The following is a 144,179-nucleotide window of genomic DNA, read 5'->3' on the forward strand; positions in this document are numbered from 1 at the left end:
GTTAGAGCAGTTTACTGACTGCCACTGAGGGTGGCGCTAAACAATAACTGCAATTCAACCATGCACACAGACTCGTTGCTGCAGGAAACCCTTCACTTTCACAGGTGGAACTTTCCGCAACAGGGAATTGATGAGCACATTTGGTGGGTGGAGCCAAGTCACACAGTGCTTAATTTGAGTCACTGGTTGAAGGTGGGGCACACCAACACTTATTTTTTTGGGACTTGCATGCACTTACTTTTCCTTTTAGAGTTGACTCTGAGCAAGTGAGTGAAGAACACAAAATGAGAAAAGGGAGAGGAAGAGAAAGACTGAAATACAGAGAGGAAGGGAGAGAGCAAGGATGAAAAAGAATGTGAAACTGTGAGGTATGTGGCAGAGAGTGTCTGGGAGTGGAAAAAAGAGGCATGAGGGTAAATCAGTTCTGGTCTTTGGCACATCTGACAATCCCCAGCACCAGCACTGGCTTCTGAGCAAGACTTTTGGCACTGGCCCTTATTCTTTTACAAATTAAGCAGTAAAATCACCAGCTGGTATTTGTGGTGTTGAGCTGCTAGTGAAATAGCTTACCTATCACAAAGGTCTACCAAAGCTACCCTGTTTTTTTCAAATGTATTATTATTCACATTTTGTGAAGCAAACTGGTGTGACTTAACAAACTTCATAGTTTCTTGCAAACCAACACCCCTTTGTAAAACACACATGCTATCAACTACGTCCAGAAGAAACTCTTTAAAACTACTCATCTGAAATGTCTCATCTGAGTTTTTAGGAATCCTTCAGTTCAGAAGACGGGTGCTTACCCTAATGTTAACCTGCACCACCTATTTTGTGTATTTGACAGTTCTGTTATTTACTGCCACTCTAACTGCACTACGACCGTGCACTGATGACAGCTAATAAAATGCAGGCCACTCATCTGTTAATTAACTGTTCTCTAACAGTCAACACTCTGGTAACAGGATGTCTGACAACTCTAAAGCAAATTTGTCAAATAGCACACATGTATCTGATCCAGAGGAAGCAAACTTACAAATGTTTTTATATATATTTCTCCTTTCTTAATCTACTCTCATATTACTCCTCCATATTGGGCCCTTTATGATTAGACAACCAAATCAAATTAATTTACCACTGAGGCATTGATCCTCTGATGAATCTTTCTATGCCGATAGGAGGGGTGGAAATTGGAGTCCATTAAGGGCGAGTCCATTAGCATAACCAAAAAAAAAACAAGGGGTGGGAGTTGCCCCTACTTTGGGTTTTCTTCTTGTATAAGTTCCTTGGTAAAGTCCCAGATGCGTAATATCACACCACCATCAAAAGACCATCACACGGCTATGGTCACATCCTGCCACCTACAATAATTGAAACATCAAGCTGGTGTCCCATGCTTGTCATGAAAAACAAAACTTTGCAAGTCCACACAGGCGTAAAGTTGCTAAAAAGGAAATATAAAGTTGAAGTTTACGGCCATAGCTAAAATTCTATTCCCACAGGAACATTTCACTGTGAAAATTAAAAAATGAAATAAAAATATATCAGGGGATAGAAGTGTATAGGACCAAACACATTTTATTATACTTGCAAAGAATAATCCATTGTATTAAGTCTGGGAAAAGGTCAACACCAGAGAAAAAGGAATCTCAAAAAGAAGGCCTTTAAGTTAGAATTGCACAGTTAAATGAAATAAGCATTTCAACTCTAACTCAAATATCATTATTTTGAGTCAATTCACATAGAAATGTATAAACGTCACAAATACTATCATACGGAAAAGTCTAACATAGCGGAGCCAGTTTATTGCAGGAATATGCACAGGCCGCCAGGGAGAGGGAGAGGGAGAGTGCTTCTTCTGCCTCAACTCTCCCCTGAATTGTAGCACAAACCAGTGGTTTCTGCAGCATACAGGGCTCCAACTTTGGATTTCAGCCAAAATAAGTGCTCAACATGCGGTGGCACTTTGAAAAAGGTAAAGAACCGTTCAGTCTTTTACCTGAAGCAGCAGCAACTGCAGGCCAACTCACCCCTCACACAGCAGGGCCAGTGCTCCCCACACAGCTCTTCAGCTCTCCTATTTTAGATGTAGCAAGGGCTTTTCCTGAAGTCTTTTATCTCCCTGAGACTTCCAAAAGGAGGCAATCACGCACAAGCCCTTGGAGATTCTTCACAAGCAAGATACCACAGCAGAGCAAAAAATAGCCAAATAGTCAGCCCTTTTCCTCCACCACAGACAGAAGCAGCAACTGCAGGCTAACCCAGCCCTCCCTCAGAAAAGGCAGAGCTCCTCACACAGTCGTTCTGCTTTTCTTTTTGGCAGTGTCCTCTTATTCCTTGAAGTAATCTAAAGTCCTGGGTTTTTAGGTGTAATACTTATACCCCAAACTTCCATTGTTTTCTTTGTGTAAGGGTGTTTGAACCCTGTACAAAACAGTCCTGTCCTCCCTGGTGCAGCATGACCACCGGGGGCAGAGACAGCATTGTGAAAAAGGAGATACTGCCTATTCAGGTGTAAGCAAAACTCATCCCACCATTCTAAATGCAGTCCAGCTCTATTAAACCCTGCATTGAGTCACCCAGGGAAGGCAGGGCACACTTCAACCCCCCCTCCCAGTGACTGTCTAGAGTGAATGCATATCCCAGCTCCTGTCACTCAAAGCCCAGATGCTGAATACACAAACAGCCAGAGGCACACGGAATGGTAAAGTAAGAAAATGCCCACTTTCTAAAGGTTTTTTTTTTACAAAAAGGAGGGGGAGGGGGTTGTGCCCTAAACTACACCCACACTGGGCCTCTTGAATAGCTACAAACACCAAAGTGTATGGGTGTGCTTTCAGAATACAGACATTTGTGCAAAAACCACCTCAACCTTCTTCTGGGGTTCATCCGATGCACTTATGATTCAGTGGCCAAAACTGGTGTTTTATTTCAGCGCCAAGAGCGGTATTTGGAGGTCTTTGTCAACATCTCTTATCAGGTGCCAATTCTGGTGGACAATTTTTTAAAGGAGTTTGTATGGGGCCCAAATGTAGAAACACACACTAGGCGTGTCATTGGTTTTTTGGTTTTCTTTTCAAGTAGGACTTCTCGTGGCGTGGACCATGCACGCTTGCGTGAATGTTTGAGTAATTTTGATGGGTACACTTTGGTCCTCAACTTCTCCATCAGGGCTTGCAAGTGAATCTCATAGTCTTTCTTGCATGTGCAGTTGCGCCGCATCCGCAAGAATTGGCCATAGGGCATATTATCTTTCAAGCTCTTTGGATGAAAGCTGTTGAAGTGCAGTACTGTGTTCTTGTCACTAGGCTTAGTGTATAGTGTGGTTATAAGTCCTGCTTTGGTGGGTTGTACCTCCACTTCCAAGAATGTAAGGCTGTGCGCCATACTGAATTGGATATCAGGATTCCTGTTATTAGGTCAAGAGTGAAAACATAGCAGATCATCCTCAGTGACGGTCCATATGCGATCTCTTCAGTTTTCACTCTTGCAATTGTCACATATGATTAGCTGGTGTGGATAGGTTACAGCCTTCAAAATTGAAAATTGTCTGTACCACCACATTTCTCTGTATAACTGAAGGACTGGCCATCTCATTTTGATTGTGTTTGTGTATTTTTTTGTACTTTTTTGTGATTAATTGTACTGTGTATTTGCACTCGTCTCAGTGTCAATTGTGCTATAGTTATTTATGTTATGTGTATTGTTTCGAATATGTTGTTTCTCTCGGTCCTGACATGATCCAAAAATGAATGTTTATGTCAAACTTTGACCAACTCATGAAGGTGTAATAAATACACGAAACCACTCCAGTAGATGAGATGGTTTTTGCACAAATGTCTTCAATCTGAAAGCACACCCATACACTTTGCTGTTTGTCACTTTCTAAAAGTGGCATTTTCAAACACAGAATTTAAAAACCACCTTCACCAAAAGGTGTGTTAATAAATTCTAAGTTCAGAGAGCCTTAACTCCATTTACCTATCTTTTCCCTATTGCAAGTTACACATGTACAATTGTTACTGTGCAACCCCAATGATACACCTATGGGACAGAAAGCCTTTCAACAGTAAAAAATGAAATACACATTAGTATTTCACTAAAAGGACATGTCACACACTAGTACATGTCCTACCTTTTACATACACTGCACCCTGCTCAGGGGGGTACCTGGGGGTTTAACTTAGGGGTGCCTTACATGTAAGGAAAGGGAAGGTTTGAAACTGTCAAGTGGGTGCACTTGCCAGAACAACATAACAGTTAATAAATGCGTGTGCAAACACTACAGTGGTAGGTCTGAGACACATTTACAGGGATACTTATGTGGGTGACACAACCAGTGTGGCAAACCAACTAGTAGCATTTGATTTACAGGCCCTGCCACATATTGTGCACTTTACTAGGAACTTACCAGTCAATCAAATATGTCAATCATGGATAACCAATCATTGCCATAATTTATACAGAAAGAATATGCACTTTAGCACTGATCAGCAGTGTTAAAGTTCCCAGCATCCTATAGACAATCAAAACAGGGTCAGAAAAATAGGGGGCAAAAGGCAAACTGTTCTGAGATAAACCTGTCAAAAGGGCCAGGTCTAACAAAAGCCAAACACCTTGTTGGACTTCCCTGATTGACATAGAGCCTGGCACACAACAGCAGAGGGATGCCCCAGTTCCACGCCTCCCTGAACCCAGGTAGATCCCTTAATCCATACTCTCAGGGTTCTCTAAACCTAACAATGGATAACCCTTTTCCTCACCTGAGAACCCCATCTGTGCAGCACCTAAGCTTACTTTGTTCACAAATGTGTCCCTACAGGCAGACAGTATCCACATGGCCAACACAGTGGTGTGGGCCAGGCCACCCTTAGGGTGTGACTCCTGTCCTCCACCAAAGGCCAACTCTGTTCACCAGGATAGCAAGCCAAAGTGGGCACAGACAGCTGTCGGGAGCCAAGCCTCATGCCTCTCAAAACTCCCTAACCTCTGTGGCATCAGAGAGTGGGTGGCGGTAGCTCCAGGTGACTGACACCTTCTATCCGCTCTACCTCCTCTCAGGTCAGGGATGGCATCCTGACACTGACCCACTACCCTGGGGTCTGTACCCTGCAGCTGGATAAGAGACTGGGGTGGGCTCTCCCCCTATCCTCCCTTGGGCTCTGCACCTCCCACCTGGAGAGGAACCCCAGAAATCAAACCAGTAGGTGGACACCCTGAATCTGGTCCTCGAGGCCAGGGTTTGTACCCTTAGGCTTGAACTGTACCTGTGTAATCCCCGGACTTCTGGGGGCAGTGCACCAACCCCCTCAAGACAACCACACTCCTTATTAGTTGTGCAAGAATCTGCCTGGTGCTGGTCTCTCCACTCCCTCTCCTCAGAGACATGACATGGGACTCCTAACCCATCCCACTACACTGGACCTATCTGGGTTACTCCAAACCTCCCCTACCTCACCTGGCTGAGAAAATCCTGAGCCACCTCCTTCAAGATCACTCCCAAAAGCCTCATCTGACCCTCTAGAATACACCAAATGTCTGTATCCAACGCAAGGTCCCTGGGATCACAGAACTCACACTTCACTTCGTGTTGGCGTAGCTCTGGAAAACAAGGACTTAAAATATGTTCTCCAACAATTGAGTCATACAGCTCTGCACAAGTGTTAACCACGATACCCTTCACCTCAACATTCAGTGTCTCGCAAACGTACCTCACATCACCCTCCTGAGACTGACAAGACAGTGTCTGACTGATTCTGTCATCCAACCCACTCTCTTCTGGGCGGTGTCCATACACAGGTACCAGAACTTGTACTATGGGGGAACTCCTCTCCATGCACCTCTCATCTAGAGTCAGTAGAGTGCCCCTCCCATTATTAGAACTATGAACCTCTGTGCCAGTTCCCCATTCCACAACAGGGACACTGTGCACCACTGAAACTACCTCATATCCTTGAACTCCCTGGTGTATGTCAATCCCCTTCTTCAAGTCAGGCGCCGTATCTCTGGATGAATATACTTCTCTCCCAGGACCAAAAATCAAATGTTTGCTGCCACCATCTGAGCTGGGCACCACACTCATGGCTTCTACCTCCAGTCCAGCCAAGCTCAGTTCTTGAGCAGCACACCTCCCCTTTTGCTAGGCTAAGACACTCATGGCCTCTAGCCTCTCGAGCTTTTCATCAAAATTTCTCATTTTCAGCTCATGCTCTACATCAAGCTAGCTCATGCTTGCCTCATGAGCCACAATCATTTCCTTTTCTTTTCTCTCCCCTTGACAATTTGCTAGCTCTAACTCTTGATTGTTGGCCCTCTGCATGTATGCCAGCTCCTCTGGGCACATCTTTCTAGAGGATACCCTGCTGCCAGACCTGGAGGTCCTTACCCTCACAGGCAGATCCTGAGCTACAAAACACCCTAGCTGATTTTCCTCTCCTTGCTCCTCATCATCATCCTCACCGAAATGTAGGGGGGAGATTTGTGTTTAACAATGACTGTATTTCACTGGAAGTTGTCGTCACCTGCAATTGAAAGGTGAAATGAGCTGAAGTGAGAGCCATTTCTTGCTGATACAATAACGCTTTGAGTCTGCTTGACTTATTGAAATCTGTTTTCAAAGTTGGAATGGAATTCCATACCAAATTATCTACAAGGACACCACATACGAGATTCCTGCCAACAGACGGCAAGAGTCCTGATTATTAAGGACAAGATAGCTTCCATTTGAAAGTTGCGGGACCAGGAGTTACTTTCTTCAAAATAACAAGCCAAGTTAGGGGCAGACACATTACAGTCACCATGAATTTTTATATGTTATCATACAAGGGAATGACCAACAGTGGAGTCGCATTCCTCCCCTGTAAAAAAACTTCTCTCTCAACCTGTTGACAGCAGTACATAAATGGCAGGGACCTTAACTCATGTATGTAGTTGGTCCCAAGGGGTTCATTTCTACCTACAATGAAGTGTTTCATGCATGCAGTGAACTGAAATGCCAAAATGGGCAACAAAATAACCCTGTGTATTAACTAGGCTGCTGAAGTTGTTTTCGCCATAGTAAAAGGAAGTTGTTCAAGTTTCTCTATGTGTAACTTTGTGCAACTAGCATCCTTCATTGCCAATGATTGTTGTTTATTTTTTTAAATTAAAGGTTAAGAACAAAGCTGTAGCATTGAGGTAATGCCAGGGAACGTGCCCATTCCTAAGTTGTTTGAAGTGTTCAACTACATTGCATAATCGATTTAAGTTGAGTCTGACCATGATACAATGTAGATACATCAATTTGCACAATATCAAGGAAAGGCAAAACAATATTATCTGAATTATAAATATGAAATGAAAAAGTATTAATAATATTGTCTACTACAGCAAGCACTCTATCCAAATTATCTTGATTGATTTGGCGTAAAGGTACTGCAGCTTCCATTTGGAACAATTTCTAAATTTCATTATATTCAGCTTAAAGGAATCATTTAGAACCGGAGGATTTTGGACCCAAAAAGAAGTCGGAAAGATTCATGTCTTCAGATAGGAGAGAAAGATGTTGTTTCACTGCAGACAATGTGGAATGTTCTAACCATTGTTGGCATAATTTACCGACGGAGTAAGTAGTAACAGTGTATTAGAGTGTTGATTGTGAATATCAGGGATGAGGTCTATTTGATTTGAACCCAGATGTGGAGTTTAAAAAAAGAGTGTGACAACCATTAGTGTCTACATGCCATACCAACCACCGACGAGCCATAACTAGGAAATAAATCCATCATTTTGTATCATACTATTTAGCTTGTCTTCAGTCTAATTTGTATTAAATCGCCAATCATCAAATGAGGCAAGGGATGGAATAGTGGCAGTATTGAAATCTTTAGTTTTTGCCAATCCCAGAGAAGTGGTCTGTTGGATCATGCCATTTAGAAAACTTATTTGTGTCTGTATGATATATGTATGGAATAGAGATTGTATACCTCGGTCTTGCCAGGATTTAGTGCCTAATTTTGATTTCAAGTCAATATTGTCTTTCCAATAATCATAGCCTTTCAGGGCTTGGTTAGAGTAAGCATATATTTTTTTAAGCTAGTGGGAACCAATTTAAAATAGTAGTATTTCGGGTCTGAAGTGTTATAACCTTTGAAATATGTATACTTCATCTTTTGAACTACCCTGAGATGGAGTTCAGCAATGCTTCCATTGAGTATATATATATAGGGATGCTGTCCATTAGTTCTATGCAAAAAATGAAGTAAATAATGTCAGTTACAGAACAACTTGGCATGGTTAGAAGAATTTCAATATACATCCTCAGCTTTAAAGATAGTGTAAAATTGAGTTCACAATACATCGAATTCACAGTATCAACATCCCAATCAATCCAATTGCAACCCAGGCTCAATTACATAACCCCAGGAAATCCAGGACACACATAGTATCTGCAGGATCTCTGTAGGACCAAATATATCAAATGGTAATTTATCCCATACAATTCCATCAGTGACTGGGACCGCTTAAATGTTAACAAGGGGCTGATCTCTTTTCATTTTATGTGATAAAGAATGTGGGGCCAAGACTCTATCGACCAGTTTAGCAGCAGAACGTTCTGGGAGATAATGGTCATTGATAAAAAAAAACTGCCACAAATCCAAAACACATGAACAAAAATAGCATTAAAAACACGATCCAGATATATATCCATGGTGGAACCAGATAAGTGCGTTTAAACCAGGAGATGCAAACACATAGCTGCACTGGTGGTGGATGCAAAACAGAAGACAAGAACTGTCTGAAGAAAAGTTATGTTGATCAATATAATGTTTAGAAGATCTCAGCTGGAATAAAGGTGGCTGTGATTCTAGATCTGCGTTACCCATAGTACGGCCTGCGGGCCGCCAGTGGTCTGGCAGGCCTTCCTTGGTGGCCTGCGGACCTTGCAGGTAATGTACCCATGGCCCCCCAGCTTTTCACAATTTCACCACAAAATTAGCAAGGGGCACTCATTGCTATTTGCTTTGCTGGTGCAATTTTGAAAACGTCCAGCCTTGTGAAACCCAATATTATGAGTGACAGAAGAGATTGGAGAGAGAGAGTGGAGAGAGAGAGGGAGAGAGAGAGTGGAGAGAGAGGATAGAGAGAGAGTGGAGAGAGAGAGAGTAGCGAGGGAGGCAGTGGAGAGAGAGCAGAGAGAGTGTAGAGAGAGTAGAGAGGGAGAGACTGACTGACTGACTGTGAGACTAAGATACTGACTGACTGAGAGACCGACTGACTAAGAGAGAGACTGACTGAGAGAGGGAGAGACTGACTGACTGAGAGAGAGACTGACTGACTGAGCGAGAGACTGCCTGACTGTCTGAGAGAGAGAGACTGATTGACAGAGAGAATGACTGACACTGAGAGAGAGACTGACTGACAGAGAGAGACTGACTGGCTTACTGAGAGAGAAACTGACTGACTTAGAGAGAGACTGACTGACTGACTGAGAGAGACTGACTGACTGAGACACTGACTGACTGGCAGAGATACTGACTGACTGACTGAGAGAGAGGGAGAGAGAGAGAGAGGGAGAGCGAGAGAGAGAGAGACTGACTGACTGAGGGTGAGAGAGAGAGAGACTGACTAACAGAGAGACTGACCGACAGAGAGAAAAAGAGAGAGAGAGACTGACTGACAGAGAGAGAGACTGACTGACTGAGAAAGAGACTGACTGAGAGTGAGACACTTATCAAATTGGGGTCAAGTTGTGTATGAAGCTAATCAATGCGGTGTCTTGTTTCGGGCACTAGTGGGGTATGCTGCTCCTCCTGGAAAGCTCCTCGCTCTTCCCTGAAACCAGGAGTCCTGTGCCACCTGTGGTGGCTGTCTGCAGCTGTTCCACGGCGGTGGTAACCTGCACTTGGCCTTTGACCACATCCTGGCTGCAGTGGGCCATCTCCACTTGCAAGCTCACTGAGCTACATGACAGCAGGCTTGTGGCAGTGCACAGGTGGTTCACCGCCTTGGTGTAGCTGTCCAAAAGGCTGTTGTGACATTGTATCCCCCTGCGCCTGGCTGCCTGCTCCTGTTTCCTTGCGAAGAGTAAAATGGGCAACCCAAACTACCCATGAGGGCTCGGGCAAAGTAAAATGGTAGGGTAGGTGTGCCTTCAAGGGATTTATTTAAAGGTTTTACTGATTTATATGGAGATTTCGAGGCCAGACAAATGGTTACCTTGTTGATTAATTTCTTTCATTTTAGTGCTCAATTATGTTATCTCTTGAATCAAAATCACAGAAATCATACAGAATATAAATCATAAGTACAAAAGCGTGCAAAGAACTAGAACAAAAGTGGGTGTATGTAGAAAAATATTCACTTTTTATCTTTAGATCAGGTACTTAAAAATACAGACAATGTAACAAGAAGGAAACAATATGAAATTTAGAGCCTTCATTCTGACAATTGCCAACACTTTTCTTCCTAACCAAAATTAAACAGATTACGGAAGAAAAAGCATAGGTCGAAGTTTCCGTCTCTATTTTTTCATTAACGAGACCAATTTCGGGACTGATATGTATTATAGTTGATGACGCCTATTGTAATGTAGAACAGAAGCATTTACCACTTATTCTTACCTAAAATCATACATATAAAAAATTGTTACATTATAGCACCTACATTCTTTTGAAGAAGAACGAACTTCTTTGACTTTAAAGAAACTTTTGTTAATTATTCAAAAATGTATATACTTTGTACTTTCATCTTTTGATGCATTATCTTTTTATAAAGTCAATACATGAGCTGTATCTATTCAAATGTTAAACTATCTCAGCAGACAATTCTAAAAATTCAATGTGCGTATACCTATGTCACCTCCTTGTCGTTGTTATTACTAAATTTGCAACTTTTTTTTTAAATAAAGAGGCAAGTTGTGACTCATTTCTTACTTTTGGCATATAGTAAATCTCATGATTGAACTAGGGAGAAATTGATTTAGGCCGGGTGTACCTGACCTACTTGATCAAAGATGCCATTAATTGTATTATGGTTAACCCCTTCTGTGCTCATGACGAGCTGAGCTCGATATGGCCACACCCATTTCCATTATGGCCGAGCACAGCAGATCATCTCAAGCAGCCAAGGTGTTAAAAGATGGAGATCAAAGTTAAGTTATCTATAATTAAAACCATGAGAATCGGCTAAACATCCTTTCAAATGGTGAACTCAAGTCTATTAATCTGGATTCAATTATATAGGGAGGAGAGAGGCAAAAACAGGTCTATTTATTACCTTCTCAGAGTTGCAGTCATTTTATGCTTTAATACTGTGTAAAGCATTGTTACCTTAGTTTAAGCAAAAGACACAAATGGTATGTGTCTATTATTTTCTTGTGTGGTTGACCCCGGTTGAAGAACCTCAAGAAGGTTGAGCTAATTTCCCTAAAACTATTTTAACAGCACCATTAGTCTGTAATAATTGGAGATCACAAGTTACTTTAGCATGTGTAAGTATTTCGGTGCAGATATCATCCTAAATCTTTATTTCGGCACATTATGGCCATAAAAGATGCATAAAACAACACTGCATAGCACATACATAAGAGAAGAATAGATGTGCAGATATCATGTTGGCATCACTCTTGTTTTATTTAAACAAAGAAAAATAGCGCAATGAATATCAGTGAAGTTATATTCACCTTTATGTGACAGGTCTTTATGTATATACATCCAAACACGTATAGGCCATGTTTACTTATTTTTCCAGACAGCATTGATTATATTGTCAAAAGTTGTAGAATGACCAAATGAATATATTTAAAATTAAATTAATACATGTTTAACAAAGGAGGATTCGGTTAGCCTTACTGATTGTGAGCTAAAGTAAATCATTAAAGTAGATTAATTTACCTTAACTCGTGCTGAGCGTTAAAATCACTTAGTAGGCTGGCCTGATTCAATTTCGATGTATTTAAAATGCTTGTATTAACCAGTGCGACAATCTGTTAAAACAAAAATCAGGCGCGGTATGTTTGTAATGGGCAGTTATTACAAGTTACAATGTAGTGCTTCTAAGATATCTGAGCTCTTACTGCGCTATGTCGTGTTCTTATTTCCAAATTTAGTGGCACTGTTTAGGCAATCACATTCCTGTTTCGCCTAGTACTTGTTATGTGCCCGCAGTGCCACACTTTTATCTTCTCTCTTGTCAGGGAAACTCCTGTGTTCGCTTCTCTCTCTACGCTCTGCCGTGTCCAATCATTTCCGGACGTCTCGCCTAAAGAGTGCCACTAAATTTGGAAATAAGAACACGACATAGCGCAGTAAGAGCTCAGATATCCATGAAGAATGTGTACTCTTGCCTTGCATGAATTAAAGGATAAGGATAGAAGATTTTACCATATTGGCAGATGAGCCCAATGTGTGGAAATTAAGATGCCCTGATGAGAACCCGCAGAGAAACCTGGAGAACCGCCGCCTTAAGGCCCGGTGGCGCAGGGTACGCCTAAATCCCCGGGATTCACCTGCCTTGTCAAAACAGAGACACAGACTCTTCGTCTGACGTAGAAGATGGTATTTATTAGCTGCAGCTAGTACAGTGGTCTTAGAAGTCGTCAGCACAACGAGGTTCAAAAGAGACTGTCACTTAACTACGTGGCGCACAGGTTTATATATAATACAACACAATGAAAAATGCAATCAAACACGAGCATGAGCTATAGGCAAATGTTACAGACAATGTTTTAAAGCCAAAGCAACTCAAGTTCCCGATTCTGTTTGTCATTCGACCCCTTAAGTAAATCAGAAGTGAATCCACACAATTCGGTTTACTAGCAGGACAGTCGAGAAACAGGAGAATGCATGAGATGTGTAGCGAAGGACAGCAGATAAGATAACCTGAAGGCAACAATGGTGAAATGACATGTAGTCCGGACGGGGATTAATCAACTGAGACAGGAATTAGTGTCCTCGGCCAGACCCTGACACTCGTTAGTAAACATAGGCGAGGAAGCCACCTGACACGCAAAGCAGAAACAACAAGAAAAAACATTGTGTTCGCCAAGCTGCCTGAGTGAGGGCAACACAAAATGGCGGCGATCTCAAAATGGAGGCTGAGCACGAACGAATTTGTAATTTTCAGAACCTCAGCCCCTCCTTTTGCCATTACTCAGGCAAAAACAAACCAACTCATGCTGATCTGAGTCGGAGTCAATACTGATGTTCATAAGATCTTCAAGTTGTTGCTGCACCATCATTCTAATATTCTCTGTCTTCTGAGCAGCAGATCGTGGAACGCATAAAGTAGACAACAGGCCACAAACTGCAGGACCACACTGAACACATAAGCAACAAGAAAATATGACAGCTAATATTGCTCCAAGGAATGTTAAGATCTTCCATCCCTAAGTCAACAATATTCCCCAAAACCATCCCATAAAAGACCAATCTGCTTCGTCCTGATGTATCGACTCGGAGACTGTGTGCAATTTAGAAATAGCTTGGTATACTGCTGGAGCATCATCTGGAATATAAATGCAGCAACTAGATCTGATCAATCTACAGACACCTCCTCGATCTGCTAGAATCACGCCTAGCGCAATTCGGTTCTGAAGCGTCATAGGACGGTCCGCTTGAAGCTCTGCTGTAATGTTACCTATCGCACCTGCAGTAACATTAATAGTGGTCTCAACCACTCGAACCAATTGCTTAATGTGTCTGCTGTTAACCATCGGTCCCCAAAAGGGAAGGAATCCTTTAAGGAAATCTCCTCCCTCTTGCTCTGTCATGTCTTTGGCATCGAATACGCCTCTGCTATTTCTAACTCTATGATGGTCTGACGAAGCCGTCTATGTAGGGGAAGGAGAAAAGCTATATAGCAGGTTCCAGAAAAGTTAGAAGGCAACCAAGTGTATGCTCGGTCGTTACAGACAAAATATGTTCCTTGAGACGGAACTAGCGGAGGAAAATCAAGGGATGAAACAACATATGTATTTGTACATTTCTGGATATCGTCAACTTTCTTGCTATTAATCTGGAGACAAAGATTACCTTTATGGGGCACAGTCTACACTGGGGAAGACTCGCCTTTTCTAGTTTTGACACTGAGAATGGAGACATAGTGAGTAACATTCCATCCATCATAAGCTTTCTTTTCATGTAATGGAGTCTTACTCTTCTCTACAATCTTGGCCATTACCACTATGCTTTTGATCAAGGAGCTATGGCTAAAATCTAATCCATTCACAGGGCTTCTAAGTCTGTTGTGGTATGCGGCCGAAAACATTATCAAAAATGCCCAAGCTGAACCTTCGTATGAGAAAGGAAGAACCAGATATGGCATTCCCTTTTGTGTATTGTGTGGCATGAGTCCGCACACCCAACAATCAGTCATATTAATGCCCAACTGATGTTGGTGCAACAACTGGATAAACGTATTGTTCATATACTCAACTCTCCTTATCTGTTCATTAGGGGGTAAAGTATGCATTTTGTGTGAAAAGACAGAAAGTCGAGAAGGCAAAGAAGTAGTCGCATTAGCAACATTTCTTGTTTGTAAAATATGAACAATCCATCCTGTGCAGGCTAATAAAATACACAAAAACATAAGAACACACAAAGCTATGCCAAATCGACTACGTAATAATTTACAGTATTTTGATCTCATTTCTTGCTTCCTATTTTCCCTACCTACAATTATTGTACCATCCATCTTTATCTAAAAAAAATGTCGCTCACAGCACTCTTCTTCGATCACTCAGCTAATCACTTCTGTATATCCTGAGGAACTAGCCGCTTACTAAAAGAACAGAGTCAGGTTACAGTCTGAGTCTCCTACCGTGACCCTGCGACGGAGACAGATGGCACATCTAATACTAATATTCCACAAAAAGCCAAAGGACAAAAAAAATGTCTTTCGTTAATAAAAATTGTTCAAGAGTTCAGGTCATTTGGTCTTGGTCTTGGTCTTAAATTGTAGCGTGTTTTGCTCGGCAAAACACGCAATCTGATCTTTGAACAGTATTTCTGGGTTGGTGGTATCTATTCGACGATGCACAGGTACAGCAGCTTGAAGAATATCGTCATCCGCTTTTTCAGACTGAGTCCCATAAATCTTAGCATCACTGAAAGGGACAAAACAAGGAACTGCTGCAGTGTTTGATTCTCTTACACCACTGCGAGTCCACTGATCAAAGGGTAATGAAAGTGGCACTTTTTTACAGAGCACTCCATGTATCCAGTTGTGTTTTTCCACCACCTTGACGGCCGTGCGTGTGACGAGCAAAACTTGCATAGGCGTGGACCACCGAGGCTCCAAATTCTTAGTCCGTTGAGAATTCTTCACACAGACCCAGTGCTGGGCACGATAGTGTGACCTGGGTCTGTGGAGGCCTCCGGCAGAACACTCTGTACCTGTTGACGAATAACACTTAATTTAGTAGTCAAATCGTGCAAATAGTCCATTAACAGATGATATGGTATATCTGAGTATCTTTTGGGACGGGGGACACCCCAAACATTAGCTGGGCGTCCGAATACCACCTCATATGGGCTAAGTCCCATACGAGAGTGCACAGTAGTTCTGGTTGACAAAAGAGCTAGGTGCAAAGCATCAGGCAAGACCTGTACTGGCTTGGATCTTCGCCAGCTTAAGCTTGAGCGTACCATTGTAACACTCAACCAAACCCGCTGACTGTGGGTGGTTTGCCGCATGGAATTTTTGTTTGATTCCAAGACCAGAACATACTTTCTGCATTATCCCGCCTACGAATTCACTTCCATTGTCACCCCACACAATGTGGGGAAAACCAAACCTAGGGAAGAATTCCTTAATTAACACCTTAGCAGTTGACAAATCAGTGTTATCTTTCATGGGGTAGACCTCTATCCAACGGGAAAAGGCACATACCACCACCAGAACATACTTGAGGTTGTTGCAGCAATCCATATGAATGTAATCGATCTGCAACGCCTCAAAGGGATATGACGGGGGAGCAAAATGACCTGCTGAAGTTGGGGTTCTTTTCCTGGGTTATGCATTAAACAAACAATGCAATGTTTAACCACATTTTCTGCACATTTTGGACTAATGTGAGCTGGGCCATGAGCCATAGTCACGAACGGCAACACATAAGCATCCGGTAACAACCATCGCTGATGTTCCGACAACTCCGTCCAACAACCCGTCAAATCTAACATTCCTGTCCTTTCTTTCCACATGCTCAATTCTTTCTCAGAGGCTTCTCCCTGAATCGTTTTCATACTCTCAATCGTATCTTCACACATTCCAATTTCCCTCACCCAATTTGCAGGGCCTGCCACATACATTCGACTAGCGGTGTTTCTAGCTGTAGTTTTCGCTACCTAATCTGCAAACGCATTTCCACGACCCACATCATCTGTGATTTTCTTATGTGCGCTGCACTTTATGATTGCTATCTGTGCTGGTAAAGTAAGTGACTCAAGAAGATCAGTCACCAACTGACCATGCTGAATCCGTGAGAGGTAAAAAATCCTCTCTCCCTCCATAACTTTCCACAACTTTGCGCAACACCGAACGCATACTGACTATTTGTGTACACATTCACTCTCTTTCCCTTCGATAGCACACACGCTCTAGTCAAGGCTATTAATTCAGCTGCTTGGGCTGAATTATGTCCAATACGTGCTGTCTCAACAATAGTGCATAAGGTGGTGACAGCATAAGCAGAAGTGGTTTCTCCATTTGGGAGCTTAAAACAAGAACCGTCCACCCATAGGATCCCATCCGGGTCCTTGAGCGGAGTGTCTTTTAAATCAATCCTCCCCTTCGTCCAATTTCTTCTGTGCCCAGAAAACATTCATGCTTTTCCTGATCGTCTTTCTCATCTGGGAATGGCAACAATGTAGCTGGATTTAGTGTGTTACATCTTTTGATATGTATATGACTCGCTAGAAGTGTCAGCTCGAAACCAGACAAACGAGCATTCGTGAGATGCAGCGTCTTAGTTCTATTTAACAAAGTATCCACTGCATGTGGAACCATAACAATGAGTGTGTTATCCAATACTAATCTGGCAGACTGTCTAATAGAAATTGCGGCAGCTGCTGTAGCTCTAAGACAACTGGGCAAAGCTTTAGCTACTGGGTCTAATGTAGCGGAGAAATAGGCACATATCCTTTGTTTTTCTCCGAATCGCTGTGTCAAGACTGACAACGCGCAACCTTCTCTCTCATGAACGTACAATGTAAAGGCCTTACTATAATCTGGGGTACCCAACACTGGAGCGGAACACAGGGCAGTACCTAAATCAATAAAACTTTTCTGACATTCATCCGTCCAAGGGAGCGGATGGGGCGTATCTTTCAATGTTAATGCCACCAATGGTTTGGCCACTAGCGAACAATTGGGAATCCACTGTCTACAGTATGAAGTAATACCCAAAAAGGCAAGTACTTCTCTCTGTGTGGTGGGTACAGATATCTGTGAAATAGCATGAATACATTCTGGGGTTAATCGCCTTCCCTCCTTCGACAAGAGATGATCTAAATAGGTCACTTTTTGTCAGACATACTGCAACTTGGAGGGCGATACTTTGTGATTCAGAACAGCTAGATGGTGTAACAACGCAACAGTCACATTCCTACATACATCTTCCGTATCAGCAGCCACCAGCAAACATCCACATACTGAACAAGCGTAGCACCTGGAGGCAAAGGGAAAGTATCAAGTTGACATTTAAGAGCTTTGCTGTAAATAGAGGGACTTTCACAATAACTTTGACAAGCTCTCTTAAATCTGAAGCTTCGGCCACCCAAAGAGAAACCAAAGATATCCCTACTTTCCTCAGCAATGGGAATGCTAAAGAAAGCATTCTTAAGATCGATCACCGAGAACCAAACCGCCGAAGCAGGAATCATTGTCAATAAAGCTGTAATGTCCGGAACAACAGGAAACTGTGGTACCACTATTTTATTGACTTCCCTTAATTTATTCACTTTCAATAACAAATCTATAAACAGGAGACTGTGAAGGATCCGTCCTCTTAAGGATCGGAAGAACAGGGCTGTTACAGACATTTCCTCTGGTCTATTCGACCACACCTTTCTGAATGAAGTCATCAACAATAGCCAATAATGCTCTCTCTCAATCACTAGAAATACGATATTGAGGAATGCGTGGCATTCGAACATTATCTTTAACTGTGACAACGTATGGTGGGATCGCAAGACGACAAACGTCATTCGGGCCTGTCGTCCAAAGACTATCTGGGAGAGAACGTAACTCAGGTGGAAACTCGTCCCGAGATAAATACATGGGGGACATCAATCTTTTTCCTAACGTAAGATGCACACCAGAAGGGGAACAATACAATGTCGCATGCAGTCGTTTTAACAAATCTAAACCCAGCAAATTCTCACCACAACCAGTTGTTAAGATAAGTGGAGCTTCCAAATCATAAGGACCAATCGAAACAGGCAGGGGACAAGAAACCGGATTACGGACTGGGGCGCCAGAATATCCCACAGAAGTATTTATTAAGCCAGACAAAGGTGCCCCAGGGAGTTTAGAATAAATGATTGAACTTCTCATCTCACCAGTATCCAAAAGAAATGGTTCTGAAACACCCATTGCATTGACAGTGACATACGGCCCATTTTGATCTACTGGAATCAACACTACTCCCTCACTTCGTCCATGGCTGTCCTATTCAGTCTGAAAATTGTCAGCCCTGTCTGCAACGTAGTAATCATCATTGTAATACTGCGTAGACGGAACCGTCTGTTGGTCAAAGTAATTCGAGGTAGATGGGACATGAGAACGCTGCTCCTGAGAGGGTGCACCTCGTCATCTACCTCTAGATCCTGTCTGAAAATTCCCACGGACTCGAGAAGCAGACATCCCATTATTACGCTGTAATAGGACCGAACAACTATTTTTAAAATGTCCTTCCTCCCTACAATATGCACATTGATTAGGACCTAATGAAGGTCTCTGCGTAAAATACTCAGGCTTTTGCAACAGTCTCTGAAACTGTGGAGGCTGCTGAAACTGAGTGTTTTGGTGATGCTGATTCGAGCGAGGCGGATACGCCTGCTGTAAAAGAACTTTAGTTTTCAAATCTTAATTTTTCTTCTCTTGCTTCTCCTTCTCCTCCTTCTCCCTATTCTCATGGTACTGTGAAGTAGCCAATATTTTAGCAGGAGAAGAGACAGCCCATGCACTTTCAGAACTCTTCAATTTATTCGATAATTCGGGAAGCAAATTATATACAAAACTTGTCCACAAACAATCGCTGACCACCCTCTACACTCAAGTCCTGACCACTGTGGTCTATAAAGGTCTCTTTGAAACGAGTGAAAAAGTCCGAGACACTTTCATCTTTCTTTTGTTTACACGCGGCCAACTTATCCCAATTTACTCGTACCACAGGCATCATTGTCTTCATTAATTCAATTATTCTACCTGGAAGAGCCGTAATCAAATCCTCGGGCTTTGCACCACCCACCTGATTCGCATCCGCAGCTCTAATAGCAGCCCAATCACCACCTAATTCAGCCAAATGATTCTCCCTACGAATCCGTGCCCATATACCTTGCGGAACAACATTTCCAAATAACATATCAATGTCGGCCAAATTCATAATACAAGCATCGACTGTTTGGGACAATACTTTGTAATATCCAGCAGGATTTTTACGGGGGTCGGGAAGAGTTTGTTTAAGCGCCAATACTTCAGACCTCTTCCAGGTTTCGTGAACCCATATATGCTGGAAATGAGCAGGTATTAGAGGAGGACCAATCACCTCTTCTCTCCATACGGGAGGGACTTCACGTATCGGATAATTCTTGCTGCCCTTCTTACTGACGGGATAAACCTCAGAAAAAGACAGGGATAGGAACATTGTTCGAAATGCAATGAGTCTAGTTACTGCCTCCTCAACTCGATGTCCTACAATAAAACCTTTGTTAAAATCACCTTGTAATTTCAGAAGGTCCGAAGGGACTGTATCTAACTCCATATCTTCCCAACTTCTAATAAGAGTTTGACACATGACGTTGAAAACATATCTCTGTGTGGGCTCCCCCATTGATGAAAGCAACTCATGATATCATCTGTACTATATTCTGGTCCATGCTCAATCCATTTGCGTGCGAGAGAACCCAAAGCTACTTTCTCGTCCGCAAAAGGAAGGTGACAACGAGATTGTCGTCTAGAGAAAGCAGGAGACATTTGTATAGATCTAACAAAAGGAGAAAAGAAACTTGTAACAGCATCTGCTATCCTCCTCTGTAAAATGGGAGAATCCCTCGAAGGAATAGGAGATATTACAGATGTAGAAGGCAACGGAGACTGAAACGTAGCAGGCTGAATAGGAGCGGGAGAAAGCGGGGGCTGAGGTACAAGCTGTGCGGGCGGAGCAGAAGCGGACAAGAAACCATTAATGGGCTGAGCTGGTGGATGGACAATAGGTAATTGAGCAACCACTTGTTGAGCAACAGGAGGGGGTAACAGAGGTGCATTCGCATTCTGAAAATAGGGCGGGGTGAATTTAATAAACAAGACTTTAGGGAATCTTATTCTAATTCCTTACTTTTATCTAAAGAGGAAATAGGCAACATCGGATAGCATTTATCTATCTTCATACGGTGTTGTCTCTCTGATATCTCCTTCGTATCATCTACTTCATTATCCTTAAACAGCTGGGCAGCCTGAAGGACTGACATGTCTTGTGCTTTCTAAACCTTTTTTCGCTTGCTTGATTTCTTTCTGTTTGGCTTCTTTGCGCCAGAGGCGGAAGGAGTCAAACATAGCCGGCCTGGCTTTTCTTTTAAACAAAATTGTTTTCAAATTATCTAATATAGCGGGATCGAAACTGCCATTCTGGGGCCATGTCAAAACTCCACAGTTTTTCGTATATCGGACGCATGTCTCGTTAAAGGTAATGGGACCAATACCATGTTTCGAATAGAGCTCATAAGTCGGAGTTCCAACCGGAGGGATCGGACATGATTCCTCCAACTGGGAATCCCTTGTACAACCCAAACAACAAAATCTCTTGAACTTACTCAGTCCAGGCATCGTCACTTCTCTAGACTGATCACAAACAACAAGGGGTATAGATCAGCGAAACAGTACAATCGTACTTACCCCTTGGCTTCAGCTATTGCATATCTGAACAGAGACTAAGAATAAAAACAAAACAAAGGTCTGTGGGAAATACTTAACTAAGAATCGTTCTGTGCCAGCGAACGTCCGTCTATCGTCTTGCTCTACCAAAACCTCAGAAGGGTCCAAGGCAGGGCGACAGTCAGAGCAGCAGTCGTCAGCAGCCGTCGGAGAGGAGTAGCCGCGCCGTCAAAGACCTTTGTTCCAATTCCGACATATAGGGGTCGATCCCGTGGTGCGCTTCCTCCGGAGTTTTCTTGCAGGGCTTCTCATGACCCTCGGGCTCAACTGCTACCGCTGAAGTCGCCCCATGTTGGGTGCCAGTTGAAGAACCGCCGCCTTAAGGCCCGGTGGCGCAGGGTGCGCCTAAATCCCTGGGATTCACCTGCCTTGTCAAAACAGAGACACAGACTCTTCGTCTGGCGTAGAAGATGGTATTTATTAGCTGCAGCTAGTACAGTGGTCTTAGAAGTCGTCAGTATAACGAGGTTCAAAAGAGACTGCCACTTAACTCCATGGCACACAGGTTTATATATAATACAACACAATGAAAAATGCAATCAAACACGAGCATGAGCTATAGGCAAATGTTACAGACAATGTTTTAAAGCCAAAGCAACTCAAGTTCCCGATTCTGTTTGTCATTCGACCCCTTAAGTAAATCACAAGTGAATCCACATAATTCGGTTTACTAGCAGAGAAAACACAGCTGTGTGTCATAGAAGGACAGTCGAGAAACAGGAGAATGCATGAGATGTGTAGCGAAGGACAGCAGATAAGATAACCTGAAGGAAACTTTAGAGATGTCATTCTTGGAATGTTAATGAGTTGCCTAGCAGCTCAGAATGTTATGTTTAGAAAGGACTGAACTGAGCTGTGAAGCAGGTTGTGGGTGAAGCTGGAGGTTCCTGTACAACTCTACAATAAACCTTTTATCTCTTCTTGCTTGCCTGGACTCATCTTTACATTGGCGACTTAGTTGAGAGGATCAATCGTTTGATCATGGACAATATACAACTTTCTTTATGCAATGGTTTATCTTGTTCTGAGGAGTTGAAAAAGTTGATGTGGTCTTATAGGGTAACACCGCACTCTATGACTGGTGTTTCACCTTTCATTTCTCTTAAAGGGAGGGAACCAGGGTTGAAGGAGATACCAGGGTGGTTGAAGGACAGGCAGTGTGTGTGGGTGGATCGTGATGTGGTTGGAAAGCAAGTTGCTAATAAACAAATTGTTGTTGCCAAACATTATGATCATTCCAAAGGTGTCAAGATTCCTGATATCAAATCGGGTGATTGGGTGGTGGTAAAACGTGGTGGTACAGTTGTCAAAGGAGATAGCAAATTTTCTAAACCTATTCAAGTGAAGGAAGTAAAAAGGAATGTTGTGATTTTGTGTGATGGGTCAACTTGGAGTTTTGGTAATGTTGCTAAATGTTTCTCTTCTCAAATGGGTGGTGACTAAAATTTTGATTTATTGTCATTTCATCATTTTTGTTGTATAAATAATTCTTTCCAATGTTGTTTCTTTTATTGTTGCTTATGTGGGGGGAGATGTGTAGAGATGTCATTCTTGAAATATTAATGAGTTGCCTAGCAGCTCAGAATGTTATGTTTAGAAAGGACTGAACTGAGCTGTGAAGCAGATTGTGGGTGAAGCTGGAGGTTCCTGTACAACTCTACAATAAACCTTTTATCTCTTCTTGGTTGCCTGGACTCATCTTTACAGAAACAATGGTGAAATGACATGCAGTCGGACGGGGATTAATCAGCTCAGACAGGAATTAGTGTACTCGGCCAGACCCTGACACTTGTTAGTAAACATAGGTGAGGAAGCCACCTGACACGCAAAGCAGAAACGACAAGAAAAAACATCGCGTTCGCCGAGCTGACTGAGTGAGGGCAACGATCTCAAAATGGAGGCTGAGCACGAATGAATTCGTAATTTTCAGAACCTCAAACCCCTGAGGCTTGAAACGCGTCGGCAATTAGCTACTAATTGAGCTGAATGTGATAAAGAATCATAATTGATGCTTTATAATACATGGAAGGAATTTGAATTGAAGGCTAAAAAACGCTTAATTAGATTTGAGCAAATACCTGATTATTTGTTCCACATCGGTGTGTTTTGATGTGGTCTTGTTTGTAAAAAGTACTGTAAAAGTATAGTGTATGGTTCGATCAAATGTTGGTCTTGTATATTGTTGTAAGTACAAGTGTAAATTGTGATATATGTAAATATGTGTATTATATGTAAAAAACTGGTGTTTCTGTGTGAAGGCCAAAGTCCTTCTAAAAAATAAGAATTTAAAAAATAGGGTGACTAAATAACCCAATCACGGAAACAATATAGCGTCGTTTGTCTAAAAATAATAATATATTTGACAAGGATACCAAGTAATTCGTTATTTAAATTACAGAGTATTAAAACATTAAATGACTGCAACTCTGAGAAGGTAATAAGTAGACCTGTTTTGCCTCTCTCCTCTCTATATAACTGAATCCAGATTAATAGACGTGAGTTCACCAACTTGAGAGGACGTTTAGCCAATTCTCACGATTTTTTGAGATCTGGTATGTTGATATGACTCAATTTGAAAGAACCTTAGAATGCCAATTATAGATGGCTTAACTTTGATCTCCATCGTTTAACCATAATACAGATAATGGTATCTTTTATCAAGTAGGTCAGGTACACCTGGCCTAAATCAATTTCTCCCTAGTTCAATCATGAGTTTTACTGTATGCCAAAAGTAGGAAATGAGTCACAACTTCTCTCTTTATTTAAAAAAAGTTACAAATTTAGTAATAACAATGACAAGGAGGTGACATAGGTATGAGCAAATTAATTTTTTAGAATTGTCTGCCTAGATAGTTTAACATTTGATGAGATACAGATCATGTATTGACTTTATAAAGAGATAATACATCAAAAGATGAAAGTACAAAGTATAACAATTTGTGAATATTTAACAAAAGTTTCTTTAAAGTCAAAGAAGTTTGTTCATGTGCAAAAGAATGTGGGTGATATAATGTAACAATTTCTTATATGTTTGATTTTGTGTAAGAATAAATGGTAATTGCTTCTGTTCTACATTACAATAGGGGTCATCAACTATAATACATGTCAGTCCTAAAGATGGTCTCGTTTATGAAAAAATAGAGACCGAAACGTCGACCTACGCTTTTTCTTCTGTAATCTGTTTAATTTCGGTTAGGAAGAAAAGTGTTGGCAATTGTCACAGTGAAGGCTCTGAATTTTATATTGTTTCCTTCTTGTTACATTGTCTGTATTTTTAAGTACCCTAATCTAAAGATAAAAAGTTAGTATTATTCTACAAACACCGGCTTTTGTTCTAGTTCTTTGCCTGCTTTTGAACTTATGATTTATATTCTGTATGATGTCTGTGATTTTGATTCAAGAGATAACATAATTGAGCACTAAAATCAGTTGCTGAAAGAAATTAATCTACAAGGTTACCATTTGTCTGGCCTTGAAATCTCCATATAAACCTGCTTCATTGTGGCACTAAGGGGGTCATTAGGATCGCGGTTTTTCCGCATCCTCGGGGCCGGCGGAGGGCACCACCGGCCCAGAGGATGCGGAAAAACCGCAGCGGACTGACCAAAGACCCACCGCCACATTAGGATGGCTGGTGGGTCCTGGTTTCCGTCCGCAGCTTTTCCGCCGCGGTCGGCTTACAACCGCGGCGGAAAAGCTCTAATATGGTGACGGTGTCTTCCAGACACCGTCCACCATATTAGGATGGCCTGTAAAGGATGCTTTTCCGCGGCGGGTTTTCCACCGTGGAAAAGCATACGGAACTTCACTGCGGGGGCCCGTTGCGGGCCCCCTAGGTGAAGGGGGGGTGGGGGGTGCACATGGGGGGTACCTATGGTACCCCCCTGCATTTGCATGCAGAAAGCGGCAGGCACCGCGCGGTGCCTGCCTCTTACTGCATGCAAATGCAATGTGTGCATTTTTAACATTGCGGCGGGTGCAGCTTGAAGCTCCACCCGCCGCAATGTTAAAAATAGAGGATGTGACCGCAACCCTTGCGGTCACATCCTAATTGCACAGGAGGGAACTCCGCATGCCATGCGGAGGTTCCCTCCTGCTCTGGGGTCGCGGACGGACGCAAGTCCGTCCGCGATCCTAATGACCCCATTAGTTCACGGATTGCACCTGCCATGTCCCTGATGCCCTTCCTCATGTCGCGTAGGCTGTGGTTTACTGAGACCAGCTGCTGGGTAATTGACCGCATTGATCTTTGTTGCAGGTGCTGTATCTTCAGCTTGCTGCCCTCCAGTCATGCAAACACTGTATGTTCACCGTCTGCATCAGCGCAGGTGCCCGCCCTTGGCCTGTGTCTCACAGATCCTGCCTCACTATGTTGTAGTGTGTGCTGTTTCTGGACTTGCTTTGCATGCTGCTGTGACTCAGCCTGAGCATTGTCCTCTCCTATGGACTGGCTTTCTGCCTCAAGAAGTGGCAGTGGGGGCACAATAGTGCGCTTTCTCAGTGGGTCAGGTGTGGTCTGCGTGGTATCATCTGGGGTCCTCTTGTCCTGCCAGCTCCTCCATATGTGCCGCTTCCTCAGATCATGCACTGTCATCCTGTGTTTCAGGTTGTGCTGTGAATGAAAAGGCACATTTTGATTTTGTGAAATAATTTGCATTTCTCACTCAATAAAGTTTTCTCACTTTGTATTAGCTAGCTGCTGTCTACAGCTTTTTGCTGGATTTCTCATACTGTTTCTACATTGCTGTGTTTCATTGCCCCACTGTCTGATGCATCTATGATGGAGCTTTTTCCTGGATTTCTCATACTATTTCTACATTGCTGTCTTTCATTGCCCCACTGTCTGATGTATCTGACTACATCTCCCATGATGCATTGCTGTGTGTGCTGGAAAATGTGTCCTGGAGTAGAATATGTACTTTCTAATTGGTGCATTCCTGAGTGTGTGCATGGGATAGTGATGTGTAAGGATGGATTTGGCATGCATCTTACCTTGGCTGGTGTTTGCACGGTCGAAGCTGTCTATGTCACTCACTCCACTGACACTCTTGGGCTGAAGGGTGGACTCAAGCAACTCCTCGTGGGGTGTTGACTCCTTTGCAGTTGGTGGTCCCCCACCGGTCTTCTTAGCCTCCACCAACCTGGTTGCCACCTTCTCTTTTGACCTGGAGTGCATGTCATACCATCTCTTTCAGAGGTCCACAGATTTATTTATTTATTTATTTATTTTAGGTTTTTCTAAAGCGCGTAGTCACCCAGGAGGTATCCCAGCGCTGAACCTCTTACTCACAGGGGGGCGAAAGTCAGGAGAGATAATGGCTCAGGGAAAGAGTAAGGTTTTGAGAGATTTCCTGAGCCTCAGGAGGTTTGGTTCTGCTTTGAGGCTCAGGGGGAGTGCGTTCCATTTTTTTCCCGTGTTAACCGAAAAACGGCGGCCACCTATACGGGCTTTCTTCACCTTGGGGATCGTGATGAAGTTTCCATGTTCGGAACGGAGCGCTCTCGTGGGTCTGTAGGGTTTGATCCAGTTATTTAGGATTGGGGGCCAGTGTTGTGAAGTACCTTGTGGGCCAGACAAAGGGCCTTGAAAGTTACCCTTTCCCTGATAGGGAGCCAATGTAGCGTCCTCAGTGCGGGCTTGGCAGATGTTCTGGCCGGGGTGTTCGTCAGAAGTCGGGCTGCGGCATTTTGAGCTTTTTGCAGAGTTTGGAGAGTGGATTCTGGGGATCCCAGGTAAATGGCGTTGCTGAAGTCCAGCCTGGATAAAATTAGGCCTTGGATCAGCAGGAGACGCGACTGGAAAGGCAGTAGCGGGATCACCTTCCTGCAAGATCTAAGTAGTCCGTAGCATATGCCGGCCGTCTTTCTTGCCTGTGTCCTGAAGGTGAGATCAGTCTCCAGCCACACTCCGAGACTCTTGACCTCCGTCTTGGGGGTGGGGGGTTCACCCATGCAGGCGGGCCAGATGTTAGGGGGGAGGTTCGTGGTGTTATGCCCTAGGAGCAGGATTTCTGTTTTGGAGCCGTTTAATTTCAGGGCAGAGTCACTCATCCACTGATGTACGTTGGAGAGGCAGTCGTGGAGATTGGAGGGCTCTAGCTTGGGGTGGGAAAGCGTCACCACCAGCTGTGTATCATCGGCGTAGCTGACGATAGTGACTCCAAAGGGTGAGACCAGTTCCTCCAGTGGGGCCATGTACACATTGAACAACGTGGGGCTCAAGGATGAGCCCTGTGGCACACACCGCACTGGAGGGGGATGGAGGGGGAGCGGCTTTCACCTTCCCAAACTTGAAAGGAGCGTCGGGAGAGGAAAGATGAGAGCCATTTCAACGCCCTGTCTTTTACCCCGATGTTATCGAGACTTTGGATTAAGACCTGATGACTGACCGTGTCAAAGGCCGCGCTCAGGTCTAGGAGGACCGCTGCCACTGATCCTCCTGTATCGATAATTTCCCTGGTCTTTTCTACTGCTGCGAGAAGAGCAGTGTCCGTACCCTGACCTGGTCTAAAGCCTGTCTGTGAGTCATTAAGAAGTTGATTTGACTCCAGGAAGTGTGACAGTTTTTTATTTGCAAGTTTTTCGGCGACCTTACCTATCCAGGGGAGGAGTGAGATAGGTCTATAGTTGGATAGGTCTGTCGGGTCTAGAGAGGGTTTTTTGAGGAGCCCTTTTACGACAGCCTCCTTCCAGTTTGAAGGGACCTCTCCCTGTGTCAACGAGATGTTAATGAGGGCTATCAATTGGGAGACTACGGTCTGAGAGATGTTTTTGACGAACCGTATGGGGACTGGGTCGCTAGGGGCTCCGCTCTTGGTTGATGTGAGGGTATCCATCACTTCCTCTTCTGTAACTGGGCCAAACGACGCTAGGTAAGGCTTGTCGGTTGGGGGCGGCAGTTCCTTAGCTCTCTCTATGGAGACAGGGTTAGCGGCAGGAAGGGAGGTGAGGATTTTTTTGACTTTTTCGTCGAAGAAGGTGGCCAACTTGACGCATTTTTCCTCCCCTGCTTTGGGGTCCATGGGTTTCTGCGGGGGGTCAGGGACATGGAGGAGCTCTTTGAGGATGGAGAAGGTCTCCTTGGCTGAACAGGCGGAGCATTTTATTTTTTCCTCGTAGAAGGTACTTTTAGCGTCGTGTAGGGCTCGTTTGTACGCTTTCATGGAGGATTGGTAAGCACTTTTCTCTGCCGTTGATTTGTTTTTCCTCCAAGTGCGTTCTGACTTTTTGCATTCCTTCTTAAGGGCGTTTAGGGCAGGTGTGTACTAGGGAACGGGGTTGATTCTTTTAACATGTTTTAAAGTATTGGTAAGTGGGATGAGACTGTCTAGGGGGTGGGCTAGCCAATCGTTGTATTCTCTGTCCGCGGTGTTCGGGTCCGTGGATAGAGGGCTGATAGTTTCACGTAATTTGGCTTCCCATTCCTCTGGTACTAACTTGTACCACCGTCTAGTTCGTATCCTTGTTTTCTGTTTGAGTGCTGGTGTCGTTTTGAGTGACCAGTGCATAGGGATTAGCATATGGTCTGTCCAAGGTAGAGAGGTGGGATCCTGGGCATTTAGGTTTTTGATGTTGGTGAAGATTGGATCCAGGAGTTGTCCTTTCTCATGGGTGGCTTTAGAATTTCGAAGATGGAGATCGGCTGTAGTGAGATCAGCCAGTAAATTGGCTTCTGCATTGTCCGCGGGGTCAAGAAAGTGCATGTTAAGGTCCCCTAGGAGGAGAAAGTTAGAGACTGAAATAGTCTTGAGTGAGATGTGATCCATCAAAGTACTGGTGAATTCTCCTAGAAAGCCTGGCGGACGGTACACTAACAGTCCCGAGAGGGAGATTGATGGTGAGATCTGGATGGTGAAATTACAGTTTTCACAATCTTTGACGGTTCCACAGTCAATTCTGCATTTAAGATGGTCTTTGTAGAGTATGGCTAGACCGCCACCTCTACCGACTGGTCTATTCAGGCAGCAAATTTGGTAGCCGGGGGGTGTTGCATTGACCATGTCTAAGTCGCTGTGCGGGGTCAGCCATGTTTCAGTCAGAAACAATATGTCTAGCATCAGATCCTGGACGAGGATGTTGGTTTCGTGGTCGTGTTTTACTAAGGATCTGCAATTCAGGAGGCCAAGCCGAAGTCCTTGGTGGCATTTCGTTTCCTCGGGTTTGTTACAGAGGATACATCCTGCAAAGGGGGCGTCTTCCTTGAGGATGTATTTGCACTGGGGATGTTTTTTTGGCTTCCAGGCAAGCAGTGTATCTTGGGTGTAAGAGATACGTTTCTGCGGGTTGGGCATAGTGTCTAGGCCTGAGGCCGTCTGGGCCCGCACGGGCCCAGACGGGCTTGCCTTTGGAGCCCCTTCGGCGCGCTGCCGGCGCGCCCGCTGCGCCCGTCCGCTGCGCGTACGGAAGTGACACATGTTTATATGTAGATGAAAGGCGTGGCCTCCAAAGGGGCGTGGTTTTGTTGCACGGCGGCAATGGCGCCGTGTTTGTTTGGGGGAGCCGCTGTCAGCGCTGGTCAGCTGAGCGGTAGGTTTCCAAGGTCGAGTCCTGTGTAGCCAGGTAGGGGATTGGTTTTAAAACACAAGTATTTAGCAGTGACACACAATAATACACACGTGCATCAATCAAATTTTAAAAGCAGGTCTTGTCTCCCGGCTTTCCGCCTCAGGAGTTTCTGGTTCTAATGAGCAGCGCTCGTGGCCCGGCTTAAATACCCGGAAGAAGGGGGCGTGGCCTCCAAAGGGGCGTGATTTTGTTGCACGGCGGCAATGGCGCCGTGTTTGTTTGGGGGGAGCCGCTGTCAGCGCTGGTCAGCTGAGCGGTAGGTGTCACCTAGAGCGCTGGGTCACACCAACAGCATTGACCTTATCCTCGATGTCCAGCCATATTTTCCTCTTTCTAGACTCTGGGACACAGAGTGACTTTTTCCCAATTAAGAACTCATGGCTGAGTACCATCTCCTCAATCAGGACCTCCTGCTCCCTCTTGCTGAACTTCTGCTTTCTCTTTCTCCCTGCCTCCTCCTTGTCCTTCTCTTTCTCCTGGGGATCCATTGTGGATGTTTGTAAATACAGTGTTCAGTTCTCTGCCTCTCCTCACAGCCTCTGATTCAGCCTCAGGCAATCAGGTGCAACATGGGCACTTCCACTTCCTGGGTGTAATGTCATCAAGCTGCACCTGAATTGCAGATTCCCTATTTTTGCGATTCTTTTTTTGCGATTTCGCAAGTAAGGAATCGCAAATAGTGGGTTTGCAGTGTCATTTTGTAACTTTTTGAGAATCGCAATTTATTTGAGATTCTGTAAATACATCGCGGTTTGCGATGCTCAAAATGCGATTCGCTAAAAATCCCATTTTGAGAACTGTGAATGTCTTTTTTTTATACATATGCCCCAGAGTTGTTAAAAATTATGATTTTTCATTAATGTTATGTATTTTAGTATATGTTTTAAATGTATGTGATTTATGTTATTCTATATAAGAATTGTTTGTATTTTTAACATATGTGTTACATTTTTAGTAGTACTTAATATATTTTTTTTTAATTTTGCATTTTTAGTTCCAGAGCGGGTTGTGGGTTATAGAGGAATAGGGTGGGAAGTAATTTAATGATATTAAATTAATTGATTATTATTAAATTTAGTATTATTTGTTTAATTGAGATGTTATAATGTTAAATGTGTAAGGTAATTTACTATTAAATATTTAATAATTTGTTGTTGATTAATAATAATGATTTAATTTGTGAATAATTACGGTAACTATGTAATTAATTTTAGGTGTTTGTTTTGGTGTTATGGGTAAAAAGGGTGGGAAGTAATTTATTATTAATTGATGACTTGATAATTGGTTGTTAATTAATTGTAATTTTGTAATTGGTAATTAATGATGGTGATTGTGTAATTAATTTTAGGTGTGTGTTTTGGTGTTTATAGGTGTAAAGGGTGGGAAGTAATGTATTTTAATAATAAATGAATTAATAGTTATTTGTTAATTATAATTAATTAATTGGTAATTAATTATGGTAATTGTGCAAATACTTTTAGGTGTGTGTTTTGGGGTTTATAGTGGTAAAGGGTGTTAAGTCGTTTATTTATTTTTCATTAATTATTATTTGTTAATTGATATTAGTTAAATAATTAAAAATGAATTATGGCAATTGTGTAATTCATTTTAGGTGTGTGTTGTGGTGTTTATAGGGGTAATGGATGGGCAGTAATTAATGTTTAATTATTTAATATATAGTTGTTAATAAATGTTAATTATTTGATTTTTATTTTGAGTAATTGTTTTGTTTTTATTTTTAAAGGTGTAATGGGTGGGTATTAAATACATTTTAATTACTTTATAATTAGTTGTTAATAGTAATAGTTTTAAATTTAAAAGTTACATTTAGGCATGTGTTGCGGACATTATAGTGTTAAAGTGTGTGTAGTTAATGAATGTTTATCAGATTGTATTATATTAATATTATTTTGTTTATTGATTATTAATTATGTTAATTATGGAAGTAAATTTAATTTAAAATGTTTAAGTGTGTTATTATTGGTGTGGTGTTATGGGGTAGGAAATAAAATAAATATATTCATGTATTAATTATTGTTTATGTTTGTAAATATTTTCTATTTTAAAAGAATAATATTTTTCAAATGTATTTATTATTTTGTTTTATATAATATTTGTTGGTATTTGTTATCTGTAATCAATATTATAATTTGTTTTCTTTTTATATATTTAATATATTTGATTAATAATTTGTTAATGTTATTATTTTTATATTGTTTTTTTAATTTTAAATATACATATATTTTTTTTAACTGTTGGAGTGGGAATTGTAATTATTGCCTCTCCGCTAACCAACACTTTCTCTACTGTTGCACTCACTGGAGTGGAAATAGTAATTTTTACCCTTCGGCTATCCAACACTTTCCCTAGGGCTGCACTCACTGGAGTGGGAATTGTAAATTTTACCCCTCAGATATCCAACACTTTCCCTACTGTTGCACTCACCAGAGAGGGAATAGTAAATTTTACCCTATGCTATCCAACACTTTCTCTACTGTGGCTCTCACTGGAGTGGGAACAGTAATTTTGACCCCTGCCCTATCCACCACTTTCCCTATTTTTGCACTCACTGGAGTTGGAATAGTAAATGTATTACTCCACTGTCCAACACTTACACTACTGTTGCACTCACTGGAGTGGGAATAGTTATTTTTACCCCTCCTCTATCCAACACTTTCCCTACTGTTGCACTGACTGCATAGTGAAATTTAAGTTTAAATATTTTTTAATAGTTTAATGTTTTAATTTACTATAGATTTTAGTTTTGTTCTGTTTTAAATCATTGATGTATATTTTTATTTTATAGATAATTTTAAACTTAAAAATAATAGTTTATTAAAAGTTTTAAAGTAAATAAATATATGTATTAATAATTATGTTTGTGTGTTTATCTTTTTTATTAAGTTTATTTGTTATATTTTATTAAAATATATATTACATTTATTTTATTTTGTTAAAATTAAACTCAATATTGAATATAAGTAATATATATTGTTTTATTTTATATTTATATCAGTCGATATTTTATACATCTATATTTTTTACATCAATATTTTTTAAGTCAATATTTTTGTACTTACCTGTTTAAGTATAGGATTCTATAATTTTGTTGTCTATATTTTTTACTCAATATTTAATACATCAATATTTTTTACATCAGTGTTGTGTCAGTGAACCAGCATTAATTGTGCGTTTAGATCAATGTATGAAAAAGCCAATCAGGGGATGCAAACAGAATGTCCGCTTTCTTAACAGTTACAGAATTGTCGGTTGCTCTCACCTCTAGAAACAGGCAGAATGTCTGTTGAACTACAGTGACTTCCGTCTCATTGACGAGGAGAGTCACTGTCCAAGTCCTGTCCAGGAGAAGGGTTCTCACCAACTGGGGCACATTTTGCAATTAATCCAGCAACCTTCTTCTTTTGAAAGTGGGCTCTATACGGAGGCGGTTCCTCTCTCTTAACTTTCACGTCAAAAGAGAGTTGCATCTCCCTTTTGGGCTGCAGTGACTCGCCTTATCCTCGATCTTGTGGTACATCTCTGTCGTACTGCTGATCAGATGATTCCTGAAATGAGGAGAATGAGGATCAGTAACCAGAAAACGCCCTGGAGTCTTAATTTTAGTCCGATCACAAAAATCGTATAGCCGTTCAGAAGAGTCAGGCTTTTACATTGCCCACGCTGTATCACCACTTGGCGGAGACCATATTTGTTTGGGACTCACAATTCAAACTGACCAGAGGCCTCTCAGATGGCTCATGCAGATGAGAAGGGAGACTCCCAGGCTGTACAGGTGGTCCATTTCCCGACAGGGAATGGACTTTACATAGGAACACAGACCTGGGTTGCACATGAAAATGCTGATGGACTTTTCGGTTTTTCTACTTAGCTGATGAGGAATACCAGGGCGTAGGTTAGCAACAAATCACCTTTCGTTTGGGTACGTCTATGTTACAAAGTCATCCTTGTGTCAACTTATTTTGACTATCCCTGGGTTCTGCCTAACCAGGCCCAGGGCCAGTGTTATACTGAAAAGACACTTAGAATACAGTGAAAACACCTACATACACTAGGGTACATTATGGGTTAGGGCATCGCTGTGATTGGCATGACCTCCCCTATAAGGCCCTGGTACATATTAGGGTAGGGGGATCAAAACTGCCTTTAAGTACCTGGTATACAATAGGGCATGGCTGTTTAGAGGCCAGCAGCCTTCCTTCACTTGCATGAATGCACTGCTGGGGCCAGTTTAAAAGCAGCACAGTGGTGCAGGACTGCTTTTAAGATGCAAAGTCTGCCGAAACTCAACTTTGGTTTTGGGGCACTTAAAAATGAATATACTACAATGTTCTGGCATATTAGGTACCCCCAGGGTCTCCCCTAGGTGTCCCAGGGGTGAGGGGTCAGGATTTTATAAGGAGGGTCTTTATAAAATGATTTTTATATGCGCTGGGGTTAGTGAGATGGCACATTTCACTCTCCACATTGCAGTAAAGTGCTTCCAAAATCGACTTTTGTACTAGGAGCACTGTGGAGTGAGGAACTGCAATATTTTTACATATTCAGAACCCCTAAAGTCTCCCCTAGGTATACCAGAGGAGTGGGGTCCTGTAGATATAACAACAACAAAAGGTATCCAGGAGTCCCGACTCAGTGTTTTACTCGAGACTTACCACTATGTGACTTAGACTGTGTGAATTCAAGTGTTAACCATCATTCAGTATGCAACTTGGGCAGGAATTTTTCCCATCAGTTGCCGCTCTGTACCACCATTATTTCATCATTTGGGTCCTCCATACCCTGGAGTTTGTACACAGAACCGGTCACACTGTGAGTGGTGTGAGGACTATGTGAGTAAGAGGACCGATGTCATATGTGTTTGTTGGGTGGTGTCTTAAAAGTGATGTCGACAAGGTTTACACTTGAGGGAAGCAGTGCAGTGAGGAAAAAGTGAAGGTGAGTAAAATTAGGTGGACCTGAGTAGAAAAATGGTTTATTGGTTTCTCTCGGACCCCTAAGACTAAAAACAGGTGAAAAAAGTAGATTTAACAATATATCTACATGCAAGTGGTCAACATGTTTCTGCATTTACCAGGAGTGTTCCCTATGCATTCTTCAGGACCATGATATTGCTACTGCTTGCTTTCATAAGTGAGAAATAAAATTTAAAATGGAAAATTTCACCTGAAAATCAGGTGTAGAATCTCCGCCACAGTCTAAAAACAAGTCACATAAGAAGAAAAGAAAAGAGAAAAACAACATGGAATTATGGAATGCACTACAGACATTGCGCTATTCCTGTGTTCACGTATATGCATTTTGCACGAACATGGTAACACTCACCCAATGCTTGTGGGGAAAGCGCCTCACCTCACCTGGCAGGAGCTCAGGTAAAATAGGAGCACTGCTCTGTTAGCAAAAGAACAATAACAGGGACATTCAACCGTTTCAGTAGGACATAGCAAGAGAAAAATGGGTTTGTTAAAAATATACTCGGTATCAGACCGAGATCGAGAAATCTACGTGTAACAGTAGGGGCCGTAGCGAGGTATAGCCATGTACGCTGCCCGTATTGTTGCTCGAGAAGGACTACCACACGCACTCACCTCTCCGTCAGTGTCTCCAAACGTCCCTCTGGGCTCTTCTGGGGAGGCACCGAACAAGGGAAATGGGCGGGTATATCAGTGGAGATTACTGGGCGAGTGTGATGTATGATGGGAATTGTAGTTCCTCGATAGACGGTAAACAGTGGTATTGGTTTTTTTGAGGAAGACTGTGTAGTGTTATAATGACATCCATGGTATAGGTTCGTTAAGACCATCCTTGTCACTATTCAATTTGTACACCCATTTTTGCTCAATTCTGAATAGAAATTTACCGACATCTGGACAGTGATCGGGTATTGTGGGCTGCTCTAAAATAGTCCATTGGAATTCGCTCGGCCCATGTCCTTTCTCCAAGAAGTGTGCTGTTAGGCGAGTCGCTTGTTTCCGACAGCGGACTGTACTTTTGTGTTCTCCAATTCTTATTTTAGTTTTGCGGGTTGTCATGCCAACGTACCTCTTTGAACACGGGCACGTGATCATATAGATCGTGTTTTCGCTGTTACAATTGGTGAACTTGCGCTGTTGCCAAGGGCGCGTTGTTCCGATGTCAACACTGGTGGTTCTCGTGGTTTGAGGGCATGCCGAGCAGTTGCCACAGGGGTGGTGTCCTTGTACAGGTGGCATGTCCCATAAGGTGCCGATCTGTCGTGGTGTTTTATTTTTCGGTCTGGTATGGACCAAGTGGTCTCTTATATTTGGTCCTCTCTTGAAGGCAAAAAGGGGTGGCGGTAGAGTATCTCCACTGGTGTTTAGAATAGACCAATGTTTTGTTATGATCTTTCGAACTTCATTTGATCTTGTATGGAACGTGTTAACAAAAGTCATCCTCTGGGTCTTTTCTTTTTGAATGGCAACCTCCAGAAGGGCTTCTCTATTATTGTTAGAGGCCCTTTTCTTGGACTGGCGGATAATCTTTGCCGGATGTTTCTTTTCTCGCAAAAATTTGGAGAGTGTCCCAGAATGTTTCTCAAATGATTCCTTGGTTGAGCAGTTCCTTTTTAGTCTGAGAAATTGCCCAAATGGCAAATTTTCTCTTAAAGATCTCGGATGGCAACTTTCAAAATTGAGCAGCGAGTTGCGTGCCATTGGTTTCCTATCTAGTTCTGTGTTGAGCCCCTCTTCTGTGACTACAATGAGAAGGTCTAGGAATGGCAATTCCTTCTTGCTGCATTCCAAGGTGAATTTCAGAAATTGATTGCAATTGTTCAACCAGTTGTGAAATTCCTGAAGGCTGGTCTCTGAGCCCCTCCATAAAACAAGGATATCGTCTATGTATCGCTTCCAAAGTCGGAGCGATACATAGTGAGGGTTGTCTTGATGCAGGATTTTAGTTTGTTCCAGGGCATGGACGTATAAATTCGCCAAGCTCGGCGCGAAAACGCTGCCCATGCTGGTGCCAGACGTCTGGAGGTAGATGGTATCCTCAAATTTGAAGTAGTTTTCCTTCATTGCCAACTCTGCCAATTCCATAATGAAAGAGACCGGAGTGATTGTTTGTAGGTCTCTTTCTTGGAGGATGTTGCCCACCACTTCCAAGGTTTCTGTTTGTGGGATAGATGTATATAGGGACTCTACATCAAAGGATACTAGTAGGTCCAAAGTGGGATCAAAGTCTACAGTTGGAAGGAGTCGAAGCACATCTTTTGTATCCTTAAGATAGGTTGGCATTTCCTTCACAATAGGATTGAGGAAAAAATCAACAAATGTTGAAAGAGGCTCCAGAATAGACCCGATCCCAGAGATGATAGGTCTCCCAGGGGGGGGGTCTCTGGGGTTTGTGCACCTTTGGCAGACAGTAAAAATAGGGGATTGTTGGATGGGAAGTGCACAGAAATTGTCCTTCTTGAGGGGTTATCCATCCTTGTGATGTGGCCTCTTCGACCAGATGGTTGATTTTGTTTTTCAATCTCTCTGTTGGATCGTCTTTCAGAAGTCGATAGGATCTCTGGTCCTGTAACTGTCTCAGGCATTCCTGTCTGTAGGTGTCTCTGTCTAGGATGACAATCCCTCTGCCCTTGTCTGCAGGCTTGATTATAATCGATTCATTGGTGGTAAGAGCTTGCAGAGCTAGTTTCTCTTTGTTAGGTAAGTTTACATAAGGTCTTGGTTTCTTGGTTTTGAAGAGTAAGTCAATGTCAGTTTCAACTGCCTCCTCAAAGGTTTGGACCCTTGTTGGTAATCCAATTGTTGTGGGATTGAAAGCGGAGGGTCTTTTCAGACCAGTGTTGGCAACAGATCCAATATTATCACCAGGATTTTGTTTGGCAAAAAAATAATGGAGTCTCACCTTCCTAAATAGTTTAGAGACCTCAACTTGAGTATTGAATTGGTCACCTTCGTGGGTGGCCACAAAGCCAAGCCCACGATTAAGGAGATTCTCTTCATCATTAGAAAGTACGTGGGAGCTCAAATTGATCACGAGGCTTGGTGGTCGGTTGTCCCGCTCGTTCCAGCTCCCTCTTGTGTGATCCTCTTGCCACTCCTCAGGCCCATGGTCGGTTGTTGTACCGGAGTTGCCCAACGGACTTGGGGTCCTTGACCTTGTCTTCTTCTCCCTCTGTTGCTCCTCTGGCCATACCCTAAAAAGGCTGCTGTCCTTGGATTTGTTGCATTTGTGGTGGGAAGAAGGGATGTCCCATTTGAGGGAAATTAGGGCCATACATCCACGGACCCGGTTGCCAGAACTGTTGGAAGTTATTTTGACCAAAGTTATTACCTCTGCGGCCCCTTCTGTTACCACGTCCTTTCGAAGGACCTCCACTCCCTCGCTGCGATGTATCGGAATCGCTGGAATTGTCATCCGAGCTAGAGGTGGCATAGTTAGAGCCTCTTCGGCCTCCACTTTGATTGTACGTCGGTGGGACATACGAGTCGCTGGTATACGGATATACTTTCTCTCTGGAGAACTTGGCTAGGTCTTTTTTGAATTTCTCCATTTTTGTAAAGAGAATTGATTCCTTAAACTCGGTATTCTTCTTATTGGTATCGTCCTGTCCAGTTTTAAAGGCAGGATTTTTTAGGGTAGTTTTGATTTTTCCTTCTAGGAGTTGTATCTCAACCAGGATTTTATCAGCTACCCGTTTGGCCGTTTTTATAATAAGAACTAACCAGTCCCTGGTGCACCGCCAGGCAATTAGGGACCAATCTTTAAGGAATTCTTTATCATCCAAAAATAACCTTGGGCTGTTGGTCACAATGAGACCTGATGGTGCACAGTTCCCATGCAGATATTGTGCCATAATTATGCCGTGCACCGTTGTTCTTGAGTGGGATTTTTTTAGGACCAAGATCTTATTCCAACCCTCGTCTGGAGTGTTTGTTACGAGGGGGGCATTTTCTAATAGGCTAGGATTTTCATCCAAAATATTTTGGATTTCCGCTTCCTCAAAAGCCAAACCACTGTTTGATGCCATTGTGAGTGATTTGTCAATTGCCAAGTTTCTACGTAAAGGGAATGTCCTGTGATTGAAACTAATCGTCAAAAACAGAGCTGAAGAACAGACAAATAAAACGTATGTCCGTTATTTTCAAAAAAAGACCCACAGCCGAGGCTGTACTCAATCACAAAAACACACTACTTAGGGGAGGGTCTGAGGGCTGTTTTATGACTCTATACTGGATACATGCCCCACTCGTACAATAACAACAACAAAAGGTATCCAGGAGTCCCGACTCAGTGTTTTACTCGAGACTTACCACTATGTGACTTAGACTGTGTGAATTCAAGTGTTAACCATCATTCAGTATGCAACTTGGGCAGGACTTTTTCCCATCAGTTGCTGCTCTGTACCACCATTATTTCATCATTTGGGTCCTCCATACCCTGGAGTTTGTACACAGAACCGGTCACACTGTGAGTGGTGTGAGGACTATGTGAGTAAGAGGACCGATGTCATATGTGTTTGTTGGGTGGTGTCTTAAAAGTGATGTCGACAAGGTTTTCACTTGAGGGAAGCAGTGCAGTGAGGAAAAAGTGAAGGTGAGTAAAATTAGGTGGACCTGAGTAGAAAAATGGTTTATTGGTTTCTCTCGGACCCCTAAGACTAAAAACAGGTGAAAAAAGTAGATTTAACAATATATCTACATGCAAGTGGTCAACATGTTTCTGCATTTACCAGGAGTGTTCCCTATGCATTCTTCAGGACCATGATATTGCTACTGCTTGCTTTCATAAGTGAGAAATAAAATTTAAAATGGAAAATTTCACCTGAAAATCAGGTGTAGAATCTCCGCCACAGTCTAAAAACAAGTCACATAAGAAGAAAAGAAAAGAGAAAAACAACATGGAATTATGGAATGCACTACAGACATTGCGCTATTCCTGTGTTCACGTATATGCATTTTGCACGAACATGGTAACACTCACCCAATGCTTGTGGGGAAAGCGCCTCACCTCACCTGGCAGGAGCTCAGGTAAAATAGGAGCACTGCTCTGTTAGCAAAAGAACAATAACAGGGACATTCAACCGTTTCAGTAGGACATAGCAAGAGAAAAATGGGTTTGTTAAAAATATACTCGGTATCAGACCGAGATCGAGAAATCTACGTGTAACAGTAGGGGCCGTAGCGAGGTATAGCCATGTACGCTGCCCGTATTGTTTCTCGAGAAGGACTACCACACGCACTCACCTCTCCGTCAGTGTCTCCAAACGTCCCTCTGGGCTCTTCTGGGGAGGCACCGAACAAGGGAAATGGGCGGGTATATCAGTGGAGATTACTGGGCGAGTGTGATGTATGATGGGAATTATAGTTCCTAGATAGACGGTAAACAGTGGTATTGGTTTTTTTGAGGAAGACTGTGTAGTGTTATAATGACATCCATGGTATAGGTTCGTTAAGACCATCCTTGTCACTATTCAATTTGTACACCCATTTTTTTCAAGACAACCCTCACTATGTATCGCTCCGACTTTGGAAGCGATACATAGACGATATCCTTGTTGTATGGAGGGGCTCAGAGACCAGCCTTCAGGAATTTCACAACTGGTTGAACAATTGCAATCAATTTCTGAAATTCACCTTGGAATGCAGCAAGAAGGAATTACCATTCCTAGACCTTCTCATTGTAGTCACAGAAGAGGGGCTCAACACAGAACTATATAGGAAACCAATGGCACGCAACTCGCTGCTCAATTTTGAAAGTTGCCATCCGAGATCTTTAAGAGAAAATTTGCCATTTGGGCCATTTCTCAGACTAAAAAGGAACTGCTCAACCAAGGAATCATTTGAGAAACATTCTGGGACACTCTCCAAATTTTTGCGAGAAAAGAAATATCCGGCAAAGATTATCCGCCAGTCCAAGAAAAGGGCCTCTAACAATAATAGAGAAGCCCTTCTGGAGGTTGCCATTCAAAAAGAAAAGACCCAGAGGATGACTTTTGTTAACACGTTCCATACAAGATCAAATGAAGTTCGAAAGATCATAACAAAACATTGGTCTATTCTAAACACCAGTGGAGATACTCTACCGCCACCCCTTTTTGCCTTCAAGAGAGGACCAAATATAAGAGACCACTTGGTCCATACCAGACCGAAAAATAAAACACCACGACAGATCGGTACCTTATGGGACATGCCACCTGTACAAGGACACCACCCCTGTGGCAACTGCTCGGCATGCCCTCAAACCACGAGAACCACCAGTGTTGACATCGGAACAACACGCCCTTGGCAACAGCGCAAGTTCACCAATTGTAACAGCGAAAACACGATCTATATGATCACGTGCCCGTGTTTAAAGAGGTACGTTGGCATGACAACCCGCAAAACTAAAATAAGAATTGGAGAACACAAAAGTACAGTCCGCTGTCGGAAACAATCGACTCGCCTAACAGCACACTTCTTGGAGAAAGGACATGGGCCGAGCGAATTCCAATGGACTATTTTAGAGCAGCCCACAATACCCGATCACTGTCCAGATGTCGGTAAATTTCTATTCAGAATTGAGCAAAAATGGGTGTACAAATTGAATAGTGACAAGGATGGTCTTAACGAACCTATACCATGGATGTCATTATAACACTACACAGTCTTCCTCAAAAAAACCAATACCACTGTTTACCGTCTATCGAGGAACTACAATTCCCATCATACATCACACTCGCCCAGTAATCTCCACTGATATACCCGCCCATTTCCCTTGTTCGGTGCCTCCCCAGAAGAGCCCAGAGGGACGTTTGGAGACACTGACGGAGAGGTGAGTGCGTGTGGTAGTCCTTCTCGAGCAACAATACGGGCAGCGTACATGGCTATACCTCGCTACGGCCCCTACTGTTACACGTAGATTTCTCGATCTCGGTCTGATACCGAGTATATTTTTAACAAACCCATTTTTCTCTTGCTATGTCCTACTGAAACGGTTGAATGTCCCTGTTATTGTTCTTTTGCTAACAGAGCAGTGCTCCTATTTTACCTGAGCTCCTGCCAGGTGAGGTGAGGCGCTTTCCCCACAAGCATTGGGTGAGTGTTACCATGTTCGTGCAAAATGCATATACGTGAACACAGGAATAGCGCAATGTCTGTAGTGCATTCCATAATTCCATGTTGTTTTTCTCTTTTCTTTTCTTCTTATGTGACTTGTTTTTAGACTGTGGCGGAGATTCTACACCTGATTTTCAGGTGAAATTTTCCATTTTAAATTTTATTTCTCACTTATGAAAGCAAGCAGTAGCAATATCATGGTCCTGAAGAATGCATAGGGAACACTCCTGGTAAATGCAGAAACATGTTGACCACTTGCATGTAGATATATTGTTAAATCTACTTTTTTCACCTGTTTTTAGTCTTAGGGGTCCGAGAGAAACCAATAAACCATTTTTCCACTCAGGTCCACCTAATTTTACTCACCTTCACTTTGTCCTCACTGCACTGCTTCCCTCAAGTGTAAACCTTGTCGACATCACTTTTAAGACACCACCCAACAAACACATATGACATCGGTCCTCTTACTCACATAGTCCTCACACCACTCACAGTGTGACCGGTTCTGTGTACAAACTCCAGGGTATGGAGGACCCAAATGATGAAATAATGGTGGTACAGAGCGGCAACTGATGGGAAAAATTCCTGCACAAGTTGCATACTGAATGATGGTTAACACTTGAATTCACACAGTCTAAGTCACATAGTGGTACGTCTCGAGTAAAACACTGAGTCGGGACTCCTGGATACCTTTTGTTGTTGTTATTGTACGAGTGGGGCATGTATCCAGTATAGAGTCATAAAACAGCCCTCAGACCCTCCCCTAAGTAGTGTGTTTTTGTGATTGAGTACAGCCTCGGCTGTGGGTCTTTTTTTGAAAATAACGGACATACGTTTTATTTGTCTGTTCTTCAGCTCTGTTTTTGACGATTAGTTTCAATCACAGGACATTCCCTTTACGTAGAAACTTGGCAATTGACAAATCACTCACAATGGCATCAAACAGTGGTTTGGCTTTTGAGGAAGCGGAAATCCAAAATATTTTGGATGAAAATCCTGGCCTATTAGAAAATGCCCCCCTCGTAACAAACACTCCAGACGAGGGTTGGAATAAGATCTTGGTCCTAAAAAAATCCCACTCAAGAACAACGGTGCACGGCATAATTATGGCACAATATCTGCATGGGAACTGTGCACCATCAGGTCTCATTGTGACCAACAGCCCAAGGTTATTTTTGGATGATAAAGAATTCCTTAAAGATTGGTCCCTAATTGCCTGGCGGTGCACCAGGGACTGGTTAGTTCTTATTATAAAAACGGCCAAACGGGTAGCTGATAAAATCCTGGTTGAGATACAACTCCTAGAAGGAAAAATCAAAACTACCCTAAAAAATCCTGCCTTTAAAACTGGACAGGACGATACCAATAAGAAGAATACCGAGTTTAAGGAATCAATTCTCTTTACAAAAATGGAGAAATTCAAAAAAGACCTAGCCAAGTTCTCCAGAGAGAAAGTATATCCGTATACCAGCGACTCGTATGTCCCACCGACGTACAATCAAAGTGGAGGCCGAAGAGGCTCTAACTATGCCACCTCTAGCTCGGATGACAATTCCAGCGATTCCGATACATCGCAGCGAGGGAGTGGAGGTCCTTCGAAAGGACGTGGTAACAGAAGGGGCCGCAGAGGTAATAACTTTGGTCAAAATAACTTCCAACAGTTCTGGCAACCGGGTCCGTGGATGTATGGCCCTAATTTCCCTCAAATGGGACATCCCTTCTTCCCACCACAAATGCAACAAATCCAAGGACAGCAGCCTTTTTTAGGGTATGGCCAGAGGAGCAACAGAGGGAGAAGAAGACAAGGTCAAGGACCCCAAGTCCGTTGGGCAACTCCGTTACAACAACCGACCATGGACCTGAGGAGTGGCAAGAGGATACCACAAGAGGGAGCTGGAACGAGCGGGACAACCGACCACCAAGCCTCGTGATCAATTTGAGCTCCCACGTACTTTCTAATGATGAAGAGAATCTCCTTAATCGTGGGCTTGGCTTTGTGGCCACCCACGAAGGTGACCAATTCAATACTCAAGTTGAGGTCTCTAAACTATTTAGGAAGGTGAGACTCCATTATTTTTTTGCCAAACAAAATCCTGGTGATAATATTGGATCTGTTGCCAACACTGGTCTGAAAAGACCCTCCACTTTCAATCCCACAACAATTGGATTACCAACAAGGGTCCAAACCTTTGAGGAGGCAGTTGAAACTGACATTGACTTACTCTTCAAAACCAAGAAACCAAGACCTTATGTAAACTTACCTAACAAAGAGAAACTAGCTCTGCAAGCTCTTACCACCAATGAATCGATTATAATCAAGCCTGCAGACAAGGGCGGAGGGATTGTCATCCTAGACAGAGACACCTACAGACAGGAATGCCTGAGACAGTTACAGGACCAGAGATCCTATCGACTTCTGAAAGACGATCCAACAGAGAGATTGAAAAACAAAATCAACCATCTGGTCGAAGAGGCCACATCATAAGGATGGATAACCCCTCAAGAAGGACAATTTCTGTGCACTTCCCATCCAACAATCCCCTATTTTTACTGTCTGCCAAAGGTGCACAAACCTCAGAGACCCCCCCCTGGGAGACCTATCATCTCTGGGATCGGGTCTATTCTGGAGCCTCTTTCAACATTTGTTGATTTTTTCCTCAATCCTATTGTGAAGGAAATGCCAACCTATCTTAAGGATACAAAAGATGTGCTTCGACTCCTTCCAACTGTAGACTTTGATCCCACTTTGGACCTACTAGTATCCTTTGATGTAGAGTCCCTATATACATCTATCCCACAAACAGAAACCTTGGAAGTGGTGGGCAACATCCTCCAAGAAAGAGACCTACAAACAATCACTCCGGTCTCTTTCATTATGGAATTGGCAGAGTTGGCAATGAAGGAAAACTACTTCAAATTTGAGGATACCATCTACCTCCAGACGTCTGGCACCAGCATGGGCAGCGTTTTCGCGCCGAGCTTGGCGAATTTATACGTCCATGCCCTGGAACAAACTAAAATCCTGCATCAAGACAACCCTCACTATGTATCGCTCCGACTTTGGAAGCGATACATAGACGATATCCTTGTTGTATGGAGGGGCTCAGAGACCAGCCTTCAGGAATTTCACAACTGGTTGAACAATTGCAATCAATTTCTGAAATTCACCTTGGAATGCAGCAAGAAGGAATTGCCATTCCTAGACCTTCTCATTGTAGTCACAGAAGAGGGGCTCAACACAGAACTATATAGGAAACCAATGGCACGCAACTCGCTGCTCAATTTTGAAAGTTACCATCCGAGATCTTTAAGAGAAAATTTGCCATTTGGGCAATTTCTCAGACTAAAAAGGAACTGCTCAACCAAGGAATCATTTGAGAAACATTCTGGGACACTCTCCAAATTTTTGCGAGAAAAGAAATATCCGGCAAAGATTATCCGCCAGTCCAAGAAAAGGGCCTCTAACAATAATAGAGAAGCCCTTCTGGAGGTTGCCATTCAAAAAGAAAAGACCCAGAGGATGACTTTTGTTAACACGTTCCATACAAGATCAAATGAAGTTCGAAAGATCATAACAAAACATTGGTCTATTCTAAACACCAGTGGAGATACTCTACCGCCACCCCTTTTTGCCTTCAAGAGAGGACCAAATATAAGAGACCACTTGGTCCATACCAGACCGAAAAATAAAACACCACGACAGATCGGTACCTTATGGGACATGCCACCTGTACAAGGACACCACCCCTGTGGCAACTGCTCGGCATGCCATCAAACCACGAGAACCACCAGTGTTGACATCGGAACAACGCGCCCTTGGCAACAGCGCAAGTTCACCAATTGTAACAGCGAAAACACGATCTATATGATCACGTGCCCGTGTTCAAAGAGGTACGTTGGCATGACAACCCGCAAAACTAAAATAAGAATTGGAGAACACAAAAGTACAGTCCGCTGTCGGAAACAAGCGACTCGCCTAACAGCACACTTCTTGGAGAAAGGACATGGGCCGAGCGAATTCCAATGGACTATTTTAGAGCAGCCCACAATACCCGATCACTGTCCAGATGTCGGTAAATTTCTATTCAGAATTGAGCAAAAATGGGTGTACAAATTGAATAGTGACAAGGATGGTCTTAACGAACCTATACCATGGATGTCATTATAACACTACACAGTCTTCCTCAAAAAAGCCAATACCACTGTTTACCGTCTATCGAGGAACTACAATTCCCATCATACATCACACTCGCCCAGTAATCTCCACTGATATACCCGCCCATTTCCCTTGTTCGGTGCCTCCCCAGAAGAGCCCAGAGGGACGTTTGGAGACACTGACGGAGAGGTGAGTGCGTGTGGTAGTCCTTCTCGAGCAACAATACGGGCAGCGTACATGGCTATACCTCGCTACGGCCCCTACTGTTACACGTAGATTTCTCGATCTCGGTCTGATACCGAGTATATTTTTAACAAACCCATTTTTCTCTTGCTATGTCCTACTGAAACGGTTGAATGTCCCTGTTATTGTTCTTTTGCTAACAGAGCAGTGCTCCTATTTTACCTGAGCTCCTGCCAGGTGAGGTGAGGCGCTTTCCCCACAAGCATTGGGTGAGTGTTACCATGTTCGTGCAAAATGCATATACGTGAACACAGGAATAGCGCAATGTCTGTAGTGCATTCCATAATTCCATGTTGTTTTTCTCTTTTCTTTTCTTCTTATGTGACTTGTTTTTAGACTGTGGCGGAGATTCTACACCTGATTTTCAGGTGAAATTTTCCATTTTAAATTTTATTTCTCACTTATGAAAGCAAGCAGTAGCAATATCATGGTCCTGAAGAATGCATAGGGAACACTCCTGGTAAATGCAGAAACATGTTGACCACTTGCATGTAGATATATTGTTAAATCTACTTTTTTCACCTGTTTTTAGTCTTAGGGGTCCGAGAGAAACCAATAAACCATTTTTCTACTCAGGTCCACCTAATTTTACTCACCTTCACTTTTTCCTCACTGCACTGCTTCCCTCAAGTGTAAACCTTGTCGACATCACTTTTAAGACACCACCCAACAAACACATATGACATCGGTCCTCTTACTCACATAGTCCTCACACCACTCACAGTGTGACCGGTTCTGTGTACAAACTCCAGGGTATGGAGGACCCAAATGATGAAATAATGGTGGTACAGAGCGGCAACTGATGGGAAAAATTCCTGCCCAAGTTGCATACTGAATGATGGTTAACACTTGAATTCACACAGTCTAAGTCACATAGTGGTAAGTCTCAAGTAAAACACTGAGTCGGGACTCCTGGATACCTATTGTTGTTGTTATTGTACGAGTGGGGCATGTATCCAGTATAGAGTCATAAAACAGCCCTCAGACCCTCCCCTAAGTAGTGTGTTTTTGTCCTGTAGATATAGACAGGGTCCTTAAAAAATATGTTTTATAAGCCAAGATGTTGGAGAAATTGCCTAGTTAATTTTCCCCATTTCAGCTCCCCAGCCACATAGGAAAACATGGCAAGAAGATAATAAATAATAAATAACCTCAAGGAGGTAATCAAAATATAATTCAAGGAGTTTGTAGAATGATATTGATAAATCCACCAATATGCTATTGTTGAATTTACCCTAAAATGTACAGACAAGAAGTTATAAGACTTCCTTGTCTGTAAGCCAAAATTCAGCCTTCCGGTGGTCTGTCCAGATTGGTCAGAAATAAGTGGATTAGACTGGCTGCTTTGATGAGGTGATAAGTAGCCCCTGGCGTTAGAGACACATCTTAGCAGGGCAGGGTCCTGCTACATTGGAATCCCAGAGCAGGGAGAGGGGTCATAAACAATAAACTTCAATAGAAGGAGGAGACGCCAGTTTCATTTACACCCATACTCTTTGAACCCAGCCAGATGGCAGAATTAAGGAAGTAATTAGCAGAGGCAATGGGGAGGGACAATCTGGAGATGAACGATCCTGAAAGTTTGCTTAGCCAGCTATTGTTTCTCTGCTGGAAAATCAGCCATGTTGACCTCTATAGAAATGGTGTTCCCAGGGAGATTATAGTGCCACACTTTCGAAGATATGCTCATACGTTTGGGGGTTGTACTGCACCTCATTAACAGGAGTGCCCTCCTGCTTGACCCAGATAACTTGGAATAAGTATCTTAGAGGGGCAGAGCCTCTTAGGTCTGCTGCTTGAAACAAGAAGAAGAAGGGTCCATGCTGAGAAGTTTGATTTGCGCCAACCAGTTCTTGCACTCTGTCTGACTGTGCCCGCTGCACAATCTGGGACTACAGCCCTATGGGCCTAATTTGGTTCAAAAGGACTCAAGAGTGGACTCCTACAGATTAACAAAGCTTACCTGGACCATCACTACCAAGAATCCCTAGCTTGGAGTACTTCCAATGAATTTGGAAGGGTTTTGTTTAAGTGGATTATGGAAACTGAAGTTACAAACTTTCAAGGACCATCTTGGTGCTTCCAGAACCTTGGAGTACGTTTTGGACACGTTGGTACCCTCAAAGGAAATTCAGGAAGAATTCCAGAAGTTAAAAAAACTTTGGAGAAACTTGGAAAAAAAGCTCCATAACTGGACCGACTTCACCTGGCTAGCCAAGCCGGCAACCCTCAACCACGAGCCGGACAACTGTCACGGTTCGTTTTGCTGAAAAGCTCCGGTAGATCTGTCTTCCAGAGTTTGACCGGGAGTTGCCAGAAATCCAAGCCGGCAAACCCTCTCAGAAGCCAGCCTGGTGAAGAGCAGCATAGAATCTTGAAGAAAAAGCGCTGTAAAAGTTTCTAAGTCTGATTGTAGAAAGGTGACTGGACCAATAGCGAGAGTCAAGCCTTCCACCTTCAACTGTGATCTGGCCTGGATCCCTGGTTAGTCCCGCTGGAAAGCTCAGGAGGTTGGACTTCCACAAGTTTGACTGGGAGCTAGGCAAGCCGACGAACCCTCACCAAATCCGGACTGGCTTTAAGCTTCGAGAGATCCCAGGAAGAAAAGCTCCAGTAAAGTTTCTAAATCAGAAGCTAACCTCTTCGCTGCGCGTGCTGAAAAAAATGACGCGTGCTTGGTTCGGATGGCCCCCGGACATCCTCTGCTCAAGCCCACTGTGACGTCGGACAGCCGGGGGCTGTTCGACGCATCGAAGAGGTTAAAAACTTTGACCGAGACCTACCACTACGGGTAACAGTGCAGGGCTCCATATTGGTTGGCTTGATGTCCCAATAGGCGCTTTACGTTTCTATGTGCAATACAGTGCTAAATCTTTCTCCGATTCTCTGCATTGGAATTTCTTTGTTTTGGTGTTATTTTAAAGATAAACATATTTCCTTTTTATATAAATTGGTGTTGTAGTTGTGTGATGTGTCTTAATTATTTATTAAATTTGTGTCTTAAATGCTTCTCGTACCTATCTTAGTTAAGCCTGCCTGCTCCCAGCCAAGCTACCAAGGGTTAAGCATGGGAATAATTTTTTAAGACCTAGTCTCAGTACTATATTGTGTTACTGGCCTTACCAGTGGTGTATGCATATTTACTACTACTACTAATAATCCAGTTTCCAACACTGATCATACAGCAAATGTACCTCTGCCACAGTTGCATTGGCATAATGCTGCTACGGAGCAAACCCAGCAAACATAGGCCATGTGGCCCCGTCAATACTTAAGGTGCCCATTTGAAAAGATTCAAAAAAGGGGGTGGTGATGAACAGAGTGTCTGAATTAAGCAGACCACTCTTACCCAGTCCAAAGATCAGGGCTTGATCCATCACCGTTATTTAGCTCACTGCACCATACCAGCTCAGAACCTGGCTATATGCTAATTAGTATGTCCCTGGCCCAGTGCATCATGGGAACAGGGCAGACCAAACTACCAAGCCAATTCTTCACCGGAAAGGAGACCAGCTTCCGGGGACCGGTTTCTGGCATTTCAGCCGTCGTCGGCCCGGCTTGCTTGAATCCTGATGGTGCAGTGAGCAAGGGACTCATGTCTGAGTATACCCTGCCACACCTATAGTGGCCAAAAACGATTCAAAAAAAGGGGTAGTGATGAACAGAGTGTCTGAATTAAGCAGAAAACTCTTACCCAGCCCAAAGATCAGGGCTTGATCCATCACCGTTATTTAGCTCACTGCACCATACCAGCTCAGAACCTGGCTATATGCAAATTAGTCCGTCCCTGGCCCAGTGCATCATGGGAACAGGGCAGACCAAACTACCAATCCAATTCTTCACCGGAAAGGAGACAAGCTTCTGGGGACCGGTTTCTGGCATTTCAGCCGTCGTCGGCCCGGCTTGCTTGAATCCTGATGGTGCAGTGAGCAAGGGACTCATGTCTGAGTATACCCCGCCACACCTATAGTGGCCAAAAACGAATCAAAAAAGGGGGTGGTGATGAACAGAGTGTCTGAATTAAGCAGACCACTCTTACCCAGTCCAAAGATCAGGGCTTGATCCATCACCGTTATTTAGCTCACTGCACCATATCAGCTCAGAACCTGGCTATATGCAAATTAGTCTGTCCCTGGCCCAGTGCATCATGGGAACAGGGCTGACCAAACTACCAAGCCAATTCTTCACCGGAAAGAAGACAATTCCGGGGACCGGTTTCTGGCATTTCAGCCGTCGTCGGCCCGGCTTGCTTGAATCCTGATGGTGCAGTGAGCAAGGGACTCATGTCTGAGTATACCCTGCCACACCTATAGTGGCCAAAAACGATTCAAAAAAGGGGGTGGTGATGAACAGAGTGTCTGAATTAAGCAGACCACTCTTACCCAGTCCAAAGATCAGGGCTTGATCCATCACCGTTATTTAGCTCACTGCACCATACCAGCTCAAAAAACTGTACGAGATCACTAAGATCTTAGCGGGAAACATTCCGGACCTAGCCCCGCCACTATCCCAAGGTTTCTGTGATTCATTGGCCAACTTCTTTTTTACCAAGGTGAATGATATATATCTAGCATTCTCCGTTAAAACGATAATTCACTCACCCATGCCTGACAGCATGACTCAGGATACCGAACTGTTTCAGTTTGCAGACCTCACAGAGACACAAATTAAGGACATCACTGCTACCATTAAATCTGGATCTGCATTAGATCCCTGTCCTCTTAAAGTCATCCGACCGGTTATGGATTGTTTGGCCCCTCACATAGCCTCAATCTGTAATGCAATGTTCAGAACTGGGATATACCCGGACTCACTGAAGAATACACTGGTTAAGCTGTCACTGCTGTGTGGGGTACCCCAAGGCTCATCCCTAAGTCCGACACTATTTAATATCTATATGTCGGACCTGGCTGCTGTCATCAAGGCGCATGGGATGAGCCTTACCTCCTACGCAGATGACACTCAGCTTGTGTTGGCCATTAATGGTGATGGAGAAAAGAAAGCAGAACATTTTCAAGGGGGCATGCGGGCAATTGGAGAGTGGATGGCCTCCAATTGCCTAAAACTAAATTCCGAGAAAACGGAGGTGGTTATTTTTGGACATCTCTCACCCAGTTGGTCTACTACTTAGTGGCCGCCTACTTATGGGTCCCCCCCTAAATCGGTCCCTACTGTCAGAAATCTTGGAATGACTTTTGACGAGAACCTGAACTTTATGGCCCATGCAAACAAAACAGCAGCCACTGCCCACCACAAACTCAGGCTGATTAAGAAAATGATGCCGTTCTTGCCAGTTGCAGCAGGAAAGACAGGTAAGCTCCCTGGTGTTGTCTTCCCTTGACTACTGCAATGGCTTATTTATAAATGCCCAAGCCAGAGTGACCAATAAACTGCAGACAATCCAGAACGCTGCAGCCCGTCTCCTGTCTGGAACCCCGAAGTTTATGCCAATTTCGGAGACCATAAAAGACCTTCATTGGCTTAAGATCCGAATAGGATTAAGTTCAAAACGCTTTGCATAGTATACAAAGCACTGCACAACCATGGCCCGCATTTCCTGAAAGCCCATCTTAGGCTCCACTTATCCACAAGATCGCTCCGATCTAACAACCTCAACCTTCTGCTGGTACCACGAACCAAAACAGTCACTTGGGGTGATAGGCGCTTCTTGGTGGCTGCTCCCAGATTGTGGAATTCTCTGCCAGTAGCCATCAGAGAAAGCTCGTCCCTGATGCAATTTTGCAGAAAAATAAAGACCTGGCTGTTTGGTCAAGAATAGCTGGCGATTTAGCCTCTTGGGAACTCTATGCACAGTTTCTAGCACCGAGACGCCTACGGGCATTTGTTCACGCTGTATAAATTGTAAAAATAAATAAATAAATAAATAAACCCCCTATGGGGAACTCCTTAGAATAAAACACAATTGCACAGATGACAGGGAGTTTCAGAATGCTGCTAAACAGAGCATTGAACGTTTCTGGGTCAGATGGTACAGCCCTGATATTTTGAGTAAGGCTTATGAGAGGGCCAATTCCATCAAGAGGAAGGATTTATTTAAGAAAAAGGAGAAGCAATCCTTCACTGCTGCTGGAGGGCTGTTTCGCCTTATCACCACATACTCCAAAATTGCTCCCTTACTCAAAAAGATCCTGAAGAAAAGCTGGCATATTCTCCGCACGGATGATGTATTGTGTGATGATCTTCCGTCTAACCCTTTGATTGAAATTTAGAAAGGCGCGATCAATAAAAAATTAGTTAGTGCGCAGCTATATGACGGACATACCCAAATCTCCTTTTGGCCCACTGCAAGGGGTTTTCCCATGCAGGAACTGCAAGGCCTGTAAGTTCAGTAAAAGGGTCTTGGCCTATGATATACCGAAAGTAGGGGTCCATAAGAAGATTACAAAATGTTTAACTTGCACGACACCGTATAGTGTCTATTGCCTTACCTGTCCTTGCGGTCTACGTTATATCGGCAGCACTGTGAATCCTTTGAAAATTAGGATTCTTGAACACATGCGTGCCATTGCCGAAGTTGACGAGACGTACCCCGTGGCGCGCCATTTCGATAGAGTCCATCATCGGAATAGAGATCTTATCATTTACTTTGACCTGGATCATGTCCCGCTCAATCCTAGAGGGGGGACCGGTTGACACAATTACGTAGACTCGAATCGAGGTACATTATCGATATGCAGACAAAAGTACCAATGGGCCTTAATATGCATGAAGAGTTAACGGTCCATCTTGGGGAATTATGTCTATATTTAATATGCAAATGTACTGCCATGATTGATTTTTCTGATTATGAATTTCTGGCCTTGGGGGTCTTTTTAACTGTTCTCCTCCTGACGATTTATCCCCCACAGGTCCCTGCATCTATTTAGTATGTTATTTTGCAATGTAGGTATTTTGCAATTTTGTTTGCTTTCTGCGATTTTATGATCTATTGCATTGTTGCTGGTCAACTTCACAAACTGTCGTTTTCTGGACTGTATATTAGCCCATTCAGGGCTTTATGACTTCTGCAAGCTTAGGAACTTTGGACGTTCCCAAAAGGCCCATTAGCGAGATTATCATTATTACTATTATTTCTTATGAAAACTATATGAATTGTGATGATGAAGTGGGTAGTCTTAAAGCAGATTTTTGCTTTTTAAGATATGTGCTGCATTGTGGATCTCCAAGATGGCGCGAAAGTTCCTATGCAACCTGAATTGAGGAGAAGTCCTTTGTTTGTTACCATTGCAACCTGTATTAATTGACGGTCTGAATGACGCTTCGGTAAACATAGAGAAAGGTTACGACCGAAACGCGTCTGTTTGTTTGCTGTGAATAAATCTATTCAAAACTGCCCCCGTGAGTGCCTTTTCCCGTGGATGAGAGTCTACACTGGGGGAATGGAGCAGTAATGGATATGCGAGTGCACCCTCACATTGAGAGCACCCGCCTGGGAGTGCTGCGCATTGGTGTTCTGTGAGCTGCAAAAAAAATTATAAAATATATATATATATATATATATATATATATATATATATATATATATATATATATATATATATATATATATATATATATATATATATATATATCAACAGCCATCATCAACAGTGATCCGGCTTATCCGGTAGCTCGGCATTTCAAGTCCGTGCATAACAAGGACATTAACTGTTTAAAATACTTTGTAATTGACCACGTCCCGATGCCCAGGAAGGGAGGTGACAGGGAAACTCTCTTGCGACAACTAGAGACTAAGTATATTCTAAATCTTAATTCGAAGTTCCCCCAGGGCCTTAACAATACAGAGGACTTACATTCATTCCTGTAAAACATATTGCAGTGTCAGGCCAGTACTGCTGACTTTCCAGCTTCTGAATCTATTACCACATGGCGATTATGCTCTCTTTACACTGTCATTTTCTTCTTTTTTTAGAAACTTTGGAAGAATTGATAGTAAAAGAATATTAAGAGAGAAGAGAGGATAAGACAATAAATAACATCAAGCTCCAATATATCCATAACAACTACACGAGTGGTAGGATCACAGAACCTTGACTTATCTGGATATATCTGAATAAATAAGCCACACTTCTCCTTGACCACTTTGATAAATAATGTGTGTTTTTTTGATTAGACATTTATATTAATGAATTATAATTAAGGCATAGGAAATTGCATAATCAGTCAAACTTTATACATGTATAAACTTTTTAATACTGTATATTTTAGCATCAACTCACCTTCATTTGTATAGCACTTAGCACCTTACATATTTTTTGACATAGGAATTGGAGTGAGCTGTTCTTTAACAACTGGGACCAGTTGTTAGAAATACTGTGATTATTGAATCTGGTGGTATTTTGCACATGAATATATGTATCTGGATATATTTGCACTTTTTGCTCATTTGCACATAGATATTTGCACTTTTGCAGAAGATTTGCACAAATGGTAGTACTGGGTTAAGCACTTTAGAATATCCAATAGTGAAGCCTACAAGATGGCACAATTTTGCACATATTTATAATAGCATTTATGCTGTTAGAATTCATATGTATTTGAATTTGCATATCTTTTTTAAAAAAATTGTGTATAAATAGATAGACACATTTATTTTGGTAATAGTATAAACTTTGTATTTAGACATATATATATTTTTATACGGTTTTTAATATGTATATAATTAATGGTTTTAGAACTCCATTTTTTGTATCAACATGTGCCATACCAATTAATTCTTGTAAACTATTATACACTGCAAAATCCAGATTTACCAAAAATTGCATTTATGCAGCTAGTATGTACTCAAGCTTGATAGAACAAAAAGTGTTTTTGAAAAAATGAAAAAATGAAAAAATGAGAATAATATTACATTAATGTGCTTTGAAACAGAGGAAAGAGCCACTTCCCCTATGTATATTGTTTAAGAGTGTGTTTTCACTTTCCATTAATCACGTGGTGTGCTGAGTAAAAAATGTAAAAAAATGTGTATTTAAGGTTCTCTTAAACCACAGTACCGTTATGTGATCAAGGGTAGTTTCTACCCGAAACGCGTCATGCCAGAGAGAATGCGAGGAGATAATAAACTGACCCTCTAATAACTGGAAAAAGCTGTGTGGTGGTCCTTGTGTCCTGCATGCCGAGCTGGGAGAGGCAGGAAGAAGTGGTATATATATATATATATATATATATATATATATATATACATATACATATATATAGATTTATTTGGTAGGGAGGTAAACCCCCATGCCTTCTTTTTATTAAATATTTAAAGAAAATTAATTATGTATTTAATTCTAATTTAAACCATATACCCATCCTTGAACCATAAACACTCCGTGCTATCCTTTGTCACTATCCTTCCCTGAATCCTAAAAATACTTTACTAACCCTTACCAAAACCCTATCTCTGAACCTTAAAACTCCCTTACTACCCCTTAACATTAGCTATCGCTGTACCCAAAAAATCCCTTAATATCATTTACTAAGTCCATGGGAAGATAAAGTAGAAGGTTGGGTCGCAAAAAGTCAAGTCAAGTCAAGTCATAGAATTTATATAGCGCACTACATACCCAGAGGGTCTCAAGGCGCTTAGGGAGGGGAGGAGGATTACTTGTCAAATATCCACGTTTTAAGTTGCTTTCTGAATGCTAGGTGGTTCTGGGTGAGGCGAAGGTAAGTGGGAAGTGAGTTCCATGTTTTAGCCGCCAGGTATGAGAAGGATCGACCTCCCATGGTGGTCTTGTTGATGCGAGGTACAGTGGCGAGGGCTTGGCTGGAGGATCGTAGTTGGCGGGGGGGGTGTAGAAGAACAGTCGAGAGTTGAGGCATTCTGGTCCGATTTCGTAGAGTGCCTTGTGTGCGTGGGTCAGAAGTCGGAAAGTGATCCTCTTATTGACGGGTAGCCAGTGGAGGTTTTTTAGGTGACCAGAGATGTGTTTGTTACGCGGAATGTCCAATATGATCCTGGCTGAGGCGTTTTGGATTCGTTGGAGTTTTTTCTGGAGTTTAGCGGTAGTACCTGCGTAGAGGGTGTTTCCGTAGTCCAGTCGGCTCGTGACCAGAGCATGGGTGACTGTTTTTCTGGTCTCGGTGGGGATCCAGCGGAATGTTTTTTTGAGCATGCGAAGAATGTTGAAGCAGGATGAGGAGACGGCGCTGACTTGTCTGTTCATTGAAAGTGAAGAATCCAGGATAACGCCTAGGTTCCGTGTGTGGTCTGTCGGGATGGGTGCTTTTCCAAGGGCTTCCGGCCACCAGGAGTCATCCCATGCAGAGGGGGATGTACCTAAGATGAGGACTTCTGTTTTATCTGAGTTCAGTTTCAGACGGCTGTGTTTCATCCATTCGGCGACTTCTTTCATTCCTTCGTGTAGGTTAGTTTTGGCGGGGCTGGGGTCATTGGTGAGAGAAAGGATCAGTTGAGTGTCATCCGCGTAAGAGATGATGTTGAGGTTGTGTTGGCGGGCGATGGCCGCGAGGGGGCTCATGTATACGTTGAAGAGGGTGGGACTGAGTGAGGATCCTTGTGGTACGCCACAGATGACTTCAGTGGCCTCAGACTTGAATGGTGGGAGGCTCTGTGTTCTTCCGGTGAGGAACGAGGTGATCCATTCCAGTGCTTTTCCTTGTACTCCTATGTTTCTGAGGCGTTGTAAGAGGGTGCTGTGGCAGACTGTGTCGAAGGCTGCAGAGAGGTCGAGGAGGATGAGGGCGACTGTGTCTCCATTGTCCAGTAGAGTTCGAATATCGTCTGTTGCTGCGATGAGGGCGGTCTCAGTGCTGTGTTTAGCTCGGAAGCCAGACTGTGAGGAGTCGAGGGATTTGTTGGTTTCGAGGAAGGCGGCGAGCTGGTTGTTGACAGCTTTCTCGATGACTTTGGCCGGGAATGGAAGGAGCGAGATGGGGCGGTAATTTTTGAGTTCGGTGGGGTCCGCTGTGGGTTTTTTCAGAAGGGCGGTGAGTTCAGCGTGTTTCCAGCTGTCCGGGAAGGTGGCGGAGTTGAAGGAGCAGTTGATGACGTCTCGGAGGTGCGGTGCTATGACGGAGTTTGCTTTGTTGAAGATGTGGTGAGGACATGGGTCTGTGAGGGATCCTGAGTGGATGGAGTTCATCAGGCGGATGGTGTCCTCAGTGGAGATTGGGTTCCAGTCGTTAAGGGTGTTCAAGGGGGGAGGATGTTCAGCATATGGTTGGGTGGGTTGGTCTCCGGGTTGGTTGTCGAAGCTGTTGTGGATGTCTGCAATTTTGTTGTGGAAGAATAAAGCCAGGGAGTCGCAGAGGGCTTGAGAGGGGGTGATGTCGTTGGAGTTGGCTGAGGGATTGGTAAATTCCTTGACGATGTTGAAAAGTTCCTTGCTGTTGTGGGCGTTGTTGTCTAGTCGATCCTTGAATGCTGTTTTTTTGGCCTTTCGGATTAGTTGGTGGTGTATGCGGGTGGCGTTTTTGAAGGCTTCCTTGGTGCTGGTGGTTGGGTCTTTTTTCCAGGCCTTCTCAAGGGAGCGGCAGAGTTTCTTGGACTTCTTAAGATCATCGTTGAACCATGAGGCCTTTTTGTTGCCAGGTTTGCTTTGACATTTTTTCAGTGGTGCTAGGATGTCGGCGCTGTTGGATAACCATAGGGTGAAGTTGGCGGCGGCTTGGTCTGGGTTAGAAGAGTGGGCTGGGGTGTTTAGAAGGAGCGATGAGGAGATCTGGTCGATTGTGATTTTGTTCCAGTTTCTTTGAAGAGTTGGTTGGGGGTGGTTGATGAGTTTAGGCTTGTTGTAGGTAAAGTGGACGCAGCTGTGGTCAATCCAAAGGAGAGCCGTGGTGTGGCTGAAGGAGACGTGGTTGCTGGAGATGAAGATAGGGTCGAGAGTATGACCTGCTATGTGGGTGGGGGAAGTGACCAGTTGTTTAAGTCCGAGGTTGGCGAGGTTGTCCAAGAGGGTGGTGGTGTTGCGGTCGTTGTTCTTTTCAAGGTGAAAGTTGAGGTCTCCCAGAAGGATGTAATCTTTGGAGGGGAGCGCGTGTGGAGTGATGAAGTCTGTGATGTCATCACTGAATTTTGCGCGGGGTCCTGGTGGTCTGTAGAGGAGGGTGCCTCTGAGTGTGGTCTTGGGGTCGATGTGGATCTGGAAGTGAAGGTGTTCAGAGTTGGCGAGATTGGCGTCAGAGCTGGTTGAGATGTGGATTGATTTTTTATGGACGATAGCGATTCCTCCTCCTGTGTGGCCGGTACGGTCCTTGCGAATGATCTTATAGTCTTCAGGGATGGCAATGGTGATGTCTGGGGCGGAGGAAGCGTTCATCCATGTTTCCGTTAGGAAAGCGACATCCGGAGAGGTGGTGTCTAGTAGATTCCATAGGTCAATGGCGTGCCTGTGGACCGAGCGGGTGTTGAGCAAGATGCATTGTAGGTGGTTGGGGTCGGGAATCTGTGGTGTGGTCGCAGCGGAGATGTTGTCGGTGCCGACGAATTTGCAGGAATAGCAAGAGAAAGGTCCATGGGTGTGTCCAGGAGCGGCTTGGACGCAGTTGGGGGCGCGACCGGGGTTAAGGGCTAGGAGGGTGGCGGCATCGTAGGTAATGCGGGAGGGCTGGGCAGCGCGAGGGGCAGGGGGACTGGCGCTGGGCGCGGTCCAGGCGCGGACGGGCGTAGACGGGCTTACCTTTGGCGCACCTTCGGCGCGGATTGGGCGCGTTCGCTGCGCGTTTTCCACACTATCACTGATTCTGATCACAAAATCACATTCTTTAACAACTTCTATCTTATCCTGATCACATGGTAAATGAGAAAGAAAATCTGCAGTCACATTTTTCTTACCTGGCACATACTCTGTACTAAAATTATATTCTTGTGATATCGATGCCAACCTTGCTATCCAGACCGTGGAGTTCCAACCCCCACCAGTGGATAAAATATTAACTAATGGGTTATGGTCAGTTCTAAGAAAAAAACTTACTACCCCAGACATACAACCTAAAATGTTCAACAGCCCATACACACGCAAACAGTTCTCTTTCAATTGCTGCATATTTCCGTTCACATTTGTTTAATGTGCATGATGCAAAGGCAACATTCCACTCCTCCTTGTCTTCTTTTTGTGAAAGCACTCTTCCTAAACCATATAGGCTAGCATCCACTGTAATGATAAATTCCTTCTTCATACGAAAAAGTTTTAATGTAGGTGCATTCACAATATCTTTTTTTAATGCCCTCAAATGCCTCTTGTTGTTTCTTTCATCATTCCTATTTTACATTTTGTCTTAACAACACTCTCAAAGGTTCAATTTTAGTTGCAAATCCTTCCACAAATTTGCTATATTATTCACACATCGCTCCGAATGATAAAAGTTGATCTTTGTTTGTTGGTGGGGGAGCTTTAACAATAGAATCAACATTAGTTTTCTATGGAAAAACTCAGTCACCAGACAATGTATGTCCCAAATACTCGACAGAAGGTTTAAATAATTTGCATGTATGTGCTTTTAAAGTGAGACCATGGTTCTCCAACCTTGTACATACCTCCTTCAAGTGAGTTATATGCTCAGATCCGTTCCTTGAAAAAATTAAAATATCTTCCTGGAAATATTTAACATATTCATCTACATCTATGAAAATGTGAAACATAACTCTCTGAAAAACTGACGCAGCTCACGCCAGTCCAAAAGGCATTCTTGTATATTGATACAGCCCAAATGGTGTAATGCAAGCTGTAAATGTTTTCGATTCCTCCATTAATTCTATCTGATGGTATGCCAAACATAAATCTAGTGTGGAAAAGATTTGATCCCCTTCAAACATGGGGATCACTTTGTTGATATTGGGTAGTGGGTGACAGTCCACCACAATGTTGGAATTAAGAGCTCTCAAGTCCACACATACCTTCAATTTTTGATCAGGCTTCCGGACAAGAACAATGGGCGAAACCCATTCCGATGATTCGATAGCTTCAATATTACCTTAATCAGATAATTCTTTTAACATTCCTTTGAGTTCTTTTCTGATATTAATTGCTACTCCTCTTATTTTTTGTTTGACTGGTACTAGATTCTCTTTTAATACAATTTTATGAGAAAAATTCTTCAGTTTCCCCAATTTATCGTAAAAAACTTTGTCATATATGCTAAGTAACTTTCCTTCTATATTATCCAACTTGTCATCCATATTAATCACTGAAATGTTGTCACATAACATGTCATCGCACAATGAAACAGGTTCACTACCCCTTGGATTAAGTGTTAAACCAAATTTATAATGATCACGCCAACCTAACACATTGACACCTTTTGGCGTAATATATAGTTTTACGGATACACATCTATTTTTGAACTGTAACTCAACTTGAAAGAAACCTTCAACGTCAATTTTTGTACCATCAAAACTTTCTGCTATTAGATCAGATAGTTTTAAATGATCATATAGTAAAACAGTGACCTAACCTTTCATGGTAGTAGTGACGTGTGATTATTGTCCAAGGTGAGCTAGAATCTACCATCAACATGAGCTTTACCCCTAAAATTTAAAATTCACTATCATTAGATTTAATTCTGTTATTTGGAACACCATCAATGATAGTCACAACAAAACCTTTGTTCATCTCTGATGCCTGGTCAATAGGTTGTGCAATGTCAGTATGATTTATTTACAACATAGGACACTGCCCCATGTGTTTCTGTGGTGTTGCGTTTGTGATCTCTACATATACTACTGAAATGTCCTATTCTGCCACAGTTTTTGTATTCTCTATTTTTTGCAGGACAATTCGGAAAAGAAGCTATATGAGATTTATTGCCAAATCTGTAACATACACCAAAACTACCTACAACATCATATTTTTTATGAACTTGGTTGTGATTAACTTTGTTTCCATTAAATATATTATTGGGTAAATAACGTGTTGATGTTGTTCATTTTTGGGTTTAATAGCACATATTTCTTCTTCTACATTGGTTTTATTAGAATTCTGTTTGACAACCTCCATCCAGTTCTCAGATTGTTCTAACACCTTTGCTTCAGTTATAGCTTCAACTAAACTAGGATCTCCCATAACCCAAATCTTTTCTTAAATTCTCTATACTTTACATGAACTATAATATGATCTCTTATCATCTCTTATGTATTGATAATCCCCTAAAGCTGCTAAAAAATCATCAAATGATTCATTATCTTCCTGCGCTCTAGTGTAATATTTAAACCTGTTTAAAGCAATACTAGTGACAGGTTGAAATCTTTTCTCCATTCTTAATAGAGCCTCATTATATACATTGATGTTGTCTCCACTACCATCATTTGGTGAAGGAACTTGTGGCAGAGTTCTGAAAATTACCTGTCCTTAAGAACCTAGAGAGTGCAAAAATATATATTTTTTCCTTTCTGCTCCCATGCGTTCTCCATCTATGGCCTTTATGTATGTTATAACTTCTTCCTTCCACCTAGACCATGGCATGGGTGGATCACCCTTCAATTGTAAAAATTTAGCTGGATGATCAAATTGCATATTGGAAAGGTGGTTATTACCAAATTATTGAACGAAAAGAAAAAGTGTGTGAATAAGATGGCATTAATAATCTTAAATTTATCTAAGAAATATACACAAGTTGAAGATATACAATATACTTTGCTAACAATATAAGTTAATGAAAACTTACTATAACATTGTAATACATGCAGAAACCAAATTGAATGTAGGGTCTAGCAATAGCGTGTTAATAATAATATATTATCACTAACGTTTGAAAAAAAACGTCAAATTTGATATATGACTTCGTATCCTAATGACTCAAACAGAATTGTGCAGTCTGTGTCTGATATTTATCATACGGTTACCGTGGTAACTCAAAAATGGCTGCCAGTGACGTTGCACATCGTTGATGCTACTTGCGAGCTGACGGCAGTCACAGCAATGAAGATTGAAGCGTGTGTGGAACTGAACATTCATAGAATGTTGCCGCTATGTTGAAAGATGCTGCGGATGTACAAATTTACGGTATGGCGTTGTTCTGTGTACTTTTGAAATCCTGACTTAAGTGAAACGTTTTGGTAAAAGATATTCACTGTATGTCTTTAAAACGTAAAAGTAAGCACTCAGCTTGCATTGTATAAAAATCCACCAGTACAACAAAAACACAATACTTGGCCAATATTGTATACTTCCTCACAGAATTCAGTACTTTATGACAGTTTCTGAATATTTTAAATAAAAAATAATTTACTACGCCACATGTAGAGGTCGCGTATTGCGCACTTCTGACCAAAAGAAACTTAATTGATATATTCGCAACAATGTTTCAAAATACTAGTAAATTCTCCCCCAGATGCAATCAGGGCACAGTAAAAAATAAATGCAGCCCCTGGTGCAATCAAGTCAATTGTAAATAACGTATGTCTATAAAAGTGATACAGCCTAATTAGTTAAATGTTCAAGGAACGTTTTTTTTTTAACCTTCTCCTGCTGGTTCAATCAGAGCACAAAATGTAACATTAAACAGCCGCTGGTGCTATCACTACACATGTAATTTAAATATGAATGATGAAAAGGCTAGTTACTTGAGCAGTAGTAGTATATATTTAGTGTTCCAATGAAAAAACGGTAATAAAATTATTTTTGTGGGTTAAAGAAGCACTCTGGACCTGCGCTGAAGTAGATGACTCAAGTGATTCTTCTCCGCGTCGCCAAAATATAGAAATTAATCCAAAATTGAAGAAGATTTAATGTATATTTATTTTCAGCTCAGCAATGTGAGTCCATCCATCAATAGCTCCAGATGCAACAGAGCAAAAGACAAGATTCCAGTACAAAGCATCACATGCAGAGTATGGAATGTCAATGGAAAATAAACACAGTGCATATCCAGACTGAGAGAGAATCATGTGATGTAATTAAGGAGGGAAGGGACAAAGATGAAGAGGAAATAAAGTAAATATGTAAATACAGGATGTAACAAAGTGATGCGTCAACTTGTAGTTTATTTTTTTTAAAGAGTGCCCCGCTTGAGGCATTGAACTTTCAACTACACCAAAACGTAACCATGCCTCAATAAAGTACTTACAACTGACATGTGACAGTTTGACATCTTCGATAATAAAGTGTCTCAAAGCATAGCTCTGCCAGGCATGGTGTTTCTCTACAAAACACACAGGGGCATATGTACAAGCCCCTATTGCCACGTGAACGTCACTTTTTCTGACATTCCTGTAGCGATAGAGGTTTGCCTTATTTACAAGACAGCGTTAAGCCACATGGCTTAACGCTGCCTTGTAAATAAGGCGCCCTTTCATGCTATGCATAGCCTGAAAGGGTGGGCAGTGGGTGTTGCGGTGGGCGTTCCACCGCAACACCCATTGATTTTGAAGCTGCCCCCTATTTACAAGGGTGGCGTAAATAGGAGACAGCACCAAAATTAAGACCAGCAGCAAAACCTGGGCTTAAACTGGCTTTTTCAATGATTGCTGCCTTGTGTAGCACACATGTAAAAAGCAAAACATCTTGGATTATTTATGCGTAGAAAGGTGTCCCTTCCTGCACATAAACAATCGTTTTTAAAAATTACATTTTGTAACTTTTATGTGTGCTGCAAGAAGCAGCACACATTGAAGTAACAAAACAGCATTTAAGGATTGTTTATGTGCAGGAAGGAACACCTTCCTACACATAAACAATCTTCCCCTGCATGCAGACACCCTTGCACTATGGTGCAAGGGTGCCTGTGATGGCGCTAAGCTGCTAAACTTGGCACTAACACAGGGGGAAACACAAGGCTGCTCAATATTCTTGTAAATATAGTGCAGCCTAGCATTTCTGAAGTGGCAGAGCAAGGCGTTAAGCCGGCTAACGCATCGGTCTTTTTTGTACATATGGCCCACATTTCCTGAGAATTAATATGCTGATGGCATTGACCCTTTTAGTGACAAAGTATAGTGAGATGTATGAACACAGTGTCCAGGACTTGCTGATAACGTATGTAAACAAATGCAAGAATTCAGTGGCGTAACCCAAAATGATGTCCCATCTGCAGAATGTGTTGAGGGACCCACGGGTCTGCCATAGGTGATAGATGTTCATTGGCCTTGTGATAAATGGAGGACCCTCTGAAGGGCTGAGGGGCCCTGCGGCGCAGAGGATGCAGGGGCCAGCGTTACACCCCATGCCAAGATCGTTGTTACTCTTTCCATGCCATTATGGCATCATGGTTATCTTTTCCACATTAAAGCAGCTTGATAGCAATCACGTTTGAAGTGTATCACGTGTACGAGCTGAGATTTGCATATTGCGGCAAACAGATGCACTCCTGCAAATTGCACTGTGATCATCATGACTATAACAGATCTGCTGGTACTCCACGAAAAATTCAGAGCTCCAGATGCAACATTTGTTTTAGGCCCAGCCAGACAGATATTAAAAGGGGATTAACCCGATCATATGGAAAATGGTATTAGATTTGCACTCAACCTAGATACACCGCTTTGAGCTGTTCTGATACATTTGTACCAAAAGCCAGTCTTGCAGATGTTGTCACACAGCCCTGCCAGAAACGATTCACAAATAGATGCCTTCCATAAAGGTACAGCGCGAGACACCATCGGGTACATTTATATATGTATTGGTTTTATTTAGCATGGATTTCCCAGGCGCTGTCCATGGGCTCGAGGAGATTAAGTGATTTACCTTTAGTCACAGGATGTTGCGCCAACTTTGAGAATCGAACCGAGATCTCCAGTCCCGGAGTGAGCAGGTCTGGCTGCTCCTCCACATCCTATCCTCTCTTTGGGGCTTATTTAAAAGCCCATTGTGCCGCCCATGCATCACTTTTATTGATGCACCAGCAGCGAAATGGGCTCCCCCATATTTTCAAGAACATGTAAAGTTACCCTGCATGACTTTTCATGGCCTTGTAAGTATATTTTGCTTTCATGCATAACTCTGCATGAAAGGGATGGTCCATAGATGTTGCTGTGCGTGTTCCCACGCAACATCCATGGAACTTGACGCATTCCCAGATTTACAACATTTTGTAATCCTGGGAATGCATCAGAATCCTACGCCTACCCAGAGGAGGTGTAAGGAGACGCAACAAGGAGAAATACTTTTATTTCTCCTTGTTTTTTCCTTTTTCTTTGCATGTTGCATTCTGCAGCATGCATAGAAAGAGGAAAATGTCTTTAATGATTGTTTATGTGCAGAGAGGTGTCCCTTCCTGCACAAAAACAATCATCCTCTTAGCGCAGGCACCCTTGCCAAATGACACATGACTGTCTGCACTGGCGCACAGCTGCTGTATTCCTCCCCTTATATTTGGCGCACGGCAAAGCAGCAGGAAGGCATGCTGGGCTCCCCTGCGCCAACATTTTGTAAATGAGGCCCATTGTTTCTAGCAGCAATATGAGATCAGAATGGATTAGGTGACAGAGCCAAACAGTGATCAAGGCTTCTAACTGGTGACAGATTAAAAGGGGTTAGATGAGGCAGTCACCACGGGGTAAAGCTTAGATATGATAACAAACAATGGTATACACCAACAACATCAGTATTGCTGCACTGTGAGAGCACTACGTAATGGTCAGTATATCACAGTGTCTGTAACTACATTTCAAACCATTAGATAAACTAAGTTAAATACTAAGGGCCGGATTCACAGAACTAACTTAAGACAAAATCCTAAACTTACTACTATTTTGGTATTCACAGAAGGCATTTACTCATTTTGGTATTCACAGAAGGCACTTACTCATTTCGGTATTCACAGAAGTTAGGAGTCCTAAGTTTAGGACTCCTAAATGCCTTCTGTGAATACCAAAAGTCTTAAAATTAGGATTTTTCTCAGTTTAGTAGTAACATACATTTGTGCACCATACAGTCCTGGGTATTCATACTTCTTTAAAGTGCATAACATCAAAAGTTCCAGTATTTAAAATAATGGTATAACATACTGACTAAAAAAAAAAGGTCTGTGCTCATCAGTCTTTAAGGTGTATTAAGTTACAGTACTCACTTTAAGGAAAACACATACCCTACTGCCACCAGGCCCAATCTTTCCATTTCCTAAAGTATAGAGTGCTGTGATTAACACTAAAGCTACCCTCTGGCTATTCGTCTTCATTTTCCCTTCCCATTCTTCCAACCTAAGGACGGCAGTGGATTTCCAATACATAGTAATCAGGGAGTGGGCTAGAAGCATAGGTATAAAAATAAAGGGTCGTATTTAGATCACGACAAACGGGTTACTCTGTCCCAGTGGTGACTTTTATCCCATCGGCTGAAATATAATTCACATTAAATTCTATGGGATTTATATTTTGGTGGACAAGATATCCATCACCGCTATGAAGGAGCGCCCCATTCTTCAAGACCTAAAGCAGGCCCAAAGTGCTCAGTGTCATAGTGCCCTATCCTCTCGTGATCATTCAATCCCAAAAGCCATTTCGGGGTAAGGGAAGACAATTAGCTCAATTGTCCTTCCCACTACCTGGGACACTCCCTCCAGAATATCTCCAAGCTGTTAGAGGACCAAAACATATGTAGCTAATCTCCTACCTGATCACAGTTTGGGCAGTTTTATGGTGAGAAACATTTTATGCACCAAATGTGGTGTAAAATACAGCATCAACCATTAAAAAAGCCGTACAATGGAAATTAGCCCCTCTAAAACTTGAATAGGTAAGAGCAAAGTATCTTACCCACTGTGTTTCTTTTAGCTTTATCCCTGTGTAGATTTCCTATTTTGATCTTATCGATTCTACAATCTAATCCCAGATAAAGTTCTTTATACCAATAAGTCAGAGTTACATTAAGTTTGCCTTCACTGAACAGCAGTCTGACTAGGTTTCTGGAAGAGTCTAAATCCACCCATGACATATTATGGAAGATGGCACTTATTTGGGTGTACATTAAAAAATTATTTAAAACTAGCACCTTTACAAAAATCCCCTACTTTTATAGAGATGAATCTTCCTATTTACCTATTGCAACTTTGGAAAAGCAGGAGAGACAAATCGACAATATTGCAATGTCGTCTCGGTGGAATTCTACATTAAGTAAACAATTTACATTTCAAAGACCAGATTAGGTTTAAAGACGTATATCTAACTTTTTTAGGTGACTTAGGAATTTGAAAACACCACCTTAAGTTTGGCACCTCCACATTTTTCAACATTATTTGAAGAATAGAATTATCGAAATTGGAAGACCCTATTAACAAGCAGGGCATCTGTAAAATTAAAGTTGGCAAGTAATATTTCTGAAAGTCAATGAGTCCCAAGCCTCCCTCACTCTTTGGCATCTGTAAAACTTTCAGCTTTACCCAGGGGTGTTTCTAGTTCCATAGAACAGATGTTATATCCTGTTCCAAGTTTAAAAAAAAGAAAGCCTCTAACTTGTAGGGGATTGATAGAAAGAGGAACACACATAATTTTAAACTTGAGGATTTTGTTCAATGTTCAATGTCAATAATTGATAAGGACAAGCCTTTACTTTCCAATAAAATAAAAACCTTTCTCAACATGGGTTTAAAACTGTTATTAAACACCTCCTCTGGCTACTTTGATTAAAACACCCCATATATCTTTTTAGCCGTGCTCTATAATTTTCCCTCAGAACCTATGAGAGAACCTCTGAACAGGTATTAAGAAATAAAGTCTTTATTCGATTTCAGGGCCCTCTTAATTTGAAGAGTAAAGGGTTAAAAACGGTGCCATATCATCTGCATAAAACTTTATTTTAGAGCTGGTAGGTAAGGATGATTAACTATTTCTATTCAAACTGATATGTTGCATAAGTTGTTGAATAAAAATGGCAAAAAGAAGTGGAGAAAGAGGGCATCCTTGTTGGGTGCCCTGATTTTTTTTAACAAATGCCCTGCCTGGGAATTAATAATTATTAGCAGTGCTGCAGCCCTATGATATTTTAACTGAATGGATCCCGTAAACTGGGGTGGAAACTGAAACTTGTCTAGGATTTGAAATAAACACCTTCAGTTTACGAGATCAAAGGCCTTCTTGGCATCTAACACAATGATCACAGCATCTGGTTACTGCAGATGGAAAATTTCCGCTCACACCCCTTTAGTCTTACATTCATTATTCAACTGGTTAAACTCCACCGTCAGAGAGATGATTCAAAGAACACATCAGGGAAGATTTGAAATGTGAAGTCCTTCTCTACGTTAATAGTTTTGTATAGCCTTTTGCAGGACATTCTCCTGGATCCAAAAGTCCTGAAAGTGCATCAGTATTGTATGAGACTTTTCCCCATCCTTAGGCGCCATTTAAAGGTGTACTCAATGGATTCTAGCTATGGATACGTCTGTAAAATATTTTTTGAGCACATGAGTAGAAATCAATTTAGATACCGCCTCTAACATTTCAAAGTTTCTTTACCACCATTGAGGAATTCCAAACAAACACAGGCTATATCTGTGGGACCGATTCTCCAAATCCTCAATCTTCCTATTCATACTCCTCATCTCTTTCTGTATTTGCTGAGTCATCATGATCTTATTAGTGATTATATCCTACAAATTAGATACTCTCTGCTACACTTCTGTCTGATCCATAATTTTTGTCTCTATAGATCCAATTTTGTTTCCAATTTGCTTTCCATGGCAATTTGTGCAGCTTTTATTTCTTGCACTTTTTTAATAGAAGCTGAAACATTATGTAAATGTTATCCCTAAGAACTCCCCTGGAATTGGTCCAGTGGGAATGGCTTGTTCTGCCAGAATCCCTCCTGATGTCCTTGATTACTCTCCAGTTGAGTCATAGCTGATAGACAGGGCATCAGTAAGGTTCGATGCCCAGCTTCCGCCCTCCCCCTTGGACCTGGGCCTTTTATAGCTATCAGGTTGATCCTGGGGGCCAATTTTCTGCCACCCATGTTTGCCTTTGATTTCTCTCCCAGGGCAGGGTCGAGTGTCTTGTTCTCTACATAAGCCTCTTGTAAGGATTGCTTCCCTAAACTCTCACCTTTGCCAAGCCTCTGGAAAATAGGATATTGCGATCCATTAAGGGGACATTGTGTATGGAATTGAAAACACCATTAGATGGAGGCGGAGGAGCCAATAGGCTTAGCTAGGCTCTCTTCCCTTACAGGATGTTCTCTATCCTCACCATTATGGGCTTCTTTCAGAACTCCAGTGCTGGGCCCGGGTTTTTCAGCTCACAGAACCTTTTACTCCCGCACTCCCATTTGTATTGTCACCTGTGCTATCATGGTGAGGACTCTCGTACTTTTCAGATCCCCTCTCAAATCCACCCCAGTTATTCCCCTGATTTTACAGATTCCATTGCAATTTCCCCTTCCTATAAGACAGCTGGAACCAAGGAATCCATCAAGTGATTCATCATACAATTTACTAAGGATATAGGAACAAGTTTTCCCAGCTGACTTAGCTTAGTGAGGCAATTGCCTTGATAAGGTTTCCTGTTCTTCATGGAAGTGTTTTCCTATTTGTCATTGCTCCAACACACGGCACCAAGGAGTTAGCCCCAATAATCTGTCCAAGTCCGATTTTAAAGTCAATTCAAACCGGTTTACACCCCAAGACCAATTAGTTCCTTATGATTAGGTTGATCCAACAACCTCTAACTTCTTATGTAGGGCCCCCCGGGAGCCTTCAAGCTGCTGCAACATGCTCTCCATACCTGTGTAATAGTTTAGCCAGTTTTTCAAATCTCTGTCTTTCAGCGTCAAAAGTGGAGGTGGTCAGAACCCATGGAGTTTCACCCCACCGAATTCAGCAGAGTTACAACTCTGCAAGATTACGCTGAGTTCCACAAGTGGGAGGAATTCGGCATGTCATGCTGCTTGTGGTGATTTTTTGCACCAGAAGCTTGTTCGGTGCTTTAAAATCAGCACAGACAACACCACATGGCACACCAGTGAGTGCTGCTTCTTTCTGCCTCTCAAGTAGATTTTCTGCTCAAGCGGCAGCTTTCTTAAGGTGAATGGTCGCAACCTGCCATGACCGCTACTGAAGAGAACTGTCACAGGTGGCATTCTAGCACCCGAAAAGGGGATGCACATTCTTGCTCAAGCTTGCCAACTGAATGTTTGTGGAGTTTTGCAAGAACTCCATGTACCAAGCGCAATGCGGTGTGGGCAAAACTCTGCGAACTCGGGTGGTAGAGAAGAATTTTTCACCCATCCCTACTCAAAAGCTTACTCGACATGGTTAAAGTCTTGCAAGATGGGGGACAGAGAACCTAGATCCAGATCATGGAGTATTTAGCACAGAACACTGAAAGAGACCAGGCTGTAAACAAAAACAGACTCAGCCACTATCCAGTATCAAATATCAGGTAATTTGCATGCTCCTTTTTACGGGGGATTTTGTGGGTGTGCAAGCACAGCAAGGCTAGGGAACTGGTATTGTTCTAGTAAATAATATTCACAGAGGTAGCTTCATATTTCAAACTCAACTTTATTAGGAGCTGAAGTCAGCCACGGTAAATATAAATTTTCCTTTCCAAAATGCTGGCCTCCTATGTCATATTACTTCCTCTAAGGGTCAGAAACAATGAGTGAGATCTTAAGAGACCTTGTTAGATTTGAAATTCCATTTCTGTGTAGCTTAGGAACAAAATGCTCTTTCCTTGCACTTATAAGCTGTGTACTTCCTTATTTTAGCATTGAATGCACCATTTTTATTTGTGCCATATTGTACTATGACTGAAGATTGAGCTTTCTGTCTCATGGTGCTTGCCTCAGCGGACCTGCTGCTCCTGCCCCCTCCTACCTCCTGTTCTCAAGGCTAAAATCTTGCTGCCCTAGTGAATGTATTATCTATTTTGCATACTTTTACCATTGTATATGTTTGTTCCCACATCTTAGAATGGTAGGGCCCAGCCGAATGGCCTTGAGGTTTAGATAGCCTGTACCCGGCTCTGTAACATGACTCATCCTTGTGTGTCTCCTTTGCTCATCCTGGTCTGAACTGAAAGTTTCCTGCCTGGGCAGACCCTGGAAGGTGCAGGTTTGGTATAATTGTTACCCCAAGTTGAGGGGAGTAAGTCCCTCAGCTGTCCTCCCAGCAGACAGGTCAGACTGGGCTCCGATGCAACGCAATTACTAGTAAATGTGTGGTTTGTATTCTCCTCTGTCCGCCCAACTCTTTATTATTGGGAAGGCATAGAGTTGGCCCGGGTGGCCCGAATGACCCGTTTATTGGGTCATTTCCTTCAACCTCTATGTGGAGAGAGTCACCAACTCGGGCTTTATTGCCAGATATCAGCAGGTGCTTTTCCGCTGCTGTCTGACGTTGTACGTATGGTCCGATTTTCAACTCCTGCTGACTGCAGCAAAAGTTTACTCACAAATCTGGTGAACCGCCACTTCGATTTTCTGAGGCTCAAATTGCTATTTTCCTATTCCCTATTGTCCAAGCTCATAGTTCAAAAGGCCCAAACACCGATCTGCCATGTCAGGAAGGATCAGGCGGTCTGCCTGTCTGGAATTTTCTCTTCCATCACCACCGGCAGCGGATCCTTGTTTTCATTCAAATAAATAAAGGCACATCATTGGATGTTAGAGCTTTTTTCCTGTCGGCCATTGTGCATTTGTGGATCAACCCATGCTGACTAGTCCACACATTGGTTCCAAAGTGGATGGCAGGTCATTAGAGGCAGCTGGTTCGGTGCTGAGGGAACCAGTGTTGCTCCAGGTACTTGCAAAGAATGTGGTGGATCAACTGTTGAAGTCAGAGGGTGGCAAATATAGGGGTGTGTGAATTTTTACTTCATTGGAGGGTATCTGTCAGAAGTGAAACTGGGCTCTTTTCCACCCATTTTTGCAGATTTGTCTGCCCGGATGTTCTTTTTTACTGTGGGGTGTGGAGCCCTCACAGTTTCGTCTTTTGCACATTCTTGCGTCTTCTCGCTCCTAAGGTACTTTCCTGGTACTTTCATCACTGGATGCATGCTTCTTGGGATCCTCCAACACTGACACTGATTACACTCTGCCTTTTGTGGGTCCATGTGACTTACAATTATTGTATTTTTGGGGATAGTTGGTGCCTTTTCATATTGCTTCTTGCTCTCTTCGAGGGCCTCACCCTTTATGGGACAGGCATTGCTTTGTGGCATCCAATCAGCACATATTCCTTTTTTTGAGTTCTTTGTACTTGTCACACTCCTTGGGATCCTCTCCCTCTATTGCTCCTGTGATGCTTTGTTGCATTGAATCAGCATATATTCCTCATCCTGGGTTCACTGTTCTCTCCTCATACCATTTTGCTCCTACACCTATTTTTGCCACCAACCTCAGAAAGCAGAGCCAGGACCTCTGCACCAGTATCCCAGTAACCTTCTACAGGTGGATCAGAAGCCAGTCAGCAGCAGAAGGCCACTCAAGACCAGGACATTTTCCAGCACCAGAAAAAACACAAACTGCAGCCAGCAGGAACCCCCTTCCCTCTGCTTTCTTTCTTCCCCCATATCTGCCCGTGCCTTCCCTCCCCTTTGGCTCCTTCTTTCCATCACCGTTCTTCAGCCCACTCCGCGACCACAGTTCTTTTTGTTCCTCACCCTCCCTCCTTTTTGGCTATCATCTACTCCCATTTCAAAACTCAATCTACCTCCCAACGTCACCTCACACATTTATGTTTTGTTCTTTAATTACACTACCAAACATTTTCTTTATCAACCTTTGTTTTAGTTCTCAATCGAGTGACATTGGATTCACAAATGCCACCACTATTACTGCCCTCTGGGAATTTCTGCCCCCCCCCCCCACCATCAACAGTATCACCACCAGAGACACCACAATTGTCGCCATCATAGTAAGTCACACCAGACATGCACGCACATACCAGTCATTTGTGCCAAGTCCTTTAGCAGACAGCTTCCTGTCTAACTTTATGAATGTTCCTGCCTCTTTCCAGCAGTGAGCAGAAGTCGTAAAAAAGGGGGTGGTGATGGACGGAGCATCTGAACCAATCAAACACTCACACCCAGTCAACAGATCTGGGTTTAATCCATCACCGTTCTTCCGCGCACTCCGCCACCCAGTTCAGACATGGCCATATGCAAATCAGTCTGACCCTAGGCCTCATGGGAACAGTCCAGCCCGAACTGCCAAGCCATGCCTTCCCTGGACTGGAAACAAGCTTCCTAGGACCAGCTTCTGGCATTACAGCCGTCTTCAGCTAGGCTTACTTGAGTCCAGTGGCAAAGTGAGCAAGGGACTCATGTCTGAGCATACCCTGCCAACTCATGGCGAACAAAGCGGTACAAAAGGGGGCGGTGATGGATAGAGCATCTGAACCAAACAAACACTCCCACCTAGTCAACAGATCCGGGTTTAATCCATCACCGTTCTTAAGCCCACTCCGCCACCCCCGTTCCGACAGAGCCATATGCAAATCAGTATGACCCTGTGCCTCATGGAACAGTCTGGCCCGAACTGCCAAGCCATGGCTTCCCTGGACCGGAAACAAGCTTCCTAGGACCGGTTTCTGGCATTACTGCCGTCTTCAGCCAGGCTTGCTTGAGCCCAACGGCAAAGTGAGCAAGGAACTCATGTCTGAGCATACCATGCCAACTTATGGCAAACAAAGCTGTACAAAAGGGGGTGGTGATGGTCGGAGCATCTGCACCAATCAAACACTCACACCCAGTCAACAGATCCGGGTTTAACCCATCACCGTTCTTCACCCCAGTCCGCCACCCCAGTTCAGACATGGTCATATGCAAATCAGTCTGACCCTGTGCCTCATGGGAACAGTCCAGCCCGAACTGCCAAACCATGCCTTCCCTGGACTGGAAACAAGCTTCCTAGGACCGGTTTCTGGCATTACAGCCATCTTCAGCCAGGCTTCCGTGAGTCCAGTGGCAAAGTGAGCAAGGGACTCACATCTGAGCATACCCTGCCAACTTATGGCGAACAAAGCGATACAAAAGGGGGTGGTGATGGAGGGAGCATCTGAACCAATCAAACACTCAAACCCAGTCAACAGATCTGGGTTTAATCCATCACCATTCTTCAGCCCACTCCGCCACCCCAGTTCAGACATGGCCATATGCAAAACAGTCTGACCCTGTGTCTCATGGGAACAGTCCAGCCCGAACTGCCAAGCCATGCCTTCCCTGGAGCGGAAACAAGCTTCCTAGGACTGGCTCAGGGCCGGCCTTAGGCATGTGTAAGCTGTGCACCTGCACATGGCCACCAAACCCCAGGTCCACCACACCAATATATATCCTTAATATATTTATCCTCTGAGGATGGATACATATTTGTGTGGCGGCCCCTGGCAGGGATTTGGTGGCCTCCGGCTCAGTTCTACTTCTAAACACCCTGACCCCCCCTTCTTTACTGGCCTCTGCGCTCTGCCCCACCCGGACCCCCTCTTCCGGGGCCCCCTACCTACGCTCCCTGCCCAGGGCCACCATGACCCTAGATCCGCCCCTGACTGGCTTCTGGCATTGCAGCCGTCTTCAGCCAGGCTTGCCTGAGTCCAGTGGCAAAGTGATCAAGGAACTCACGTCTGAGCATACCCTGCCAACTTATAGCGAACAAAGCGGTACAAAAGGGGGTGGTGATGGACGGAGCATCTGAACCAATCAAACAGACACCCAGTCGACAGAGACGGGTTTAATCCATCACCATTCTTCAGCCCACTCCGCCACCCCATTTCAGACATGGCCAATGCAAATCAGTTTGACCCTTTGCCTCATGGGAACAGTCCAGCCCGAACTGCAAATCCATGCCTTCCCTGGACCGGAAACAAACTTCCTAGGACCGGTTTCTGGCATTACAGCCGTCTTCAGCCAGGCTTACTTGAGTCCAGTGGCAAAGTGAGCAAGAAACTCACGTCTGAGCATACCCTGCCAATCTATGGTGAACAAAGCGGTACAAAAGGGGGTGGTGATGGACGGAGCATCTGAACCAATCAAACACTCACACCCAGTCAACAGATCTGGGTTTAATCCATCACCGTTCTTCAGCCCAGTCCGCCACCCCAGTTCAGACATGGCCATATGCAAATCAGTCTGACCCTGTGCCTCATGGGAACAGTCCAGCCCGAACTGCCAAACCATGCCTTCCCTGGACTGGAAACAAGCTTCCTAGGACCGGTTTCTGGCATTACAGCCATCTTCAGCCAGGCTTCCGTGAGTCCAGTGGCAAAGTGAGCAAGGGACTCACATCTGAGCATACCCTGCCAACTTATGGCGAACAAAGCGATACAAAAGGGGGTGGTGATGGAGGGAGCATCTGAACCAATCAAACACTCAAACCCAGTCAACAGATCTGGGTTTAATCCATCACCATTCTTCAGCCCACTCCGCCACCCCAGTTCAGACATGGCCATATGCAAAACAGTCTGACCCTGTGTCTCATGGGAACAGTCCAGCCCGAACTGCCAAGCCATGCCTTCCCTGGACCGGAAACAAGCTTCCTAGGACTGGCTCAGGGCCGGCCTTAGGCATGTGTAAACTGTGCACCTGCACATGGCCACCAAACCCCAGGTCCACCACACCAATATATATCCTTAATATATTTATCTTCTGAGGATGGATACATATTTGTGTGGCGGCCCCTGGCAGGGATTTGGTGGCCTCCGGCTCAGTTCTACTTCTAAACACCCGGACCCCCCCCTCTTTACTGGCCTCTGCGCTCTGCCCCACCCGGACCCCCTCTTCCGGGGCCCCCTACCTACGCTCCCTGCCCAGGGCCACCATGACCCTAGATCCGCCCCTGACTGGCTTCTGGCATTGCAGCCGTCTTCAGCCAGGCTTGCCTGAGTCCAGTGGCAAAGTGATCAAGGAACTCACGTCTGAGCATACCCTGCCAACTTATAGCGAACAAAGCGGTACAAAAGGGGGTGGTGATGGACGGAGCATCTGAACCAATCAAACAGACACCCAGTCGACAGAGACGGGTTTAATCCATCACCATTCTTCAGCCCACTCCGCCACCCCATTTCAGACATGGCCAATGCAAATCAGTTTGACCCTTTGCCTCATGGGAACAGTCCAGCCCGAACTGCAAATCCATGCCTTCCCTGGACCGGAAACAAACTTCCTAGGACCGGTTTCTGGCATTACAGCCGTCTTCAGCCAGGTTTACTTGAGTCCAGTGGCAAAGTGAGCAAGGAACTCACGTCTGAGCATACCCTGCCAATCTATGGTGAACAAAGCGGTACAAAAGGGGGTGGTGATGGACAGAGCATCTGAACCAATCAAACACTCACACCCAGTCAACAGATCTGGGTTTAATCCATCACCGTTCTTCAGCCCAGTCCGCCACCCCAGTTCAGACATGGCCATATGCAAATCAGTCTGACCCTGTGCATCATGGGAACAGTCCAGCCCAAACTGCCAAGCCATGCCTTCCCTGGACCGGAAACAAGCATTCTGGGACCGGTTTCTGTCTTTACAGCTGTCTTCAGCCAGGCTTGCTAGAGTCCAGTGGCAAAGGGAGCAAGGGACTCACATCTGAGCATACTCTGCCAACTTATGGCAAACAAAGCGGTACAAAATGGGGTGGTGATGGACGGGGCATCTGAACCAATCAAACACTCACACCCAGTCAACAGATCCGGGTTTAATCCATCACTGTTCTTCAGCCCACTCCGCCACCCCAGTTCAGACATGGCCATATGCAAATCAGTCTGACTCTGTGCCTCATGGGAACAGTCCAGCCCGAACTGCCAAGCCATGCCTTCCCTGGACCGGAAACAAGCTTCCTAGGAGTGGTTTCTGGCATTACAGCCGTCTTCAGCCAGGCTTGCTTGAGTAGCAAAGTGAGCAAGGGACTCACGTGTGAGCATACCCTTCCAACTTGTGGCAAACAAAGCGTTCCAAAAGGGGGTGGTGATGGACGGAGCATCTGAACCAATCAAACACTCACACCCAGTCAGCAGATCCGGGTTTAATCCATCACTGCTCTTCAGCCCACTCCACCACCCCAGTTCAGACATGTCTATATGCAAATCAGTCTGACCCTGTGCCTCATGGGAACAGTTTAGCCTGAATTGCCAAGCCATGCCATCCCTGGACCGGAAACAAGCTTCCTAGGACCGGTTTCTGGCATTACAGCCATCTTCAGCCAGGCTTGCTTGAGTCCAGTGGCAAAGTGAGCATACCAAGCGGTACAAAATGGGGTGAGCAGAAGTTCAGCACAAGGAGCAGTCACTATCAGCATCCTCATTGCTTTGCCTTTGATGTCACTGTTTAAGCGCCTTGGTCTCGCAGTGATACAATCAACACCAACAATATCTGCTGTGAGGTTTAAAAATAAGGGCACCTCAGTAGCAGCCATCAGCATATCCTTGGCATGAGGAGGAAGAGCTACTCCTGCCCTCACTCCTCAAACAAGGAGCCATGCCAGAGTGCTAGCAGAAACACTGTCAGCAGCCCCAGCACCAGAAGCAGCTGCAGAAGCAGCACCATGAAGAGTCAGAGACTCCACCAAAAACAACACCTCAACCAATGACACCGGCTGTGATAGCACCAGCACCACTGAAAGAAACATCACCTTTAAAAGTTCCAGCCACATGAGCAGCAACAACACTAGGGGCAGCTCTACCAGCGACAGCCCTATCAGTGGCTGCACTACAAACAACAGTTCTACCAGGGGCTGTCCCTCTAGAAGCAGCACTACAAGTGGGAGCACCACCAATGGAAGTACCAGCAGCAGCTTTGACTACACCATTATCACCACAGGGAGCCCCTCTATCTTGGATCTGGTAAAAATTCCTGCTTCCAGTGGGAGAGATGCTTCAGTCTGTGCCATTTGCAAGTTGCAGCTGCGTGACCATCAAATGAAGACGGAAACCCACAATCAAAGTGCACTCTGAGAACATCAGTAATCATTCTTCACCTGCTATGACACCATAATGTGACAGAGCCCGCAGTGACCACCATCACAATCACTGCTACCTCAATCTTCACCCCCACTGCCTCAATGGGGACCATGAGTGCTGCTTTCATCAGCACCACCACTTCCACTTCAAGTAGCACCACTCAGCTGATGCTAAAACTGTTTGGAGGACTTTTCTTGCCCTGCAACCGATCATGGCTAGCGCACCCGTGCACTTAAGGAATCCAACACCATACCTGAGCGTTGATCTATTGTAGTGTGGTACCATAGTTCTGGCACCTACTTCAGGCGACCCCTTCTTGGTAATTTGTATGACGTTGTATCATATCTGCAGCCTGACATGTGGGTTCACTCCAGCCTTGAAGCAGACTCTGTGGCAGAACACAAAGCAGCATCACCCAGAGCAGTTCCAGCCAATCCATGATCATGTGTAAACCTGTATTCCTAGAAGAGGAAGTTGGCAAGGGAGGCCAAAGAGGTAAGTGCAGGCTCAGGATGGGAGAAACTCCTCAAAGACAACCTCTCTTCTGGAGGATGAACCAGTAGGCAGAGGAGTACAGAGTGAGGAGAGCAAACACAACAAGATGATGGACGGAGTGCTGAAACCTTTCAAACACTCACCCCCAGTCAAGAGATATGGGTTAAACCCATCATTCTTGCTCACAATGCTACTCCAGTTTGTACCTAGCCATACACAAATCAGTCTTGACTCTGCTCCATATGGGAATATTCCTGCCTGATCTGCCAGGCCAGGTCCTCCCTGTAATGGAAACAAGTATTATCTGATGTATTTTGTTTTATTGTGCTTGATTGTAATATTCACTTGATTTAGTTCATCAAGGCATCAACAATTTAGGCCTGACAATATCGCAAGGGAGATTAAATTCAATTGGATAGCGACATATCCTTTCATCAGACATACATCAAATGGCAATTCATTGGCATCATCCCAACTCATTTCGGGCCATAATGGCCCTTCATCAGGGGAAAACTTAGAGTGCAGACGAGATCCGTTCACACATCCACTTCTGTGGCTAAATCAAGTGAATATTACAATCAAACAAAATAAAATAAAATACATCCGATCTAATAACGTTGAACTGTAATTACTTTCCCTTCGTGGGACCAATGGCTGTGCACTGAAGGAACTTCATTGTAGATTGCCATACTGAGCATAAATGATAGACTGGAAAGTGCTCTTGAATATTTAAAAACGATGACAATTTGACAATTTGACAATTTTATTAATAAACTGCATTATTACTTAAAATCTTTACAGTATAAGATAAAAAAAGAAGAAAGAAAAAAACCTGATGAACGTCCCGACTCCCCTCCTCACATCTCCCATCCACTCATAAAAGTGAAAATCACTTTAAGTTAAAATACTAACATATTAGTCCTGTTTAGCTGTCCAAAACACAGTTCTTTTAAAGGAGTGATGTATAGGTTGCACCAGTGTTTCCCAACTGATACGGGGAGGCACATGAAAGTTCGGTAGAGTCAATTCATGCACCAAGGGCTGTTGACTATTGATGGATTCTTCGTGGATCTTTAAACCAGCCCAGGTTGGATAACTTGGGCCGAAGGCTTCCAGTTACTTTGCAGACAATGCCGTTAAGTGGGAGTCGAGTGCCATTTTTACCTGGTGTATAAATTTCCCAGCTCTGGCTATCAAACAGGTCGTGGAGACTGAGAGGCACCAGTCCAAAGCCTCTCTGCAAGTTCTATAGTCCGTGTTCCATAAAATCGGAAACAGCAAGCGATGGCGATCATTGGCCAGCTTTGTGCAGCAGCACAACAAGTGTAGCCAGGATTCTCTACGGTAGTTGCATAGACGACAGGCTAAGGTGCCATCAGTACGGGCCCATTTGGGGTTGAAGTCCATGATCCTGAGGGCCAAAAGTCGAAAGTACAAAATATTCTTTCTCGCGTAAGTGGATACTGGGTCTTGCAGGTAAGGTTGGGGTTTACCTGGAATATATGATTTGACCAGGGCCTGAGTTAGTGGATTTTGCCGAAGAGATGCAAGGTCAAGTCCAAAGGAAATGATCCGGACTTGGCGCTTAACTGCTTGGGCCCAGGCTGAGAATGGAATTTCGTGCAGGGGCAAACTCCTTCTTTCGATTTTCAATGCTGCAATAGCTTGTCCTACCTTTGAGTGCCAGGGGGAGCCTACCTCATCAAAGATTGATTTAAGGGAGTGCTTTAGCGAATGTTCTGGCGCTTTCAATACTCTAATATAGAGTTTTAAAAGGTCCCCCAGTAATACCAGCTCAGGTCGCTTAAGGCCTATTTCTAGCCTTAATCTATTGTTCCTTGCGTATCTAGGGGCCTGTAGCACCATCTTCTAAGCTTTCACCTGGGCCGCGTTGACCACTTTGTCAAATGCACCTGGGTAGGCTATGTGCCCATATGCAATGGCAGGGATCAGTTTTGCCCTGAGCACTGTCAACATTGGTTCTGCTGAGGGACTGTCCAAGCGAAGGCTTAAGCATCCTAGCGACAGAATGGTTTTGTCAATTTTAGGTTTAAGCTCCTTCAGATGTTTAACTGCAGAGGCACTCTCAGAGACCCAGGTGCCCAGATAGTTGTAGGATGGGGCAGTGACGATACAGTGCTCCCCCAGAGACCATGAAGCTTCTTTTTTGAGGGGGTATTTGCCAAAAATGACGATTGTGGTCTTGCCCACGTTGATCCGTAAGTCATTTGACTTATTGTATAAGGCCAAACTGCTTAAGGCTCTTTGGAGCCCTACCCTAGTGTGGTCCATGATCACCGTGTCGTCTGCATACTGGAGTGTTCCCAAGACGAGCCTCCCCAGTTTTGGAGGTGCTAAGTTGGCATCTTTCAGAGCTGTCCCCATGTCCGCAGTGTACAAGTTGAAAAGCATGGGGGCCAAGACGCACCCCTGCTTGAGACCAGAGTTGGTGTCCATTCTTGCAGTTGTTATTGTAGGGCTTAGCTTCACCTTGACCCAGGTGCCCTCATAGAGCGCTTTTATAGCTTTTAAAACGATGATGTTTTTGAGATAATGTGCTTTTTAGCTCTGATGTAACTTACGAGCAAATCACTATAATTGTCTCTTTTTTGCACAAACTTGTAGCTATGCCTTTTTGTGATTGAAAGTTCCTCATTCTAGGAAACAAGTGAAAATGGAAGCTCTATTTCTAGGATGAAGGTTGAAGGGCATTGATGGTTTACTATTCATGCCCACATGTCTTAAGGATATTTGGGTACTTCTAGTCCTCTGTTGCTACACTTCTAGGTAAAAGAGCCTTAGAGAAATCAATACGGATATGTGAGCAGTGGCAGTTCACAATTCTGAACTTTTCAGTCGCACCCTCCTTATTTTTATACCTTTTAGTTTATCCTTCACTATCAAAACAATTCTCACTACAGACCAGTAGTCTACAAACATTTTAATGCCGCGCATTGAAAGACTTGGGGCCAAATGTAGGTCGCCAAATACTGGTCGGTAACGGCCGATTTCGTCCTTTACCGACCGATATTTGGAGATTGAGATGTAGGGGGCCTAATATTTACCGATTCGGTAAATTTATAGATTCGGTAAAATATAGAATCGGTAAATTTACCGAATTGGTAAATCTAGATGTAGGTGGCACTGAAAATAGTTCCTCAGGCCCTTAAGAATTCGTTATTTACCATGAAATACTATTTCATGATAAATAACGAATTCCTGTGTACATGCACATCTGTGCATGTAAACCTGTGCCATGTGGCACACATACATGCCCTGAGGGCAAGCATGTGTGTCACATGGCACACAAGCCAGAATCAGGGGTGCAGTAGGGTGTCAAAGTGACACCCTGTCCCCCTTGATAATTCGGTAATTTTACCGAATCGGTATTTACCGATTCGGTAAATGTCATTGATTCCTATGGGCCTCAATGCCCATACGTATTAATGCCAATTACCGAATTTGTAAATACCGATTCGGTAATTACCGAATCATACCGATTCAGTAAAAATTACCAAATTATTACCTACATCTCATTTACCGAATCTAGAATACCGTATCGGTAAAATTCGGTATTCTAGAGTCGGTAATTGAGATTTACCTACATCGGGCCCAAAGAACCCACACTAGTTACACCCTTGCATTGTTCAAAATAAAAAATGATTAAAACAATTGAAAATATGTCTGGGTACACAGCATACGTAGTCACAAGTAACAGAAAAAAAGTAAGTACTACAAGCGCAGGTGAGACAATGCAAAGGCAATTCATAATCTTCAAGTTTCCCACCAATTTATTGCAGTACATTAATTCCTCAAATACTTCGAAACTTGCACCAGGTGTCTGATGAGAGCCAGCGAGACACCATCAGCAGACAGTCCCGCTGAAGGACAGAGAATGCACCATCGGGAAGCTAGTGAAATTCCTGAAACTAGCGGAACGGAAACAAATAATGCAGGCGCTTGGCTGAATGGAAACACGGGACAGGACCAAGTGCCTCAAACAATTTTCCCCACCGGGGTTTTACTATTTTTTATCTTTGCTATTGGATCAATTATGAGTTTCTGCTTTTAAGGCCTATTAAATTTCTTATGAGATTGTTTTTAATGCACTTTTTGTAACGGTTTATATTAACCTAAACAATAAAGAATTACTTACTTACCATCAGCAGACAGACCCGCTGAAGGACAGAGAATGCACCATCCACAGTCCAGATTTCTGCTGTGGTCACCACACTGCAAAAAGGGTCTGAGAATTAACACCATATCATAGCCCATAGCTATGTGAGATCAGCAAAAGATGAGTGAGAGAGGTGAGACAAAGAGATGAAAAAAGAGAAAGTGAGTGAAACAGTGAGAGAGAGAGACAGAGAGAGAATACCATCCCATGCCCAAAACCCTAATGACCAGAGTGTTACTCCCTGGAGGGCTGTATGGAAAGTTTAGATGACCAACCTTGATAAGCACTTCAAGCTGTGATCTAAATAAACAAAAACCTACAGATTCTGGTAACAGTGATAGGGGGATATGGGGTAGAAGAGATATACACTGGAGGAGGGAAGTTTGTCTCCTGAAGTTCAGAATTGCATTCATTGGTCTCTCTCTCAAAGATTGTAGAATACCTGTGGTAACACACACCCCAGAGTCTGGATATAACGATAGGCAGACACAATTTGAGTATGAAAATAAGTGTATGTTGCAATGCAGCAGGGTGATCACTCCCGCACACCGACAACAGCGGGAGTCTCAAGTCACGGGTGAGATTGCCTTCAGGGTACGCGTTTCCTACCGCCATCAGCAGGAGCAGCCTGTCGTGGGCAGGGTGTGCAGACTGCACAGGTCAAGGCATTCAAGGGAGAGTTCAAGCACTCCAGCAGGCTCCTGCCTGAACTTACCCTATGGTGGCTTGCAACAACAAATATAAAAAAAATTGTTCTCTGACATAACACAAGAACATTGGAAGTAGTAAAACTGTACTTGGCCAGTGCTCCTATGGAAGGAAATGGAGGTCACATATTGCTGCATGAGTAACATTTAGGATGCAGCAAAAAAGAGGGACACTGCACTGAGCCAATGGTAAGCCAGCAGGCAGGAGCTAAGTCCTTTTCAAGTACAGCAAGTCTTCCAGACAGTTCATGCGCGCTGCCTAGACTCGATCTAAAAAACTGGCTGGTAAGTATTTTCTGGAATGTTCAGAAAAAAACGAGTACCCTAAAAGAGAAACTAATGGTGGCACTACTTGAGAACACATAGGACACAAAAGCTAGTACAAGGAGAGAAACTGGAGAACAAAAAATCCCACATCACAGGAAAAACAATCAGAATTGGTAGCATAAATGGACCAAAACACTCTTCATCCACAGGAGACATGTTGAAGGAGATGCTGTGTGTACACCACAGCCCAACCACCCTCCAAGGCAAAACTATAAAACCCACAAGGCTGAAACAAAGCACAGAGCCTGCATATATGAAAACAGGCATGCATGTTGCACACCTCCATCCACACACCAACTTCCTCCGGCTACAACCACCACATACACAAAAGTGGGGACAAATTAAAATAGCTACACCACACACACAGAGAAGTAAGCAACTCAGTTGCAGCAGACCTGTGGTGGTGGGTAACAGGTTAAAACTGGTGAGATAGTGGCAGATTGTGTGCTGTCACTTATGCTGGCACACTTCTTTCCTGTGTTCAGTCAATAGAACCACCGGGTCACTTAGTCACTGGTACAGTGACCTCTGAAGCACTGTATGGCTATACTCAATTAAGAGAGTCAGAATGTAATCTCCCTGCCTCTCAGATTTCCTTTTATAGGCAAGAAAGCCTGGCACTGAAGTGACCAACATCAGCTAAAGCACCATGGGACACAGGATTAGAAGAAACTGTAACACAGCCCGTGGGATGCTGAAAAACATGAGGAGCCAGTGAAACTGAGGAACATGACAAAATAAATTCGCAGTTTTCTCTACCCAAAGACATAAACATTTGCAACTGTGGTGGCGATTTGCTATCCCACAATAAAAATGGAAAATTGGGTGAAACTGTGAGGATTTTGTTTCACAAGCGATTACCGCAAAAAACTGATTCTCACATTTTGCACGCTGTCCAAAACTCCGCTCTCTTCTCATCCAATATGGGGACAGCCAGGGAAAGCCTGTCCTTTTTTGGAAACTCAAAGGCTGACAGTGTAGTTGAGGCATACATGCCAAAAACTAGGACTAAGGAAAATGGGATTTTGTTGCAATAAATACATGAATGGAAAGTGATTGTGGAGATCAGGAGTGATTTGTTTCCCTTATTGCCTCTAGTGAAAATTTGTAAGCCAAAAGCATCTAAAAAATACAAGCTACTTTGATGTGTGAAAAGCCTAAGCAGTATCAGGTTACTATTACATTTTAAAAAATTGGAAACAGGGAAGGGGACAGGCAGGGGGCAGAGAGATGAGTTGGTGTTACAAGAAGAAAAGGATGCAAAGAAGGGAAGAGAATTGTCAGTGAGCATGGTAGCTTGGGTGCAGAAGGTCATAGATATATAACCATTGGTGGGATCTGTTGGTATTTACACAATGTGATACCTGGTGTTTCAGAAGAAGGAGGTGAAATAAAAATTGTTAGCAGAGGCTGTGGGGCATGTTCTCAAGGATTTATCGCAGAGTTAATGGTACTTTATTGCCGAGTTAACAGTACTTTATTGCTTCCAAAGTGGCGATAAATTTATCCCCCCATTCACAAGCTGGTGCTAACAGCCCATATCACCAGTTTATGTGCGACTGCGATAGCAGCTGCAAAAAAATCGCCACAGATGACCCCCGCAACTATCGCTAATGAAATGCAGAGTAGGCGTTCCCATGCCAAAAGCTGCGACAACACCGCTCGCAATAATCTCACCGACCAGCCAGATCGGCGATATGGTCATAAAACAGGCGATAAGTTGCGTTGTAGTGTATTTCCTATATTCCCAATAGGCTCTGCGCATTGGAATAACATATACTATAGTTTAGATGTAGGACTGAGGTCGACTAGGTCTCTATTTTATATATTAAACTTAATTGTGAGTGCCAGCTAGCTTAGAGGTCACTAGAAACTTTCTCGAATAAACAAGAAGGGATTAGTTTCTGACAACCGCATAAACATGACAACTTTGTTTCCCAAGAATAAGAAATCAATCTCTAGAGTTGCGGAAATAATAGATAGCTATTTTACTCAGTCAATTGTGCATGCTTCCTTTCACCAGAGGTGCTGAGAAAATAGAGAGACGGGCGTTTCCAATAAAATATATTTATTGAACAGTCTTCTTTCTCAAACATAAGAAATGTACTGCTACAATCGTAATACTGGTTCTAAAGTACAAGGCATATAATACGAAAAGTATTATAAAGTAGTACTGTAAAAGCATGTTATGGTTTCTAAGCCATAAGTTGATTAAAACATATAAAATACATACAGTAATAAAATAATGACTAAAAGTACTCAACTGGTGCTTCTAAAATACGCCTACTCCGGTGTACCTAACCTAAGTCTAGTTCAAGGGAAGAAGTAAGTGAGGAGTAGCTTTAGTTTAGTATTTCTCTGCCAAGGATCTATCCAACAATTCTCTAAGGGTCTAATCAGCTCCCTACCTTGGTTTAGAATGAAAGAGGTCTTGTATCTCTCTCTCAGGACTCGATTTCCCAGCAACCCGCAATTGTAGCCTGGAAACACTGGAGCTGGATTTCTCAGCAGGAAAAAAGACAGTGTCTCTCAGTGCGTCAGCTGGAGGGTCGGCTTCCTTCGGTACTTGCTGCTGCAGGGCATCGGGCAAGTAGTTAGTCGATCTGCTCCAAACCACTGTGTGTTTGTCTGGGCAAATGTAGGCATATTTATACTTTGAAGGTGCTGGGTTTGACGTATGATTGGACTTAATAACGTCACTCAAAGAACCAGTTCTGTGAAAACTCCATGATTTCCTAGATAAATTAGTATTCAGGTGAGGGGAAGTCCCTGGCTGCTGAAGGCGGGTTTTTCTAAGAAATCGTTGTTGATTCTCGGAACTTAGTGGAAGTAGCCATGCCGTATTTGGGCTGCATAGGCTCAGTCCAAGTATGGTAATGATTTCTATGCCTATATAAGGATCGGGTAATTTATACCTATTTAAGGGCATGAAACGGGAAAATTACACTAGGGTCCTAGATTAATTTACAACAGCGTTAGCAGCAGGAAATTAACACCTGGCCTAACCTGATGTAAAGTCGGACGACAGTCTGCACCAGAAAAGGGAGCCCAGCCCAGAACCACACCGGAAGACAAACAGAAGCCATGGAGCTACTGATCATGCAGCTCAGAGCCCCAACAGGCTCACAAGGCCCACCGTCACCCCCCAGACCCCCCTGTACCACCAGAGAGGCAGAACAGACACAGACCACAGACCTTCAGAAAACGCACCAGCCTCACAGACTTAACACCAGAGTATGTCATTGCCCACTACAGGCTCAAAAGACAACCATCCTTCGCATCCTGAATATCATTGCCCACAGGCTGACAGTGCCAACACAGCGTACAGCCAACATCCCACCCCAGACAAAGCTGCTGACTGTGCTGCACCTATTGGCCTCTGGTACCTTCCAACCAACAACCACCAGAGTCAGAGAAGTCTCACAGTCATTCCTATAAAAGTTCCTCAAACCTGTCCTGGATGCCATCATCAGATTGGTACCCTAGTACCTATAGTTCCCCCACACTGCGCAGGAACAGCTGGAGACCAAGCAAGGCGTCTACATCATAGATGTCTTCTTGCACGTGTTGGGGGCAATGGACTGCACACATGTCCTGCTTGAGCCCCCTGCCGAAACTGCACACGCACTCCATCAATGTGCAGGCAATAGTGGACCACCGGGGACTCTTCACCATGTTGTCTCCAACAACCCAGGCAGTGTGCATGATTCATACATCTTACGACAGTCCATCATCAACCAGCTCTTCCAGGCTGGCACCTACAGAAATGCATTGCTCGTTGGTAAGTACCAAATGAACACACTACACACCTCAAATACACAAGCATGCAATTCACAACTCTGGGAATGCACACATCACAGTCACATACAACATGCCAAACAACATGTCCATCCACCAGACACAACAGCACAACTTACTGTGGGAACATGGGCTAGCCATGTACTTGAGCCATCAATGGCATGGCACCTCAGTCACACATTAGCAGAATGTGGGGAGAGGTGGAAACCAGGCATTTGCGAAAGAGGCAAGTGACCAATGAATGAGACTGCACACAATGCCAAGTGTGGCGTGGACGTGCTGGACAGACTGCAGTATGCAGACTACACACATATCCATGTCAACATATATTGCTGGTGGTGGTAGTGTTGTGGCTAGTGGCCGCAAACATGTCACTTCAGGCAGTAGGGGTGATCACGGAAATGTAGCTTGTTAGGTCCCCCTTGTAAGCGTGTGCAGAGTGAACTGGTCTGGCATATGCCAGGCTAACGTAAGGGTGTGAATAAAAAGCACATAGCCCTGGGCGTGGTCCTTTTGCGGAATAGCCAATGTCCCTGCCAGGGCAGCGCCTCTCACCCCAGACAAGGCTGACGCCGTGAGGGTTGGTGCCTGCGATCCTGTGCGCCTGCTGCACCCCCGGGCCGCTGGTTCCTGAAGCCGTCATGCCTGCCACTGCACATCTAGGAATCACTGCTCACCTGCCTACACTGGCGTGTGTCAAAGAGGGCCCACCACATGCCACTGTAAGCTCCAAGCCCAGAACCCCCGACCTTGGCAGCCTCCTCGGACCATCATGGCTTCCGTGACACAGTACTCCTTTCTTGTTGACGTACTCCACCGGCTGACACAGCGGACTAGTAGGTCACACATTTGGAACTGAGTCTTGATTACACTATGGCAGAGATTATATCCCTATACTCCCTTAGATGTGGTGCCAGGCAACTCTGTGCATAGCATTCCAACCACATGTGTCTGTGGGCCCTTGCTGACTGCGGCCTTCGGCCTACACTGTGGTCCTGCAGGCCTCACACCAATCCAGTGCAGTCCGTATCAGGCAGCACACGGCATCGTCGCAGGCTGCACACCCGGTCAGCTCTGGTGCTACTACCTCCGTCAGCCATAAATCTTCTGCACATACCATTCCAACGTCGTGTGTTAGAGATCCAGGAGGAGATGTCTGGACAGGGGTCAGCCCACACTGACCGCTGCCTCTTGCCTACACTGCTGTCCACTAGGTCACACATTTGGAAATGAGTCTTGATTACTTCATGGCAGAGTTCATGTCTGTCGCAGTACACAAGGAGAGGAGTAAGAGGAAGACGCGCTTCAGCCCGGAGGAGAAAAGGCTCACCTTTACGGAGGTGATGTGACACTACCAACAACTGCACTGGTGCCACTGACTCTGTGCATCACAGGCCTACGGCACATGGCTGTGGGTCACTGCTGACCACTGCCTCCAAAACACACTGCATTGGAGTAGGTCACACAATTTGTACTGAGTCTTGCTCTCTTCATGGCAGAGTTCATGTCATTGAACCGGCCTCATCGCAGATTGCATCCGCTTTCAGCTCTGGTGCCACTAAGTATGTGCCCCGAAACTCATGGGCGATCTCTGGTTGAACTTTGGTGGCATCTGAGTCCATGGGCTGGGGGTTGTCTTCATCATCATGTAGCTGATACTGACATGGAGGTACAGAGGAGTCTATAGCATTCAACTCCGCCATTTGCCTGTTTCTGCTTGCTTCTGCCCTCTGCTTCATGCCCTGGAAGGAACTCTTCCACTGTCCCCAGCAACCCTCCACGACATTCTCCTTGGATATCATCGAGGACCCGCTCAGCTCGCATAGCCCTACCTCAATGCACCGCAAGTCAACGTCCCGTGGCGGTGGGCCTGTGCCGGCCTGTGCCGGCCGCAGTGCATCCGGGGTCACTAACTCTGTGCTGCTCAAGTCAGGGACCCTTGCTGATTGAGCCTTGTACTGCTGATTGTCTGATAACTGTTGTGGTTGTTGGCAGCACAAGCCTACCCCAGATGGGTGGCTTACACTACCCAACACCCATCCAGCACAAGAGTCAATGGGCATGTGACCCTGGCAATAAAAGGGGCCGGGCGCACGTGCCCGTAGCCAGTTCCACAAACTCACTCAGTTAGTCTGTGTGGTTATTATGTATGCATGAGGGACCCAGGCCATACCACATTACACTGTGCTGTGTACAGTGGGCGCAACCATGTCACCGCAGGCAGTGGGGTAGACCTGGGACATGTAGCCATGTCATACCACCCCGTGAGCATAAGCGGAGTGCTGTCAGCATATGACAGTACAGCGTAGGGGTTTCTACTCCACACGTGGATCTGGGTTTGGTTAAGTTTAGGCCTTGCCAAGGAAGTGACTGATGTGTGTGTCTCTGTTCTAGTGTCAGTGCCACCCATCCCACAATGGACAATGTTGCTATGTGGAATGCCCCCGGTGTGCGTGCTCGGCCAAAGGCGTACATGGAGGTGGGCATGCCTGCTCGGGGTAAGGGATCAAACATTCCAACTGTTGTGTGTGTCACTATTAGCGCAGCATGAGCCAAAGATCTACCTTCAAAGGCATGGCAAGTTCAGCCAGGCAGGTGCTCTACATCTGTGTCAGCACTGTTCTTACAATGGGCCTACACACACGTGGCTGGCCACCTTTGGCCACATCATCTCTGTGTCATAGTCAGGCTTGTGGACTTGCGCAGACAGGCATGACAGTGGTGTGCCGTAGGGGTGCAAGTGATGCAACCGTGCTGTGCACACTAGTGACTATGCTCGGAGGGAGGGAGGAGCAGGAGTGAGGCTATGTAAGACACATTGATGCCGCTCATTTGCAACAAACAGTTCATGTCATACAGGAATCACTAAGTCACACATATCACACAACAATGAACCATTGAGCCTGCCAAAACATCATGCAGTACGTAGTCTTGACACATATCGCTCTGCACTGTCACATGTGACCATTGATATGCACTCTGCCCTTGGATGATGACACCCCTCCGAGCCCCGAACACACAGACCCAGAGGCTGTACAATTTGGCCCACAAATGCACCAGGGGCATTGTGGAGCACACATTTGGCGTGTTGAAGTCATGTTTCGGGTGCCTGGATGTCACAGGTGGAAGGCTCCTGTACAGCCCAGACATTGTGTGCAAGATGATCATTGCATGTTGTGTGTTGCACAACATATGTGTACGCAACAAATCCCCATGGATACAAGTGCCAGATGCACCAGACGATAATGATGAAGATGAGGCAGGTGGACCACACCCCACTGCAGCCGCAGCAGGAATATCCCATAGGAACTACATCATCAGACAATTTCTTTTCAGGTTGATGTCACATTGTGACTGTCCTTAGCAATCATGGGACAGTATGATTAATGACCACAGGCACAGCATGTGCAAATAAATGCATTCCAAAACACATTCCCTGTGTGCATGTCCCTCATCTCAACAGGCACTTCACTCAAACAAGTGTGGGTGCAACATGTAGTGCTGACAATTCCGGAATTTTTTATGGATGGTGAGTGTGTTACCTCTGTGCAGCGAGGCTGTTTAGGGTATCACGTATTCAAACTGCCAGTTCTGTGTGTCACTGTTGGTATGGTATCCCACTCTTTGGCGTTTCACAGGTGTCCCAATTCATTCCATTTTGGCTGTCATTTGTGGCCTACAAGTGAAAAGAGGTATTCTTTTGGGGTCTGATATGTGCCGCCATGATGCAGGGATGCACCCTGTGACCCCTGCATCAAATTAAAAAGTAAAGTTAAACAGCAGCACGTCGTGTGCGTTAAAACAACGGCTAATAAATCGCGGTGCTCTCTAGACTACACTTGTGCCTGGTAATAATCACAGAGGGTCATGTGCAGTGAGCATGATTACTAAAAACGAGCAATAGGAGCTTCTTAAACGATAAAGGTTACAATCCTGGCATACCAAAGCTGAGCCGCGGGAAGCGACCCAGCAGTAGCATGGACACAGTCAAGGCTGCAACTAGTGGCAGTGGCTCACCTTCGGTCGTTGTGAATGGATCTTACAAACGTCGGGAGAGAAGTAGGCATCAGTCCAGCATTGTCTCTGCGAATGAATCCAGTCGGGTTCACGTTGATGATGAGCCCTTAAACAGTGTGCCAGGCAGCGTACATGCTGCGTGGCTTCAGGTGAAACATGGTTGATAGGCAACAGGGGATGATCGATAGGGGATTAGCGGATGAGTTCTGTGTGCCACATCCTCCCCTCGCCTAAGATCCGAATAGCATCAGATCAGGTGAGTGTGTGCTGTTAGTAATAATGAACACCCTGTTCACCACAGCCCTGCACACCGAATATGCATACCTCTTGGTCGCTCCCCATGGCTCAGCTTAGGTATGCCAGGATTGTAACCTTTATCGTTTAAGAAGCTCCCATGGCTTGTTTTTAGTTATCGAGCTCACTGCACATGACCCGCCCATGATTATTACCCGGCACAAGTGTAGTCTAGAGAGCACCATGATTTATGAGCCGTTATTTTAATGCACATGACATGCCGCTGCCTTCGTTAAAAACATTTGTGCACTCCATAGACCAACTGATTGCATCCACTGGCAGGATGGCACGCAGGCCGCAACACGCACGATGACACTCAAGCTTGTTCCTTGCACCTAGGTAACCACACACCCTTCAATTTTTAAGCCAATCATTCGCCCGGGTCCTTTCTGATTGTACCCTCCAGGTGCCACTAAGAGGCATACGTAGCCAGAACCCCATCTGGTTTGCACTAGATGAGTTGTCCATCCCCCTTTCTCTAGTTATGCATCACTCTTACACAAGCGATCCACATGCCTGACATCCATGTGTCCTTTTTAATCTTTAGGCTGCCACTACAAACTCCCTCCCCTGCACTCTGTCCTGATAAAGACTCTAAGTGATTACCGAAGGGAGCACAACGTGGGTTGAAACGTCAATGACAAAATAGGCCTCAGATTAACCAAGGCTCTGCAGACCAAAAGGAGCACTAGTAGCTACCAGGGTCATTGGTTCTGTCTCTGGTCACTTAATCTTTTTTCTTTCCCTTGTACATAAGCCCTGAACCACTGCCTATATACTGCACAATTATGTATCGCTAAGCACATATGTCACATGATCACTTTGTATATTTCACCCATTGTAAGCAGCCTTAATCTACCGCAGAAGTGAACATACATGAATGATTTAATTCTGATAAAAATGTACAGTAGATACGTACATACTGTGTTATTGTCATTATTTTGAACTGTACGTCTGTGTTTAGGCGTGTGTGATATTCATGCCCTGGTATTTCTTGGGGCATTACGTATGCAACACTCAGTGCGCTGATAAGTAACCTATGAGAACCTGACAGAACCATTTTTTGTCTAGCTTTGTATTGAAGGCCAAAGTGAGCAAGGAAAGGCACAAATAGAGGCAAAAAGAGGCAGATTGGTGAGAGGATTGGGAGTAGGAGTAACTCATGTGGGACATTGAAGATCATTAAGAATCAATAATAGAATGAAAGAGATGATTAATACACATAAAAGGATAGTAGAATGGTAGAGAAAATGTGGTCAGGAACCACAGTGTGTACTTGGAGAGGAACTTGAGAAGTAAAGGGTGGGGAAGAAGCATAGGGAAAAGTAGAAAGGATGCAGGAAAAAGACAAGAGACAAGAGACAAAAGGACCAACAGCATTGCCTCAATAAGTTGATCATATATTGGTCTCAGGAGTGGATGAAGGATAGCAAGTCCAATTGGACAGACAAGGAAGCTACTAGATACCCTGCAGAAAGGCACAAAAGGAAAGAGAGCGAGTGATAATAAGGATAGAAATTGAGGCAAGGAGGGGGGCATCCTGTAGTCAGAGCACCTGGACATAGATACACTATGGGATTTTAACCAGCCATAGAAAGATAGATGGTGGTCATCATGGCTGGACCTAAATAACAAGGATAGTTGTCAGGGATGATGTCTGATGAGGAATGCCTCTGGACTCCTTGTGTTGGGAGCAGGATAAAATGTTTTTTTGCATGCAGTGGGCTCCATTTTCTCACTAGCTGCCTCAATAGTGAGAAAAGCAATCACACCTATTCTTGAGAGTTATAGGAGAAAGTACCCCCCTGCTCTGACCTATGATTCTGGGGATACAGGGATACAAGCAGTACACAAGTGGAGGAAAATAGAGTCTGTAGGCGGGTTCTCGGAGTCCCCTCCTTCAACCCCTCAATTTGTAGTCCATCAGGAGCTAGGTCTGGAACATGTGGAGGACCTATTAAATCTTTCCCCGCTGATGCTATGGTGCTAAATCTGGTTAAATTAAAAGGCTGGTGTAACATGCACAATGTTTTTAGATTGCCTTTTCTGCTCACATGGCACCAATATTCTCTGACTTAAAAACATCAGGAGGACAACTCTTTTCCTAGGCTGTCCATACATATGCAGGAAGCCAGACAGTGTTACAATGAGGGACAAAGGGTGTTTCAAGAACTGCTTTTTATCACAAAGACGGAGAGATGTGAAGGGAAGTAATGAAACCTGTCATTAGAGAATACTGCCTCCTCTAAACCACTGAGGCGGTTGCTCCTTACCTGACTTTCATGTAGAGTACGCGGGAATCGATGCTATTGACCCATTTTAGAGTAGTTTCTATTTATTTGGTTCCTGGGCTTTCCACAAGGCGAGTTTGCCCAGTGTTAGAAATGGGGTTCTCTAGTTGGCAGTGGCTTGCACCCTGTCCAAATAGGAACCCTACCTTCTAGTCAGGATAAGGGGATTACACACCCGAGATAACCCCTGCTCACCCCCTTGGTAGCTTGGCACGAGCAGCCAGGCTTATTTCAAAGGAAATGTGTAAAGCACTTGTACATAACACACACAGAAAGACATGTAAAAACATTCCAAATGAACACCACACCAGTTTCGAAAAATAATGTTTCTTTATCTAAACCAAACAAGACCAAAGCGATAAAAACCCAACATACATATCTCAAAATATCACTTTTAAAAGGTTTAAATCAGTTGAGTTCATAGAAAAATATGAGGCATCACGTTTGCTGCAAAGTGCCTGGGATGCATAAAAACACAAGATGAAAACCGACACAGTGGAGGTGAGGCACTGAAAAACACAGGGATGCATCGGTTTCTTACATGCAGGTGAAGGTTATGTGTCAGTTCCTTACTCCCAGGGGAGATGATGCATCTGTTCCTTATTGCTATGCAGGTGAGGTGATGCGTTGGTTCCTTACTGAGAGAGGAGGTGATGCATCAGTTTCTTACTGTGAGAGGAGATGATACGTCACTTTCCTACTGCGCAAAGACGTGATGCACTGATTCTCCAGTCAAACGGCCATGGTTCCTTACTGAAGCCCAGCATCGATGCAAAATTGGTGCCATGTGCAACGAGTGGAAAATCTAGCCACTGAGAGTCGATTCAGCAACAAATCAGGTTCTGCATCCATTCCCACAGCTGCAGACAGGTGATGTGTTGATTCCTTCAGCCACACTGCGGGGACTGCGTCAGAGTCTGGGTGGTGGTTTTGGTCTTCGGAGACACGGCGCGCTGAACTCGGTCTGCGGTAGTTTCTTCAGCCGTGGGCAGGAGCTGCATTGATTTTTTTCGGCTGCACAGCAACAGAGCATGGAAATTTCTTCTGCACAGTGGTGCTGCATCAGAAACACAGGTGCTAGAAGAGCGATGCATGGGTTTTCAGCAGTAGAAGCAGCAAATCAACCTCCAAGGGCATAGAACTGGCATTGCCACCAGAAGGCAGGTCAGAACTCCAGCAGTGGATTTCAGGGAAGCTGCAGTTCAAGACTTTGATAGCCCTGCAACTTCTAAACAGGAGGCAAGCACACACAAGCCCTTGGAGAAACTTCAGAAGCAGTATACACAGCAAAGTCAAGTCATTTTTCTCTGTAAAGAACAAGCAGCAACTGCAGGCCAACGCAGCAAAACAACATTCAGCAAAGGGGAAATAATCCTCACAGCTCTTCAGCTCTTGTCCTTGGCAGAGGTTCCTCTTGATCAGGAAGTGTTCCATCAGTCTGTGGTTTTAGGTTCAATATGTATACCCCTTATGTCTTTGAAGTAGGCATACTTCAAAGAAAAGTCTTTGTAGTTTACAGGTTTCTGCCTTGCTCTGCCTTTCCTCCAGACACACTCCAGGGGGTGGAGACAGCATTGTGAGGTGACAGGCACAGCTCCATTCAGGTGTCAGTGACAACTACTCTCATGCCTCTATCTCAGCAAGACACATCAGCCTGGTGATGGGCCATCAGGTTATGCAGGACATACCTCAGCTCCCTTTGTGTGACTGTCTAGAGTGAATGCACAACCAGTCCCCTGTCAGTCTAAACCAGATGTTGTTTCCACAGGCAGGCAGAGCCCACATTGGTTAACCTCATGCACGCGGGCCATTTTCCCGCTGTGCGCTGAGTTTTAAAAAAACCCGCGTTACATGACGAGCTCAGCTCGTCATGAGCGTACGATAGGCGTAACTCATGACGAGCTGAGCTCGTCATGAGCGTCGAAGGGGTTAAACAAGAAAAGACCCACCTTCTAAAAGTGGCATTTTCAAACATATAATTTAAAAACAAACTTCACTAAAAGATGTATCTTTAAATTCTGTGTTCAGGGAGCCCAAACTCCAAAGCTCCATCTCTTCCCAATTGAAAGTTACACTTATGAGGTGTTAAAAGTTGCACTTGTAAGATGTTACAAGGCAGCTCCAATGATAAACTACGAGAGAGCTAGCCTCTCAATAGTGAAAACGGAATTGGCAGTATTTCACTATCAGGACACATGAAACACACCAGCACATATCCTGCCTTTTACACATACACAGCACATGGGACCAACTTGGACCTACCTTAGAGGTGCCTTACCTGTAGTAAAAAGGAAGGATTGGGCGGAAAGTGGTTGCACTTGCCAGGTTGACATGGAGGTTTTGAACTGCACTCACAGACACTACAATTGCAGGCCTGAGACAAGTTTACAGGGCTACTCATGTGGGCCGCACAATCAGTGCTGCAGGCCCACTAGTAGCATTTGATTTACAGGTCCCGGGCACACTCAGTGCACTATACTAGGGACTTACCAGTAAATCAAAAATGTCAATCATGGATAACCAATCACAATCATAATTTACACAGGGAGCACTTGCACTTTAGCACTAATCAGCGGTTCTAAAGTGCCCAGAGCACACAAACCAGCAACAACAAAGTAAAGCACGCAGGCAAAAATACAGGAAGTAGAGACAAAAAGACTGGGGAAACCACACCAAGGATGCAAGGTCTACCACCCTCCGATATGTGTATTTGCCCATGTGTTGAGTCATCCCTTCAGACCTTCAATACTTTTTTTGTAAGTACTACCTTTTTCTTTGCAAACAGTTTTTACTCCCTTTACTTCGTAAAGACAAGTTCAGCAGATGCATAGTTGCGTTGATTTTCGTACAACAGCTAGATCATCATGCATGTAAGGCAGTTGGTTCCTTTCTAAAAAATGAAATTTACATGTGCACATGTATAATGTTTTAAAATGTAGGCCAGCGGACCACTTAATTTCGCATTTTTAAATTTGCCCATGGTGTTTGCAGATTGCCTCAAAGTGCACTTAATCTGGTAAAATCTATTGTCATTTTAATTTTAAAGATTCAATACTTGCTGATCATATTAGATGATTTTATCATGTTTTATTATGAGTGTAACCTCTATTTATGAATCTACTTGTTTTTAATGCCTAATGTAATGTGTTTTTTAATAATGTACCTTTATGACCTGCCTTCACAAGATCGAATAAAGAATACTTTGACAGGATAGTTATGTAGAGAGCATGTCTAGCATGATCATAGGAGTGAGGTGCTGATACAGCTATTCTTCTCAATATTTGTACTCCTATTGGAGAAAGGAAAAGAAACATGCAGTTTGCAATTTGGGGATGTGTGGGTAATGGAAGGTGCATATGAGTTCCGCATTGGTCAAATTGTTGCACATTTTCTAGGAAAAGATATGTACTTGTTGCTGGGCCTACATAAGTATGATGCGGATAGCAGGAAATTCTTTGAACACAGCATGTCTAGTGATGGTAGTGCTTCTCCAACAAGATATTTAAGTCACAAGGAATGCAAACTACATGTGGCACTGGTTAGAGGCTAGGGACAGACGCCTGTGCACTTTTGGAGCAGATGCCCGACTGGGATGCATGCAATGACAAGAGAAAAGTGCTTCTTTGGAGCCTCTTTGGAAGAAAGATGTATGCTGGAATTTCCTTGTGGGGTAGTGCAGAGTTGTGGCAGGCTGTAAGTTCTTGTATCAGTGCAGCAGACGAGGAGGGCTGCAGTTGGGCATAAGGCCTTGGAGAGGGGGCAGCTAAACATGTTATCAGCAAAGAAAGCAAGAAATGTGTCGAGGACAGAGACGCATCCTTTTGACCACTCCAAGTGGGTCAGGTGCAGTGAGATGAGATGGATTTTGAGTAAGACAAACGTAAGATTTTTATGCTTATTTTTTATCAACCTTTTCACATCCTTTAAAAGTGTCCTGTGGAGTGTTTCTGGGCCAAAAAGATTAAGTCAGTTAGAAAGAAGCCATTGCTATTGCTGGAAAAAAGAATTTAGGGAAAGAAGCCTGAAAGCACTTCAGGATGTCTTTTCTGTGCCGTGTGCCTAAGAAAGAGCAAGGCACATGTTGTCCGCTGCAACATCTTTCTAAACAATGACGGCAATTTGGCAACTGACTTGTCACTAAGTCTGGGCGGTGACCTCCGCTCCGCTCACGGAGTTTGCAGAGTCTTCCACACTTCCCTTGACACGGGGCGTGCGGAGTTCCGAAAAACTCGGCTTCGCTTCATGTAGCGGTGTTTTTTCCCTCGCTCACATTTGTCAATATCAAGTTGGCGAGTGTGAGCGAGGAAAATACACCTCCTTGTGAGATTTTTCCTCGTTCACGATTGACAACATCAGGAAGGGGAGCACGATCGTGGAAAATCAACCTCCTGGCGAGATTTCCCAACACAGGCAGTCAGATTTCTCATTGAGAGTGGTCACGTATGCTTGCGACCGCTCGCATTGAGAAAACAGCAGAAAGGAAGCAGCGCCCACTTGCGCTGTGCACCGTGCCATTCGCGATGATTATTCAGATCTAGCTCCTGTCTGGTACTCACCCGGAACCCCAGATTGTTTGAAAGATGCCTTGGCGACACCAATAAAGAGGGCATGAATAACGACCTGGAAGGAATAGATGGACACAGGGGGGCAAAGGTAGGGATTGGATTATCGAAGTTTAAATACCTTCAGTTGGTGTCTTGGCATACAGCACAATGCGATGAGATAAAAGGTAATGAGGAAATTGAGAGGCGGTGTCAATCCATTTTACCAATCAAAAAAGAAATCTCTGTATGGTACGATTATCTATTAAAGGCTGAAGATTCCGGGATCCCCCATCAGAGGCGATTTGGAACCATTCCCCCATGTCATTGCAGGCTGAAGCCATGTTTGAACTATCTCTAAAGACTCTATATAAGTTTATAAAACCTGCCTGCTTGAAAAAGAATCATTTCTTTGTCATCAATAGGCTTTATTACACTCCCCACAAAATTACAAAATTTGCCTCAATACCCCCGCCTAAATGTCCCAGATATGCAAATAGCGGTTCTGTCGGATTGTACTCAATTTCTTTGCTCAATAGCTACTTGGCTCAGTATTTTCTCATACGTACTTTTTCTTAAAAAAAATGGAAATATTTTTATGAAAAATGCACACACCAAACGTTTTTTCTGTAAGCAGAGTTGTAATTATTCAGTTACTTTGCAAAGCTTTTTTTCTTTTTCAACATTAAAAGAACGGTTGTCCATACAAATTGAAAATATAATAACAATAAATAAGTGCAGCAGTGAATAAACGTGATCTGTGATTAATGGTGACTGTTATAGTGATACAGTTTCGTGGAAATTCAATTAGAAACAAAGGTCCAGCAATAACTTCAATTTCCTCAATCAGTATAGTTATTCATATTTTTCTGTTTGAATTGCAGTGAGGACCATCTCAAACACAAAAATATGAATAACCGTTCTTTTAATGTTGAAAAAGAAAAAAAGCTTTGCAAAGTAACTGAATAATTACAACTCTGCTTACAGAAAAAACGTTTGGTGTGTGCATTTTTCATAAAAATATTTCCATGTTTTTTAAGAAAAAGTACGTATGAGAAAATACTAAGCCAAGTAGCTATTGAGCAAAGAAATTGAGGACAATCCGACAGAACCGCTATTTGCATACTACGTAATGCCCAGGTTCTGAGGGTCACTGGGTTACCCCATTAAAATGAATGGCTAAATGTCCAAGATGTCAAACTCTGTTGGCAAACGATATTCATATTTTTTATGAATGGAAAGAGCTGGAATTTTTTTGGAAAGAAGTGGGGGACATACTTTGGGGAGTATTTAAGACTAGGGTGGAAGTTAACCTCTCCCTGATTCTGTTTGGAGATGACGGTCTTTTCTGTCAGACCGCCTCATGGCAGGACAAAGGTCTTTTATTTTATATGATCCTACTGGCAAGAAGTGAAATATGTAGGAGATGGAAAGACCCCCTCCCCCCAAGAAGAGAGGATTGGCTAAAAGCATATTTTGTTATGGCTCGACTGGAATATGAGAGAGCAGAGGATAAGCCATCTAACATCTGGCATCCTCTAATGAGCTGGGGAAGAAATCTAAGACTCACCCAGTCGCTCCAATGATTACACCATGTGTCCGTCACAAAAGGGGAAGCGGTCAGGTGACCCAAGTGAATGCGTTATGCCAAGTGGTCCCCAGTTAGAAAGCATGGCTGTACAAGCTCCGCAAAGACTTGACAAGGTGAGATGAGGAGTAAAAACAAAAAAAACAAAAAAAAAGCGAGTACAAGCACCTGGCACTGAAAATCTCTGCGAATGGCATTTATCTAACGCACCCCGCTACTCGCGGATCCCCGCATAGCGCAGCAGAGTTTCTTTTGCAATTCACAGAGTTCTGTGCGGAACTCTGCAAACTCCGCCCAGGCTTACATGTCACATGGTGGCAAACACATTTCAAGCAGACTGATCAGAAAGGAAAGGGAAGGGACTCGTTTTGACAAAGGAAGACATTCAGTCAGCTTTTGGATTGCTGTTGGTGCAGTTAATGTTAATGTTATGGTGATTTGTATAGCGCACGGCTGCCCCAGCCAAGGGGCGTCCCGGCGCTGTGAACAGACAGTTTACAGAGAAATAGAGGCGCAGAAAATGGAACAGTTTTTGAAAGAGATGAGTTTTGACAGCCTTTCTGAAGGCTAAGAGATCCTGAATCCCACGGATAGCTTCGGGCAGACTATTCCATAACTTGGCAGCCAGGAAGCTGAAGGATCGGCCGCCCACTCTGGCCAGTCTGGTGCGGGGGATGATTGCAAGATGCTGCCCCTCTGAGCGGAGCGATCTTCTAGGGATGTACTCTGACAAAAGCGGGCGCAGCATTGGGGGAGAGGCGGTTTTAAGGATTTTAAAAGCTAGGCACAATGCCTTAAACTGGACCCTTTTGCCCACCGGGAGCCAGTGCAGTTTTTCCAAGGCTCCAGATACCGAAGAATAGCGCGGGAGACCTACCAGAGCCCTGGCTGCGGCATTCTGAACTCTCTGCAATCTAGTGATTTCAGCTAGATTTGCCCCCAATAAAAGAGAGCTGGCATAGTCCAGTCTAGAAAGGATGGTCGCCTGGACAATTAATTGGCGAGTGCGGCAGTCAAAGAACTTCAGAATGGGCCTGATGTTACGCAGGATGCCAAAGCACGTGGCAGCTACTTTTTTAGTGTGGTGAGTGAACTTTAGAGCAGAGTCCACCCAGTCTCCCAAATTTTTGACGCATTCCTTTGGCATAGGGGGTGGGCCTAGGACATCAGGCTACCAGTTGTCACCCCAGGACGAAGTGTTTTTCCCCAAGAGCAGTATCTCCGTTTTCCCGGCGTTTTATTGAAGAAAATTCGCCGTCATCCAGTTGGTGATGTCAGTGAGTGTCTGTTTAAAGTGATGAGCCTCCAGACCACTGTTGTCATTAAGTGCCACCACCAACTGGGTATCATCTGCATAGGATACCAGTGCAAGTCCGTTTCTTCTAGCCCCCTCCGCCAGAGGGCGAACATATACATTGAACAGAGTGGGGCTCAGGGAAGAGCCTTGCGGCACTCCCTGTCCAATGTTATGTTCCTCAGAGATGTAAGGGGGGGGTAGAGACTCTGAAAGACCTGTTGGAGAGGAAGTCTCTAAACCATCCCAAGGCTGTCCCTGTGATTCCAATTTCCTCCAATCTCGTCAAGAGGACCTCGTGTGACACCGTATCGAAGGCAGCACTGAGGTCCAACAGGACCAGTGCTGCCGTACCGCCGGTGTTAAGGATGGTACGGAGATCCTCTGAAACACTGAGCAAGGCGGTCTCGGTGCTATGACCGGCTCTAAACCCGTGTTGGGAGTCATCCAAGATGTTGTTGGTGAGGAGGAAGTCGGACAGAATGTTGTTGACATGTGCCTCGATGATTTTGGCAGGCCAGGGAAGCAGGGAGATGGGTCTGAAGTTCTCAGGAAGCGAGGGGTCTAAAGTGGGTTTTTTTAGGATGGGGGAAACCCAAGCCTGCTTCCATTTGGAAGGAACTTTGGCGGTAGAAAGGGACAGATTGATGATGTCTCGGATGTGTTCAATGATAAATTCGTGGGCTTCACAAAAGGTATCTGGTTTTAGGGGGTCTGCCGGGGAGCCAGATTTAATCTTTTTGCAGATTTTTAGGAAGCTCTCTCGCTCGAGCGTAGGTAGGGAGGAGAGAGAGGGCCTGGTAGAGTCAGAGATGGCCAATGGCTGCGGGCCTTTAGGAAAGGTGTCATACATTTTCTTGATCTTATTGGTGAAAAAAATTAGCCATATTATTGCAGAGGTCAGGAGAAATGATAGTGGTATTAACGTTTTTTTTTGCAGTAAGGTCTTTCAAAATTTTAAATACAGCTTTCGAGGTATTAGAGCTGTTACTGATTTCATTGGCATAATATGCCGCCCTTGTTCTGCAAACCTTACGATGGTAAGTTTTTTGGAGCAGGACATAATCCTGTTTGAGGTAAGTATCGTAGTTTTTCCTCCAAACCCTCTCTGCCTTTTTGCATTCCTTTTTCAAAGTTGCTAGTTCGAAATTATACCAAGGGCTAGCTGTATGGGTGCGAACCTTGGTACATCTGGCAGGGATCAAGGTATCAAGTGCCTGGGTGATCCAGAGGCAGAACTGGTCATAACCTACGTCCAGATCTTCACTTGGGGGTGGGGGATTTAATACCAGGAGATTGTGTAGGTCTTCAAGACGAAGTTTTCTCCATGGCCGTTTCTGAACTAATGGAGTAGGCACCGCTGCAGGTCTCAAGTTGCAAGGGATAGACAGAGTTACTAGATGGTGATCGGTCCAGTCAGGCCGTTATCATCAGTTGTGTATTATAGCTGGACAAAAACGCAGCTGTGAGAATTGCCTGTTAATGAGCTGTGCGTGTCATATACTGCCCTTGAGCTTTTCAGAGCATTCCGGTCGTGGCTGGTGCATAAACTTGATAGGACGAATGTCAGAATAAATTTTCAGGTTATCTTTCTGTTCGGGGGCATTCATGATTCTGTAGCATCTATGAAAGCGTTTCTATAAGTGACAGACAGGTAGGGGGTCCCACCGGCACCAGGTGAGTTCTAAGATTCCACAGCACATTTAATTGAATAAAGCATGGCCAGAATCAATCTTGCCTTCAGACCAGACTGCAGCTTTTATGACTAAGGCTACTTTGTGTCTAGTAGAGAAGAAGGTGACATTAAATTAATACAGTCCTTGCGGGGTCAGGTACACCTTTCCACCCAAGTTGTACTGCGAGTATTACATTTACCTAGGTGATTAACTAGAGCAACATTTAGTATGAAGCACAGGACCCATTCCTTTCACTCACCTGAATAAAGACACTAAACAATAATAGAAGGTGTGGGATGCATTCTTAGAAGAGGGTGGTGCCAGACAGTAGAAATAGGATTTCAACACCTATTCTGAAAAGCATGATGGGCAAGCTAGTAGAGTGCTCGAGTAGAGTACTGGATAAAAGTCCTTTTTTTAAGGTTTGGCTGTCTATTATTTGTTGCAAAAGCTCTTGTCATCAATAGGTCGGGTGTGCGGAAACCACATAATTTGCTTTCTTGTAATCCCGAATACAGAGAAATTCCCACGCTTACTCGAATTGTGCCTAAGTATGGGCTGAAAATCCGTCTCGTTCGTGGAATTTGCGGATTTTTGGCAAATTTGCGGTCCGCGAATCGCGCAAATTTACCCAAAAATCCGCAATTCGCAATCTGGCAGATTTTTTGCTTGGTCGCACTTCAAAAATACAATATCGCGTTTGTGGCGTTGTCTTACCGTGATTCTGAGTTCCGAGTTGTTTTTCCTCCCGGTTTGCGTGTGCTGCGCCATTTTGGCTCTTGCTGCGTGATCGCGCAAGAGTTTTTTGACCGCGAGTACGTCATCGCGGCCCGCCATCTTGCACAGCGAGAGTTTGACAACGCAAGTACATCATAAGGGCCCGCAATCACGTATCGTGGGAGTAAACAATTGCGAACACGTAGATGCGGCGCGCAGCTGACTTCCGGCGGTAGATTTGAACAGCACGCTTTCCCGAACTTGCAAAAATTGCAATTCTGCACAAGAAATCCACCGCAGGCAGCATAAACCTTCTGAAAATGATAATTTTGATCATCAGAATAATTCCTCAGATTGACATTTGGCTGCACTTTATTGTGCAAGGAATCCATTTTTGGGAGGGTGGGAGGAAGGAAGTGTCCCAGAGTCTCCAACTTCCTGTTCCTTTCCAGCAGGCTCCTCCCAGTGCTTAATCCATGTCCTGGTCACTTTTCATTTGGATCCGGAGCTGGAAGGATTACTCTTTGTGGCTGCTGCTGGATATTTGTATTTGAGGACTTTTTGGACTTTGGATCACTTTTGGATTTGAGATTTTACAAGTAAGTTGGTGTTGTTTGTTTGGGGCATTGCAGTTGCTGCAACTACAATTTTAAAACGTTTTCACAACTTTAAAAAAAGTATATTGTGGGTAGCCACAGTATCCAGTAGGCCCAGGGTTAGTCATGGGTGCATGATACAACTGTTTCGGTGAGTGTTGTTCAACTTAAATCTCATTTCTGTCATGGAATTTTAGCTCACTATTATAACTTATATGTGGAATTTTTTTTTAATTTTGGGGTGCCTGTAAAGCCACACTAGCCAGTAGGCCCAGGGGTAGTGAGTGGTGCATGGACCAAGTCTTTCTGTGGGGTGTCTTGAATTTAAACATCATTGCATTGGATTGTAGTGATTTTTATGTGTTTTTCAACTTTTTGGGGTGTTGTTGAGGCCTGGCCATGTGGGTGGGGGCCATTTTGAGGCCTGGTCCAGACAGGGCCTGGCCATGTGGCTGTGGGTCAAGGGGCCATTTTGAGGTCAGGCAGTGTGCTCAGGCCTGCACCCAGCTTGCCTTGCTTTAATCCATTATGCCCAAGGGTACTCAATGGTGCATGGACCAAGTCTTTCTGTGGGGTGTCTTGAATTTAAACATCATTGAAGACATACATGGCATTGGATTGTGGTGATTTTTGTGGGTTTTTCAAATTCTTGGGGTGTTGTTGGGGCCTGGCCATGTGGGTGGGGGGCATTTTGAGGCCTGGTCCAGGCAGGGCCTGGCCATGTGGCTGGGGGTCAAGGGGTCATTTTAAAGCCAGGCAGTGTGCTCAGGCCTGCACCCAGTTTGCCTTGCTTTCATGCATTATGCCCAGGGGTACTCAGTGGTGCATGGACCAATTCTTTCTGTGGGGTGTCTTGAATTTAAACATCATTGAGGGCATGGATGGCATTGGATTGTGGTGATTTTTGTGTGTTTTTTGACTTTTTGGGGTGTTGCTGGGGCCTGGCCAAGTGGGTGGGGGCCATTTTGAGGCCATGTCCAGGCAGGGCCTTACCATGTGGCTGGGGGTCAAGGGGCCATTTTGAAGCCAGACAGTGTGCTCAGGCCTGCGCTCAGTTTGCCTTGCTTTCATTCATTATGCCCAGGGGTACTCAGTGGAGCATGAACCAAGTCTTTCTGCAGGGTGTCTTGAATTTAAACATCATTTAGGGCATGGATGGCATTGGATTGTGGTTATTTTTTGTGTTTTTCAACTACTTGGGGTGTTGTTGGGGCCTGGCCATGTGGGTGGGAGCCATTTTGAGGCCTGGTCCAGGCAGGGCCTGGCCATGTGGCTAGGGTCAAGGGGCCATTTTGAAGCCAGGCAGTGTGCTCAGGCCTGAACCCAGTTTGACTTGCTTTTCATCCATTATGCCCAGGGGTACTCAGTGGTGCATGGACCAAGTCTTTCTGTGGGGTGTCTTGAATTTAAACATCATTGAGGACATGGATGGCATTGGATTGTGGTGATTTGTGTGTGTTTTCTTACTTCTTGGGGTGTTGTTGGGGCCTGGCCATGTGGTTTGGGGCATTTTGAGGCCAGGTCCAGACAGGCCTTGGCCTTGTGGCTGGGGGTCAAGCGACCATTTTGAAGCCAGGCAGTGTGCTCAGGTCTGCACCCAGTTTGACTTGCTTTCATCCATTATGCCCAGGGGCACTCAGTGGTGCATGAAACAACTCTCTATGTGTTGTGCTCTCTCCTATTAATGTAAACATCCATTTTTGATTAGAATTGCAATTTTTATTTTGGGTTTTTGGGTGTGTGGTAATAATAATAAATGCCTCGTTGCAAATATTAATTGAAGCACAACATATGTAACATTTATTTAACTGATGTTCCTCCGGCTTCCTTTGCTTTTAGGTGCACAAGAGAACCACATCAGTCATCGTTCATCATCAGTGCCAGGAAGAAGTCCTGCAGCGGTGTGTGCAGCACAACGTCATGTGATGTCATGTGTGGCCACGGACAACTCTGCAACTCGTGCTACTGTGGCCTTCTGTTCTGACATCTGAAGAAGATGGGCTCAAAGAAAGGTGTCCGTAGCTCCTCTACCAAGAAAGTTGCCCGTGACACTGCCAGTAAGGAGGAGCTGAAGAAGCAAGTGGCGCCACTTACCAAGGAGACTGGTGTGCCCACAGACACTTTTTTCAGGAAAAAAACTACGCCTGCAGCAGCGGGGTCTGCCAGGGACCAAGCTGGGAGCAGCACCTCCGCTTCATTGGGCTCAGTGCCACCATGCCAATTTAGGTCCAAGGCCACGAGGGCTGCAGAGGCAGCCACTTTAATTGCTCAATCACCATCGACCAGTGATGATATTGGCTCATCGCAAGAAAGTAGCATCCAATCAACGCAGTGTGTAACTCATCTGACAACAACCGCAAGTGCAACTAGTACAAGCGCAAGAACATGCGCAAGGAGAGTCGCAAGTAGGTGCGCAAGGAGAGGCGCAAGGAGAGGCTCATGGAGAGGCGCATGGAGAGGCGCAACTAGAGGCGCAACTAGAGGCTCATGGAGCGGCACAACTGCCCACAATGCTTGTTCCTCCAGAAGTTGGCGCACATCAGGAAATAGAGATTGAAGCAGAGGTATCATCCGAGGAATCCACTCCTCCTGATGATGATCCATTGTCTTCCAGATCCTCAGCAACAAAAAGGTCAAGGAGGGCTACTACAAGTTCTTCTTCTAGCCCCCTTCCTTCTCATGATCTGATGTTGATTGGAACCCACCAATGCAGTCTGAGAGTGAGACACGCCATGAGCCAACAAAGGTAGTTAAGCCTAAAAGGAAGGTTCCCGCAAGGCTTCCACTTATGGGTGATGACGACGAACAAGAAGTGGTGTATTCTGCTCCTAATGAACAGTCTGACGATGACCCAGTCATCACAGTCCTCACTCCAGCCCCAACGGGCATGCAGCAGACAGACATTTTTACCCTATCCCGAACTGCTGCTGAGCGGGATGTGGGCGGCGTGGCACTGGTACCACCATCAACGCAGTTAAATACTGCACCAACAGCACGGCCTACAGCTTCCATATTTTTTTGTCAGAAGGGCCGACAGGGACCTCCATCCAGCTGGACCTCCATTACCTCAAATAGTGGTGCTGTAAGTGCACAACAGAGTCAAATTCAGCCACGCCCGTCCTCCACTTCATCTGGCATTGAAACTGAAAGTAGCACCTCCATCACCAGCAGACATATCCAGTCCCCAGTTTGGAACTTCTTTAGTGTTAGTAAAAAGGTGGAAAACATAGTCGTTTGTTCGATTTGTAAAAGTGTAGTTAGTCGGGGTAAGCTTGGTACCAACTATGGTACCGGAGGCCAGAGAGGTCATCTCCAAAAACACCACACTATCATTTGGAAGGCTCACCTAAGGAATATCCGGGGAGCCAAAAGTACAACAAAGCCAAATGTATTCATTCATATTGCATCTGATGATGACGAGGGGCTGATTGTGCAGGGGGGAAGTCAAGAAGCGACAGACAATTTTTCTGGTACACCCAGAACCCCTGGCAGCAGCACTGCAGTGGTAGCACCCACACACTCTACCCCAGCAACATGTATGAGCCACACTAAGAGTCTGGGAGAGACGCCAATGCGAAAAAGTACATCAATGAGCCTAACTGGGTTGAAGAAGTCTACATCATCATCATCATCATCATCACGTAAAATGGTCCAGACCACCATTAAAAGCATGTTTTGGTCAGAGGTGCCATTTGAAAACAACCACCCAACGGCACGTCTGTATAACGCAAAGCTGGCTAAAATGCTAGCGCTGGACCTTCTCCCTTTTTCTTTCGTGGAAAGGGTGGGTTTTCTAGAATTTGTGGCAACAGTCTGCCTTAAATGAAAGGTTCCTAGCCAGTCCTATTTTGCCAGAGTTGTGGTTCCAGCACTACATGTTGATGTGCTGGAAGTGATTGGGTCTGCTTTGCAGAAGAGTGCTGTGCACACTATCCACCTGACAACAGACACGTGGACCAGTTGCTAAGACGTGGATTACATGTGCATCACTGCACACTGGGTCTCTTTTGAAGGGTTTAGAGTAAAGATTTCTACAGGTGTTGACCCTGCCACAATTTTTCAAGCGAGTCGGAAACATGCAACAGTAGCCATGTTTGCCATGGAGAAATCTCAAACTGCATTAAACATTTTGGATGAGTTTAAGAGTAAGGTCTCTAAATGGCTGGTGCCAAGAAGTCGCATGATTGGTTATGTTTCCACGGATAATGGCAGTAATATAGTTAAGGCCATGCATGATGGTGGCTACTTCAGAGTGCCGTGTTTGGCGCACTGCATTAACATTATTGTTCAAGATTTTTTGAATAGAGAAAACACAGTCAGCAAGTTACTGACCACCTGCCGAAGAATCTGCACAGATTTCAGCCATTCTATTAAGGCCCGGAAGGAGATGAGGATCATTCAACGTAGCCGTGGAGTGCCAGTCAAAAGGACTCATCCAGGAGGTGGCAACACGTTGGAATTTAATCTTCTACATGCTTGATCGTCTGTTTGAGCAGTACTTGGTAATCAATGAGTATGTCAATAGCATTAACATACGGCCTGCTGCAATGAAAGACATGAGGCTAGAGCCGGAGGAATGGGACCTAGTTAAAAGCCTGACAGACATGCTTCGTCCTTTTGTGGTCTTCACCCGTGAAGTCAGCAGGGAGGACTGTAGTTTGGGCAAAGCTATCCCATTGTTGTTCATAGTAGAGCAACAACTGAAGGCGGTGTCTTCAACATTCCAAGCTGATGTTCACAAACAAGATGCATATCGGTTGGCGGAGAACTTATTAAGCCGCCTACTTGTCAATGAAAGGCTTAAAAAAAAACATTCAGAAGAACATTAAATTTGTGCCACTATTCTGGATCCACGGTACAAAAAGGCACTGACCAGCAAAGTATTCATTCCTTTTGATGAAGAAGATGTTTCAAGGTGCAAACATTGGCTAGCTGCGTCAGCCACTCAGTTCGAAAAAGAGCGGCTGGAAATTGAAGGAAACACCACAAGTACTACTGAAGCAGGAGGCCATCCGGCGTTAAGGTCCACTTCTGTGGCCGAAAGCAGTCACTTTCCCTCACAGCCGTTACCGACAGCAGCAACAGTATCCTCGTCATCCTCACCTGCACCAGGCCCAGCCATAATATTGTCGGAAGTACATTGGATAACTCAGCAAGGGTTTGCTCGCTCCAGTGTTGATGCAAAGGCAACACATGGTACGCAAAGTGGAGCACCACCGAGGGAGGCATTTGAGTGGATGGTGCAGACCTATCTGGATGACCCAACAGAGGTCTTCATTGATCGTGACCCATTGGTGTATTGGTATGGGAAAAGGTCTCACTGGCCACTGCTCAGCAGGCTGGCTATAAATTATTTGTCTTGCCCACTCGCAAGCATGTCTTTGGAACGAGTTTTCAGTGCCTTGGTGCAATTGTCACTTCAAAAAGGTCCGGCCTCTCGCCCAAAAATGTGGAGAGGTTAACAATGATCAAGATGAATCAGCACTTCATACCACCAGATTACAAAATACGTGAATCCATGCAGGAAGAAGAGGACACCGACTTAGGTGACAGAAGCTCTTCTCTGTTAGCTGACCTACTCCATGTTCAATTCACAGAGTTGGAGGACAAGCTCTACTTCCCTGACAACTAGCCTTGAAAAACTTACTTTTTGTTTTCTTCCGTCCTTTTTTACTTTTATTTCTGTGTGTCTTTCTTTGATTTGCAACTTTTAGCACAACAAAACTTTAATCACAACAAATCCATCAGCAGCATTGTTTTCGTCTTATTTTCCATACCGAAAGTGCCGCTGTCTGAATTCCTGAAGTTCACAACTCAGTCATGCTCCTCTATCCTCCTCCTCCAGACTCCCCCTATCCATTTCCCTCAAGGCAGATGGCCGGATTACGTAGAATCTAGAAACTGTTGCTTCAGTCCATACACAAGTCCCCTCAAAAGAAGTGGGACTGGAATGACTCACAATGCTGACTGCACCTTCTGAAATTTACATGAGAGGCTGCTCTGTGGCCCTTCACTTAAGAATAAAATTATGACAAGTGGGACGGGTAATGAATGATGAGATGGCATGCAGTGGTGGACAACACTGGCTGTCTGCCTCCCATGAAAGCAATTGTTGTTTGTTTGTTGTGCATGAAGTGAATCCTATCTATGTGTTCTGTTATTATTTTTTAATCTTTTACACACTAAATGTAACTCAAGTGTACTCTGTTACCTTGTTTAATACAAATTGTACTTCTACTGCAGGGGCCAGCCACTACGTTGCATTTGTCAATATGGAAAATGTCCTTGGACTCAGTCTGTAGACAAAATTGAGTTTGCCAATAACATACCATGATGATGATGAGTCTTGATGATTAAAGTTACATATTATCTTTATTCTTTACACAGTCACTCACTGGGATGGATGGATCATCATCATTGTCGGTTTATGAAGAAATATGGCCATTTCGTGAGTGGCAAACAACAGGTAAACAAGTCAACAACAACCACAGCAGACCTACATGTCTGACTAGTCGTGGTATGGGAGTGGTCGAGCCAGTGTAGTGTATGCCAGAGTCAAGGCAGTCAGACAGCAATTCATGTAAAATTGTGGCTATGTGCTTGCTGCATAAAATTAGATATGCTTTGTCTGTCTGTGTCAAAGAGGTATGCTACATCATCAGGTTGGTTCACTCAGTGGTGCCTGCCTTGACCGTCTGCATGGCCCTGGCCTGCTGTGTGCAATTACTATCCTTGAAAAGGAGACTTAGAGCACGCACTTTAGAAATGATGCCTGCATGTAATACTGTCGCTTCTGGAACTGTTATTTTTGCACTACACACCGTACCTTATATTTTTTCTCAGTGCTGCTTTAATATCCCTTCCTGTTTTTCCGTCAACAATTGCAGGCCGGCTTTGACCTTGTGCCATGGAAACAACATCAATCCGCAATTCCGCATCCGCCAGGCAGGCAGTGGACAGTGTGTCTGGTCACCAAGATTGATCGACGGAGCGTCAGATGGAATCAATGGAGGAGTACCGCGAATAAGAGGAATGGCTGGATGCATGCAACTTCCCAAATTGAACAGGACAACAACAACATACAGTTACAGTATCCTCTTCACTTCTCCTTATCTTATTGTTGTGAACTTCTATGAGTGCCACTCTCTGCTTCAAATTCATCCCTACAGCTATTCCCTAACTTTCTTTGCTATTTTTAAAACTAATGTAATATACTACTAAGTCTTTCTCTCTCTGAGTGAAATTGCGTAATTACAGCAGCCCTGTACTGTCTAATAGTTTAGAACTACTTAGTAAGTTGTAGTTAGTACAACTTTTCAGTAACCGAACCATCCATTTAGCAAATAACTTCATGCATGCACTTCCTTTATGTCCCTTAAAAGATTTATGGATATCTTTGTGTCCAAAGATTTGTTTTTCTTAATTTGTTGTTTGTCCATGCTGTGGTTTTTTTTTCCTCTCTCCACAAAACTTTCCCAAAAAACCCATTCCCATCCAATTTTCAAACCCTAACCCTCTTCCCCTGGGCTGTGTGGTTTTCATTGAGGTGTGACTAAATGACAGCAATAATTCCACACACTTGCTGTGGAGTATAAGGTGCAAGCAACCTCCTCAAATCAATTTAAGGCAGCAAGATGAATCCTAGGATATTGTAATGCTGCTTAAAAAAACACCAATGAGTATTTTCAAAGCAATTCTGAATTTCATGCCCACCATCGATTGGATCCATCATCAACATCATCCTCCTACATGTCAAGACTTGTTACGCTGCTGTGTCACTGTTCTTGTTGTAGCCATTATCCTCCATCCTAACATTTTTTTACAATACTTATCTTCAGCATTGCTTAGGCTACAAATATACTGTTCCTTCTAAAACTCCTCTCAGGCCACTCAATGTCTAATTTTTTTCCTTTGTTTTTCATATGCTCCTACTGCTAGTGTGGTATCACTCCTACTACCACCACAACAATGGAATTTCTGTCCTGGTCGGATTTCATGGGCAATCGTAATCGCCATTTGCCATGCAGCCAGTGCTGTGCCTAGCTCTATTCTAAAAAACGAATCACAGGTAAGATAAGCATTTTGGGGAGGTAGAATAATGGGCTAGGACTCGGAGGAGAGGAGAGACTGACAGTAATACTAGTAAAGTAGTAGTAGGCCAATTGAATTCACAAACTCTGTTAGTGGCACCTTTGTACATTTTTGGATGTTTTAGATAATTCATGCTGGTAAGTTTGAGGAAACCCCACCCACCACCCCACAAAGTAATATGAATGTGTACACTATGTTGAAGTATGTAAAATAAATAATTATATATTTACCCTAACAAAAATAAACTAGTCCAAAGACCTAAACCACCCCCCTCCCTAACAAATGTCCATTTCAGTGTCCCACAAAAAGTCCCTCAGAATTCCCAACTCCCAATTCCCACCACCCCCAACAGTCTTTAAAAAAGGGGCAATGGACACAGTCACTTCCGGCGGTGTCCTGTGGACAGGTGGTCCCGCAGCTCTCTGCGGAGGTCCTGGACCTGGTGCTTCTGCTTCTACACCGTGCGCTCCAGGTAGTCCACTCGGCGGCGTAGCCGGCGCAGGCGTGCCATCCAGACTCTGGGGAGGGCAGCTGCTAGTTTTGTTGCAGCAGGGCGGCGGCGGGAGGCTGTCGGATCACGACGCCGTACTGGAGGCTGCTGGCTGGTGGACCCGGTGGCACTGGAGGATGATGCTCCTCCTGTTCCCGAGCCCACAGCCGGAGATATTCTGCACAAATGGCCTCCAGCTTCGGGGCCCTGGCCCGGACAGCCATCTCCTTTCTGGTGAGATTTTAAGGAGCATCTATATGAAGAAAGAAAAAAAATACTGTAACCAATACTCTTTAACAATAACACAAAATAATTCAACAGAAAGTTGTCTCACAGTAACACTAGCAAATTGCCAGCACAGTATAACATTTTGGCATGTATATTTCCGCCGTCTTTGTAGGCCAGTATTCTTCTTTTTTTCTCTAGTTTTGCAAAATAATTTACTTGTACGTGAAGCTGTGGTAGCCGGCATAATGCCAGCTCAGTCAGCTTGCACTCAAGAAAAACAGACACCAGCCATGATGACGCAGACTCGCATTACTTTAAGTAGTGCATGCAGGTGGGGATAGGGAAGCTCTTACTTTTCTATAGGGGTGGCACTGGCCATACTCGGTTACATCAAAGGCTACTGCTCAATGCAATTTGCATTTTGCACTGCCCCCCCCCAGGCCTTCAGTACTAGAAAAGGAAAATGAAGATTATTCATTTCTGATCATGTATGCAGCCGATCACATGATCTTTGCTTATATGATGGATGACTTTAGGTGCTTTGTTGTGATAGATTGAGTGAACAACAGCGATAGTCCACCCATGATTGACACAGCTAAAAGAAAATTATTAACGTAGGGAGTGAGTGTGATACCCATAATTGCCGGAGGAAGGGACTTGACTTGATATAATGTCAACTATACAATACATACGCAATATATGCTGTGCTTTCAAAGTAAACTACTGTACTGTTAGTCAAGGGAGAATGTCTGAACAATCACAACTTCTAGTATTTGGATTTCCTCTGCTTTGCTACTCCGGAACGGACATGCTGTTCAAACAAAGTAACACTCTTCATCCACTGAGCATCTGCTCTACATACACCTCTGCTATCTATGAGGAAGAAGATACCATCCATGCTTCCAAAGTAAACGTCTATCATTCTTCTTAATGTCTCAACTGTACCAACTTTACTTTTTCGCAACAGCCAACTATTACCCTTTTCATTTTATTTGGTAAACCACCGTCTTGACTTGCATTTCAGTTTCAACCAAATGATATATTGCAATGCACACCACACATGCATTTTCTGATTCACCCACATAGGCAGTCATCTTCGCTTTCTCCTCTAACCATCCTTGCTTCAAGCAGCCATGCATCTGATTCCTTCCTATCAGCCACATGCATTCAAAAACACGTATCATTCTTTATAGTCATACATGTTACGACTCGCTCGTCCGTCCTTACGCCCTTCTTTCCTTTTTAGTTCATCACATCCCTCAAGTTCATCTGATCTGACTTGGCTTCACGATAAAAAATTCACAGCTGAGTTGAAGTCAAATAGAGGGGGCCATTGCTTACTCGAGAACTACCGCCGCCGCTAATTCTATCAAGGGTGACTGTCTTCTCCGTGATTGGCAAAAATGTAGTTCTAAATTAGTAACTGTTCATAACAGTACACTGTACTTCTACTAGTGTACTGTCTACTGTACAGTACATCATACAACCCTTTTTGAGCCTACTCTAAAATGTCAATAAGCAAGGATTATAATAACTTACCACCGTCCGCCGCTGCTGAGGCATCCCCCGCAGCAACTCCTCCTGATGGCACTTGTGGTGCCGCCGCATCCGCCCCTGGAGTGGACCCCTCCACGCTGCTGGTGGACATTGACATTTTGTTGTTGGAAATTGTCAACGCACTAACATTAAGAAGACTGGAATAGACAGCAAGGGCAACCCAGAGGACTGCACTCAGTGCCTCTAGAGCTATTGCTGGATCAGAGTTTTGTTTAACACCGTTTGCCGACTGGACAAGCTTAGCTACCTACACAGACCGACTCATAATAATAGTAAATAGTAGTAGTACAGAGAGTGATCGTAGAGGCAGGATAAGAATGTAAAAACATTCTGCAAGAAGATCAAAGACTATTTTGTAAAAAATAGAATTAGGAAACAGTTTGGAATGAATAGGAGCTGTAAAAGGTAGGGAAGTATAATTATTAATATTAACAACAGAACAACTTACTGGGGCCAGCAGAAGAGCCTGTAGAGGACCGATCCTGCCCATCTTGTTCCGCCGGAGTCTCAGGTGTGGTCTTCTTGCCCCTGGGAGGTACTGATGATCATGAAAGAAACACAAACATGGATGATTGTTTTTTTGAAATATTTGATTTCTTTGACCACAATCTAAAATTATCTCGGGGAAGCAAATTACCAACAATTGCACTACATGTATTGATTGACCTGGTCAACTAGGATAGATAGTACAGTATTGCTGGATTCACAGACCGTCAACTTGGAAAGTTATGTAAATCACTAACTAAACCAACAACAAAAAGGTTCTACTATGACTGCCAGCACTCAGCAGCACGTGACGTGACAGACACAGTCCGTCATCATGATTGCAGACCACTAAAAAATGTCCTACTACTAAATAGCAAGTCATAATATAATCAACCTATCAATCCACCTCTATCTCTTCTTAGTGGCAGCAGGAGTACAAAGGAAGGACTAGACTTTAGTCTCTAGTCTCTCTAGCATTACGCAGTTCTGCTCAAATGAGCACAAAGTTGAAAACAAGTAAGCATAGTAGCAACGCCACTGAGCAGCGAGCACCTGCAATCACAGAAGCTATTTAAACATTAATTTACCTGCAATGTAATCGAATCGGCAGCAGTCTTGCTCTTCGGGAAAAACATATATTAGCAATATAACACACAGCAGAAGAAAACAAAGTAGTTATTAAATAGCTACTCACCAAGGCCAGGGATCTCCACGCCTAGCAGGTGGAGCAGGTCCTGCTCCCGGCCAAGGAGGTGAGCCCACAGGTGCGTCGCCTGATGGTAGGTGCGCCAGACCCCCGACTCCCTACGCATGACCCGGCACACCTTATCCCAAAGCTGGCGAAGCTCCCGGAGGCCATAGGCTGCACCGGGCCTGCCCCCGGATGCCACGGTCTTCGGGAGGTGGTGCTGAACATAAAAGATAAGTGCGGTCACCTCCACCGCGCTGAAAATTTCCCAGCCCACTACATCCTCCCCCCTTAATCGCCCGCAAGGGAGCCGGGTACGTGGTGCGGGATCCTTCCCCTTGGTGTTCTTCCCAGCTCCCTTTGCCATGGTCCTGGACAGGAAAGTTAAATAAAAAATAGGAAAGAATAGGGAAAAGGTAAATAAAATAAAAGAGGTAAAAAAAGTAGTTTTTAAAGTAACAAAAAGTTGAAAAAACATAAAATATAGATGTAGAAAAATAGAGGTATAGATAATGAGTAAAAAAGATCAAAAAAAAGTTCAAAGAAACAAAAGATTGCAAAGATTAGGGGAGGATTGAAAAAGCATGGCCAGAACCATAGCAATGAATAAAAAACAAGATGGCCACGCCCATTGAGGACTGCGTGGGTAAGTTCGTGCGATAATTCCCCCGCGAGCACGCAAAAACGCACATGACCACGTAATCGCGCCCCGCGCACAACGCAAGAATGCAACTAGCGCCCGGAAACGGAAATACGCAATGCAAACAAGATGGCTGCGCCCATGTACGACCGCATGGGTAACTTCGCGTTCGGCGCGCTGAAAGCGGCCCGCGAACTCGCAAAAAAAATCCGCACATTTGCACAAATTCGCAGCTTATGCGGACCGCAAATTTGCTTTCGCACAAATTTGCGTACCACGAATACGCAAATTTCACCCATAATTAATTGTGTCAACATAATTTAAATGTCACTCAGGCCTAATCAATACATCAAAAAGAAGTATAAAAAAGTATACGTAGAAAGTTGGCTTTGGGACCGCCCTCTCCAGCCATTGGCTTAAATGTATTTTTCTTGGTTGCCAATGTGCAAATTGGGTTGCCCATCAAGGTCATGACGTACCATTAATGTTTCCATTTGATTGTGGATCAGTAGCCCTTCTGAGACCCAATGTGTGTTCCCTGATGTATTTACTTTGCTGAAACAACAGCATGTAAATGGCTGACATATGGGTTTACTACATGCTTTTTAGTTACCTATGCCTGTACTGTGCCTGTGTAAAACAAAGACACAGTACAATTCACTAATCGCCCTTGGACATTGATTACTTTTGCTTCGCTGTCATGATAACATGTTGGACTTGCAATTATTTTGTTCAACCAAACGAAAAAGATGTAACAATACTGGGCCTTTGGTCGAAAAATGTAATATTCAATGTTTTGCATATTTAGGTTTCAGTTCACCACTGTCAATTAAAACTTCGACTTTTGCCTCAATTTTATAGCATTCTCTTTAGCGGGTACAGTTTAACTCTGTTAATGCAATCCGTTCATTAACCCCTTCCATGCTCATGACGAGCTCAGCTCGTCATGAGGCACGGTTGAGCTGTGCTGATGACGAGCTGAGCTCGTCATGAACAATGGGGTTCATCCAGGATCAGCACAAGAGGGGAAAACACCTAGCAGCCAAGGTGTTAAAGGGGCCCTTTTTCTAAACAACAACAAAAGAACAACAACAATAATAGTAGTAGTAGTAGTAGTAATAATAATATGTATCAATATTAGCATTAGTAGTAATAATAGTCATGTTTTTACCGAAAAGCATATATATATGCAATCACATTAATAAACCATTTTTTTCCTATTGGACCGAATGTTTTATATTTCGTGCTGTCAGTTGGAATCAACAGTATATACAACTTACAGCATCAAATATAATACAAAGGACTTTTCTATATGCAAAAATTGTGCTCTACTAATAAAATATCTGTTATGCTTATTCTTAGCAATGCCATAATTTGTAAGCATGACATCTAGAAAACGTTTTAACAGTGTTTAAATATCAGATAAAAATGGTAATTTGTACTACCATGCCTAACTCACCATGTCTAATCTGCTATAGCTATCATTCTTTACTACTATGCATTATTGTATCCCTACCTCTTCTGAATTTTAACCCTTTTACATTAAACTTAGCCTACCACATCTACTTATATACTTACCAAAGATAACTACTGTACCTATCTACCATAGCTACACTGCCTTATGTGCAATAACTTACCTATCTACCATACCTAATATACCATGCCTATGCATCAACTACACCTAACCTTCTGTACCCAAACCACAATATCTATACTGCCATACCTACCTGCCATACCAAGCCTACCATACCTAACTGTACCTAACATACCATAGCTACCCTACCTCCATTTCTGCAGTGGATATATCGACTCCTGGTCTGAGGTGGTGGTTTTGTTAAAAAGGAGCAAGTTGTACATATCGGTCCCCCAGTAAGGGGTTAAGGCGCTGCAGTCTGCTACAGAAAGTGCCTAAATCAAAAGTCCCCAAAAACGTTCTAAGGTGCTACAGTCTGCATCAAGAAAGAGATGATTGCTGCTTTTGAGGGACATTAAAATTAGCATGCGCTTGCTTCTTTAAAATTAGCAAGACCTTTTGGTTTTGCCAGTTTTTGTTCATATTCATACAGCTTAGCCTCTTACAGACCTTTTTGGGTCTGTGAGATGGTGGTGCCTCGAAAAGGGTATGAAGTTGTTCACTGTTATCATTTTAGAGGGCCAAATACTGATCAGTCCAGTAGGCTGTCTTAGAAGCATTGAAACATTGGCTACCCTGCCCAGTGGAGTCTACCAGGGTCTTTAAGGAGGTGAGAAGACAGCATCATTGTAGACAAAGGGTGGATGACGATTATATTGCCCCCAACACTATCAATTTAGCAGCAAAATGAACGCTGCCCTGCAAAACTATAGGCCAATATCTTTGCTCCCACTTCTTGGGAAAGCCACTGAGTCTTTTGTGAACCAACAACTTGTTTTTTTTTAATAACCTATTCCCTTTTAGATCCCTCCCAGTCCAGTTTCCATGCCTTCCATAGCCTAAAGTCTGCCCTGGTGGAGGCCACCAACACGATTAAGCTTGCCCTAGATCAGGGGAACTCTTCTATGCTGGTTCTCCTGGATCTATCTGCGGTTTTTGACACCATATCTCATTCCAGCCTAATTCAGAGAATACAGGAGGCAGATTTCAGGGTCAAAGTGTTCTGGGATGACTGGCTAACTTTCTGTTAGAGTGAACTCACACTGCACAGGATGATCTCTTGGATAAAGGGGTCCCACGGGGTTTTCCCACCTTGCCTGATTGTCGAAGGAAATTCCTTCCTGGATGGACCTTTGATTCTTCACGAGGTAAGCGCTGGATCGCATGTATGTCTACATGGACTGCTTAGAGACTAAGGGACTGGAATACCGTTCAAAATACTGCCCGCGACACGCAAACTCTATTTACCCACACTGGGAGGGGGTCCTATATATTCTCCCCGTTTTTAACTAACTAGATAGGTCACCTAATCCCCTCATGTATAAGGCTATCTCCTAGTTTCGTATCTGGTGACACGCGAGCTATGGAATTACATTGAGACTCACGCTAATTGATGAGATCCATCGGGGGGCTATAGCATCTGTTTACGTCCCCTGCGACCCCATGAGGTAGAGAATCCATTTTCTCTTATAACTATTCTCGACTCTCATGTTAGGACTGGGCGTGGTCTACTGCTGAGCTAATTCACATCCTTGTCTTCTCGTTCTTTAGTGTTCTACCATCTTTTTTCTTTTTACCCCCCAGAATTGCTGCCAGCTTCAATGAAATCCTTTGATTCATCCACTACATATCACTATGAACCTTTACTTTTATGACATCCTTGGCAGCCCGAATGCCCCTGGATTTGAAATCGATTCCGATGCAGTTCTATAAATCACAGGAGGTTACTGTCCACATATCACTAACCCTTCTCTCTTTTTGTTCTCTGATGGGACAGCCTCAGTGTTTAGCGCTTAGTAAAATTCTACTGATTGATCCCTGTTATAGATCCTGTTTTATTAGATCGTCTGGTGTTTACCCTGGCCTCATTAAAAGAATCCTAGCGAACATCTCTACAGGTACATTCTAAGCATGTTATGAGCCTCAGTATGTTGGATTTTCGGTAAGACAAGATGTTTGCACTAAATGCTTATGTAATCTCCATCACATTTTCTTATGAACTGGGCATGTTTTACTATTTAGATAGCACATATAGCATTCTAATGAACACAGGTACTCCTCTCTTCTACCTATTCCTAACCTCTTGGTGCACACTGTGTTTTCCTCTGGGGCTGACTCTGTCCGTGTTTCAGTTAATAAACACATTATCTACATTTTTCCTGTGATTTTAGGTGTGTCTGTGTGTCCCACACTGCCTAACCATCTTCTCCCTGATGAAGGACCTGCCCTGTCCTGTACACCGAAACGCGTGTAGGCGTTTAGCTCTTCCAGTGTTTCTGGACTTCGTTCCCACGTACCATTGGGATGATACACGAGATCTTCTCATCTCAAACATCAGTTGGCAGCCTTACCATCTTGATTTATGTGTGATGCTGTAGGAAGTTGTTTTGTTTTGTTGAACGAATGAATGTCAGTATGAGTGAACTTTAGTATGAATGATGATCATGAATGTGAGTTGCGGGACAGTATATATATTGCTATTGATGATATTTATGTATTTATTTATGTATTGTTAAAGCTTGATAATTATAATTGACACGAAGAAAATAAAAGAAAAATATTTTTGCTAAATGAACCCTATGATTGAATTGTTCACTAATATGTAATTGTCAGCCCTAGTCATTTGTATATAATATTGGGACCCCTCCTTGGGTCCGTCTTTTGCTATCCGTAAATACAGGCAGGTGGTCTTTGTTAGTGTTGTTTTTTTGTATATTTCCCCTGCCCGCCTATCATTCTTCCCTGCAGGGGTCCCCCTTTGTATTGGTTATAAAATGGTTCTGGCCTAGTTGCCCCAAAAGGTTCCTGTGTGTTTCCTTAAACATTGGTTTTCAGGTCTAAATCACTTAGGTGTGGGCCAGAGCTGCACCTGGCCTCGTCATATGTCTTGCTTTCGCCTCTCAGATAATACAGCTCCTACACGATGGCTCAGCACTCAACGAAGCAAAAGACATTAACACAAAACAAAGAACACCTTTATAAAAGGGTTTAATTTTACAAAATGCAAGGACTCTCTCTTTTAGAATAGGGCTTGGGGTTTCATTTTACACAATGCTCTCTAACAAAAGGCTTTCCCACATGCCAAATGCAATACATTCAAATATATGTAGAGATATATATGTTTATATGCCAGCAATATTAACACACTTGGTCTGAATGCATGAATAATACTTATGAATAAACAAGCTGCAAATAATATGAAATAAGACTCAAGCAAATATACTGAACGTCTTGCAAGAGATCAGAAAGATATATATACATCAAATGATTACTTTGGATGTGCATCTTGACTCACTCACACATCACAAATAAAAGACCTTAAATGATCAGAGCCACTGGCAAAACATCACAAGGCAATAACCAAAACTCAACACTTCAAATGACCACAGCCGCTGGACCTATGCATCACAATGGCACTCGTCAAAACTCAATACTTCACCTGGTGCAAACACTGCATCTCAGTCCACTTCTGACTGGAAAAGTTAAACAGCCATGATTGAGAGTCTCAGCAAACAAGGTTCCACGCTCCGAAGTAGACACGTCCGTACCCGTTTGGATTCCAAACTCACAGTTTCTAAGTCAACAACCCTCAGTGTTATCATCACAAAACACACACTAGAAGGTTCAAGAGCTTTCTCTCTGAGCCAGGAACCCTCCTGAAACTGGCCAGCTTCCAGGCAAGCATTCCATGGCAGGAAGGAGTTCTCGCGTTCCCTCGCTTGTTCCAGCCTTTCTCTTGACAAAGCTCACGAAAGTACTTTAAACAACCTCTCACAAAAACAAAAAGACCTTGAATGTGATTAACCCAAACAACTTGCAAGCGCTGCTGTGCACGCAGATAAAGCTCAAGCAAGGCAAAGTCAGAATTCAGGAAGACATGAGGCCATGTCAAAGCCAATAGTAAGAACTTCATAATTCTCATCAATGTACAACACAATGAACAATTGTGCACAACTGCTTATAGATTCACATACCTCATCTCTCAATGTACAACACTAAGCACATTTGCTCACAACACTGCACTTCAAGACCAAAAAGTACATTCCATACCTCTCTCTCCCTCTCATGCTTTGAAATGCACATTCCACACCTTCTGTTCTTGGCAAGGCTGTCCCACTCTGTGACAGCTTCCACTGAAAGACTGCAAGATTACAAGAAAGAAACTTTTAAGCGAAACAGGCATATGCAGGACGTTGTACATTCAGGCTAGGATAAAATAACACACCAAAGTCAGTTAAAATATTGGTAGTCAAAGGTCATCACAGGGTGTCAGACCACAAGAGTGCCTGTAGCACTACATCATCCTATCCCAATTTTTCCCAAAAGCGGCGGGAGCCAGGGCCCTCTCAATCTTCCTGCAGAAAGTTAGTGACCTAATGCCACTGCAGCAGCATGATCTATGATGTGCCATGGCACTGCTGAGTAGGATTTGATGTTGCAAGTAATCAGCAATAAGTAGACCCCGTGAGTTACTGTAAATAATAATAGTGACCTAATTCCCCAAAATGGTTGTTATATGTTTCATTGAAGATTAACTCTGAGAGCCTAAATCAGCAAGATGTGGGCCTGGTTTAATCTTTCGGTTCCACCACAAGTTTTTTCCTATAACAGTGGGGAAAGTGGCATGACTGATCACGCCACAGAAAGTTAGTGACTTGATTCAATCAGAGTAGCATCCCCTATACCAATGTGCCATGAAATCCATGAGAAGGATTTGACAATCCTAGCAACCAGCAATAAGTCGATCTCTGTAGATACTTTAAAGAGAAATTATTGTGGCCTAGTTCCCCAAATAGTTGTCAACATCAATTCAGAGGTGTAGTACTCTTGGTTGCACCAGATACCACCATCCCACCACATTGGTTGAGTACAGGGTTGCATTTACGGAAGAGACACAAAAATGTTTAAGATTTTTTAATTACTTGTGATTTTCTAGAATAAAATCTACTTAGCGTGTCCTAGCAATTCTAAATCACAGAGGGTGTCTCCTCCTGTATGATTCACGTTGGACCCATACTTCGTTGCTCCATGAGCTCCAGTATTGTATATGACAGCGCTTTCGTTTGATAAATATGCTGGTTACATGCAAAACAAGCCTGATTGTAAGCATGACTCTACTTAATGTAAGATAATGTGTCTAATAGGCAAGGTGTCCAGAGAAGCAGACTGTCTGAACGACAACGCTAACGTGTATTCTGGTTCACCTTGTTTTCAGTTTAGAAACGCCATCTTTCTGACACTGTTCAAACTAACAGGACAGAGTGGGAAAACTCACCAGTTCTCTGGTGCATTTATTACAACTATGTCTACAAGTAAAGATAACTTTGTAGATGTCCATCTGTGAAGGAAGATTGAAAAGTAGCCTTAGCGTCTTCATGCTTTTGCAAAGGGTCATTGTTCGCACATTTTTGTAGCAAAGCATAAAATGAGCTTGTGACCTACTTTGCTTCATAAGACATCATTTGTAATAATGTAAGGTACTAGTGCTGGGGAAGGGCTAATCACCTGGATGGGTTAATGAGGGTAGATGCTGAAGGGCTCATTTCGTCCTGCCGACCCAATGACAGCATAAGGCATGCAGGGAAACTATACATAATTTGCATATTTCTAAAGTTAAAATTAATGCAGCCATATAGGATAGAGGGTTGATAAAATGTCGACACTTTGGGCAGGGAATAGACTTAGACGGATCTGTGACAAAATATGATTCAGAGCACAACTCGCTAGAAGTGGGTGATGGACAACAGCTAGTTCTATTTTTCTCTGGAAGGGGGCATTTCCTTTGAGGCAAAGTGGATCTTCTGGGTGGGATCCTCCCTTGTGGGTTCACTTTACTCCACCATCTTTCTAGTAATTCAAAACAAACGCCACAGTCCTAATTCTAACTTCACTTCACTCTCCTAATTCTACTGGCTCCAGGCTAGCCCATACAACATTAGGGGCATCACAGGTATGACCATGGCAGTGCTTAATTTGAGCCAGTGGTTTCCAGTGCTCAGCACTGGCACTTAATTTGTTTCTGCTGCTGGGTACGGCACTTAATTGTCAACACTGCCCTTATAACAGTCTGCCACTTGGTGGTGATAATCATCTAATTTAGAGATAAGTTGAACAACTGTTGTTTATGAATATAATATGCATTAAAGATTGCTGATACCTGCCAACCCCAGCCATTCCTTTAGCTTCTGGACCCTGGAATAATCTGAACTGTCCCGCTTGCAGGCGAGAGAGATGGTTAGTAGTTGTTTTGGCAGCGATTACAGGGGTGATGGGTGGTGCGAGCAGCAGTGGCCTCATGGTCAGGGCCCTGGCACTTATTGTTTTACAAACTAAGCACTGGACCATGGGTGTTTCATTTGCCACCTTTAGCGTACTTCATTTGACAATATATCCACCTCTAAATTATTTGCCATCTATTTATCCTCATGCTTTTCTTCCCCTTTTGTAACCTCATTAACACATTTCTTAGTCTTTTCCTCTACCCCATTGCTTACACGCCTCCCACGGACATTATTGATCTTTTGAGCGATTTCCGTTCAATATCTGCGTGAATTCTGAACTTGCATTAGGAAGGAGGGATCGCTAGCTTGCGAACCGAGTCTCATCTTGCTAAAAATTCCCACGTATTTAAAGACGTCCGCAGAAGTATTTCTGTACCATTAAAAAATTCCAGCAGAAAATTATTTGCTAACCCACAATATCAGCAGTGTAAAGATTTAAATAGAGATGTGTAATTGTATTGGGAGTACCTCAAACATGAAGTACTTTACACTCTGGAGTATACACTGCAGTTGAGGCCATATTACAAACCGGGTGTTTTGTATTTTTTGCAACAGTACCAGATAATTCACTGCATCATTATGTTTTATTGCACGCATTTTCAGTTTCAAGCACACATAGCTCATCACGTTTATCAACAATCATCATCATTTTTTTTTTGCAGTGTCACCTCCGGTATTAGAGCAAGGGTTTCCATATCCTAAGAGAAGCAATGTACCCATAAGACTATATTTCCAGCCTGCAGACTTTTATGAGCGACCAAAGAAAAGTTTTCGGTGGAACAGTGTTTCAAAATGAACAATTTGAAGGATATTAGAACATGGGACACTCATGACTTACGAAATAAAGAATTTCAAAGGTTTAAAGTTGTGGTAAGATCTGCTGAAGGCCTGGGAAAAATTGTAATTACACTGCTCAAAATCACGAAATGCCCGAATTTTGCGTTATACCAAATCTCACATTACACATTTTCACGTAATTTTTGCACACAAGAGAATCGTTTATGCAGAAAGTATCTCACCAAGATATTTTTTGCCTAAACAAGTCTCCCCTAAAATAGTTTTTTCAAAACTATTTTACCAAAGGGTTCGTTTATTTGAACAAAGATACACGAGATACCAGCAACCCACATTTCACTCTAAAAGCATATTTCATATTTTATCAAATTAAAGATACTTTGCAGAAAACATTATGCATATACACCCACCCTCAGTCAGCTCTTTGTCTAATTAGAAAAATGAATGACCATTTATGACTTGAAGGAGGGCCCTTGGGAAGGTGGATTGGGCGCAGTCTGCCATGTGGTCTACTTTCTGCAAGCAGTGCGGACTGAGAGTATGCTAAACCCATGCAAATGTAGCGTTGAACACGCAGAAAGTAAATGTAGACAGCATAGGGATGTGCGTGCATGGCCAAAATGAGCAGAAGAACAGTCTAGCATTGGTTAATCTTCATGCACAGTAGCAGGACAGGGTGGGAGTTAGGAAGCCAACTATGAGACATTTTGAATAGTTCAGACTAGAAAGAATAAAGGTAGGTAACTCTGCAAAGGTAGGGATGCTAGTTCTTTAAACCGACCCAACAAGGAAGCTCAGTAATCAGTAGCATAGCAAGGATGCCATAGGTCCTGTTGCAAGGATGAAAAAGGGCCCATTTTACAGCTGTTGTGTTAGTAAAATACAGTAGTCATCAGGGTTCAATGGGGCCCGGTGCCACTGCACTAGCTGCACCACTGGTAGCTACTCCCCTGACGGTGCACTTTAAAATAGTTCTCTTGAGTAATGTGTCAGTCGCATAGGAATGTGGGTAAATTGAAGTTTTCTGATATGCATGCTCTCAGGGCTGGCTGTGGCTTTCTTTCCAGAGTCTCAAAAATGTGCCATTTTGTAAAATAGCAGAGAACCAATTATTTAAGAACAAGGGGACGTGACATTGTTCTGTAAGATGGCCATTATACAGTGAGTCTGCCCTAAGAAGATCTCCTGTTTCTTGTGCAGATTAGCTGTGGGCTGCTTCCTCGTGTCTTTGTTGGCAGCTTAGGCTGGTTTCTGTTCCAAAGAGATTAAAATGGAACTGAGAAAAAACACACTGTCTTTTGGTGTGATTGCTACTGACATACTGAAATTACAGATCAAGGCGTTAACATAGTTTCAAATTAACTTTCTCCAGAGCGACAGAGTTTGTTTTCTTCGAATCTATTACTTGCCTTTGGCAGGCAGCCACAAAGAATCTCGCAGATGGCTTTTGCGACGTGAATTCCTTCGAATTCACCATTTTCACACGCAGCCCTTAGTACTGGCTAATCTGGTGCACCGGGTGAGGTCGGGCTATGGGCTAATATGGGGTGGTCAGGTTATTATACTGGCAGTTTCGGCTCACAATTTTCACCTTTGGGCAGCAGTGACAAGTGATTAATGGAACGTTTACACAAATAAACTATCTTTTTAAATAATGTCCACGGCATTTGAAGAGGTAGGATCACACCATAGGGGAATCAAGCATAGACAAGTGAAAAGTGAGACTTAAAAGTGGGCACAAGTTCATTAATTTTTTTTTGTATATCCCTTTTATGACCTTACATTGGGTTTCTCCTCCAGCTACAGTATGGTCCATAGTGGAAAGCTGTCTCATGCCCTTTGGTATCCTGGCCCCCACTGGTGTTGTTGGAAATGTAAAACTTAAGCTTCTCTGCCTCTGCTATCCTTTCTCCCCTGGGTCAGCTACCCCTAGCATCAGCAGTCACTAGTTCCCCAAAACATCCCGGGGAGGAATGATAAATCATTTGCTGTGAGAAGCTGGCTTAGTATATGGTGCTCGCTTATGTAAGTGTTATTATACAGAACAAGGGAACCCAAAGGAATTTTAGACAGGGACCTTGGGCAATTTCATGTTATAGAGAATAGTGGTCCCTATTCAGGGGGAATACAGTGTGATAGATAACCATACACTAGAATAGAATGTATGTCTTTTGTCCAGCCGGACAAGAATTTATTTTCATAGTATTTTCCAAAAGTAGTATCAAATAAAACATTCAAATGACAAGTGGGCACAGCCGTGACCCACAGAACACAAGACAGAACAATGAACACAGAATTGGCCAAAAGGCAAGCCAAAATGGGTCTGTACACTTGTACTTAGTATAGACAGACAAAAATTAATCATTTAACACCGTTGCACAATGTGTTATAGCTTGAGTCTGGTGCATAGGGTGTTTGGGTGTCGACAACGTTTCGATGCCAACATTAAATTTAGGGCATCATCTTCAGGACAAACAAATAATGCATTGCTGTCTTGATAATAATGTATCACACCTTTTTAACAATTCTTTACATACAAAAAAGGAAGAAGGGGAGAAAAAAGGGGGGATAAAAATGAAAAGGAAGAATTTTAACCACATTTGACAACAATATACTAGGCATGTTTTCAGCATAATGTTTGTGACTTAGGTGCTTGGATTTGCGTGATCAGTGTGGACTGAATTTCATGCAGAAGTGGTGACATTTCTCTAGTTTATACTGAGTGAGGATTGAAATGCGTGTCGCAGTGACGACGTTAAAAAGGAGTTGGTTGAATTGATGCCGATTCATGGTGCTTAGTACAGCTTCGTCATGACATAGTGAATTATTGCAGTGATTCAACGGAGAAAAGACAAGTGAGTATGATAAAACCAGTCAGCATATTAAAAGACGACGAACCGGCGCAGTGCCTGATCATGAGCAAGGTGTTCCCAGTGAGTCAGGAGGAACAAAAAACGGTGCGGTGCGAGAGTGAAAGAAATATTCTCCTGGGTAAACCCAGAGGGCAATGGGGAAATTACCTAAGGTGGCAGAGAATCAACAGTTCACTATAGGCGCAAGGGCGCTCAGCATCTGGACTTTGGGGGTTGGTGGCACCAGCGGGATCTAAATGAACAAGAAGCAGAGGTGGAGGTTTCTAAGTTTAAGAAGGGGTGGAGTTGACACGGAAATTGAGTGTAAAACAGAATAAATTAAATTACCAATTCTGTTTGCTTAATGGCAGAAAGTCCTGTTGGGTGCTGTGTGCCAGCTGTTGGAGAATGCACGATCGCATTACCTGGAAGCAGAGAGGGGAAAAAATGGGTTTAGGCATGAACCCGCCATGTCAAAGAAGTGGTGTCCAAGGGATCTGGCCTTGCTACTTACTTCAGTGAGTGTGGGCAGTATCGCCGCATCTGCTTCGGAGTTTCAATGGAGACTGCCGGTTTGCCTAGGCAGAGCTGGTTAAGGCACACTATCGGCAGAAAGTGAAGAGGGACTGGTTAAGGCACACTATTGGCAGAAAGCGAAGAGGGACTAAAAGGATGGGAAGGAGGCGGCCATTTTAAGGTGGTGTGGGTTGCCCAGGAAAGGTGCAGAGTAAGTGATTTATATTGTGATCACACGAGCACGTACATGCAGAGTGGCACAGTTTGTGACTTGAATACATGTTACAAGAGACATCTTTATAAAAGGGACATCTTTATAAAAGGGAGGTCCAGTCTTCAAGGCGATTGAGGCCACTGTGGATGCTATTGGTTCTCAGAATCCAATGGAGCTCTTCCTTGTTGAGTAATTGTGAAATGTCTGCCCCTCTTGGGGGTGGTTTGATCACTGTGATAATTGTCCATTTGAGATCATTCTCAGTAGGTCCATTGTCCGTGAAGTGCTCCACTAGGGGTGCATTCGCCGTTTTACACCGGATTCTGCTGCGATGCTGTCCGATCCTAAGCTTGATTTTCTGGCTTGTCTGGCCTACGTAGATCATTTTGCAAGGACAGAAAATTGCATACACAACATTTGTTGAATTACAGTTAGAAAAATATTTTCTCTCAAATTTGATTGCTCCGTGCTCAAAGGTTTTTCCTTCAACAGTGTAATCGCAACATATGCAGCTACCACATTTCACATGGCCTGTAAGAGTTGGTAACCCCCATGCATCGATGATAGTTGTTTTTTGGGGGGTTTGGGGCAGGGCTGCCCGGACTAGATGATCTTTAATGTTTTTTGCCCTTTTAAAGGCGAACAATGGGCGTTCAAGATTCAGTTGGCCAGCATTTAACACAGGCCAGTGCTTGACTATACTCTTTTTGATGGCATGTGATGCTGGTGAAAATGTGGTGACACAAATTAGGCGTTCCTGCATTTTCTTAGGTTTGGGTTCTAGGAGTGTTTCCCTAGGGCAATACCAGGCGCGTTTGAGGGAATGGCGCACTAATTTCCGTGGATAACCTCTGGCTCTAAGCTTATGGCTTAGTGTCTTGGCCTCACTGAAATAGTCTTCCTTAAAATAGCAATTCCGCCTTAAGCGCAGGAACTGGGAGAAAGGGAGTGAATCTTTGAGTGCACGAGGGTGATGGCTGCTGTAGTTCAATAAGGTGTTCCGCTCAGTGGGTTTGCGATGGAGACTCGTGGTCAAGCGGCCTTCTGTGTGTTTTATCACTAAGTCCAAGAAGGGAAGTGATTCTTTACTAGTACTGAGTGTGTAGTTCAGGCCTCCGCTGTTATTATTTAGCCAATGATGGAATTGTGTGAGGCTCTCTAGGGAGTCACTCCACAATAAAAAAATGTCGTCTATGTACCGTTTCCACAAGGTGATTCCTGTGTGGAAAGGGTTAGACGTGTCTAGGATACATGATGTCTCAAGGTGGTCCATATAGAGTATGGCCAGGTTAGGGGCGAAAATCGCTCCCATAGATGTTCCACGCACTTGGCCGTAGAACTGTCCTTCAAAGACAAAAAAGTTTTTAGTTAAACAAATCTCGAGCAGTTGGAGAATAAACATGGTAGGAACATTGTGTGGGCGTGGACGTGTTTCTAGCACTTTTTCGGCCCAGGGTCAGACTGATTTGCATATAGCCATGTCTGAACTGGGGTGGCAGAGTGGGCTAAAGAACGGTGATGGATTAAACCCAGATCTTTTGACTGGGTGTGAGTGTTTGATTGATTCAGATGCTCCGTCCATCACCACCCCCTTTTGTACCGCTTTTGGCCGCCATAAGTGTGGCAGGGTATGCTCAGACTTGAGTCCCTTACTCACTTTGCCACTGGATTCAAGCAAGCCGGGCTGAAAGCGGCTGGAATGCCAGAAACTGGTCCTCGGAAGCTTGTTTCCGGTCCAGGAAAGACATGGCTTGGCAGTTCGAGCTCGACTGTTCCCATGAGGCACAGGGTCAGACTGATTTGCATATAGCCATGTCTGAACTGGGGTGACAGAGTGGGCTAAAGAACGGTGATGGATTAAACCCAGATCTTTTGACTGGGTGTAAGTGTTTGATTGGTTCAGATGCTCCGTCCATCACCACCCCCTTTTGTACCGCTTTTGGCCGCCATATGTGTGGCAGGGTATGCTCAGACGTGAGTCCCTGGCTCACTTTGCCACTGGATTCAAGCAAGCCGGGCTGAAGACGGCTGGAATGCCAGAAACCGGTCCTCGGAAGCTTGTTTCCGGTCCAGGGAAGACATGGCTTGGCAGTTCGAGCTCGACTGTTCACATGAGGCACAGGGTCAGACTGATTTGCATATAGCCATGTCTGAACTGGGGTGGCAGAGTGGGCTAAAGATCGGTGATGGATTAAACCCAGATCTTTTGACTGGGTGTGAGTGTTTGATTGATTCAGATGCTCCGTCCATCACCACCCCCTTTTGTACCGCATGATAATTATCATGGTGGGGGTAAATCAAGTTGGGATGAGGGGCGGATCACCAGCCCCGGCCCGGTGGTGGCGATCCGTCCACTATTATAATCACCCCCTTAGTCCAGAAGAACAGTAAAGCAGCCTGTTTTATTGGTATAGATTAAGTGAAAAATAACCACACAGTGTCAGGATTACAGGTCCCAGTCGCTGTATTCTGAGGAGACACTTGATGAGTTGTAGTGGGAAGCCTCAGTTATCTTGGAGTCAGTTGGTGGCTCACCGTTTCCTGAAGACCTGTTAGATCGTGGCTGCCGTTTTTTCACTGTATCCAACAGGGTGGTTTCCACGAACAATTAGTTAGCGTTCTAGTGTTTTTCAGTTTTTCAGGTGACAATTAGTTTTGTGCGTGAGCGATTATGCTCTGCGCACTTCAACTGTCATTTTACCGGGAGTAGCAGCGTAATTCTAGTGCTCTGATATTTTCCAGTCAGAACTTCACGAGGGATTTTCCGCTCGCCATTTTGTCCCATCCCGTTTCCGAAGAGTTCCAGTGAAAAGGTCAGAAAGCAGGAAACTACAGTCTTCGTGGCAAACTAAGGTATTGCGGTGTCTGGACGTAGGAGAGACTTAGAATCTCTTCTCCTAGCGTGCCGTGGACTCATATCTTTATTTCTCGCTCAAGTATTTGAAGTTGTTTGATCCAGTCTACAGTTTTTCTCTCGAATTCTGAGGAAGAATTTGGAGTATGCAAGAATTCTAGTAGCTACAGTTGTAGCGTGTATCAAGTTCTGAAAAGTATGCCCTTCTGAACTGCACATAGTTAATAAGTAAGAGTCTTTCCAGTCAGTGCTACTTGAGACTTTGAGACTGAACATTTGAAGTTTAACCCTAAGCATATTAAGAGCAATATCTTCAAGTAGGTGACAATATATATATATATATTTGTGCTTACCAACTTACCAGCGTAGATCGTCATTGCTCAGATACAGCGTTCACGAGAAAAGAAATCCAAAGGACAGTTGAATAAAGTATTTAATCAACATACTAACTACAACAAGAGAGAGGCAATTACCACTGGTAGCACAGGTAAACAAATTGGAGAAAAATCGTAGGCAGGTGTGAATACATTGTTTGGGTTTCAATACTGTTGTGTGAACTAGTAATCTTGTGCTTTGTAATTACAGGTGTGGGAGTTCCTCACGGAAATTCCAGTTTAGCAAGACACCGCAGTGGCAGTCTCTCTTTCTCTCCACTTCCCCTTTCCCCCTCTTTACTGCTAGTTAAAAGAGATTTTAGCTGCAGTGGAGTAGGGGAGTTGGGAGCTAGTCTTCTGATCCTGTGGAAGCCAGGTTCTGGAATTCGGCGCTCGACAGATTGAAGTGCCATACAGAATCTTCCACCTGATCAGAATGGTCGAAGGTTTAGATGTTAAAGGGTTAGCTTTAGTTCTTGAGGGAATACAAAAACAATTGAGCGATACAATGGAGGAGGTTAGGAGGCCTGGTCAGCAGGCTGGTGTTCTACGTAGGAGGTTTGATGATTTTGTGGCTAGTTCCAGTACCTTACCTAGGGAGTCTAGTTCGCAACCATTCTCCCCCTCTCCCTCCACCACTGAGTGTCCACGCAGGTAATACATGCATTCTCCCCCACCATTCCTTTGGCTGCCCCAGAGAGATTCACGGGTGACCCCCTCAAGGCTCAAATTTTTCTCACACAATGTTCTTTACACTTCCTATGCAAACCTATTATATTTAAAGAGGACCAGTCAAAGGTGGCTTTCGTACTGACCTATCTGAGCGGAGATGCGGCTGCATTGTCCATGCCCATGGTATCTACAAATGATCGAGTCCTATACAACTTTGAAGAGTTCAAGACAGAGTTTTTACGCATTTTTGATCATCAAACCATTTCTCAGGCAACTGATAACAAACTCTTGGATTTTAGACAAGGCAACAAAGATCTGCTGGCGTACCTGGTGCAATACAACAAGCTAATTGTGGAGACTAGATGGCCAGAAGAGAAAAGAGCGGCAATTTTTTTCAAAGGCCTAAAGGACGAAGTTAAGGATGGTCTCGCTCAGATTCCGAAGAGACCCACAGATGTTTCTGAATTAATTGATTTGGTTCTGCAAATAGATCAGCGTCAGTCAGAAAGAAAGAATGAACAACAAAAAGACACCAGACCTTTTCCCCCTCGTTTCGATAGGGTAAAGTCTGAAGCGGTCAAGAATAATGAATCGGGGTCTGCCGAAGAACCTATGCAGATTGGTACGGTTCGAGGTCAATTAACCAATGAAGAACGAACGTGAGAAGAGAAGGAGTGCAAATTATGTATGTATTGCGGTAATGCAGGACATTTTGTAAAAGAATGTCCTAAGAGACCAAAGACCGACAATTGGGTAAAAGACAGGCCCCATCAGTAGAAGGAATTGCTCTGATATGTGCTGAAGAGGTGACAGCTCCAAAAGCGCAGTTATTGGTAAACACTCTTCAATCATTGGCTCCACATTTGATTATTTCTTGTTCCATCCAATTTGGAGAGCAGAAGGTTAATGAAGTTTCTGTCATGATTGATTCTGGGGCCACTGAAAATTTCTGTGACATATAATTTGCTAAAACCCTTGGAATCCAGTCCAGCAAGAAAGAGAAGCCTGAGCCGGTCCGAGCAGTAGACGGTATAAATCTCTCCTCCGGACGGATTGCTTACGATACAGAGGAGATTGTTTTGTTGGGACCTGGTCTTCATCGGTCAATTTTAAAGTTTTGTTTAATTGATGCTCCTCAATTTCAGTTTATTTTGGGATTTCCCTGGCTCACTGAACATAATCCGAGAATAGATAGGTCAAAAAGAACAATTGACTTGAATTCAGACTTTTGTCTGGAACATTGTTTCAATTCCTTTTCCTTGGAGCGACAACCATTTCCATCTTGTCATCTGGCGGAACAACCACAAATGATCTGTGCAGTGGATATTCCGGAAATTCCTGAAGAATATTTGGATCTGTCACCAGTCTTTGATGAATTAGAAGCCAAGAAATTGCCTCCTCATAGGGAGTATGATTGTCGAATTGAACTAGAACCTTGGGATTCATTGCCCTGTAGCAGAATCTACGCTTTGTCAGAAGCCGAAAACCAACATTTGAAAGAATATTTGGAACAATATTTAGAAAATGGGTTAATTCGTCCTTCGCAATCACCAGTGTTATGTTATGTTATGTTAAAAAATTTGTACCGCGCACGTACACCGAGACGGTTTCTTGGCGCTCATAACAGACATAACAAACTGAGGCAGGGAGCATTACTCAAAGGCCAACTTAAAAAGGTGAGTTTTCAGGGTTTTTCGGAACAAATCATAAGTAGGGCAGTGACGAAAGGACACTGGGAGGGAATTCCAAAAAGTGGGGCCTAGAAAGGAATAAAGTCATCTCCTTTGTTCTACATTCTGAAGAAAGATGGAAAATTGAGGACTTGCATAGATTATCGCGCAATAAACCAGGTCACTAGGAAGAATCGATATCCCCTGCCGTTGATTTCTGAAATGTTGGACCAAGTCAAAGAAGCTCGAGTCTATACCAAGTTGGATTTACGGGGAGCTTACCACTTGGTAAGAATGGCAGAAGGAGACGAGTGGAAGACCGCATTTCGTACCAGGTTTGGCTTGTTTGAATATCAAGTCATGCCCTTCGGGGTGTGCAATGCTCCCGCTGCCTTCCAGCATTTCGTGAATGATATCTTGAGCTAGTACTTGGATTGGTTTGTTGTCATTTATATAGATGACATTTTAATTTTTTCTGCTAACATCCAAGAGCATGTGGGTCATGTGCGGATCATTTTGAAAAAATCTTGGAAAATCAACTTTTTGTCAAATTGGAGAAGTGTGTCTTCCATGCCAGTCGAGTGGAATTTTTGGGTTTCATTCTCTCGGCGGTAGGAGTTTCAATGGACGAGTCCAAAGTGAAAGCTATAAAAGTGCTACAAAGAGGGATCTCACCTGCGCACCCAAATAGCTGAATTAGGTAAACCAAGTACAGGTTCAAATTAACAAATGAAGTTTCACACGTGAAATTCTAATCAATCACAATTATATCACAATATTGTTATGACCATAATTAGCTGGTCAAAAGCGAACAGTAATTATTCCTCAAATCCTGGTCTGACATTTCAACGTATCCAATATCAAAATATAAAGTTAATGTCCACAATTGTATGTTTGGTTGTGATGTTCTTCTTTATTCTTAAATTCTGTTGCTTGGTGTATCAAAGTCCAATACAGTCAGTACAGCCAACACGTGTTTCGTCTGGCCCGATACAATGGCCAATGACTTAATCAGGGCTGTATTATGAAAATCAAATAAATATACATCAATGTATTATCATTTTTAGCATACTAACCCAGAAATGAGTAGGGATAGTCAGCAACCACCTAATGAGTACCAGTGTATTGAGAGGAATGTAAAATAAAGTATATAATGCCACCAAGGTCATAGGGTCACTCTTGTGCACAGCGTATTATCCAAGACCCAAAGTAGATGTGATTATAATCACCTCAAATTTTTAAATGAAATCGCGTCACAGAAGATTCATCTCATCTTCTAGACTTTTAGAACGGTCATCATGTCCTCTAGATCAAAATAAATATAATCAGTAATTCTTCTAGCTGAACTTCAATACCCAACTTCACTATCCATATTCAAAATGATAATTTTCTTAACTCACCAAAAATTATTTTATGTATTTGTCTCTTCTCACTAATCAATGCCCCAACGGTAATATGAATTATGGATTATATGCTGCTCCTAGCTGCACATATGGTAATGGAAACCTGCAGCAAAAGATCTGTATCAGTAATATTCTCGCAATATAACATCTAAACACCTGATTACATTTTCCCCGTGGATCAACCTACCAGGTTATCACCTTTTATTAGTATGGCATATCCCACAATTTAGCAGATAATGAAATATTTCAGTAAGATTTTTTGAACGGTCTGTATAAAAAAGAGTAATATTTTATGAAGTTCAAAGAAAAGAAAAAGCAAAATGTCAAATCTCTAGTACTTCGTATCGCCATCTAATTCATAAAGCAGTCTTACGTCAGGCTAGATCTTTTATCCTAACTGGCCTGGGAGTAATGAAATAGATATAATCAGCTCACTCACATAGAATAATTAATTTCCGTTATAAATATAAATCCTGAAAGGGTACTCACCCACTATTTTCATATCTGTGGTGGCCCTGTTAGTTGATACATGGAGATTAACAAGACGGGGGAAAAATAATTAAGGGAAACGTTAAATAAACGTTGTTTTTAAATCGATTCACTAGTATTCAAAGTAGAAATTCAATAACAATTATATTATCATCAATAAAATCGCATCAGTTATTTAAAAGAACCATTAAGGTATATCATGGTTTACGAGCTAAACAAAGAGAAAAAAACCCTCAAATGCCGAGATTAACTCACCAGAGTAACTTTAAGATTCATCCGTGTATCAGAAACTGGCGTGCAGCGCGGTCGCCATGTTTGCATCTCAATTTATTCTGCGGCGTGTATGAGCGCCATATTGTAGTAGGCAATTATATAAATTTAACTTAATTCTCATTCAAAGTCAAATATTCAAGATTACGGCTGTCAGAGTCATATGTATTAAAACATTTGGTCTTTGCTAAGGCGTTAACCCCGCGTACGACCTCCAATTTTTATTGATCGAATTCACTGGGCTTAATGTTTACATAGATTCTCCTATATTTCCAACGTTTGTCACGCGGAATGAACGCAAAATTAGTTTCCTCTAAATTCTTCCTATTTCGATATCATAAAAATAAAAATAAAATAGAATAATCTAAATCTTAGGTCTCGGAACAAAGTTACTGTATAGTAATTTTGAACCTTAAATCTGTATATCCATCCAGCGTCCTCCTATACTCTGTGCCACTGGTGAATGTGATAGACAGAGAGGGAGTATTAGTGTTGGTATAATAATGTTATGTGGAGTAAAGGTGGGTAGAGTCAAGTCTAGAAAGAGAAAGAATAGATTAGGAGTATTTCAAAGATATAAAGATTATTAGATAAGTCGACCCCAAATATCCTAGGGCCAGGTAATAGAGAAATTAGTGACAAAGAGAGAAAACATTATTTTTATCTTACTCTACAACAAGTTAAATTCCCTGTAGTTAAATTCCCTTATAAATATAAATCCTGAAAGGGTACTCACCCACTATTTTCATATCTGTGGTGGCCCTGTTAGTTGATACACGGAGATTATCAAGACGGGGGAAAATAATTAAAGGAAACATTAAATAAACGTTGTTTTTAAATCGATTCACTAGTATTCAAAGAAGAAATTCAATAACAATTATATTATCGTCAATAAAATCTTATCAGTTATTTAAAAGAACCATTAAAGTATATCATCGTTTACGAGCTAAACAAAGAGAAAAAAACCCTCAAATGCCGATATTAACTCACCAGAGTAACGTGAAGATTCATCCGTGTATCAGAAACTGGCATGCTGTAAAAGATTGGCCTTCTCCACGAAATGTAAAAGACATACAGAGGTTCTTGGGATTTGCCAATTTTTATCGGCGCTTTATGTGTAATTTTTCGGAAAAGGTTAGTCCCATGACTCACTTATTGAGGAAGAACACCAAGTTTGAGTGGAGTCTGGAAGCAGAGAAGTCATTTCAATTGCTCAAAGAAACCTTTACTACCGCTCCAGTTTTATTGCATCCAATTTTGGAGGAACCATTTTATGTAGAAGATGATGCTTGCAATTTTTCGATTGGTGGCATACTCTCCCAACGTCACAAGGAAACTGGGCAGCTGCATCCAGTAGCATATCGTTCTCGGAAGTTGACTCCTGCAGAGATCAATTATTCGATCGCCGATAAAGAATTATTGGCTGTGAAAGATGCTTTTCAAGAGTGGATTCAGAAAAGGGGGTGGTGATGAACAGAGTGTCTGAATTAAGCAGACCACTCTTACCCAGTCCAAAGATCAGGGCTTGATCCATCAGGATTCAAGCAAGCCGGGCCGAAGACGGCTGAAATGCCAGAAACCGGTCCCCGGTAGCTTGTTTCCTTCCCAGTATAAGAATTGGCTTGGTAGTTTGGTCTGCCCTGTTCCCATGATGCACTGGGCCAGGATCAGACTAATTTGCATATAGCCAAGTTCTGATCTGGGACGGTGCAGTGAGCTAAAAAACGGTGATGGATAAAGCCCTGATCTTTGGACTGGGTAAGAGTGGTCTGCTTAATTCAGACACTCTGTTCATCACCACCCCCTTTTCTGAATCATTTTTGTCCACCATAAGCGTGGAAGGGTATACTCAGATGTGAGTCCCTAGCTCATTGCACCATCAGGATTCAAGCAAGCCGGGCCGAAGACGGCTGAAATGCCAGAAACCGGTCCCCGGTAGCTTGTTTCCTTCCCAGTATAAGAATTGGCTTGGTAGTTTGGTCTGCCCTGTTCCCATGATGCACTGGGCCAGGATCAGACTAATTTGCATATAGCCAAGTTCTGAGCTGGGATGGTGCAGTGAGCTAAAAAACGGTGATGGATAAAGCCTTGATCTTTGGACTGGGTAAGAGTGGTCTGCTTAATTCAGACACTCTGTTCCTCACCACCCCCTTTTCTGAATCATTTCAAGAGTGGAGACACTATCTGATGGGAGCAAAACATGTGGTTACACTTTTCACTGACCATAGGAATTTGCAATTTCTAAAATCAGCACGTACCCTCACTCCTCGACAGTCAAGGTGGTCGCTTTTCTTTGCTGACTATGATTTTGTTCTCACTTGTAAGCCTGGATCCACCAATGGAAAGGCGGATGCCTTATCTCGATTGAATGCTGAAGATGAGAACGAGTTTCACGAGAAAGGATTGATCATACCAGAAGAAAAGATTGTTGGAACCATCCAGTATCCTGACTTGGAAGAGAAACTCCAAAGCCTTTGTTCAGATGAAGAACTAGAAAACTGTGCTGAGAGTGGAGCAAACCGAGAAGTCAAAAATGGGAAACCCTACTATATGGGAAAATTATATGTCCCAGACTCTGAATTACGTTTGGAAGTCATCCAGCAGTTTCATGACAACCTGTTAGCTGGCCATAAGGGTGAGAAGAAGACTTTGGATTTAATAAAGAGAAATTTCTGGTGGCCTAGCATGGAATCTCAGGTGAGACAGTACGTTGCTTCCTGTGAAGCTTGTGTTAAAGGCAAAGCACTCGGACAGGCTCCTCAAGGTTTGCTTATGCCACTACCCATTGTCCCCTACCCGTGGCACACAGTATCCATGGATTTCATTGTAGATTTACCTTCGGGTTAGGGCTATTCTACCATATGGGTGGTTGTGGATCACTTTTCCAAGATGAGCCATTTCATTCCACTGAAATCCCTCCCTAATGCTTCTCAATTGTCCACACTGTTAGTTCAACACATAGTCAAGCTCCATGGTATCCCTAAGGTGGTCATTTCCGATCAAGGCCCGCAATTTATTTCTCGTTTCTGGAGATCCTTTTTACAGAGATAAGAGGTGGATGTTTGTTTTTCCACCAGTTTCCACCCAGAGACGGATGGACAGACTGAACTGGGCAATCAAGATCTTGAACAATATTTGCGATTGTATCTCATGGATCAAGAAGGAGATTGGCACTCTTTACTTTGGGCGGCTAAGTTTGCCTATAACAATGCGGTGCACTCTTCCACAGGTTTTACACCATTCTTCCTTAACTCAGGTCGACATCCCAATATGTTGGTTGGTAGGGAAGAGGGAGATGTTCCCGCTGCTAAAGAGGTGATACAGGAGTTGCAGCGAGCATTTCAGATTGCTTACAAAAATTTCGGAAAGGCTAAAGATTCCTATAAGAAACAAGCAGACAAAAGAAGGAGAGAGAACCCAGTGTTTGTGGTTAGAGATTTAGTTTGGATTTCCACTCGAAATTTAAAACTAAAAGGGAACAGGAAATTTCAACCTCGTTATGTGGGTCCATATCCAGTAGAAAAGATCATAGATCCAGTTAGTGTCAGTCAAGATTAGGCTTCCAAATAAGTTTAAGACCCATCCAGTGTTCCATGTCTCTTTACTCAAGAGAAATCCACCAGGTTTGAGAAAAGTTTTGCCCCCATCTCCTGTCCAGATACATTCAGAGGAAGAATTTGAGGTTAAAAGAATACTTGATTCAAAGGTCAAAAGAGGGAAGTTGTTCTATTTGATAGATTGAAAGGGATTTGGCCCAGAGGAAAGATCTTGGGAGCCAAGTTCCAATGTCCATGCTCCTAGGTTACTTAGGGAGTTTCATAAGACCCATCCAAACAAGTCAACATAAGGTAGAGGAGGACTTTTGGTGGGGGGTACTGTCAGGAATACAGGTCCCAGTTGTTGTATTCTGAGGAGAAACTTGATGAGTTGTAGTGGGAAGCCTCAGTTATGTTGGAGACAGTTGGTAAACAAAACAGGTGATGGACCGAATGTGGATCAATGTCACACATTCACCCCAGTCCGAAGATCTGGGCCCAAATCCATCGTTTTTTTGCACTCCACACCACCCCGGGTTAGACAATGGCGATATGCAAATCAGGTCTGACCCTGTGCCCCATGGGAACAGTCCAGTCCAAACTACAAAAGCCATGTCCTTCCCAGAACGGAATCAAGCATCCGAGGACCGGACCGGTTTCGAGGTAACACCTCTCATCAGCCCGGCTAGCTTGACTCCAGTGGTGTGGAGTGCCTGGGACCCACGTCTGGGCATCCCCAGCGCACTTAGGGCGGAATTTGCAAACAAAACAGGTGATGGACCGAATGTGGATCAATGTCACACATTCACCCCAGTCCGAAGATCTGGGGCCAAATCCATCGTTTTTTTGCACTCCACACCACCCTGGGTTAGACAATGGCGATATGCAAATCAGCTCTGACCCTGTGCCCCATGGGAACAGTCCAGTCCGAACTACAAAAGCCATGTCCTTCCCAGAACGGAATCAAGTATCCGAGGTCCGGACCGGTTTCGAGGTAACACCTCTCATCAGCCCGGCTAACTTGACTCCAGTGGTGTGGAGTGCCTGGGACCCACGTCTGGGCATCCCCAGCGCACTTAGGGCGGAATTTGCAAACAAAACAGGTGATGGACCGAATGTGGATCAATGTCACACATTCACCCCAGTCCGAAGATCTGGGCCCAAATCCATCGTTTTTTTGCACTCCACACCACCCCGGGTTAGACAATGGCGATATGCAAATCAGCTCTGACCCTGTGCCCCATGGGAACAGTCCAGTCCGAACTACAAAAGCCATGTCCTTCCCAGAACGGAATCAAGCATCCGAGGACCGGACCGGTTTCGAGGTAACACCTCTCATCAGCCGGCTAGCTTGACTCCAGTGGTGTGGAGTGCCTGGGACCCACGTCTGGGCATCCCCAGCGCACTTAGGGTGGAATTTGCAAACAAAACAGGTGATGGACCGAATGTGGATCAATGTCACACATTCACCCCAGTCCGAAGATCTGGGCCCAAATCCATCGTTTTTTTGCACTCCACACCACCCCGGGTTAGACAATGGCGATATGCAAATCAGCTCTGACCCTGTGCCCCATGGGAACAGTCCAGTCCGAACTACAAAAGCCATGTCCTTCCCAGAACGGAATCAAGCATCCGAGGACCGGACCGGTTTCGAGGTCACACCTCTCATCAGCCCGGCTAGCTTGACTCCAGAGGTGTGGAGTTCCTGGGACCCACGTCTGGGCATCCCCAGCGCACTTAGGGCGGAATTTGCAAACAAAACAGGTGATGGACCGAATGTGGATCAATGTCACACATTCACCCCAGTCCGAAGATCTGGGCCCAAATCCATCGTTTTTTTGCACTCCACACCTCCCAGGGTTAGACAATGGCGATATGCAAATCAGCTCTGACCCTGTGCCCCATGGGAACAGTCCAGTCCGAACTACAAAAGCCATGTCCTTCCCAGAACGGAATCAAGCATCCGAGGACCGGACCGGTTTCGAGGTAACACCTCTCATCAGCCCGGCTAGCTTGACTCCAGTGGTGTGGAGTGCCTGGGACCCACGTCTGGGCATCCCCAGCGCACTTAGGGCGGAATTTGCAAACAAAACAGGTGATGGACCGAATGTGGATCAATGTCACACATTCACCCCAGTCCGAAGATCTGGGCCCAAATCCATCGTTTTTTTGCACTCCACACCACCCCGGGTTAGACAATGGCGATATGCAAATCAGCTCTGACCCTGTGCCCCATGGGAACAGTCCAGTCCGAACTACAAAAGCCATGTCCTTCCCAGAACGGAATCAAGCATCCGAGGACCGGACCGGTTTCGAGGTAACACCTCTCATCAGCCCGGCTAGCTTGACTCCAGTGGTGTGGAGTGCCTGGGACCCACGTCTGGGCATCCCCAGCGCACTTGTTTGTTTGAGGGAAAGGACAAATTACATTAGAGTTTTTCACCTATTGATCCTTTTACCCCTTGTTTTTAACTCACACATCTTTTTATTTTTGCACTGCACTCGATCCCATCTTTATCATTTGTTCATGGGTACCTTAGCGATTGATGGTGCGACCCAATTGAGTAAGGGCGATGGATGGGTCTCATTGATCAAGAGACATACCACCCCATTTTAGGATGAACAAATGAGAACACTTGATCTACATACCTACTTGATGGGAATCCAACACATCTCTGTACGGGTCTTACCAACAATCTCAGTAGGTCCTTCGACAGGTTTGTCCTGGCACACATTCTGATATAGAGACTTATATAGCTCTATTAGTGCCTAACTCACTTATGTAGGAGTTTTGCAGCAGCTCGGAGTACTTGAAGCTCCGTTATAGACCCCCGGTTCTTTTGTTGTTAGGATTACAGTTAGGGGGATACGAACTGGGCAGGTCTTTAAATTTCCCTCAGACCCTTCTTCAATTGTTTGTGTTTTACTTATCGATCTGTGTGATCACAGTCTTTGGGGAGTTGGTGCAGACAATGTCAAGAATATGGCCAGCTATGTGGGTTGGACCTGTTAGGAGTGGGCGTAACTGTAGAGCATCCAGGTTGGTGATTAGGTCAATGGTGTGGGGATCAAGGTTTTGCTCGAGATGGTAATTGACATCTCCCAGCAAAAGAAAGTTTCCTGTGGCGAGAGCATAGGGTGCTATTGCTTCCGCTAGCTTCTCCAGGAAATGGGTCTTGGATCCAGGGGGTCTATAAATAAGGGCCACCTTCTATGATTCTTTATTGCCAACAGTCATAGTGGCAATGAGCACCTCGCCCCAACATTCGAGGTAGGAGTCATTTATATGAATTTTCATAGATGACTTGTGGATTACGGCGGTTCCACCCTCTTTTTTTTGCCAGGGCGGTCAAGCCTGTGTATTTTATACGCGGGGGCAGAGCTACTGCAATGTCTGGCGCGGATGACTCCTGCAGCCAGGTTTCCGTGACGAACAACGCGTCCGGTTTGACTGAGTCCAGGAGCGCCCAGATTTGTAGCGAGTGCTTAGCCATTGATCTTGCATTGCAGTATAGGCAGACTAGATCAGACTGGGGCTTGGAGGCGCGGTCAGTGTGGTGGGATTTTTGTGTTGGTGTTTTAGTTTTCGTTGGTTTTAGTTGGGAGCTGGGGAGCTGGGTTGTTAAAATGGGTTGTTTGACTAGATTAAGACTGTGTAGTTCTAAACTTGTGTACCTGATGATGCCCATTTCGCAGTGCTGTCCGTGGAGGGCGAAGAACAGGGGCGACGGACGGACGGGCAGGGTCCCTGGCGTCTGGAGTCGGCCGGGAGCGGACGGGCGCAGACAGGCTTGCCTTAGGCGCGCCTTCGGCGCCCCGCCGGCACGCCGCTGCGCGCGTCCGCTCGGCGCACTGGGCTATGTAGGGCCAGTGGGCGGGACCGCAAGCGTGGGACTGAGGCTGGAACGCTAACCCTGCTTGTTCCAGGGAAAGCGGCGCCTCTATGATGGTGTAATCC

The sequence above is a fragment of the Lissotriton vulgaris genome, chromosome 7 (genome assembly GCF_964263255.1).
Source record: "Lissotriton vulgaris chromosome 7, aLisVul1.2, whole genome shotgun sequence".
NCBI lineage: Eukaryota > Metazoa > Chordata > Amphibia > Caudata > Salamandridae > Lissotriton > Lissotriton vulgaris.